The sequence below is a fragment of the Nomascus leucogenys genome, chromosome 12 (genome assembly GCF_006542625.1).
Source record: "Nomascus leucogenys isolate Asia chromosome 12, Asia_NLE_v1, whole genome shotgun sequence".
Taxonomy (NCBI): domain Eukaryota; kingdom Metazoa; phylum Chordata; class Mammalia; order Primates; family Hylobatidae; genus Nomascus; species Nomascus leucogenys.
In genome coordinates, this window is record NC_044392.1 from 106,454,633 (window position 1) to 106,591,116 (window position 136,484).

The 136,484-nt window shown below is 40.6% G+C and overlaps 1 protein-coding gene and 2 non-coding genes across 3 annotated transcripts; 1 reads left to right on the forward strand and 2 right to left on the reverse strand.

Moving 5' to 3' along the window:
* The first annotated feature begins 20,159 nt into the window (after nucleotides 1-20,159).
* LOC115837801 lies at nucleotides 20,160-20,285 on the forward strand. The gene has a single exon (XR_004032851.1). It is a non-coding gene; the product is annotated as a U4atac minor spliceosomal RNA (small nuclear RNA).
* Nucleotides 20,286-32,788: 12,503 nt separating this feature from the next.
* On the reverse strand, nucleotides 32,789-121,589 carry IL23R (interleukin 23 receptor). The gene is made up of 11 exons (XM_003260162.2): nucleotides 121,502-121,589; nucleotides 119,855-119,953; nucleotides 118,418-118,714; nucleotides 107,909-108,032; nucleotides 89,967-90,127; nucleotides 83,861-84,006; nucleotides 71,302-71,458; nucleotides 54,886-54,975; nucleotides 51,405-51,507; nucleotides 36,803-36,893; nucleotides 32,789-34,262 (listed from the first exon to the last, which is right to left on the reverse strand). Exons 2-11 carry the CDS (start codon nucleotides 119,922-119,924, stop codon nucleotides 33,612-33,614), a joined length of 1,890 nt encoding a protein of 629 aa, XP_003260210.2. The 5' UTR covers nucleotides 119,925-119,953; nucleotides 121,502-121,589; the 3' UTR covers nucleotides 32,789-33,611.
* Nucleotides 94,604-94,707, reverse strand: LOC115837746. Its single transcript, XR_004032801.1, has one exon. It is a non-coding gene; the product is annotated as a U6 spliceosomal RNA (small nuclear RNA).
* Nucleotides 121,590-136,484: the final 14,895 nt, after the last annotated feature.

The following is a 136,484-nucleotide window of genomic DNA, read 5'->3' on the forward strand; positions in this document are numbered from 1 at the left end:
CCTAAGCGGTATTAAAACTCCAGTCCTAAAGGCCTATAATTGTTTCTTTTACTCCTGTGAGCTGTTCTGTTTTCTCTCTTACTTGATGCCCTTACTTTGGGCCTCCTTTCATTTCTGACACATGGGGTTGTTCTTTGTTGCTTTTCGCTTGGCTATATATTTTAAACAATTAAAAAATATGTTTAGATCATTGGGAAAAAAAGAAAAAATAATAGGATTTCTAAGTGTTTGGAGTTAGAGAGAGCTTCCTGTATCAGTCTAGTCTGCCATATTATTTTCCGGATGTCTCTGCCTGATCATCCTCCCTTTTAATCCCCCTTACTGTCCTTATTTTTTTCCCCAGTCATTCGAAGGCAGGTACATTTGTCATTTGTCAGAATTTTTTTTTTTTTTTTTTTTTTTTTTACCATCTTTTCTTCTCTCCATATTCTCTTTCCTTTGCTGTATCAGTGTTCTACTGCTACGTCATGAATTGCCATAAATGTAGGGGCTTGGAACAATACATTATCATCTTACGGTTTCGGCAGCTCGGGAGTCTAGGCACAACTTAACTACGTTCTCTGTTTGGAGTCTCACAAGGCTGCAGTCACCATGTGGACCAGGGCTATGATAGCATCTGAGGTTTTTGTCCTCTTCCAAGTTCAACAGAGTCGTTGGCTGAATTCATTTCCTTGCATCTGATGAACTCTTGGTGGCTTGCTTCTTCAAGGCAAGCAGGAAGATTTCTTTGAACTCAGGGAGGGCTTCAGTCCCTCTTTTAAAGGGCTCATCTGATTAGATGAGGTCTATCCTAGATAAGCTCCCTTTTGATTAACACAAAGGTAACTGATTAGGGACCTTAATTACAGCTGCAAAATACCTTCACTTTTGCCATATAAGTTAGCACAATTACAGGCGTGATATCCCTATCACTTATACCGTATTCCGTTGGTTAGAAACGGGTCACAGTTTCTACCCACACTCAAGAGGAGGGCACTACATACAGGTGTGAATACAAGGGAAGGAGAATCATGAGCTATCTTAGAATTCTGCTTATCACATTTAGTAATCTCACACTTAGATCTGTGAAATGCACTCCTTAGCAGGAAAGACTCTCAAATCACAATCCTAATTTCAGTTTCTTTTCCAGTGCTATTTCAACTTAATGAACACCTCTGTCTCCAAACTCAAACGCAGTAAACCTTGATAGTCGACATGAATTAATATATCTACAAATTCTGTCATGGAAAATGCTTGTTTCTGTCGATAATTTAAATTTATCCTTTAGAGTTTTGAGTTTCCTTTGCATATACCCACTTCATAAACTGATCTTTTTCACTTTGGTAGGACCAATATATAAATCAGTTGAGGTTTATTTGCTAGGCTCCCAGCTGGGCTGCTAAGTGAGTTGCTGTTTTGCAGCAGTGCCTCAGGATTCGAATGTGCCTCGGCATCACTATGAATTACTACACATCGTGCACCTCAGGTATCTCCAAAGTAGTCAAATCCGTCAACACTATAGGGGCTTCTATTTAGGTTGGTGCAAAAGAAATTGCAGTTTTTCCATCACTTTTAGTGGAAAAGCTACAGTTACTTTTGTACCAATTTAATATATGATTAAAACCCAACTTTCCTCTACTCCTCTAACCCGGCTATTTTTCAAGATGTTCATAGGTCAGTTAATGGTGTGACTACCTTGCAAACCATCTAGTCTTACAGTTTAAAGTGGTCTATAAACTTGAGCTGAGGACATTTAAGAAAGGAATCTCCTCATTTAATATGCGAAAAGGCATATGTGCATTTTTTTCAGGAATAAATGTTTTTAACTTCCTTTAGATTTTCAAAAGGGTGTACAACTAAAGAATTTTGACTTGTAGTCAATTCTGTGTATTCCTCTCTCCTTCCTAACTTTTATTTGATTGTTAAATCCTTTTAACTTTGCCATCTTGATATTCTATGTATTCCTATTGTCATTACTAGTATTTGATTTCATTGCCTTTGTATTATTCTCCTAATCACTCTTGCCAATTTAATCTTCCTCAAGCTCATATTTGAACATTTGTTTAACCAATTGTTCAGTGTGCAGTGCTAATTGCTGAGAATATCAAGATGGGTAGAATTTAATGTCCTCAGTCTGTTCTCAATTTTGGGAGGAAAACAGATATAAAGATTTTTCTAAAAGCATGATATGTGCAAGAGTAAGTTATAAAGTGTACACACTGCTATGGCAGTAATCCAAAGAGGATCTGACTCATTCTTAGGGAATCAAGAACAGAGTGGCACTGGATGTGACACTTGAGGTGGGTCCGGGAGGATGAATAGGAACTTTGCAGGCACTAAAGATTGTGGAAGGACCATTTATGGTGATGGAATAGTATGGTTAGAAGCAAGGAGTCAACGTGCAGGTTGAGCTTGGGGAGGTTTGCATAATTCCTGTGAGACATAAAAATTCACGAGGTGTGAATGGCGGTAGAATAGGTCACCTCAAAATATGCCACTTTGGCATAAAGATTACTTTAAGCTCAAGGTACCTTAAAAAACAAACAAACAAACAAAAAACAGCAGGTGCAAGAAGGGTTTTCCTGGCAGAGGACAAAGGCAGAGAGGCATGTTACCTCTAGGGAAGATAGTTGTCCTTTGTCCTGGACTATAAAGAGAACTATTGAGGGACTGAAAACATTGAGCTAATCCTCTTTTTAAGTCACTCTTGAAATAGAGAGGAGAATGACTTGGAGGAAGAAGAGAATGGGTACTCTGTGGATGGGGCAGAAAGATGCAGAGGGGGCCAGGCGTGGTGGCTGACACCTGTAATCCCAACACTTTGGGAGGCTGAGGAGGGTGGATTGCTTGAGGCCAGGAGTTCGAGACAAGGCTGGCCAACATGGTAAAACCCTGTCTCTACTAAAAATACAAAAATTAGCTGGGTGAGGGGTGGAGCCAAGATGGCCGAACAGGAACAGCTCCGGTCTCCAGCTCCCAGCCTGAGCGACACAGAAGACGGGTGATTTCTGCATTTCTGTTTGAGGTACCGGTTTCATCTCACTAGGGAGTGCCAAACAGTGGGTGCAGGACAGTTGGTGAAGCGCACTGTGCACGAGCCAAAGCAGGGCAAGGCATTACCTCACTCGGGAAGCGCAAGGGGTCAGGGAGTTCCCTTTCCTAGTCAAAGAAAGGGGTAACAGACGGCACCTGGAATATCGGGTCAGTCCCACCCTAATACTGTGCTTTTCCAATGGGCCTGGAAAACGGCACACTAGGAGATTGTGTCCCACACCTGGCTCGGAGGGTCCTATGCCCACGGAGTCTCGCTGATTGCTAGCACAGCAGTCTGAGATCAAACTGCAAGGCGGCAGCGAGGCTGGGGGAGGGGCGCCCGCCATTGCCCAGGCTTGCTTAGGTAAACAAAGCAGCCAGGAAGCTCGAACTGGGTGGAGCCCACCACAGCTCAAGGAGGCCTGCCTGCCTCTGTAGGCTCCACCTCTGGGGGCAGGGCACAGACAAACAAAAAGTCAGCAGGAACCTCCACAGACTTAAATGTCCCTGTCTGACTGACAGCTTTGAAGAGAGTAGTGGTTCTCCCGGCACGCAGCTGGAGATCTGAGAACAGACAGACTGCCTCCTAAAGTGGGTCCCTCACCCCTGAGCAGCCTAACTGGGAGGCACCCCCCAAGTAGGGACAGACTGACACCTCACTCGGCCAGGTACTCCTCTGAGACAAAACTTTCAGAGGAACTATCAGACAGCTGAATTTGTGGTCTCACGAAAACCCACTGTTCTGCAGCCACTGCTGCTGACACCCAGCCAAACAGGGTCTGGAATGGACCTCTAGTAAACTCCAACAGACCTGCAGCTGAGGGTCCTGTCTGGTAGAAGGAAAACTAACAAACAGAAAGGACATCCACACCAAAAACCCACCTGTACATCACCATCATCAAAGACCAAAAGTAGATAAAACCACAAAGATGGGGAAAAAACAGAGCAGAAAAACTGGAAACTCTAAAAAGCAGAGCACCTCTCCTCCTCCAAAGGAACGCAGTTCCTCACCAGCAACTGAACAAAGCTGGATGGAGGATGACTTTGATGAGTTGAGAGAAGAAGGCTTCAGACGATGAAACTACTCTGAGCTACAGGAGGAAATTCAAAACAATAGCAAAGAAGTTAAAAACTTTGAAAAAAAATTAGAAGAATGGATAACTACAATAACCAATGGAGAGAAGGGCTTAAAGGAGCTGATGGAGCTGAAAGCCAAGTTTCGAGAACTACGCAAAGATTGCAGAAGCCTCAGTAGCAGATGCGATCAACTGGAAGAAAGGGTATTGCTGATGGAAGATGAAATGAATGAAATGAAGCGAGAAGGGAAGTTTAGAGAAAAAAGAATAAAAAGAAATGAACAAAGCCTCCAAGAAATTTGGGACTATGTGAAAAGATCAAATCTACGTCTGATTGGTGTACCTGAAAATGACGGGGAGAATGGAACCAAGTTGGAAAACACTCTGCAAGATATTATCCAGGAGAACTTCCCCAATCTAGCAAGGCAGGCCAACATTCAGATTCAGGAAATACAGAGAATGCCACAAAGATACTCCTCGAGAAGAGCAACTCTAAGACACATAATTGTCAGATTCACCAAAGTTGAAATGAAGGAAAAAATGTTAAGGGCAGCCAGAGAGAAAGGTCGGGTTACCCACAAAGGGAAGCCCATCAGACTAACAGCTGATCTCTCAGCAGAAACTCTACAAGCCAGAAGAGAGTGGGGGCCGATATTCAACATTCTTAAAGAAAAGAATTTCCAACCCAGAATTTCATATCCAGCCAAACTAAGCTTCATAAGTGAAGGAGAAAAAAAATCCTTTACAGACAAGCAAACGCTGAGTGATTTTGTCACCACCAGGCCTGCCCTAAAAGAGCTCCTGAAGGAAGCACTAAACATGGAAAGGAACAACCGGTACCAGCCACTGCAAAAACATGCCAAATTGTAAAGACCATTGAGGCTAGGAAGAAACTGCATCAACTAACGAGCAAAATAACCAACTAACATCATAATGACAGGATCAGATTCACACATAATATTAACCTTAAATGTAAATGGGCTAAATGCTCCAATTAAAAGACACAGATTGGCAAACTGGATAAGGAGTCAAGACCCATCAGTGTGCTGTATTCAGGAAACCCATCTCACATGCAGAGACACACATAGACTCAAAATGAAGGGATGGAGGAAGATCTATCAAGCAAATGGAAAACAAAAAAAGGCAGGGGTTGCAATCCTAGTCTCTGATAAAATAGCCTTTAAACCAACAAAGATCAAAAGAGACAAAGAAGGCCATTACATAATGGTAAAGGGATCAATTCAACAAGAAGAGATAACTATCCTAAATATATATGCACCCAACACAGGAGCACCCAGATTCATAAAGCAAGTCCTGAGTGACCTACAAAGGGACTTAAACTCCCACACAATAATAATGGGAGGTTTTAACACCCCACTGTCAACATTAGACAGATCAACGAGACAGAAAGTTAACAAGGATACTCAGGAATTGAACTCAGCTCTACATAAAGTGGACCTAATAGACATCTACAGAACTCTCCACCCCAAGTCAACAGAATATACATTTTTTTCAGCACCACACCACACCTATTCCAAAATTGACCACATAGTTGGAAGTAAAGCTCTCCTCAGCAAATGTAAAAGAACAGAAATTATAACAAACTGTCTCTCAGACCACAGTGCAATCAAACTAGAACTCAGGATTAAGAAACTCACTCAAAACCGCTCTACTACATGGAAACTGAACAACCTGCTCCTGAATGACTATTGGGTACATAATGAAATGAAGGCAGAAATAAAGATGTTCTTTGAAACCAAGGAGAACAAAGACACAACATACCAGAATCTCTGGGACACGTTCAAAGCAGTGTGTAGAGGGAGATTTATAGCACTAAATGCCCACAAGAGAAAGCAGGAAAGATCCAAAACTGACACCCTAACATCACAATTAAAAGAACTAGAAAAGCAAGAGCAAACACATTCAAAAGCTAGCAGAAGGCTAGAAATAACTAAAATCAGAGCAGAACTGAAGGAAATAGAGACACAAAAAACCCTTCAAAAAATTAATGAATCCAGGAGCTGGTTTTTTGAAAAGATCAACAAAATTGATAGATCGCTAGCAAGACTAATAAAGAAGAAAAGAGAGAAGAATCAAATAGATGCAATAAAAAATGAAAAAGGGGATATCACCACCGATCCCACAGAAATACAATCTACCATCAGAGAATACTACAAACACCTCTATGCAAATAAACTAGAAAATCTAGAAGAAATGGATAAATTCCTTGACAAATACACCCTCCCAAGACTAAATCAGGAAGAAGTTGAATCTCTGAATAGACCAATAACAGGTTCTGAAATTGTGGCAATAATCAATAGCTTACCAACCAAAAAGAGTCCAGGACCTGATGGATTCCCAGCCGAATTCTACCAGAGGTACAAGGAGGAACTGGTACCCTTCCTTCTGAAACTATTCCAATCAATAGAAAAAGAGGGAATCCTCCCTAACACATTTTATGAAGCCAGCATTGTCCTGATACCAAAGCCTGGCAGAGACATAACCAAAAAAGAGAATTTCAGACCAATATCCTTGATGAACATTGATGCAAAAATCCTCAATAAAATACTGGCAAACCGAATCCAGCAGCACATCAAAAAGCTTATCCACCATAATCAAGTGGGCTTCATCCCTGGGATGCAAGGCTGGTTCAACATATGCAAATCAATAAATGTAATCCAGCACATAAACAGAACCAAAGACAAAAACCACATGATTATCTCAATAGATGCAGAAAATGCCTTTGACAAAATTCAACAACCCTTCATGCTAAAAACTCTCAATAAATTAGGTATTGATGGGACGTATCTCAAAATAATAAGAGCTACCTACGACAAACCCACAGCCAATATCATACTGAATGGGCAAAAACTGGAAGCATTCCCTCTGAAAACTGACACAAGACAGGGATGCCCTCTCTCACCACTCCTATTCAACATAGTGCTGGAAGTTCTGGCCAGAGCAATCAGGCAGGAGAAGGAAATAAAGGGTATTCAATTTGGAAAAGAGGAAGTCAAATTGTCCCTGTTTGCAGATGACATGATTGTATATCTAGAAAACCCCATTGTCTCAGCCCAAAATCTCCTTAAGCTGATTAGCAACTTCAGCAAAGTCTCAGGATACAAAATCAATGTACAAAAATCACAAGCATTCTTGTACACCAATCACAGACAAACAGAGAGCCAAATCATGAGTGAACTCCCATTCACAATTGCTTCAAAGAGAATAAAATACCTAGGAATCCAACTTACAAGGGATGTGAAGGACCTCTTCAAGGAGAACTACAAGCCACTGCTCAATGAAATAAAAGAGGATACAAACAAATGGAAGAACATTTCATGCTCATGGGTTGGAAGAATCAATATCGTGAAAATGGCCATACTGCCCAAGGTAATTTATAGATTCAATGCCATCCCCATCAAGCTACCAATGACTTTCTTCACAGAATTGGAAAAAACTACTTTAAAGTTCATATGGAACCAAAAAAGAGCCGGCATCGCCAAGTCAATCCTAAGCCAAAAGAACAAAGCTGGAGGCATCACGCTACCTGACTTCAAACTATACTACAAGGCTACAGTAACCAAAACAGCATGGTACTGGTACCACAACAGAGACATAGATCAATGGAACAGAACAGAGTCCTCAGAAATGATGCCGCATATCTACAACTATCTGATCTTTGACAAACCTGACAGAAACAAGAAATGGGGAAAGGATTCCCTATTTAATAAATGGTGCTGGGAAAACTGGCTAGCCATATGTAGAAAGCTGAAACTGGATCCCTTCCTTACACCTTATACAAAAATTAATTCAAGATGGATTAAAGACTTAAATGTTAGACCTAAAACCATTAAAATCCTACAAGAAAACCTAGGCAATACCATTCAGGACATAGGCATGGGAAAGGACTTCATGTCTAAAACACCAAAAGCAATGGCAACAAAAGCCAAAATTGACAAATGGGATCTCATTAAACTAAAGAGCTTCTGCACAGCAAAAGAAACTACCATCAGAGTGAACAGGCAACCTACAGAATGGGAGAAAATTTTTGCAACCTACTCATCTGACAAAGGGCTAATATCCATAATCTACAATGAACTCAAACAAATTTACAAGAAAAAAACAAACAACCCCATCAAAAAGTGTGCAAAGGACATGAACAGACACTTCTTAAAAGAAGACATTTATGCGGCCAAAAAACACATGAAGAAATGCTCATCATCACTGGCCATCAGAGAAATGCAAATCAAAACCACAGTGAGATACCATCTCACACCAGTTAGAATGGCCATCATTAAAAAATCAGGAAACAATAGGTGCTGGAGAGGATGTGGAGAAATAGGAACACTTTTACACTGTTGGTGGGACTGTAAACTAGTTCAACCATTGTGGACGTCAGTGTGGCGATTCCTCAGGGATCTCGAACTAGAAATACCATTTGACCCAGCCATCCCATTACTGGGTATATACCCAAAGGACTATAAATCATGCTGCTATAAAGACACATGCACATGTATGTTTATTGCGGCACTATTCACAATAGCAAAGACTTGGAACCAACCCAAATGTCCAACAACGATAGACTGGATTAAGAAAATGTGGCACATATACACCATGGAATACTATGCAGCCATAAAAAAGGATGAGTTCATGTCCTTTGTAGGGACATGGATGAAACTGGAAAACATCATTCTCAGTAAACTATCACAAGGACAAAAAACCAAACACCGCATGGTCTCACTCATAGGTGGGAATTGAACAATGAGAACTCATGGACACAGGAAGGGGAACATCACACTCCGGGGACTGTTGTGGGGTTGGGGGAGGGGGGAGGGACAGCATTAGGAGATATACCTAATGCTAAATGACGAGTTAATGGGTGCAGGAAATCAACATGGCACATGGATACATATGTAAGAAACCTGCACATTGTGCACATGTACCCTAAAACCTAAAGTATAATAAAAAAAAAAACTAAAAAAAAAAAAAATTAGCTGGGCATGATGGGATGTGCCTGTAATCCCAGTTGCTGGGGAGGCTGAGGCAGGTCAATCACTTGAATGCAGGAGGTGGAGGATGCAGTGAGACGAGATCGCATCACTACACTCCAGTCTGGGCAACAGAGTGATACTCTTTCTAAAAAAAAAAAAAAAGATGCAGGGACAGTAAGGTGGCACACTCCACAACTTCACAATAAGACTTGACAAGGAGATTGTGAAATGTCACAGAAAACAGGAAATAAAACTCTCATATGGAAGATGTCCTTCCTGTACCAGAAGGAAAGTAACATTCTTATCATCAAAGTCAGAAAGTTGAGACCAAAAGAATTCTGTGCAACAAACAGACCTTGTGAATATATATATATATATATATATATATATATATATATATATATATTTTTTTTTTCCTGGTGGAGTTACCCAACCTTCACTCCTGCAGGGTCTGGGTCATTTGTGGTCCTGCCTGGATTGGGCTGTTGCAGTTTCCCATTGACCTTAATCACAGGGCATAGTAATACCAAGAGATGCCCTAATGGATCTCTTGTATTCCATGCATACTCTTTCTTACCTCTGTAATGGAGTAATAGGCTGACTTCATCTTGATAGTCTGGGTCAGTCACCCCAGCCAACTCTGTAACTCCCTTCTTAGTCTGTTGACTTAAAGGTAGGAGGAGCCCAAAGAGTCCAGGTGGCAATCTTAACTTCCAGTTTAGTGAAATCATTGTTGTGTCTCCTGGTGGCAGCGTACTTCCCTCTGGAACTAAGACCTCTAGGCCAGAGGAACGTAATGTTGCAGGAACAGGAAGCAAAAAATTTGCTAGTGGATCATTAGGGGTGATGGTGAGTGGTGCCACTTCCACTTCCACCCCTTGATTCCTGGACCTGTGCATCCTGGCTTTGGGAGAAACAATAACATATTGACACTGATTCAGAGCACACCCGGCCTTCTGGAGAACTTTGCCCCAGCCCTGCAAAGTATGGTCACCTAGTTGGCGTTGTAATTGTGACTTCAACAGGCCATTCCACCATTATATCAATCCAGCTGCTTCAGGATGATGGGGAACATGGTAAGACCAGTGAATTTCGTGAGCATGAGCCACTGCCACACTTCTTTACCCCTAAAGTGAGTCCATTGGTCAGAGGCAATGCTGCGTGGAATACCATGATGGTGGATGAGGCATTCCGTGAGTCCATGGATGGTAGTCTTGGCAGAAGTATTGCATGCAGGATAGGCAAACCCATATCCAGAGTAAGTGTCTATTCCAGTGAGGACAAACCTCTGCCCTTTGCATGATGGAAGAGATCCAATATAATCAACCTGCCACCAGGTAGCTGGCTGATCACCCCGAGGAATGGTGCCATATCGAGGGCTCAGTGTTCATCTCTGCTGCTGGCAAGTTGGGCACTCAGCAGTGGCCATAGTCAGGCAGGTCAGCCTTGGTGAGTGGAAGTCCATGTTGCTGAGCCCATGCGAAACCTCCAACCCTGCCACCATGGCCACTTTGTTCATGGGCCCATTGGGCAATGACAGGGGTGGCTGGGGAAACAGGCTGAGTGGTGTCCACAGAGTGGGTCATCCTATCCACATGATTATTAAACTCCTCCTCTGCTGAGGTCACCCACTGGTGAGCACTCACATAGAATACAAATATCTTCACAGTTTTTGACCCCTTAGAGAGGTCCACTACATACCTCTTCCCCAAATTTCTTTGTCACCAATTTTCCAATCATGCTTCTTTCAAGTTCCTGACCATCCAGCCAAACCATTGGCTATAGCCCATGAATCAGTATATAATTTCACATCTAGCCATTTCTCCTTCCATGTGAAGTGCACAAGCAGGTGCACTGCCCAACGTTCTGCCCACGAGGAAGATTTCCCTTCACCGCTGTTCTTCAGGGATGTCCTAGAAGGGGGCTACAGTGCTGCAGGTCCGCTTTTGGGAGGTGCCTGCATACTGTGCAGAACCATCTGTGAACCAGGCCCTAGTCTTCTCTTCCTCCATCTACTGATCATAGAGAACTCCCCATGAGGCCATCAGTGCAGGCTGGGGGAGAAAAGGCAGGGTGGCAGGAGCGGAGACCCTGGACATTTGAGCCACTTCCTCATGTAACTTACTTGTGCCTTCAGGAACTGCTTGAGCCCGATCAGGTGTCTACCACTTCCATTTGATGATGGAATGCTGCTGTGTGTGACCCACTTTATGGCTAGATGGGTCAGATAGCACCCAGTTCATGATAGGCAGTTCAGGTTGCATGGTGACCTGATGACCCATAGTCAAACGTTCAGTTTCCACCAAAGCCCATTAATTACCTGACCTCCATAAGCCCCTACTTTAACTGGAGGACCACAGTGATGTTTTGGATCCCCTGCAATCAACATCAGCTCAGAGCCAGTGACCAGTAGTCCCTGAAATGTCTGATCATTTCCCTTTCCCCAGTGCACAGTTACCCTGGTAAAAAGCGAGCTCTCTTCTTGGGGAAGGATGCGAGAAAAATTCACTGAATAAATTGTCGGTAATGTAGTGGGGTCCTCCTCCAAAGGGATGTGACTCCCCTTCGTTCAAGGGGTTCTAAGTCTGTAAACTGGCTCAAGTCTGGAAATTGATTGAGGGGCTGTGACTCTCTGTTTTTATAATTCAATTTAGTCTTTTATCCATTCTCCCTAAAAGTTTTCTGTTTGTATAATTTAAATAGGAATGCAGTAGGCTTCCTGTCAATTTCGCTTCTAGGAACACCATGATTAATTAGCCAATGCCAGAGTTCTACATGAGTCAGACTATTCTGATTTCTTTTTTTTTTATTATTATACTTTAAGTTCTAGGGTACATGTGCACAACATGCAGGTTTCTTACATATGTATACATGTGCCATGTTGGTTTGCTGCACCCATCAACTCGTCATTTAGCATTAGGTATATCTCCTAATGCTGTCCCTCCCCCCTCCCCCAACCCCACAACAGTCCCCGGAGTGTGATGTTCCCCTTCCTGTGTCCATGAGTTCTCATTGTTCAATTCCCACCTATGAGTGAGAACATGTGGTGTTTGGTTTTTTGTCCTTGCGATAGTTTACTGAGAATGATGGTTTCCAGCTTCATCCATGTCCCTACAAAGGACATGAACTCATCCTTTTTTATGGCTGCATAGTATTCCATGGTGTATATGTGCCACATTTTCTTAATCCAGTCTATCATTGTTGGACATTTGGGTTGGTTCCAAGTCTTTGCTATTGTGAATAGTGCCACAATAAACATACGTGTGCATGTGTCTTTATAGCAGCATGATTTATAATCCTTTGGGTACATACCCAGTAATGGGATGGCTGGGTCAAATGGTATTTCTAGTTCTAGATCCCTGAGGAATCGCCACACTGACTTCCACAATGGTTGAACTAGTTTACAGTCCCACCAACAGTGTAAAAGTGTTCGTATTTCTCCACATCCTCTCCAGCACCTGTTGTTTCCTGACTTTTTAATGATGGCCATTCTAACTGGCATGAGATGGTATCTCATTGTGGTTTTGATTTGCATTTCTCTGATGGTCAGTGATGATGAGCAAGACTATTCTGATTTCTGCTTTGCCTCTGCTGTCCATTACAGGAGCTACACCCACCTTGCCTTTGACAGTTGAGTGCTGCTACTTGGCCCCTGCAACCTCGTGATCTGATCATTCTCATTGTATTTAAATTTTGTAGTTCCCACTGTTGGATATGACATACAGAAAAGAGCCATTACAGGGCTCTTCAAAGATGCAGGTGCCGCCCTGGCAAATCTATTTGGCAAGGCATTAGTCAAGGGTATATCTTCTGGACCCTCCCAGCTGGGATGAGAGGTCTAAAGTGACTAATCCACTCCACCATCCCAATCTCCCTAAGCCTTTGGATCCCTTCCTCTCCATTAAACCAAGAGAGATCAGGCATTTCCAGCTTGCTCACAGTGGGCCATATTTTAATCCATATTTCAGCTAACCAAGGAAATAAGTTATAAGTCTAGAAGCAAACAGAGGTGATGAGGGTGACTTCTGAGGAGAATCAATATTACCTTGCCTGGCAACCACCTCAGGGGAGGCCATCACTGCTGCCTCAGGCAGTGCAGGGTTTATCTCCTCAGACAAAGGTGGAAAGGCTATGGCAGCATGGGTCAGGTAGGGGATGTTGCCACTACTGGGGATGGGAAGCTGTTCCTTCTGGCAAAAAAAGGCTCATCAGAGTTGACAAACTCAGTGTCCTCAGCTTCATCGGGGTCCTCCCACACGTCCCTATTCCAAGTTGCAGGGTCCCATTCTTTCGCAATCAATGCCCTCACTTTAACAGTATACACCTGGCAAGGCTGTGCATGCATCTTTCACTGCAGGTCAGCCACTCACATAATAAGAGCTCGTGTCTGTTTTTCCACAACTTCAGCTCTTTCTCTGCAGGAGACAAGACTCTCACTCAGGGAAATCTTAGCAGATTTGAGGCTCAGTATCTGCTTCTGAAGCCAGGAGACAGAATCCCTGAGTTCATCATTTTCTTTCATCACTTTATCCACTGAGCTTAGGAGCAACCAACCAGCCTCAATATGTTCCTTCATTCTCCACATATGGTCAAAGGTATTTCGTATAGAGTCACTAAACTCCTTGCCTCTCACGAGCGGTGAATCAGGAGCATCAGATGCATTCATTTTCCATAACTCTGTAAACAGTTCATGCCAAGGACTATCAGTGTTATCTATACTATTGGAAGTACAGTCCCTAGCATTTTGGGGTCTAATCATATTAAGCAGCCAACTCCAGAAACCCCAAAACCAACTAAAGAACTCCATCCTTAATATTCTGTTCCTCTAGAACCATTCCTGGTACCAAAATCTGTATTAGTCAGGGTTCTCTTAGAGGGACAGAACTAATAGGATGGGTGTGTGTGTGTGTGTGTGTGATGTACACATACATACACACACATGTGTATATATATATACGAGTTTATTAAGTATTAACTTACACTATCACAAGGTCCCACAATAGGCTGTCTGCAAGCTGAGGAGCAAAGAGAGCCAGTCCTAGTCCCAAAACTGAAGCACTTGGAGTTTGACATTCGAGAGCAGGAAGCATCCAGCAGGGGAGAAAGATGTAGGCTGGGATGCCAGGCCCATTGTCTCTTTTTCACATTTTTCTGCCTGCTTTATATTCGCTGGAAGCTGATTAGATTGTGCCCACCAGATTAAGGATGGATCTGCCTTCCCCAGCCCATTGACTCAAATGTTAATATCTTTTGGCAACAGCCTCACAGACATACCCAGGATTAATACTTTGTATCCTTCAATCCAATCAAGTTGACACTCAGTAGTAACCATCACACAAGGATTGGTGATGATGCTCTTTGTTCAAGAGGCAGTACCAGGAGGCAACCAAGAGACAGACACCTGAGCACAACTCAGCAGACCTGACAATAGAACCATCTCAGAAAGTCAGCTTCTAAGAAACCAACTCTAGTTATATATTTTCCCATCCAAACCTAATTGACAAGAGACCAGGGAAGACAGAATTTGCAGGACCAAGTCTTGGAAGACAAAGAAAACCTAGATATGTGAGCCTGGTATTCAGACTCTTTCCCCTTAGAGGAACCCAACAAATTGGCTGGTGGCTGAGGAGCTCCATGAGGTGTCCTGTGAGCTGTAGGGACAAAAAAAAAGTGGAGAAAAAAAAGACAAAGCTAGAAAAGGTTCCCTGGTAGGCACTTCAGGCATTCAGCAGGGATCCTGAAGGGCATCATCTCAGGAATAAATGTGAATAAGAACAGACTTCACAAGACCTGAGGCCTAGCTTTGGATTATTTTAATCCCAGATTGCATTAAGATGACCTACTTCTGGCCAAACTTGCTACTAGAAGCAAATGTTAATCCTCTGTGGAGGAAGAGAACATTTTCCAAAGCCTCAAATTGCTCTTATAATTTTTCACATACAAATGTTTAGAGGTGGGTTAAGAAATAAGGAGGCCTACAAAAATAATATATAATTCACCCCAAACTGGAAAGAGCAATGGAAGATATAAATATTGGAATTTTTAAATGTGCATTTTAATGAGCATTTTAGTTCTCATAAAACTAAACAAATTAAGAAATTAATGTTTAAGAAATTAAATAACAAAATGGAAAAGTTTGGCAGAGAAGTGAAAACTATAAAAATTAATCAAATGGAAATTCTAGGACTGAAAAAATACAATTACAAAGCAAGAACTGAATGGTTTGATTTAATAGTATATTAGATGCAGCTGAAAGGAAAATAAGTACATTGGAATACAGGCCAGAACAAAATATGCAGACTGAAGTAGGGAAAGACAAAAAGATCTAAGAGACATATGAGACAGAATAAAAAGGTCTAGCATACATGTAACTGGATTCCACAGAGAGAAGAAAGAGAATATAGCAGAAGAATTCTTATTTGAAGAGATGATTTCTGAGAGTTTTCCAAAATGACAAAAGTTATCAAGCCACAGATTTAAGAAAAATAAATATCAAGAAGTCCTAAGCAGAATTCATGATAATAAAACCATAGACTTAAAGACTTAATGTTATTAAAATATCAATTTTTCTGCAGAATGACTTATAGATCCAATGCAAGAGCAGAGAGGAAAATATTTTTTTTTAATCAGTGGTGCTGGATCAATTAAATATGGTTCAAAAATACATATTGAACTCTTCCTTACACCATACATAAAAAGAAATTTCCGGTGGACCATATGTCTAAATATAAAATGTAAAACAAACAAAAGTTTTGAAGAGACATAGAGAATGTCTCATTACTTTGGAGGAAGCAAAGATTTTCTCAATAGAAAAAAGAAAAGCACTAGTCATACAGGGAAACACTGACAAATTGGACTATATTAAAATTAGGGACTTCAATTTATTAGAAGATATCATTAGAAGAATGGATGGAGATAGTTGTAACCCATGTAACCAACAGCAGAGGGCTTGAAGAAAAGGCTTGAGTCAAAGAGATATCAAGAGCTCCTATCAGTGGATAACTCAAAAGAAAAATGGGCAAGAGACTTGAAGAGACACTCATACAAAAAAAGGATGTTATGAGCTGAATGGTATCCCCCCAGGTTCATATGTTGAAGCCCCAACTCCAGTACCTCAGAATGTGACTGCATTTGGAGATGGCATATTTAAAGAAGTAATTAAGTTAAGATGAGGTCACTAGGGTGGGCCCCAATTCAATATGACTGCTGTCCTTATAAAGGGGAGATTAGGACACACACAAACAGGGGAAGACCATGTGAAGACACAGGAGAACACAGCCTTCTACACGTCAAGGAGAGAGCCCTCAGAAGAAAGTAAACTTGCCGACACCTTAATCTTCTAGACTTCTAGCCTCCAAAATTGTGAGAAAATAAATTTCTGTTGTTTGAGTTACCCAGTCGGTGGTACCTTGTTATGACAACCCTAGCACACGAATACAGAGGGTATTCAAAAGGTCAATAAATACATGAGATGGTGTGCAACCTTATTAGTCATCTGGGAAATGCAAATTAAAACCACAATAGGATACCACTTCTCACCCACCAAAACTGCTAAAATTAAAACATCTGACAATGCCAGATATGTTAACTGTTACTCTAATTGTCAACTCAGTTAATGTAAATTTAGAAGCACTACTCCAGGCACCATCCTAAAGAAAGGCGCCACAAAGATAAACCAGACAGACACTGTCTCTACCCCTCCTTGAACTTATAGTCCAGGAGGAAAGACAGACGACCAAACTAGTTAATGGAAATAATACATGCGAAGGGTTATGGTTGTGAAAGTGTAAAGGCCTTTGGAGACACAGAGCAAGAACATCTAGCCTAATATGGAGGCAAAGTCAGTGGCAACTAAGAATAAAAAGTTAGCATTTCATGGCCCTCCTGACGAGAACTGGATTGAGATATATGGGCTCCACAAACAGGCGGGTAACTAGTGCTCCTGCAAAAAGGTGGTTGGTTTTCAAATGTTCAACATTCATTCAAAGATGAGGCCAAATCTGTTTGGAGGAGAGCAGAGAAGGACCACAGGTTCTGCCTCTGCCTCTCCCCTACTGTTTACAGCAATCCTGCTCTGGTCCCAACTCAACCTCATCAAAACAGAAGGTTACAATCAAGACTGGCTCCATGGGCATGTGACCAGGCTACAGTCAAGGCTGGCTCCATGGGCATGTGACCTGTGAAGCTGCACACGCTCCAAGAGTAGAACAGCTCTGTGTTTGGTTAAGTGCTTTGTTATCACTTTCTTAAAATTCTTAATAATTGTTGAATGATGGGCCCCACATTCTCATTTTGCACTAGGACCCTCATATTAGGGGCCTAGTGCAAACTAACTACTGCTACTACTACTGTAGTTACTTCACCTAACCACGCAGGTAATACTTAGCAGATTAGCATGCACCTTGGGAGTCTGATCTGAAAAGGGCTGTTGGAAATGCAGCCTCTCTGGGCCTATTCCAGAACTGCTGAATCAGAATCTGCAATTTATTTTTTATTTTATTTAATTAATTAACTTATTTTTTTGAGACAGGGTCTCACTCTGCCACCCAGGCTGGAGTGCAGTGGTGCAATCTCAGCTCACTGCAACCCCCACCTCCCAGGTTCACGCTATTCTCCTGTCTCAGTCTACCTAGTAGCTAGGACTACAAATGCACACCACCATGCCCAGCTAATTTTTGTATTTTTAGAAGAGACAAGGTTTCACCATATTGGCAAGGCTGGTCTCAAACTCCTGACCTCAAGTCATCTGCCCACCTTGGCGTCCCAAAGTGCTAGGAAGAATCTGCATTTTAAAAGCTCCCCTGGCAATTTGAAGGCACATTCAAGTTTGAGAAGTGTTAACTGAGAACATCTCCTCCCCAATACGTGCAAGAGTGGAGCTAGTTCCCCATCACCTTTCTGGTGAGCATGTGACTTGACCTGGCCAATGAGAATACCATATTTCCTGGCAACAATGATTACTTAGTTCAGGGATAAGCATGTGACTCCACTTATGCCAAACACCCTAAACACTGGAATTTGTACGGGAACTACTGAGCTGAGGCTGTCTTGTTTTTCCAGGACTGTAACAGTAAGGATGACCCGAGTCTGGAGCCTAGAAATGTGTAAGCCTAGAAATGATGCCAACATTGCAGAAAGACAAGTCAAGAAATGGGGAGAAACAGTCTTGATGCTGAAGAAGTTAAGGATATAATGGTCCAAAATGCTCAGTTTGCACTTTATTTCTAGCTGAAAGCACTTGAGAAGCAGCAGTTGTGGAAAGCACCATCTGAACTGCCCTTTCTTACCTATAGCAAGCCATAAAAATTCCTGTGAGAAAGCTGCCTTCAAGCCAGGCGTGGTGGTGCACACCTGTAGTCCCAGCTACTCAGGAGGCTGAGGCGGGAGGATTGCTTGAGCCCAGAAGTTCAAGGCTGCAGTGAGCTATGATCACACCACTCCACTCCAGCCTGAGTAACAAAGTAACATCTCATCTCTTAAAAAAAGAAAGGAAGGTGCAGCCATAAAAAAGAATGAGCTCATGTCCTTTGCAAGGACATGGATGAAGCTGGAAGCCATCATTCTCAGCAAACTAACACAAGAACAGAAAACTGAGGCCGGGTGCGGTGGCTCACGCCTGTAATCCCAGCACTTTGGGAGGCCGAGGTGGGTGGATCACGAGGTCAGGAGATCGAGACCATCCTGGCTAACATGGTGAAACCCCATCTCTACTAAAAGTACAAAAAAATTAGCCGGGCGTGGTTGCAGGCACCTGTAGTTCCAGCCACTCGGGAGGCTGAGGCAGGAGAATGGCACGAACCCGGGAGGAGGAGCTTGCAGTGAGCCGAGATAGCACCACTGCACTCCAGCCTGGGGGACAGAGTGAGACTTCATCTCAAAAAAAAAAAAAAAAAAAGAGATTTGCAATAAGTATCACAGCAACCGATATTAAGTGAATATCAAATTTTGCATATTTACTATGAGATCCTGAACACTAAAGTGAAAGATCAGGAGTATGACAGGAATTTAGGGTTGTGCTATTTAATAGTTGGACAAAAACACTGCTGCACTACCTAAGTGTGCATGCTTTTAGAGTTTTCTAGTCCTGTTTCCTCACCTCTTTTTCACTCCACTTTGTCCACTGACATTTTCTGCCTCTCCTCTCAGGTACCTAGTATTCCTATTCTTACTGTATCAAAATTTCTCCAGTGCCTACTTCATGCTAAGCACTCTGCCAGTGCTTGCTTCTTCTTCTTTCTTTTCTTGACACAGGATCTTGCTCTGTTGCACAGGCTGAAGTGCAGTGGCCCATCTCAGCTCACTGCAACCTCTGCCTCCCAGGCTGAAGCAGTCCTCCCACCTCAGCCTCCTGAGTAGCTGGGACTATAGGCACACACCGCCACATCCAGCTAATTTTTTGTAGAGACTGGGTTTTGCCATGTTGCCCAGACTAGTCTCAACGTACTGAGCTCAAGTGATCCACTGGCCTTGGCCTCCCACAGTGCTGGGATTACAGGCGTGAGCCACTGTGACCAGCCTGCCAGTGTTTCCAAATGTTATTTAATTTAATGTTCTCAACGAATGGCCAGAGGAAGATATTAATAGGATATTTTTTAAGGAAAAAGAAACTGAATCCTCCTGGTTAAGGGTTTGCTGGAAACCACATAACAGGATCTGAGAAAGGTAGATTCTTTTTATTTATTTATTTTTGAGATGGAGTTTTGCTCTGTCACCCAGGCTGGAGTGCAACGGTGTGATCTCGTGTCACTGCAACCTCCGCCTCTCCGGTTCAAACGATTCTCCTGCCTCATCCTCCCGAGTAGCTGGGATTACAGGCATGTGCCACCATACCCAACTGATTTTTGTATTTTTAGTAGAGACAGGGTTTCACCATGTTGGCCAGACTGCTCTCAAACTCTTCACCTCAGGTGATCTGCCTGCCTCAGCCCCGCAAAGTACTGGGATTACAGGTGTGAGCTACCGCATCCATCCAGAAAGGTAGATTCTAATCTGATCTGTGTCTTCTAATGCCCACTGTTCTCCCATTGCTTAATATCACCATGTGTTAGGCTGTTCTTGCATTGCTATAAAGAAATATGTAACCATCCTTTTCTTGGGGTTGCACTACTGTCTAATGCGTGCATAATGAGGGCAGTATTGCTAACGCCTATACAATGCACCCGCATCAGCTAGAACTTTGCTTTACCTTGGTACAATTTTTGGAAAAATGAAAAACCTCTTTTCCATGAAATCGAAAAAAAATGTTTTTGAAAAGAAAAAAAAAAAGAAATACCTGAGGCTGGGCAATTTATAAAGAAAGGAGGTTTAAGTGGCTCACAGTTCTGCAGGCTATACATGAAGCATGGCACTGGTAGCTGCTTTGCTTCTGGTGAAGCTTTGGGCTGCTTCCAATCATGGTGGAAGGTGAATCGGGAGCAGGAATCTCACGCAGGGAGAGCAGAGGCAAGAGAGAGAGAAGGGAAAGGTGCCACACGCTTTTAAGCAACCAGCTCTCTTGAGAACTCACTTACTACGAAAGAGACGGTGCTAAGTCATTCCTGAGAGATCTGCCCCTGTGATCCAGTCACCTGTCATCAGGCCCCCCTCCATCCAATACTGGGGATTACAATTCAACATGAGATTAGGTGGGGACAACATTCAGACTGTATTAACCACTGCATGTTCTAGCGTAAATATATATTTTACTAATGTTAAATCAAATGTATAATAGATCATTGGTTTGGACTGAGCTCCTGTACTAGGCCCAACAGACAAAACCAAACTGGAGTCAGTCATGCTGAAGTTCCACACTAACCTGCTGAAACTAAGATCTTTATCTGACCTTTCAACAAATCAGGACACAGAGACAACAGCCAAATCCCTAAACAGGCCAGTTTTTGCCAGCATGATAAGAAAGTTCCTTAAATCAACCTCCTCTGCTCAGCTCATTGGAACACTCACTCTGTTTTATAGTATGAGGTGTTGCCCGATTCTAGAATTGCAAATAAAAGACAATTAAAATTTTTAAAAAATATTTTTTAAATTCTTTATTCTTTTTAACAGTGAGAGGGTCTCACTATATTGCCCAGGCTGGCCTTGAATTCCCAAGGTCAAGCAATCCTCCCACCTCAGCCTCCCAAAGTTTTGGGATTACAGGCGTGAGCCACAGCACCTGACCGCAATTAAGATCTTTTTTTTTTTTTTTTTTTTTTTTGAGATGGAGTCTCGCTCTGTTGCCCAGGCTGGAGTGCAATGGTGCGATTTTGGCCTACTGCAACCTCCGCCTCCTAGGTTCAAGCAACTCTCTTGCCTCACCCTCCTCAGTAGCTGGGATTACAGGCACGTGCCACCATTCCCAACTAATTTTTGTATTTTTAGTAGAGAAGGGGTTTCAGCATGTTGGCCAGGCTGGTCTCGAACTCCCGACCTCAATGATCCACCTACCTCGGCCTCCCAAAGTGCTGGAATTACAGGCGTGAGCCACAGCACCCGGCCCCAAATAAGATCTTTAAACTAAATTTGTTGTGATTTTGTCTTTTGACACTAAACATGATACCCAGTCTAGAAGTCATAAAGAAAAATGGCAACAGATTGACTACATACAACTTTAAAACTTTTGTTTGGCGAAAGAAAACATGAAGATAAAAAAATAACACACAGGCTGGGAAAACGAATTTAGAACATATATAACAGAAAAGATTTATATTAAGCACTCCTGCAAATGACTAAGACTATGACCAACAACTCAGTAGAAAAATGACCAAGAATATAACAAAGGTGAACCAATAAATAAGAAATACAAAAAAGCAATAAACAAATAAAATATTCAACCTCATCTTCTAAAAAAATGCAAACTAGATACCTATCAGGTTGGCAAACATTTTACATATTAATAATATTGGCAAACTCTTTTTAGAGAAATAATTGGTAATACTTACCAAAATCTAATTTTTTTTTTTTGAGACAGGGTCTTGGTATGTTGTGAAGCTGGTGTTGGACTCCTGGGCTCAAGCAGTCCTCCCACTTCAGCCTCCCGAGTAGCTGGGATCACAGGAGCAACACCACCACACCTGGCTGCAAAATGTAAACGACTTTATCTTCCTTTCTTTCTCTTGACCCAGCAATTCCACGTTTAGGTATCTGTCCCCAACAACCCAACACACAAAATTCTTATATGTATATAAACCATATGAACAAGAGTAATTATTAAAGGAATAGATGTACTAGTGAAAAATTGGAAATAACCTAAATGTTCATTAATAGATTAGGTAGAAACATTATTGAAATTTATTCTATAGATTATTAGGGCAATTGTTTAAAAGAATAAGGTAAAGCTACATATAATGACGTGAAGATTCCTGAGACATATTGTTAGGTTAAAAACAGCATGTCATAGGACAATATCATATTTTATCATTTAAACAAAAATACTGGGAAAAACCTCATAACTTGTTGAGAGTCGTTACCTTTGATGATGTGGTAGGTGTGGGAAAAAGAGGGGTGAATAGGAACTGTCACTTTTCACACATTGGTATTACTTTGATTTTTAAAAAATGTGTTTTCATGAATTACTGTGTAGCTTAGAAATAAAAATGCATTCCCTTTATTTTACTACTGTATTCTTTCTCTCTTGCTCTCCTCTAATACGATTCTCACGCAGGATGTGAACAGAAAGAAAACAGTAACGTTTATTGACTTCCGTATCTCACACTTGTGTTCCAGTGTTTGACTGTTTATGATTTCCTTCCTGTGCTCTGACAGTCTCTAATTTTAGGTATGCCTTTATGGTTAGAAACAGCATTTTGTTTTGCTTGAATTTTAAAACCAACAATCTCACGAAAGAGCTATGCTTCTGTAACACTGTTGTTTAAGGTTTTCCCGTCTCATAAAACTAGCCCAGAATGCTTTCACTTCCAGACAAAAATGGACCATTTAAGAATAAGTTCCTAATTTGTTGCTAAATGCTAATTATGAGAATTAGATAATAATTTGTATTCCTGAAAATAAGCATAATGGGAATGCATCCTCAGGAAATTGATGGGAATTCTGGATATAAAAGGTGCAGTGTGGTTATCTTAAGTTGAAAAGTAAAATTAGCAAAATGGCTAAGAAAGCCTTAACATAAAACGTTAATTGGGGCTTAATGATGTAATCTTAGCAGTGGGAAAGACACATAATAACATTCTATCAAACCTTTGTTAGACTTTCTTGCAATTTTGTCTTAACTACAGCATCGAAGAAAGTTGTGTACAATTCATTTTATGAATCAGAATCCAGTTATTTTATATTGTTTTCATTCTTTTACCCAAGAGAGATTCATAAGTTGTTTTTAATCACTTCTTTTATTTTAAACCAATAGTGTCTGCCAAGTGGGTAATATTTCCCATTAAAACATGATCTTCTATAATTGGTATAATTGCTTCATAAAGAGATAAACCACAGCATAATTCCACAGTCTTTGGGCTTATAAAATCTAATTACGTTCACAACACAATATTTTATTCTTAGTGATCTTAAAAAGAACATAAACTTGAACAAAGCCCAGACATTTATGGTAAAGTAATTGGGAGAAGCAAGTTAATTATTGCGAATAGAACTGCCTCTATTAGCAGCCTCTGAGAGAAAGCCCCTTTTTTTTTTAAATTTTATTATTATTATACTTTAGGTTTTAGGGTACATGTGCACAATGTGCAGGTTTGTTACATATGTATCCATGTGCCATGTTGGTGTGCTGCACCCATTAACTCGTCATTTAGCATTAGGTATATCTCCTAATGCTATCCCTCCCCCCACCCCACACCCCACAACAGTCCCCGGAGTGAGATGTTCCCCTTCCTGTGTCCATGAGTTCTCATTGTTCAATTCCCACCTATGAGTGAGAACATGCAGTGTTTGGTTTTTTGTCCTTGCTATAGTTTACTGAGAATGGTGGTTTCCAGTTTCATCCATGTCCCTACAAAGGACATGAACTCATCCTTTTTTATGGCTGCATAGTATTCCATGGTGTATATGTGCCACATTTTCTTAATCCAGTCTATCATTGTTGGACATCTGGGTTGGTTCCAAGTCTTTGCTATTGTGAATAGTGGCGCAATAAACATACGTGTGCATGTGTCTTTATAGCACCATGATTTATAGTCTTTTGGGTATATACCCAGTAATGGGATGGCTGGGTCAAATGGTATTTCTAGTTCTAGATCCCTGAGGAATTGCCACACTGACTTCCACAATGGTTGAACTAGTTTACAGTCCCACCAACAGTGTAAAAGTGTTCCTATTTCTCCACATCCTCTCCAGCACCTGTTGTTTCCTGACTTTTTAATGATGGCCATTCTAACTGGTGTGAGATGGTATCTCATTGTGGTTTTGATTTGCATTTCTCTGACGGCCAGTGATGATGAGCATTTTTGCATGTGTTTTTTGGCTGCATAAATGTCTTCTTTTGAGAATTGTCTGCTCATCTCCTTCGTCCACTTTTTGATGGGGCTGTTTTTTTCTTGTAAATTTGTTTGAGTTCATTGTAGATTCTGGATATTAGCCCTTTGTCAGATGAGTAGGTGGCAAAAATTTTCTCCCATTCTGTAGGTTGCCTGTTCACTCTGATGGTAGTTTCTTTTGCTGTGCAGAAGCTCTTTAGTTTAATGAGATCCCATTTGTCAATTTTGGCTTTTGTTTCCATTGCTTTTGGTGTTTTAGACATGAATTCCTTGTCCATGCCTAGTCCTCAATGGTATTGCCTAGGTTTTGTTCTAGGGATTTTATGGTTTTAGGTCTAACATGTAAGTCTTTAATCCATCTTGAATTGATTTTTGTATAAGGTGTAAGGAAGGGATCCAGTTTCAGCTTTCTGCATATGGCTAGCCAGTTTTCCCAGCACCATTTATTAAATAGGGAATCCTTTCCCCATTTCTTTTTTTTTTTTCAGGTTTGTCAAAGATCAGATGGTTGTAGATATGTGGCATTATTTCTGAGGGCTCTGTTCTGTTCCATTGATCTATATCTCTGTTTTGGTACCAGTACCATGCTGTTTTGGTTACTGTAGCCTTGTAGTATAGTTTGAAGTCAGGTAGCACTATGCCTCCGGCTTTGTTCTTTTGGCTTAGGATTGACTTGGCGATGCCGGCTCTTTTTTGGTTCCATATGAACTTTAAAGTAGTTTTTTCCAATTCTGTGAAGAAAGTCAGTGGTAGCTTGATGGGAATGGCATTGAATCTATAAATTACCTTGGGCAGTATGGCCATTTTCACGATATTCATTCTTCCTACCCATGAGCATGGAATATTCTTCCATTTGTTTGTGTCCTCTTTTATTTCGTTGTGCAGTGGTTTGTAGTTCTCCTTGAAGAGGTCCTTCACATCCCTTGTAAGTTGGATTCCTAGGTATTTTATTCTCTTTGAAGCAATTATGAATGGGAGTTCACTCATGACTTGGCTCTCTGTTTGTTATTGGTGTATAAGAATGCTTGTGATTTTTGCACATTGATTTTGTATCCAGAGACTTTGCTGAAGTTGCTTATCAGCTTAAGGAGATTTTGGGCTGAGACGATGGGGTTTTCTAGATATACAATCATGTCATCTGCAAACAGGTACAATTTGACTTCCTCTTTTCCTAATCGAATACCCTTTATTTCCCTCATCTGCCTGATTGCCCTGGCCAGAACTTCCAACACTATATTGAATAGGAGTGGTGAGAGAGGGCATCCCTGTCTTGTGCCAGTTTTCAAAGGGAATGCTTCCAGTTTTTGCCCATTCAGTATGATATTGGCTGTGGGTTTGTCATGGATAGCTCTTATTATTTTGAGATATGTCCCATCAATACCTAATTTATTGAGAGTTTTTAGCATGAAGTGTTGTTGAATTTTGTCAAAGGACTTTTCTGCATCTACTGAGATAATCATGTGGTTTTTGTCCTTGGTTCTGTTTATATGCTGGATTACATTTATTGATTTGCATATGTTGAACCAGGCTTGCATCCCAGGGATGAAGCTGGAGAATGACTTTGACGAGTTGAGAGAAGAAGGCATCAGATTATCAAACTACTCCGAGCTACAGGAGGAAATTCAAACCAATGGCAAAGAAGTTAGAAACTTTGAAAAAAATTAGACGAATGGATAACTAGAATAACCAATTCAGAGAAGTCCTTAAAGGAGCTGATGGAGCTGAAAGCCAAGGCTTGAGAGGTATGTGAAGAATGCAGAAGCCTCAGGAGCTGATGAGATCAACTGGAAGAAAGGGTATCAGTGATGGAAGATAAAATGAATGAAATGAAGTGAGAAGCAAAGTTTAGAGAATAAAGAATAAAAAGAAATGAACAAAGCCTCCAAGAAATATGGGACTATGTGAAAAGATGAAATCTACATCTGATTGGTGTACCTGAAAGTGATGGGGAGAATGGAACCAAGTTGGAAAACACTCTGCAGGATATTATCCAGGAGAACTTCCCCAATCTAGCAAGGCAGGCCAACATTCAGATTCAGGAAATACAGAGAACGCCACAAAGATACTCCTCGAGAAGAACAACTCCAAGACACATAATTGTCAGATTCATCAAAGTTGAAATGAAGGAAAAAATGTTAAGGGCAGCCAGAGAGAAAGGTCGGGTTACCCACAAAGGGAAGCCCATCAGACTAAGAGTGGATCTCTCGGCAGAAACTCTACAAGCCAGAAGACAGTGGGGGCCAATATTCAACATTCTTAAAGAAAAGAATTTTCAACCCAGAATTTCATATCCAGCCAAACTAAGCTTCAGAAGTGAAGGAGAAATAAAATCCTTTACAGACAAGCAAATGCTGAGAGATTTTGTCACCACCAGGCCTGCCCTACAAGAGCTCTTGAAGGAAGCACTAAACATGGAAAGGAACAACCGGTACCAGCCACTGCAAAAACATGCCAAAATGTAAAGACCATTAAGGCTAGGAAGAAACTGCATCAACTAACGAGCAAAATAACCAGCTAACATCATAATGACAGGACCAAATTCACACATAACAATATTAACCTTAAATGTAAATGGGCTAAATGCTCCAATTAAAAGACACAGACTGGCTAACTGGATAAAGGGTCAAGACCCATCAGTGTGCTGTATTCAGGAAACCCATCTCACATGCAGAGACACACATAGGCTCAAAATAAAGGGATGGAGGAAGATCTACCAAGCAAATGGAAAACAAAAAGAGGCAGGGGTTGCAATCCTAGTCTCTGATAAAACAGACTTTAAACCAACAAAGATCAAAAGAGACAAAGAAGGCCATTACATAATGGTAAAGGGATCAATTCAACAAGAAGAGCTAACTATCCTAAATATATATGCACCCAATACAGGAGCACCCAGATTCATACAGCAAGTCCTTAGTGACCTACAAAGAGACTTAGACTCCCACACAATAATAATGGGAGACTTTAACACCCCACTGTCAACATCAGACAGATCGAGACAGAAAATTAACAAGGATATCCAGGAACTGAACTCAGACCTAATAGACATCTACAGAACTCTCCACCCCAAATCAACAGAATATACATTCTTCTCAGCACCACACCACACATATTCCAAAATTGACCACACAGTTGGAAGTAAAGCACTCCTCAGCAAATGTAAAAGAACAGAAATTATAACAAACTGTCTCTCAGACCACAGTGCAATCAAACTAGAACTCAGGATTAAGAAAGTCACTCAAAACCGCTCAACTACATGGAAACTGAACAACCTGCTCCTGAATGACTATTGGGTACATAATGAAATGAAGGCAGAAATAAAGATGTTCTTTGAAACCAACGAGAACAAAGACACAACATACCAGAATCTCTGGGACACATTCAAAGCAGTGTGTAGAGGGAGATTTATAGCACTAAATGCCCACAGGAGAAAGCAGGAAAGATACAAAATTGACACCCTAACATCACAATTAAAAGAACTAGAAAAGCAAGAGCAAACACATTCAAAAGCTAGCAGAAGGCTAGAAATAACTAAAATCAGAGCAGAACTGAAGGAAATAGAGACACAAAAAACCCTTCAAAAAATTAATGAATCCAGGAGCTGGTTTTTTGAAAAGATCAACAAAACTGATAGACCACTAGCAAGACTAATAAAGAAGAAAAGAGAGAAGAATCAAATAGATGCAATAAAAAATGATAAAGGGGATATCACCACCGATCCCACAGAAATACAAACTACCATCAGAGAATACTACAAACACCTCTATGCAAATAAACTAGAAAATCTAGAAGAAATGGATAGATTCCCCGACACATACATCCTCCCAAGACTAAACCAGGAAGAAGTTGAATCTCTGAATAGACCAATAACAGGCTCTGAAATTGTGGCAATAATCAATAGCTTACTAAGCAAAAAAAGTCCAGGACCAGATGGATTCACAGCTGAATTCTACCAGAGGTACAAGGAGGAGCTGGTACCATTCCTTCTGAAACTATTCCAATCGATAGAAAAAGAGGGAATCCTCCCTAACACATTTTATGAGGCCAGCATCATCCTGATACCAAAGCCTGGCAGAGACACAACCAAAAAAGAGAATTTCAGACCAATATCCTTGATGAACATTGATGCAAAAATCCTCAATAAAATACTGGCAAACCGAATACAGCAGCACATCAAAAGGCTTATCCACCAGGATCAAGAGAAAGCCCTTTTTGCAGTCATTAATCTTAGTTTAGGAAGGTTTGGATCTGGTCCCCTGGGCCTGCGTTGACAGCCTGTGGCTGAAGTGCAGACTAAGGTTCAGTCCTCAAGTACAGGCTTCTTAAGGTTGGTCCAGGATCCCAGTCTCCTAAGTATAGAAGAGCAGAGCTTCTAGCCTCAGCTTTATATGTTGCTTCAGAGGGAAGTGTGGAGAAGAGAGAGGGAGAGGCAGAGGGCACAGGTATGACCTCCAAGGTCTGTTTCAACAGGAGATTTTCTTTCATCCGTTTTACATTTGAGGATTCTACAACAGCTTTTTTTTTTTTTTTTTGCCATGGAGTCTCGCTCTGTCACCTAGGCTGGAGTGCAGTGGCACGATCTTGGCTCACTGCAACCTCCACCTCCTGGGTTCAAGCAATTCCCCTGCCTCAGTCTCCTGAGTAGCTGGGATTATAGGCAGGCACCGCCATGCCCAGATAGTTTTTGTATTTTCAGTCGAGATTGGGTTGCACCATGTTGGCCAGGCTGGTCTCGAACTCCCAACCTCAAGTGATCTGCCCGCCTCAGCCTCCCAAAGTGTTGAAATTACAGGCGTGAGCCACTGTGCCTAGCCAACAGATTGCATTTGGAGAAAGAGAATCAATTGCTAAAAATTATTTTTGAAAACCTTTCTCAATGGCATAGTCATGTGCTGTCTCTATGCCAAAGGGAGAATGACTAATATATAAGAATTAGCCACTCCAGGGAACACACTCAAAGGCCAAACAGCAACCCACATTACCTGAGAACCACATCTTAAAAACTCATAAGCCTCTCTTCAATACTATTTATAACTAAAAAGAAATCCTAATTTTAGTCTGGGTGCAGTGGTTCAATGCTATAATTCCCAGTGCTTTGAGAGGCCAAGGTGGAAGGATTGCTTGAGCCCAAGAGTTTGAGTCCAGGCCTGGGCAAAACGGTGAGACTCGTCTCTACAAAAAATGTAAAATATAGCTGGGTATGGTGATGTGCACTTGCTACGCAGGAGGCTGGGATAGGAGAATCGCTTGGACCTGGGAGGTTGAGGCTGCGGTGAGCTGTGATCGTGCACCAGCCTGGGTGACAGAGCAATACCCTGTTAAAAAAAAAAATAGGGAAAGAAATTCCAATGAAACACACACACACACACCTGCACACATACCAGGCAAACACCCCTAAACTGTACTTGACTTGCACCTCCTCCTATGGTTTTTATGTAAGAAAAGGGAGGGAAAGGGAGAAAAAGATACTAGAACACGAGGAAACGACATACGTTAATCAGCATTAGTGTTGTCCAGAACGATGACACTCCATTTTGTTTCAGCATTCCTAAGTATCAACCTGCCTTTCTTTGTATTTCTCTTCCCGTCCTCCCTCTGATTGGTACTTTGAGAGGCTTTTTCTCTCTTCCTCCTTCCCCTTTACCCATACCAAGAAACAGGACATGCCCCTTTGGGAACCAGCAACTTAAAGGATTGTGAGACTCAGAGAAAGAAAGTTAATAATAGACACAAGAGCTAGATAGAAAGATGAAAAGGTATGCACTTGTCCTCAGAATCTGCAGAAAATTCTGGCTTAAGAAGGTAAAGATGGGAGGTGGGGTGTGGTCAGTGTGGGAGGGAATCAGTGGTAAGTTGTACAGGAGGGAAAGAAGTAAAGACATTAGCCACTCAAGACTTTCTCTATAGAAGGATTTGTCAGTGGCCAGCTGGCTCTTAACTGAGACTCAGATGGGCTTCAGTATCACTTCCTGGGAGTGGTCTTTCCTGACCACCCAGCGTAAAGTGGCCACCAAGTTGCTATCCACCACGTTATCCCATTTTACCTCTCTAGACAGCACTTATTATCTGACATTTTCCTTTATTTTTTTCTGCCTCTCTCCACCCCCTACCTCTGGCCTCTTCCCCACTAAAATGTAAGCTCCTTGGGGGCAATGACTTGTCCTAATTTACTGTCTGTCTCTTCCCCCTAGGATATAAGCCCCAAGCCTGCAGGGATTGACTGGTTTTGTTAAATCCACATCCCTCAAAGGGCCTTGCACATATAACAGTAAGGGCATTCAATAGTTCAATGAATCCTTCTTGAATACAAGAATTATAGAAAGAAACCCTTTCTCCCCTGTGAAGGTTGCATTGTGATAAAGCAGCTTGAATTTTTCCCCTGAGTTGAGACAAAGGCAGGTACATTGCTCCCATTGCAGGTATAGCCTCAATTTCTAGTCCATTGGGACCAACAAGGGCTAACGGCAAAGATAGAATCAGAAGTGTCTCCTTTGTGCTGAATAGTGATGTGGGTTAAGACACCACAGAACGAGAAAGCGGCTTCCTTCCCACTCTAGGGGGCGAAAAGGAGGCACTCGCTGCAGTGGAAACATTTGCAGAAGATCAAACAATGCTGCAATCCTTTAAGCTTGATAAAAGCTTTTTTCATGTGTGATAGATTACAATTATGGTGAAACGTACTATAAAAATATTCTTCACGTTACCAGATGTCTTCATCAGGTTTGCAAACATCAGAGATTTATCTTAGTCTTTTGTTATTTCGGTCTCAAATGCTACCTCTTTCTTGGCTTCTTTATGATTCTCCTTTTGCAAAAGAATCAAGCAAAGGCATACGGCAATTTACAAGTCAAGAGATTTAAGATTAGCATTTCATTAGTGATTTAAAATATATTCCTTCCAGAATATGCAAAGTACAAAAAATATATACATATTTTAGGATAAACAGAATCGAGTTTATACATCAGGGGATACTTTTTTTTACATTATGAATAGTAACACCCTTTTGGAGCAAAATGGCCTCTTAGTAAATGATAAAAAGTAAAATAAAGAGGATTGTCAGCGCAAAAAAAAAAAAGATAAATTTCTGATGAATTACTTACATGCTGGACATTAAGTAGTCTTGAGTGACCATATAATTTATTATCCAAATAAGGGTTGCTTCTGAGAGTGAACGAGGGCAGCTACTGGTCATAATTAATAATGGGACAACGGACAGAGATACAGTCAACCTCATTTCAGGGCTACTTAATGACCATAAAATTGCTTTTAGATTTTTGTCAAAAAAAAAAAAATAAATAAATAAAACAAAACAGCCTGCTCATTTGCTAAAGACATAGTAAGCAATGAGTCTTTTTAAAATTAACTGATTTTTCATAATAAAATGACTAAATATGAGTATAAATTGACAACTGTTGGAGGAGAAAAAGAAATTCAGTGGGTAATCTACCTATTTTAATGAATGAATGAACGAATATTTGTTTTTTAGAGATGGGGTCTTATTCTGGCACATAATCATCGATCATAGCGCACTGCAGTGTCTAACTCTTGGGCTCAAGTGTTCCTTCGGCCTCAGCCTCCTGAGTAGGTAGGACTATAGGCATGAATTTACATGCCCTGTCCTACCCTATTTTAAACTGTTCTGATCATTCGAAAACGTTGTCCTTGCCCATAAATATTAACCACAATAGTCTGCTGGGTAACATTTCTCAGCTTAAAATATGCATTTCAGATTTTAAAGTTCAACCACTTTTCCATATCGACCTCATTGGTAGATAGATTTAATCTCCCACCCCAGTCCTTGTGGATTGTGGCCATAAGGAACACTGCTTGGGAGGCTTCTGAGGCCACTTGTACAGCTCAGCAGAAAGGCCTGTTCTGATTGGCTGGTGATATCTGCAGGTGACATGGGATTTGGGGCAATGGTAGGTTCAGCAAGTATTTGCCATCAAAACAGGTACTCATAGATTCTATTATAGTGTAAATAATATCTCAACTATGCCACAGGAAAACAAGGCCATCACTCTTGACTTAAGACAGCAACTCATGATTCCACACATTATTGTTTCACAGCTCTGTTAGTCCCAAATCACACTAAGATCAAATCCCTAATACCTGAATGGGGAGTAGGGGAAAAAAATAATACAGCAAATGACGAACTTCTCTTCTGTTTCTATTCTTCACTTATTTTGTCATTTGGGGCTATATTTTTATCTACTCAAGAGAATTTTAAGTGATAAAACGAAAATTAAACTTGCCTCTCCCTTTGCAAGCCTTTTTTTTTTTTTTTTTTTTTTTAAGACGGAGTTTTGCTCTTGTTGTCCAGGCTGGAGTGCAGTGGCACAGTCTCAGCTCAGTGCAACCTCTGCCTTCCTGGTTCAAGTGATTCTCCTGCCTCAGCCTCCCAAGTAGCTGGGATTACAAGCACCTGCCACCATGCCCGGCTAATTTTTGTAATTTTAGTAGAGACAGGGTTTCAACATGTTGGCCAGGCTGGACTCGAACTCCTGACCTCAGGTGATCCACCTACCTCAGCCTACCAAAGTGCTGGGAGTATAGGCGTGAGCCACCACGCCTGGCCTAAGGATTCTATTTTAAAGGAAAATTTTCAGCATTTATTTTACTACCAGGTATTTTGCATTATTTACCCTTTCTGTACACAGTAGAGAGCTGTTTTGCATCTTTCAATGAGGGAAAATAAAGAGGAAATAGTTGACTCTTTATTAAAAATATGAGGCATCCAAATAATGCTGTTTTTGTGCCTGTATGTGTGACCATGAAGCCTGTTCCACCTTCGGAACCTAAATTCTCTAATTTTAAGAAATGAGGCAGAAGAATGGCTAAAATTAAAAGGGCGTGGAGCTCCTGGAAATCTTACCTGGTGATGGTAGGAGCACAGAAATGTCACTACTCGACTGGTAGAACTGAAACACATGCTTACCATACGGCCCAGCAATCCCCTACCTAGGTATTTATCCAAGGGAAGTGAAAATGTGTCCACATGAAGATTCGTATGTAATACATTTTTTTTCAAAAAGAGGCAGAATTCAATTTCTATTGCAGGGAAAACCCAAGTTCAGATTGCAAGGCAGCTTTCTCATATTGATTTTGACCACACAGCTCTACTTTTCCAAGAGTGAGATCCTATTGAAGTGGCTTTCCAAAATATTTTGTGGAAAATAAGAATTAATAGATGGCAACTCCTCATTCACGATCCTCAAACAGGAGACAAACTCATCAGGAAGCAGGGTCTGTTCTGGAATAGTTTCACTGGGTGAATCGTTTCCCAGAAGCATGCTGGTTTCCTCCCCTACTGAGTTTTGTATGGCAGGAGAACTGCATTCTCCTTGATTTAATATGAGGCTTAATTCTCCAAGAAATAATGGGTTGCTTAGTGAATTCACACTTGAAACAGAAAAAGCAAAATTAGGATGCTTTTGTAACCTGGGATTATTTCCTGAGTCTAAGGAATCGGCTGGTGGTTTAAGTGTTAAGGAAGTGATTTCATTACTATTGCTGAGACGGTTTCCCCCAGGCAGAAAATTTGAAATTTGGGGTTTATATCCAGTGTTGAGATCAGGAATATATACAACCGTAGTATTGTCGAATAGCGAGTTTTCCAGGCCGTCTCTTGTCTCCAGGGGTCCTGTATTCTCCTTCTTGCAGTCTGTGGGCTTGCATTCTGGGATAAAGATTTCTTTTATCTCTGTAATCATGGGATCAACATAGAGGACCTGCTCACAGGAATTATTATTCATAAGTTCACTATTTTCCTAGGAAGAAAAGACATCATTTTATTTTACAAAAGACGTTTAAAGGAACCAACCGGATAATTGAATGAGGATTGGAATTTTGCTTTCTTTCAACTTTCCTTTCTCCCTCCATTTTCTCACATTGTTTATCTTCCCATATGATTCCCCCTTTTGTCTTTTGTTATCCTGCTTGCTTCCAAATCTTTATTAAATTCTGCATGAGAAGACTGAAGAAAAGGAATAGTAAAAAAATCCACTTCTTAAGCACATTTCTTGGTTTAAAAGTTTTAAAGAGAAAAGTTGATTCTTACTTATTAACTTATTATTACTTAATTTTAGGGCCTTTTAAAAGTTGGTCTTCTGAGGCAAGAATATTAATATTAATATTTCTTGTTACAAGAAAATACTTTGTTGCTTAAATAAAAAAAGGTTGCGGAGAATCCTATTTTGCTCACATACTGAGAATGAGCGTGTGACAAATGCTTGGTGCTGAGGTTCTAAAGGTGGATAAGGTCTGTAATCCCAGCACTTTGAGGCCAAGGCAGGCAGATCACTTGAGATCAGGAGTTCTAGACCAGCCTGGCCAACATGGTGAAACCCTGTCTCTACTAAAAATACAAAAATTAGCCAGGCGTGATAGCGCGTGCCTGTAATCCCAGCTACTTGGGAGGCTGAGGCAGGAGAATTGCTTGAGCCTGGGAGGCAGATGTTGCAGCGAGCCAAGATCATGCCACTGCACTCTAGCCTGGGTGACAGAGCAAGACTCTGTCTCAAAACAAAAAGAACAAATAAATAAATAAAACTACTCACAATTCAGACATGTTTGTGGTGATCAGGAGGGTGAGTGAAGGTTTTAGCCTGATGACTTTTCTGGGCAATAAATGGACTTGAGGCCTTCCAGCAGATGGCTGGCCTTCCTGGGTAAACTGTCACCCAACACAATTACAATATAGCTCCCTGTTATGGACTGAACATTTGTGTGCCCTCTCCCCAGCCCCCCTCACACTGAAGCCAATGTGATGTTATTTGAAAGTGGAGCCTTTGGGTGGTAATTAGGTCATGAGGGTGGAGCCTTCATGAATAGGATTAGTGAAGAAGAGACAGGAAAGAGATGGTCTCTCCCTCTGCCATGTGAGAAGGCAGCTGTCCACAAGAGAGCCCTCACTAGCAAGTGATCTGACTGGCTCCTCCATCATGGACTTCCCAGCCTCCAGCACTGTGATAAATAAATGTTTGTTGTTTAAGCCACCTGAACAGACTAAGATACCATTCCTTAGTCTCTTGGGCAGAAAACAAAACCTTATCCGAGGGAAACCCTAAGGTTTGCCTCTAATTCCAGGAGCCCAGAATAGGAAGGGAGTTTAGCAAAGAGGGAGATCTTGAATAAACAGGCATGAAGTGTCATTCCAATTTTCTTCAGCCCCAGCCTCCTTAGGGAGCTTGCCAGGTTTGGGCAAGAACAGCACATTGGGTATTGCTTCATCAAAAATCTTGACGTGAGGAGTGGCTGGAGTAAAGCTGGAATGGTGAGTGGATCAGATCACAGAAGTCTTGTGTTACAGAACTCAGACTGTATTCTGTTGACCAGTTGTTTTTGAACTTTTAAAAAGTATTTTATTTTTAGCCTAGAAACCCTTTGTTCAGATGACATGAGGTTGGGGAAAGAGTTAGCTAATAGGCTTACCAGAGCCTGAAACAGAGCCACTTCTATTTGTTTTACAAACACCTCATCTTCTTACCCAACATGCTGTTCTAACCCCCAGGGGTCCCCCGACTTTGAATTCCCTGTGTTTCTCCTGAGCAGCTCCTCTCCTTTCAGTGTTTCCTCTCTACTCCCATCACGTGTTTGGGCTTGTTTCTACCATTGCACTTACATCACTGCATTGCGAGGGTTGGATGATGTGTCTGTCCCTTGGACTGGGTTTTGAGCCCCTTGACAGCCAAGCCCGAGGGCCGGGGTTATCAGGAACACGCATAGCTTGTTCCTTCCCTCCTTTATAATCAGTGATGTCCCTGTACCCTGAGGGGCTTCCTGGTGTGTGGCCTTCTCTTCGCCAGAATGGAAACCTAGCCCACCCCTGTGACACTATTGTTCACAGTTCTCTCACATTGCTTTTCTCAAATTCCACTGGGTTTAAAGAGTAAAATGATGCCCTTCTTGGGCTCCACCTGGCTCTCCATCTCATGTGAAACAGAAGCCCTTTGAGCCTTTGAGGCTCATTTCATTGAGCTTTTCTTCCCTACTCCCTTTGTTCCTGAAGACATCTACCAATTGTTTGGTCACCAGGTGACTCGTGCACAAGGCCCACAATCTTCCACTTCACTTTTCTCTTTTGAACAGGTTTCTTTATTTCTTCTCTGTTTTCTTTCCTCCAACTCTATTGTCTCATCTCTTTTAAGTATGGTTTGCAACAGGTACAATTTTGTTTTTACACATGTCTATGTAATTATGTTAATATGTGTGCACATTTATTTATTTGAATGGAAATTCTATTCTAATGATTAGACTGCACTCTTTGTCTCAACTGCCACTTAGTTTTTGTTGGATGATGCTAGGTTACCTGTAGCATTTTCACAACATTGCTGTTTTTCATATTAGGAATATCTTCATAAAGCCACTTTGGTATTAACAATAAGATCCTTCTTTTAATCCTAAAAAAAAAAAAATGACACATTAGAAGAAGCAGGCAATCGTATAGGAGATTAGGAAGTCAACTAGATTAAAATGTGTATTAAAAATCAAATTTCCTAGATCGGGCACAGCGGCTCATGCCTGTAATCCCAGCACTTTGGGAGGCTGAGGTGGGAGGATTGCTTGAGTCCAGGAGTTCGAGACCAGCCTGGGCAACATAGAAAGACCCTGTCTCTACAGAATATGAAAAAATTAGCTGGGTGTGGTGGTGCATGCCTGTGGTCCCAGCTATTTGGGAGGCTGAGGTGGAAAGATCACTTGAGCCTGGGAGGTCAAGCCTGTAGTGAGCTGTGACCATGCCACTGCACTCACTCTGGGCAACAGAGTGAGACCCTGACTCAAAAAAAATTAATTAAAAAAATCAAACTTCCTGACGCAGAAGCTAAAGTTTTCATCTCTTACTTAATGAAAATTAAGTGGGAAATTGTGTCATATTTTCAGATTTTCCTCTCATCTCTATTGCTCTGCTTCTTTTCAATGAGCAGAAACATTTCAAAACACTCAAACGAGATTCAAGATAAGTGGGAGAACCACCCTAGCAGTGAAACCGTACACATATTAAATAGAGCAAACTGTTATAACCAGAAGATTCCCATGTGGGAAAGTTTGAAAAACTTAAGGGATATTTTGTAGAACTTTCCAAGGTGACCATAACTACTGAATATTTAAAAAGAGAATGTTATATAATAAAGCCCTAAAATTTAAGCTGTTCTGATTCTAGATTTTGCAATTATTTCAAATAGGGTTGTAATGATGGTGACAGCTCCAAACTTTCTTGATGTGGATGGAGAAGGAGGCTGGGGAACATGTCTTGCAGTTGTATGGCATAGTGAGAACTGGTTTCTACCTAGACTGCGTGCTTATATTAAGGATCAGTGGGGTGGGGCTTTGGAAAGAAAAGGTAGAAGTCATAAACCTCCCACTTTTTCCCACAAGCTATCTATTAGCACTGCCATTGTGTTTAAAAACACTCTCTGCATTGACAGTACAAATTTGTTTGGGCAAAAAGGTTGTACCAAGAACTTAGAAGAGACTAAACTGATCTCAGACACCTTTTTACATGTTAACAATGGATCTGTTAGCAACAGATCAGACTTATTTGTTTAAATCGGTTCTCTAAGGACCTGTACTAAATAACAACCAAAATGGCTGAGTGAACTTTGCTGGCCCAATTTGACCCTGGACTTTAGGGTAAAAATTATTTCTTTACTCATCTTTATACAATGTTTTATGATTCCGTTTTTGTTGTTGTTGTTGTTTTGTTTACTAATTTAAACAAATTAGTATTTAAAATTTAGTTTTAAATTTAAAATTTAAATATTTTTAAATTTAAATTTTAAATTTAATTTAAATTTAAAATTAGACCTCTGTATTTAAAATTAGACCAAATTAGTAAATTCAGGCTATTGGAGTAAAGTTTTTATATAGCACACTGATACAGTGAGAATATATATATATATATTTACCCACTTTTGGTTTTATTATATTTAAAATGGTTTGGGCCAGGCACGTTGGCTCACACCTGTAATCCCAACACTTTGGGAGGTGAAGGCAGGCAGATCACTTGAGGCCAACAGTTCAAGAGCAGCCTGGCCAACATGGTGAAATCCCATCTCTACCAAAAAATACAAAAATTAGTTGGGCATGGTGGTGTGTGCCTGTATTCCCAGCTACTTGGGAGGCTGAGGCATGAGAATCACTTGAACCCAGGAGGTGGAAGTTGCAGTGAGCCAAGATTGCAGCACTGCACTCCAGTATGGACAATAGAGTGAGACTCTGTCTCAAAAAATAATAATAAATAAATAAATAAATAAATAATAAATAAATAAATAAATAAAATATTTTCCTTTCTGTTGCTCACTTCTGTTTCTGAACTAAGGCTTTTATAGATAATGAATGTTGTATTAAATAAAAGTATCTGTTCAAATGTAAAATAAATATATTGGAATTATCTCTTGTTTTATCTTTTTAAAAAGAGTACTTATTTAAATAACTAAATGAGCAAAGAATTGCCCTAATTCCTCCTTTGTTGTTATGAACTGAAAATTAGTTTTTAGGTTATTCTTAGTTACTAACTTAGTGTTATTTAAACTTTTGCACTAGGACATGTTTAAATAATAACACAAATATTGATTTTTTATGGGGTATTAAGTTGAACATTAAAATATTTCAAGGGACTTTATAATCAAGTATATATTAAAACAGCCTCAAATAAAATTCCATATTAGTTTGCCCTCCTCACAAGGGTATTAGGAATATGTTTATTAATGTGTAATTTAAATTTTGAAATATTAAGTTCTGAGCAAAAAACTTATGTAGATAAGAAATCATTAGTAAACTTTATAATAGCTCATTTAAAATCTTTCTACTGCATTTGATTACAAATGTAAACGAAAGAAAGATTATTTCATGAAGCAAATGATGGCAAGAAGGAGAAACTCAGTGCCAATTTGGCAAAGAACATTCAAGTCAAAATTTGTGAGCAACTGGACACACTGGGGAACTGCCACACCAAACAACTCTAGTCTATCAGCTACTTAGAAATACTCAATGCATCAGTAAAATTTAGAAATCCAAGGCTCTTGCTTTTCTCAAAGTCTCATTTTTAAATAACTAACCATAGATCTTTACTAATACCATCACTGGAGGGAAAAAAACTGAAGGGGGCCAAGAGTAAGGGACTTTGGGGCTGAATGCTAAAACACCAACACAATTGGTAAGGAATTGACAAATTTAAAAAATTGTCACATTTCTCTTCACATTGATTCAAGCTGATTTGTTTGGGTGGAATTCAAGTGTTAAAGCAAACTAAATACAGCCTGAGAAGGACTTCCTACCTCTATATTTGAATCCCTGTGGATGAACTGTAACCTAGCTTAACAGACAGACAACGGCGAAAACCTGACTTAGGAGTATGTGCCTGTAACAATAACTGAGTCTTGGCCAATCCCAGTGGACCATACTGCAACCACTCATAGACTGCTAAGTGTTCAAACTGTGTTCAAATAAGACAAATGCCACCCTGTAACCAACCAGCTGTTTCTGTACATCACTGCCAATTTCTGTATGTCACTTCTTTTTTTTTTTTTTTGTCTATAAATTTGTTCTGACCACAAGGCATCCCTAGAGTCTCTCTGAATATGCTGTGATTCTAGGGCTGCCCAATTCATAAATTGTTCATTGCTCAATTAAACTCCTTTAAATCGGCTGAAGTTTTTCTTTTACTAGATGGTGTCAGAAGTGGGATATGAATTAGACCTTCTAACGACCCCCAGGAGCACTGAGTGAACAAGCAAGGAACCTGTTGGACCTACTTGTGTCCTTTGATCTCTGAGTGGCTGGGGACCATGGTAAGTTCTCCTTTGGATTTCAGAGCTCCACGGATTTGTGTTTTGAACTCTCCAAGTTTCTTTGAGCAAATTTCTATTCCAAACTGGGTTCAGAAGTCACAACAGAAACTGGACTGGGTCCAGGATGGGATTTGATCAGTAATTAACAGGCTTGCATCCAATTAGAGGCCTCTTAGATTTGACTAGGTCAGAAAGAAACTGGTAGTAAATGGTAGTATTGCAGGGGCTGTAAAATTTGGCATTTGGAAATTCACAGGGATTTTTTGTTTTCTACACCTTTGTTTCATTTTTCTTGCACACTTAGGTAGGAAAAATCACTGGCTAAGTTCATCAAGGGAACCTGAAAGAAAAGCCAATATTTTAGGTAAAAATGAGATCCTTAATTTCTGAAGAGCAGAGTTCCTTCCAGTTTATACATTAGGCTTGGGAGGCAGCAAAGTCTTACAGAAATAGCAAAATCTTACTAAAGATAACTTACAATGGAACATTCCAAATGAACAACAACACACTGAAGTGCATTAAAAAAAAACTGTATGAGGTCTCCATCTTGTTTTACATTCTTGGGAGCTTGACTTTGTAACCACGTGGTGGTAGTTTTTCTTGGTCTCTGCCTTCAAGGGAACAGGAATTTTAGGGTTCATGTCACAGTTAGCTCTAAAAATTATGTTGAGTAGTTAAAAGCCTTTGAAAGCTCAAAATTAACTATTCTAGAGTCCTTCTGGGAAGCACAATGGAGATTGCCCAGTACTGTAGCTCAGTAGCTAAAGTTTTTTACTTTCACAGTGGTGGCCTGGGCTCGATTCCTGGGTTAAGGAATGAGTCCTTTCTGGTTTGATACCTGTGGGAACTTTATCATTTGTTGATTCTCTTCCCTTCCATGAATATTCCTTTTTCTGAGCACCTGGGAGGTAAAGTTCAAAAGCCAGAAATACTGGCCACTTGGCATGGCTAAAGTTGGGTAACAAAAGATTTAAAAGGATTTTTTAAAGAGCACTATAGTTAAGAGTCAGCTTAATTAAAAGTGGATATCCAAGCTATAGGTACATTTAAAAGGCCTTTATGTCTTTTTCTTTTTTTGTTGTTCTTTTTTGAGATGGAGTCTCACTCTGTTGCCCAGGCTGGAGTGCAGTGGCACGATCTTGGCTCACTGCAAGCTCCGCCTCCCGGGTTCACGCCATTCTCCTGCCTCAGCCTCCCAAGTAGCTGGGACTACAGGCGCCCGCCACCACACCTGGCTAATTTTTTGTATTTGTAGTAGAGATGGGGTTTCACCGTGTTAGCCAGGATGGTCTTGATCTGCTGACCTCGTGATCTGCCCACCTTGGCCTCCCAAAATGCTGGAATTACAGGCGTGAGCCATCACACCTGGCCACCTTTATGTCTTTGATTTCTGTGGATCTTGTTTTGCTGAAAAAGGTTTTTTCTTCTCAGTTGATTGAATTATTTTTCTCCATTTTGTCTTGTCACTCTTAAGGCACACATGAGAGGCCCTAAGATAACTTCTGATAGCCTAGGACTCCTTGGGAAAAATAAAGAAGGTGCCACTGATCCTGTTTTGGAAAAAACCCTCTCTTTTCCTCATGGAACCTCAAGAATTAAAAGCAAATAGATCTCTCTCAAAATCCGTTTTGCCTTCCAGCTGTGCCTGCTTATTAGACCCCAGAAACTGCATGTTTTCCTAGCCATTTCTTGACAGGCTCCACCCCAAGGTCAGTAATCCAATGAAGAAACTGGCAAATTAAAAATCCTACAACTACTGGATCTTGTTCTCTGTGTAGTTTTATATGTGTTGTGTGTGTGATGTTTATATAAAAGAGCTCTAAGTAATTGGCTTAAAGAAAACTAAGTGCTTAGATAAAACATTTTTGGAAGAAAAAATAAAAACTGTAATGTAGTTCAAGTAAGTTTAGTAATCTTTGGGAAATAAAAACCGCTTTAAAGATTATTGGTAAAGTAAAGACATTTTGTCTAAATTAGACAAGTCAGATACTAGGTTTACTAATGCTTTAGGGTCATAAACTGCTTTGACTTTTGAAAATTGTTCAATTTACCTACCTTGGAGACATTAGATTCTCAATAAGGCCTGGGGACATGTGGAATTAGCCATGCTCCCCTAGCTATGCAAAAAAGGTTATAAAGAAAATAGATTTTATATAAGGCAGGATGTTGTAAGGTAAATTCTTGTCCTAAAGTAAAATAACTGGTTGCTTAAAAAGAGGGATGATTAGGACAAGTCAGAAAGTCTAAGCATATCATAGATTGTCTGCACAAGTCGTGAAAGGATACATGAAAGGAAAAATTAGCACCAAAATTAAAAGTTGCTAACAGTTATCATTACAACATGTAATCAAGACTACTGAAAATAGATTTACGTGCAAGGTGTGTAAGGAAACTAAAATGCGTTTTTACTAAAAGGTTATAAGAAGGCACAGGAATGTAAATTTTTGTCTAGGTTAGAGGGTTCAAAGATTGTTTTAAATTAGATTAAAATAAAGCTAAAGGTTTGAATACATTGTGGAAGGTTTGTGAAAAGTTAATCTCATTAAAAAGAAATTCTGTGTGGACACTGGCTAAAGATAAAGGGGTATTGTTTAGTTTTTCTGTAAATTGAAATTGAAATAAAAGCATGACATGTTTTTCTTAAGAGCACTGATCTGCTTTTTAACAAAAATTTGTAAAGGGTTACAAAATGTTTACAAGAATCTCACCTCATGGTTAAACTGGTTAAGCATAATATCAAGTGTTTTAAACCTTTAACATATTTTATAGGCTTCCCAAAATGAAATTTCAGCTTCAAAATTGTCTTTCTAACCCCCAACTTTTGGACACTACAGAGGGCCCTTGGAGCATCCAAAGGAGAGGTAAACAGGATTATCTGACATGTTTAGTTACATGGGATTGTCAAAATAAAAACAATGTTTAATCTTTTTCAGATTATATTTTAATGAATAATGTTAATATATGTTCCAAAATTGTATAGGATTTCTAAAATTCTAATGTCTGAGTATATCCTTTCAATCATAATTAAGGTTATTATGTTAAGTTATCACAGACCACAGAGATAACCACATTTCCTTGTGAACTGTGTTTTTAAATATCACTATTGAAAGTCATTACATTAAGTTAATTACTTATTGCTAATGCAATTTCTGAAAACTTCACAAACACGCAAAATCCTAGAATATGGTATCTTTTAGAAAGTTCGTGAAAGGATGAAAAGGACCCTAAAAAGCACTCTTGAATACAGGTTTCTAATAACTTTAAATTCATATCATTTAGACTGGGTAAGAATCCCTAAAACTTTAATAAAAAGACTAACTGGTTTATAAAACTGCTAACTGAAGTAGAATAAAAATTAATTAAATACCAAGAAAATACTTGGTATTTAATTAATATATTAAATATTTTCATGCTAAATCAGCCTGAAAAATCAGCATGCTAGAGAGCTGGCAAGACGGCTGAATAGGAATAGGTCCGGTCTGCAGCTCCCAGAAAGATCAATGCAGAAGGCAGGTTATTTGTGCATTTCCAACTGAGGTACCAAGTTCATCTCATTGGGACTGGTTGGATAGTGGGTGCAGCCCACAGAGGGTGAGCTGAAGCAGGGTGGGGCATTGTCTCACCTGGGAAGCACAAGGGGTTGGGGGATTTCCCTTTCCTAGTCAAAAGAAGCCATGAGAGACTGTACAGGGAGGAATGGTACACTCTGGCCCAGATACTGTGCTTTTCCCATGGTCTTCACAACCAGCAGATCAGGAGATTCCCTCTGGTGCCTGGCTCAGTGGGTCCCGCCCCCATAGAGCCCAGCAAGCTAAGATCCACTGGCTTGATTGGGAGAAATCTGCACAAAAAAGCTGAAATTTCTAAAGACCAGAATGCCTCTTCCCCTCCAAAGGATCACAACTCCTCGCCAGCAAGGGAACAAAACTGGATGGAGAATGAGTTTGATGAATTGACAGAAGTAGGCTTCAGAAGGTGGGTAATAACAAACTCCTCCAAGCTAAAGCAGCATGTTCTAACCCAATGCAAGGAAGCTAAGAACCTTGAAAAAAAGATGAATTGCTAACTAGAATAATCCGTGTAGAGAAGAACATAAATAACCTGATGGTGCTGAAAAACACAGCACAAGAACTTCGTGAAGCATACACAAGTATCAATAGCTGAGTCGATCAAGTGGAAGAAAGAATATCAGAGATTGAAGATCAACTCAATGAAATAAAGCAAGAAGACAAGATCAGAGAAAAAAGAATGAAAAGAAACAAGCAAAGCCTCCAAGAAATATGGGAATATGTGAAAAGACCAAATCTACGTTTGAATGGTGTACCTAAAAGTGACAAGGAGAATGGAACCAAGTTGGAAAACACATTTCGGGATATTATCCAGGAGAACTTCCCCAACCTAGCGAGACAGGCCAACATTCAAATTCAGGAAATACAGAGAACACCACAAAGATATTCCTTGAGAACAGGAACCCTGAGACACAAATCATCAGATTCACTGAGGTTGAAATGAAGGAAAAAATGTTAAGGGCAGCCAGAGAAAAAGGTCTGGTTACCCACAAAGGGAAGCCCATCAGACTAAAAGTGGATGTCTCAGCAGAAACCCTACAAGCCAGAAGAGAGTGGGGGTCAATATTCAACATCCTTAAAGGAAAGAATTTTCAACCTAGAATTTCATATCCAGCCAAACTAAGCTTTATAAGTGAAGGAGAAATAAAATCCTTTTCAGACAAGCAAATGCTGAGAGATTCTGTCACCACCAGGCCTGCCTTACAAGAGCTCCTGAAGGAAGCACTAAACATGGAAAGGAACAACCGGTACCAGCCACTGCAAAAACATGCCAAATTGTAAAGACCATTGATGCTATGAAGAAACTGCATCAACTAATAAGCAAAATAACCAGCTAACATCATAATGACAGTATCAAATTCACACATAACAATATTGACCTTAAATGTAAATGAGCTAGGCCGGGCACGGTGGCTCACACCTGTTATCCCAGCACTTTGGGAGGCTGTGGTAGGTGGATCACCAGAGGTCAGGAGTTCGAGACCAGCCTGACCAACATGGAGAAACTCCATCTCTACTAAAAATACAAAATTAGCCGGGCGTGGTGGCACATGCCTGTAATCCCAGCTACTAGGGAGGCTGAGGCAGGAGAATCACTCGAACCTGGGAGGTCGAGTTTGCAGTGAGCCAAGATCGCACCATTGCATTCCAGTATGGGCAACAGGAGTGAAATTCTGTCTCAAAAAAAAAAAAAAAAAAAAAAAAAAAAAAAAAAAAAAAAAAAGAACGCAAATGGGCTAAATGCCCCAATTAAAAGACCCAGAGTGGTAAATTGGATAAAGCATAAGACCCATCGGTGTTCTGTATTCAGGAGACCCATCTCATGTGCAAAGACCCACACAAATTAAAGGGATGAAGGAAGATTTACCAAGAAAATGGAAAGCAAAAAAAAAAAAAAAAAAAAAAAAAGCAAGGGTTGCAATCCTAGTCTCTGATAAAACAGACTTTAAACCAACAAAGATCAAAAGAGACAAAGAAGGGCATTACATAATGATAAAAGGATCAATGCAACAAGAAGAGCTAACTATCCTCAATATATATGCACCCAATACAGGAGCACCCAGATTCATAAAGTCAGTTCTTAGAGACATACAAAGAGACTTAGACTCCCCCACAATAATAGTGGGAGACTTTAACACCCCACTGTCAATATTAGACAGATTAGCAAGACAGAAAATTAACAAGGATATCCAGGACTTGAACTCAGCTCTGAACCAAGTGGGACCTATAGACATCTACAGAACTGTCCACCCCAAATCAACAGAATATACATTCTTCTCAGCACTACATCGCACATATTCTAAAATGGACCACATAATTGGAAGTAAAACACTCCTTAGCAAATGCAAAAGAATGGAAATCATAATAAACTGTCTCTCAGACCACAGTGCAATCAAATTAGAACTAAGGATTAAGAAACTCACTCAAAACTGCACAACTACATGGAAACTGAACAACCTGCTCCTGAATGACTGCTGGGTAAATAACAAAATGAAGGCAGAAATAAAGATGTTCTTTGAAACCAATGAGAACAAACACACAATGTACCAGAATCTCTGCGACACATTTATAGCAGTGTGTAGAGGGAAATTTATAGCACTAAATGCCCACATCACAAAGCTGGAAAGATCTAAAATTGACACCCTAACATCACAATTAAGAGAATTAGAGAAGCAAGAGCAAACAAATTCAAAAGCTAGCAGGAGGCAAGAAATAACTAAGATCAGAGAAGCACTGAAGGAGATAGAGACACGAAAAACCCTTCAAAAAATCAATGAATTGCTACAAAGAGAATAAAATAACTAGGAATACAACTTACAAGGGATGTGAAGGACCTCTTCAAAAAGAACTACAAACCACTGCTCAAGGAAATAAGAGAGGACACAAACAAATGGAAAAACATTCCATGCTCATGGATAGGAAGAATCAATATCGTGAAAATGGCCATATTGCCCAAAGTAATTTATAGATTCAATGCTATCCCCATCAAGCTACCACTGACTTTCTTCACAGAATTGGAAAAAACTACTTTAAACTTCATATGGAACCAAAAAAGAGCCCACAGAGCCAAGACAATTCTAAGCAAAAAGAACAAACCTGGAGGCATCACGCTATCTGACTTCAAACTATACTACAAGGTTACAGTAACAAAAACAGCATGGTACTGGCACCAAAACAGATATATAGACCAATGGAACACAACAGAGACCTCAGAAATAACACCACACATCTACAAACATCTGATCTTTGACAAACCTGACAAAAACAAGCAATAGGGAAAGGATTCCCTATTTAATAAATGGTGTTGGGAAACTGGTTAGCCATATGCGTAAGGCTGAAACTGGATCCCTTCCTTGCACCTTATACAAAAATTAACTCAAGATGGATTAAATACTTAAACATAAGACCTAAAACCATAAAAACCCTAGAAGAATACCTAGATAATACCATTTAGGACATAGGCATGGGCAAAGACTTCACGATGAAAACACTAAAAACAATGGCAGCAAAAGCCAAAATTGACAAATGGGATCTAATTAAACGAAAGAGCTTCTGCACAGCAAAAGAAACTGTCATCAAAGTGAATAGGCAACCTAGAGTATGGGAGAAAATTTTTGCAATCTACCCATCTGACAAAGGGCTAATATCCAGAATCTACAAGGAACTTAAACAAATTTACAAGAAAACAAACAAACCAACCCATCAAAAAGTGGGTGAAGGATATGAACAGACACTTCTCAAAAGAAGACATTTATGCAGCCGACAAACATATGAAAAAAAGCTCGTCATCACTGGTCATTAGAGAAACGCAAATCAAAACCACAATGAGATACCATCTCATGCCAGTTAGAATGGCGATCATTAAAAAGTCAGGAAACAGAGATGCTGGCAAGGCTGTGGAGAAATAGGAATGCTTTTACACTGTTGGTGGGAGTGTAAATGAGTTCAACCATTGTGGAAGACAGTGTGGCAATTCCTCAAGGATCTAGAACCAGAAATACCATTTGACCCAGCAATCCCATTACTGGGTATATACCCAAAGGATTATAAATCATTCTACTATAAAGACACATGCACACGTATGTTTATTGCAGCACTGTTCACAATAGCAAAGACTTGGAACCAACCCAAATGCACATCAATGATAGATTGGATTAAGAAAATGTGGCACATATACACTATGGAATACTATGCAGCCATAAAAAAGGATGAATTTATGTCCTTTGCAGGGACATGGATGAATCTGGAAACCATCATTCTCAGCAAACTAACACAAGAACAGAAAACCAAACACCACATGTTCTCACTCATAAGTGGGAGCTGAACAACGAGAACACATGGACACAAGGAGGGGAACATCACACGCTGGGGCCTGTCAGGGGGTAGGAGGCTGGGGGAGGGATAGCATTAGGAGAAATTCCTAATGTAGATGACGGGTGATGGGTGCAGCAAACCACCATGGCACATGTATACCTATGTAACGAACCTGCATATTCTGCACATGTACCCCAGAACTTAAAGTATAAGAAAAAAAAAGAGAAATCAGCATGCTAAATCAGCCAATACTAAAATTGTTTAGATATACAATTTGAATAAACTCCATGATCTAAGTCAAATTACCTAAGATAAATTACCTAAGATAACCCATCAGTTATCAGTGCTATGCACCTAAATTGGAGAAACAACTGGTACTCAAGAGGACATAATCCATTTTTAAGCATGGATTCATCCAGAACCAAGACAGCCACCTTGTCCTTCCAGAGTCCTTAAGGCTTTCATTATTAAAAGTTCTGCATTCCATGACTTGTAATGGAAAAGATAAAATGATCCAGATTAAATATGTTTGTGTGGTGACTTATAAATTACTAAAAAAACAATATTTGGTTTGTCAAACCCGTATTCCTGGGAAAACAATCAAAGCTTCAGGTACATTTGGCTACATGATTGGACATTTAAATATTTATAAGGGATTTCATTCAATTGTCTGGTTGTATGAAAGCTTTCCCATGCAAGAAGACTGATGTTATAATAGTACATTATTATGCTACAGTATATTTTTACATGGTTAAAAAAAGCTGTTTATGGTTCACTGAGGACAATCAATCCCTTCACAATCTAGAACCCAAAGAATGAATCTTCTGAGAACATTAGAGAAAGACTGTCCTTGCCATCCACACTACAGCAAAACTTTGGGACCTTGAACTTTCAGTTTCAGAGGTCCCACAACTTTCATAGTCTCATAGCTGAGGAGGGTCCCTCCACACCCATTGGAACCCTTAAGGTAAAGCTAACCAGGACAGGGTGTCCCCAGAAGACAGCGTCCTTAAGGTGAACAGTTTATCCTAAAATCATGGATTAAGACTTCTCTACTATCATGAGACTCTTATCTTTGAATATTTTTTTTCTTGCTTATGCCTCTATGAACAATAGAAGTGAAAAGGGGGTCTGTTATGTGTATATTATGGGGTATATGTTTATTTGTGAAGGATTTTGCAGCCAGCCTTATACATGGATAATGTTATACTGTGATGGATAAAAGATGAAGGCCCAATGCAGGTGACAAATTTTAAGGGTTCATATATTGCCTCATAGTCAGTCAGAAACAGAACATTGATTTATTCCTCTTAAGCCACATCATGGGCTAAAGAGAACATTGCCAGGAGGCCTTCACTCTTCTATAAGGGCATCATTTGTTAGGTCTTTTTTCCATAGTTTGAAGTAAAAGAGGCACTGATTAGAAATGTGTCCCTCAAGATGGGTTCTATAGCAGATTCTACTGTAAAGCCTATGGTTACACAAAAAACTTTAAATTCTCTTGTGAAAGTTACGCAAAATAATAGAATCGGCCAAACAGAAAAGTATTGGCTAAACAGCTGCTGGCACTTATGACATATGGAGAAAACATCGGGTATTATAGTGATTCAGTTATAGAGGATTAGTGAAAAAAATCACTTAAGTGAGTAGACTCTTCATCTAGCTCATTCTTTGATCTATTTGATTTTAGACGGTTTGGTTTGGCTTATGAGGACCCTGGGTAAAGAACATAACCCAAACTCTTAGTATTATTCTCCCAATAGTCCTAATAGTAATCTCCCTGGTATGCTGTATTCTCTCAAAGGTTTTAAATGTTTACAAGCAGCCATCTCCAGAATGTCAAATGGTATCTCTTCAACTGGAATAACAAGAGCTAAAAGGAAGGTGTGGCCATCGGGACACCATAACCTAGGAGTGACATGCCGAGAACGGAAACCCAAAATGATGTTAACTGAGAGTGGCGCTGAGACCCTAAGTTTTGGTCACACTGTCACCTAAGTGAGAACCTGACCAAAAAGGGGGAGTTTTTTTTAAACAAAACTATGGGAGGCCATTATTTTGGACTGAGCTCACGCACTAAACTCCAACAGACAAAATCAAACAAAAATGGAGTTGTTCATGCTAAATGTGACATAGTCAAACTAAGACTTTAAGGAAACACATAGATCCTAGAACAGACCGGGTTTTGTTTTTCTCCTATAAACAGGATGTTCCAGCATAAGGAGGTACCTTCTACTCAGTCCTTGTTCCCACCTTACAGAACCCACTGTTCTACTGTTTCCTGGTGGGTTTCAAGACCATATACATACATTTACAATGGTGATAGTGACATCAATGACTAAAGTTTTGGTTAATCTCGCAAAATTGAGAAAATCACCAAAAGGGGGGAGTTATCAAAGCAAACTAAATATGATCTGAGAAGGACTCTGTACTTCTATATTCAAGTCCTTGTGGATGAACTGTAACCTAGCCTAATAGGCAGACACAATTGAAAACCTAACTTAGTAGTATGTGCCTATAGCAATAGCTGAGCCTTGGCCAATCCCAGCAGCCGTACTTCAACCACTCATAGGCTGCTAAGTGTTCAAACTGTGTTCAACTAAGGCAAACGCCAACCCAGAACCTATCCGGCTGTTTCTGTACCTCACTGCCGATTTCTATGTGTCACTTCTCTCTTTTTTTGTCTATACATTCGCTCTGACCACAAGGCATCCCTGGAGTCTTTCTGAATCTGCTGTAATTCTGGGGGCTGCCTAATTCGCACATTCATTGCTCAATTAAACTCCTTTAAATTTAATTTGGCTGAAGTTTTTCTTTTAACACAAGGCAATTTGTGACTTAATCACTCTCAAGAATCTAGGCACTGTAGGTTAATTTGAGGCACAATGAAAAAGGCCGAGTAGTAAAGGACAGAAATGGGCTTTGATACCAGCTGTGTTTGGACTCAGGGCTTAGTGTTCAGTGATTCTGGGCTGAGGACTTAGCCTCTTTAAGCCTCATTTAAGTCACCTGTAAAGCAGGCCAGGCAGCTTTTCCATCCGGGTCCTTTTGAGGATTAAAGGAAAGACATTTGTAGTTTGGCATGGGTAAGTACTTATTAAACATTGTTCCTTTTATTTTCCTTTATCTGAATAAAAATGTTAACAGATTTTTCTAGTAAACAACTGAAATGACTAAATTTTGGTGATACATATACATGTAGTCTAAATCAGAAAACAGAAATTCTGCAAAAACCTACCCAGTTCGGAGTGATCTGTTAAATATCCCAATCAAAGAAAGAATTGACAACATAACAGCAAAGACAATCATTCCCAGTAAAAGTCCAATGTCTTCTCTGTTGTCTAATGAAAGGAAAGAAAAATAATTTTAATCAAGCATTATTCTTCATGTGATACCAGAATTACTATTCTCTTTACTCTACTCAAAGCAAAGGTCTCAAAGGAGAAAGGGCAGGGGGAAGCAAAATTAACCTTTACCTTGCGCCACAAAGTGACTGTTTTTCCAGAGTGCACAACTACCCCAGGAAACAACTTTTTGTTTGAGAAAGTTGGGCTACATGCATCTGATGTCAGTGGGTTTTTAGAAGTGCATCTCTGGCAAATGTGGTCAGCTTGTGCATGCAAATTTCATCTAAATTCTTAGTGGTGAACTTCATTTGGCTTGTCTGACACAGGTGAGAATTCCCAATTGCTGTAACAATGTCTAAAGCTGGTCACAATCATACTGATTTTTTTTTAACTTTTTGTGTGAGATAGAATGTGTGCAATTTGTCATCATTCTTCAAAATCTATTGCTCATGAAATTTTTCCTGCTGAGAAAGGACATCCACTTTACTTAGAACAATATACGTGATAAGAAAGAAATCATACACTGGCAAGTTAAGATAAAAATAAAAAATTAAAAAAGAAAGAAATCAAAATTGCCTTTATCTTGCACTCGCACTTAGTTAAAAAACAATGCTGACTGGGCACAGTGACTCATGCCTGTAATCCCAGCACTTTGAGAGGCCTAGGTGGGAGGCTCACTTGAGCTCAGAAGTTTGAGACCAAGCTGGGCAATGAAGTGAGAACCCCATCTCTACAAAAATTACAAAAATCAGCCGGATGTGGTGGCATGCGCCTGTAGTCCCCACTACTTGGGAGACCGAGGTAAGAAGATGGCTTGAGCCTGGGAGGTGGAGGTTGCAGTGAGCTGAGATTGTGCTGCTGCACTCCAGCCTGGGCGACAGAGCCAGATCTGTCTCAAAAACAAACAAACAAACAAACAAAACCAATGCTTTTCTTGCATGTTGAAGTTGAGTTAATCTCCTAAAATATTTAAATAATTAATATAATTTATTCAACATATATTACCCACCAGGCTTATCATGCTTTCTCCCTGGTACATGAAAAAGCCCTATTTTCAAATATAGAAGATAGTTGAGACATTACTTATCACATTGGAATTTGTTCTAGAGCCATGTTGGGTATTGGCTTCCCTTCCATCCTCCTTCCTCACTCCGTCCCTTCCTTCAGCAAATGTTTATTGGGTACTTACCATGTGGCAGACTCTGTGTTTGCCCTACCCTAGTTATTTCACATACGGGGGTCTCCAGGCTGCCCGGCCCTCTTCTAAGGCCAATCAGCAGACAGGGGTCTGAGTAACTCTAGCTCACTGCAAAATCTTGATGGGATATGAAATCAATGTTTTCCCAGGGCTAAAGAGCTATTTCTGACTATTTCAAGCAACTAATGGGGGGTACTGGCTGCCACACACCCTTGGGCATTAATTAGTGCCTGGAAGAGGATAGACAGCCCTCAGGTTAACACAGGGCTTGACAAAGGGATCTAAGCAGTAGAGCAGAATGACCAAGAGCATGGCCTGATATACCTGGGTTTGAATTAAACTCTGCCTCTTATCAGCTCTGTGACCTCGGGGCATAATTATGAACTTGCTGAGTCTCAGGTTTTCTCTTTTGGAAAATAGAGATAATAATACTTATCTAACAGAGCTGCCATGAGTTGCTAACTTCCACTGTTCCCACAGAAATATCAAGGGGTAGGTAGGTCTGTGTAGGCATGTATAATTAGGGAACTGGACTGAACCTAAGCACTTGGCTCATAATTGATTGATAATTCAGAGTGCCCTTATCTTGCTTCATGTTTCTTTTTCTTTTTCTTCTTCCTCTTTTTTTTTTTTTTTTTTTTCTGAGACAGGGTTTTGCTCTGCTGCCCAGGCAGGAGTGCAATGGAGCTCACTGCAGCCTCTATCTCCAGTGCTCAATTGATCCTCCCGCCTCAGCCTCCCAAGTAGCTGGGACTACAGGTGCACACCACCACACCCATCTAATTTTTGTATTTTTGGTAAAAACGGGGTTTTGCCATGTTGTGCAGGCTGGTCTCAAACTCCTGGACTCAAGCAATCTGCCTGCCTTGGCCTCCCAAAGTGCTGGGATTACAAGGTGTGAGCCACCGTGCCTACCCACTTCATGTTTCTTTATGACACTTCACCACCACCTGACTTTTCTTGTTGTTTTGTTTGCTGTTTTTATGCCCTGTCTGGCTAGAATAGAAGCTTCATGAAGACAAGGGTTTTGCTCATTGTTTTCACTGCTGATTCCCCAGTACCCAGAACAGTGCCTCGCACACAGGAGTTGCTTAATGAATATTAAATAAATGAAGGTGCAAAGAATATCAATACAAACTGCGAAAGTTCTTATACTATTCCTGCCTGATTTCTACACAAGGAGATGAATGGTCTGTCAGTGGTCAATGGTGAAATAGTCATGCCTAAGAGTTTTCAACTCAAAATTTATATTTAGAGTTATGTTCATCCATTGTACAACCAGATCTCAATTTTTTATCCCTAAAGCATTTAGGCAAGCTCATCAATACAATAGCAGTCATGCTAACAACTAAAATGGGAGCTGGTTTGTATAAAAGAAAGAGCAGACTCCAGGATATTGAAAGAAAAGGATTTGAATTTTAGTCTGTCACTTAGCAGCTCTATGACCTTGAAAAGCTTCCTCAACCACTCTAAGTTTCAGTCTCCTCATTATAAAATAGATGCATGACACTGATCTCATGGGTTGTTTTGAAGATGGAAGAAGATGTCTAGACAAGTCCTAGCACAAGATAGGTAAGTAATTTGTTTTGAAAGAAGTTTTTGGGTCTTGAGCCCTAGTAGCTATTAAAATAAAAATGTGGCCGGGTACAGTGGCTCACACCTGTAATCCCAGCACTTTGGGAGGCGGAGGCGGGTGGATCACCTGAGGCCAGGAGTTCGAGACCAGCCTGGTTAACATGGTGAAACCCCATCTCTACAAAAATGCAAAAATTAGCTGGGCATGATGGCGGATGCCTATAATCCCAGCTACTCAGAAGGCTGAGGCAGCAGAATCGCTTGAACCTGAGAGGCGGAGGTTGCAGTGAGCCGAGATCGTACCATTGCACTCCAGCCTGGGTGACAGAGCAAGGCTTCATCTCAAAAAATAAAATAAAATCAATAAAAATCTTAAAAAATGCATACAATCTATTGCAAAAGCTGGAAAAATCCACCTAAGCCACTTCTTACATTCAGTTTTAAGCAGATCTTTTACTTTGTCTATTATTTTCCTATGGAAGGCATAAGGCGTATCTTATTGTCCAGAAACTTAACACCTGATGTGATTTTTTCAGTATGATGGGTTAAAATGGCAATTACTAAAAGACTACTCAAAAACCTAAGTGGTATTTTCTTACCAGAAGTAAGGTGTCCTGTAGAGATGGAAGCAACTGTTAGCCCAGAATTCCATGTGTCATGTTGGGATGATTTTGATGTGACCTGGGGAACTTAAACCAAAAGGAAAGAGCGTCAGTGTCTTACATTTTGCACTCCGCTTGCCAAATTTCCCAAGAGTTTCTTCCCTTGTTTAGAGATGACTGAAGTAAACCAATAACTTTAACTGGCTTGAAGGGTGGAATAAAAGCAATGGCCTTCGAGTGTGTGTCTTTTCTTCTTGTTTTTATTTAATTGGGTAAATCTCAAAGGAAGAAACACTGCAAAGGCAATTATAATCCACCTAGGTTGTAAAACTTCAAGGTGTGTCCACTAATTTCATGAGGTTTCTAGGCAGCAAATACCAAGGAGCTTTATTTTACTGAGCCAGAAAAAATGCATGATAACTAATCTCTATTTGATTCCTTGCAATTGATGGTGCAATCAGGTTCCGATTTCCTTGAGGGTCTCCAAGATGTGTCACTTTTGCCTTTGCACAATCTTTGGGATACTGTTCACCTTCTCCTGGCTCCTCGTAAGAAACCTAATTTTGGTTAGCAGGCACTTTGGCGTTGTAACACTGGGGTGGGATGTCACCAATGACTTCCCTCTGCTCTTTTCCCACTGGCAAAGATCCTGGCAGCCTGGTCTACTTATAAAGGCTGTCAGGACACTGCTAATGAATGCTTCTGGGGTAAGCAACCCTGGTACTTAACTTTCAGTCTGAACTCAAAGGGATCCTGGTGCAACCTTGCCGGTCTCTTCCTTCCTGATAATTAAAAGCTGACAGAAGCGACTTCAAGGACACAATTCTCCCAACTGGCAGAAGACATTTCTGAGGATGGCTCTAAGCCTTGGATCCCGGAGACTGCTTCAAGCTCCGTGTACTCCGTCATTCTGATTTCAGTGCTCAAATCTTTCTTTTAAAAAAAATCACTTTTGGGGGCAGGGAGAAATCACAACTTGAGGCTGAGATATCACAGGCTTGTATAAGGAGCAATGTGGCCCATGTGACTGTCTTTGAGAAAAGGATCCTACATTTCCAATGAAAAGGTTCCTACGGGGCTTCAGAAATTTTTGAAAAAGGCTGGTCTGGCCAGACACAGTGGCTCATGCCTGTAATCGCAGCACTTTGAGAGGCCGAGGCAGGTGGATCACTTGAGGCCAGGAGTTGAGACCAGCCTGGGCAACATGGTGAAACCCTGTTTCTACTAAAAATACAAAAATTAGCCAGGTGTGGTGGTGCGTGCCTGTAATACCAGCTAATTGGGAGGCTGAGACAGGAGAATCACTTGAACCTGGGAGGTGGAGGCTGCAGTGAGCCTAGATCGTGCCACTGCACTCCAGCCTGGGCGACAGAGGGAGTCTCCATTTCACAAAAAAAAAAAAAAAAAAAAAAGAAAAGAAAAAAGGCTGCTCTGGGTGCAGGCATAGGTGTGAGGAGGTTAGTTTTCTGAGAACAATGGGTGAGGGATTTTAGAAGATGAAAACATCAGAAAAGCCAAAAGTTATTTCCTGTGTTTTTTGTCCTGGCTTCTCTACAGCAAGAGGAAAATGTTTCACCGGGAATTGTGACAAACCAGAAATTTTTTTTGGCTTCTCAATGCCTCGCCAAGTCTCTTTTCCTCTGTGGGTATATAGTTCCACCAAACTCTGAGGGAACAAGGTTGTGCCCTGATGGCCAAAGTCAGGTTTATTCATCTGAAGTGGTATCTTTACAGGCCAACGTCCATTCGCAGGGAGCTCAGGCAGGAGTCTGAATCTCCGTTATTTTGAAATTTTAAGAATAAAAATACTGGCCAGTTGCAGTGGCTCATGCCTGTAATCCCAGCATTTTGGGATGCCGAGGGGGTGTCAGGAGTTCAAGACCAGCCTGGCCAATATGGTGAAACCCCATCTCTACTAAAAATACAAAAATTAGCCGGGCATGGTGGCAGGTGCCTATAGTCCCAGCTACTCGGGAGGCTGAGGCAGGAGAATCACTTGAACCCAGGAGGCAGAGGTTGCAGTGAGCTGAGATCACGCCACTGCACTCCAGCCTGGGCGACAGAACAAGACTCCATCTCAAAAAAAAAAAAGAGTAAAAACACTACATTAAAAGGTAACACAATTTTCAATTTAGCAAAATCATGGGCTTATAGAATATGCTGCTCTATTATTTTTGTTTTCACTTTTATTATTTTAAAATTAGCATTTTTAATTTAAAAGTAATATATGGTGGTGTTGGCTTTTAATACAGGTTAATGTAATTCTGTTGTATAAACTACAGGTGGTTATTTGGCAATGAAATTTCATTCAGTTATTAATTTGCATCATATAAAAACAATTTTCATATCTGACTAGGGTTTTATTAGCCCTAACAGGGAATAAATACAATCTTCCTTTAGAGTCTATTTGTTATCATAGTTCCAAATCAAACAGGTGCATTAAATTAAAGTCACTTATAAGAGGTGCTTAATTCTCAGAGGGAAATTTCACAAGGAATCAGTTATCTAAAATAAGACAATTTAAACAAAATTGTCAGAGAAGAAATCAAGCCAATGTTAGGCATAGGACTGAAACAAAGCTATGTAGATTACATTCTTCATGGAATACTGCCACCACGTGGCTATGTCATTTCTTTTTAAATTACACTTAACATCTTTGACTGTAAAAGCGATAATTAAAGTACAGAAAAATTTTCAACAGGAGAAATTAAAAGGAGAAAAAAAGAACCATCCCTAATCCCATCCTTTTAATCCACCTGCTATTAGTGCTTTATGGTATTTGCAAGTATTTTAACATACAAAAGCATTCACAAGCACAGAATCTCGCACACACAAGTCCGCACGCACACACACACACAGCCTTTAATGACTGGAAACTGTTGTTTATATCAGTTCTGTCATCAGTGCATTGCCTAATTTGCTAAAAAAAAAAAAAAAAAACCTCATGATATCTTACTGTATTTGGTGTTTGTGGTGTTACGTCCATGAGACAGTTCCATCCTTGCAACAGAATACTAACTTGTGCCTATTAATCTCACAGGACATACTTGAATATGCTAAAAAAAAACCAAATTATCTTTAATTTGGGAAGAATTTTTATATAACTTGTACACACTGGCATCAAACTTTAGTCTTACAGGAAGACAACATGCCTGTGGGAATTTAGAGTGATTTCGAACAAGAGATACAGTTTCTTATTATTGGACAAAATTTAAAGCATAACAACTATATTTTTTGGCCTACCAAAACACCAGGCTAATTTAATCAAATCCGCTCAGAAGGACCTGGTTTTAGCAATAATGTATTCCATCTGTATCTTAAGGATGATGCCAAATCATCACCTCAGCTCTTCTTTCTACACCAACCGTACTAGTTTGTTTTCACGCTGCTATGAAGACATAATCAAAACTGAATTTTTTTTTTAAGACAGAATCTCCCTCTGTTGCCCAGGCTGGAGTGCAGTGGCATGATCTTGGCTCACTGCAACTTCTGCCTCCTGGGTTCTAGCAATTCTCCCATCTCAACCTCCCAAGTAGCTGGGATTGCAGGAGTGTACCACCACGCCTGGCTATTTTTTTTTTTTTTTGGTATTTTTAGTAGAGACAGGATTTCACCATATTGGTCAGGCTGGTCTCGAACTCCTGACCTCAGGTGATCCACCTGCTTCAGCCTCCCAGAATGCTGGGATTACAGGTGTGAGGCACCACACCTGGACAAAACTGGGAAATTTATAAAGAAAAGAGTTTTAATTGACTCACAGTTCCACATGTCTGGGGAGGCCTCAGGAAACTTATAATCATGGCGATCGGGGAAACAGGCATGACGACAGGCCAGAGAAGTGCCGAGCAAAGGGGGAAAAGCCCCTTATAAAACCATCATATCTCATAAGAACTCACTATCACAAGAACAGCATGAGTGTAACTGCCCCCACCATTCAATTACCTCCCACGACTCATGGGGATTATGGGAACTACAGCTCAAGATGAGATCTGGGTGGAGACACAGCCAAACCATATCATCAACCATGGGGCAAAGCGTGTTTTGTCATCCTTTTAAAGTGACCATTTAATGAGTATTAATTATGTTGTAGGTAACATGCTAAACTTTACGTTTTCTCTTACTTAATCCTCACAACAACGCAGTCACACAGACAATATTGTTATCCTCATTATATGGATAAGGAAACAAAAGAGTAGAAAGGATAAATAACTTGCTCAAAGTCACCTAGGTAGAGGGTGAAGAGTGGAAATTCCCATCCAGTTCTGACATGTAGTTTGTGCTGGTCACTGATCTCATTAAATTAATAACCTCACTTCCACAGCAGGATGGCGCAGGGTGGGCAGCAGAGTCAGCCCTGCAAACAGCCTCTCCCACGATGAGACTTAGCACTGCTCCACTGAGGGCTGGCCATGGTGTATTGGGGCTGCCTAGCCTTGTGGGGCTCTGGACCCCACAAGCCCTACTGTGCTAACCCATTTAGCACTGATGCTTTAAATCTTCTAGTGCAGTTATTTTCTTCTTAAAACCGACACTTTCCTTTATTACACAAGTAATACATGCTAATTACAGGATGCTTGAAAAGTATAGAAGGGTATGGAGAAGATAATACAATTTTATATTTGTTTGCAAACTAGAAACTATTATTTTAAAAAAATATGTTAACAGTCTTTTGTGTATGTCGGTAGCCTAGTGGAGATCATACTCTGTAAATGTTTTGTCTTGCCTTTTTTATTCAATTTTTTTTTTTGAGACAGAGTCTCACACCATCACCCAGGCTAGAGTGCAGTGGTGTGATCTTGGCTCACTGTAACCTCTAACCCCTGGGCTCAAGCTATCCTCCAGCCTCAGCCTCCCGAGTAGCTGGAATTACAGGTGCACACTACCACGCCCAGCTAATTTTTGTACTTTTAGTAGAGATGAGGTCTTGCCATGTTGGCTAGGCTGGTCTGAAACTCCTGACCTCAGGTGATCTGCCTGCCTCGGCCTCCCAAAGTACTAGAATTACAGGCGTGAGCCACCACACCCAGCCTTATTCAATATTACTTAATAAAAATTTCCTCATTTTATTAAAAATTGTTCAAAACATCATGCTATGGCTAGTTAATTTTTCATCATGTTTTACTGCATTTATTCAATCTTACCCCTATTAAGAAACTGTATAGCTCGGTGGTTTCAAACACCAACTGCAGACTCAGACAAAACTCAGTCCAAGTCCTGGCTCTACTAGATGGAGTTCCATGGCCCTGGGCAAATTGCTTAACCTCTCAGTGACTCAGTTTCTTCATTTGTAACATTAGATAAAAGCAGTGAGGTCATGAGGTTTCATGAGACAGTTCATATTAAGCACTTAGTACCATGTTTTACACAAATAAAACCTTAATAAGCATTAATTATTGCTATTGTTGAACTTTTAGACTGGTTCCAAATTCTATTATAATTAGGTTTTGGATGTATATCATTGTACATAAATTTCCTTCCACTGATTATTTCTTAAGGCCAGATCTCTACAAGAGGAATTACTGAGCCAAAGGGTATAGACATCTCTAAAGTTTCTTTATTTACTTTTGCGCTTGCCAATCTTGATGTCGAAGCCACACTAACCAAGGCCTGCATCATAAAGGCTTTGATTAGAGCAGACACATGGACTTTTCTGGACCTTTCAGGGGTTCTACGTATTCAAGAAAGAGTAGTCATATTAAAGGAGACAAAGGATGTGTTTTTTTTAAATCGTTGGAGATTCGCCCCCACCCTCCCTCCTATTTTTCTCAAAACACAAATACCTCCTTTTGGTTTCTCTCTTTTGAATCTCCTTTTAATAATTCAGCTGTTTCACAGCATTTAAGTGCCATTTCTCCAAGCCAGGCCAGTTTAGCTCTGTGGTCAGTATTCAACATTATCGGGCCAAGGGTAAAGAGTTGAGTATGTCAATTAGCAAGGCAAAACTAATGCCAACATATCAAATAGGCACCAGAAGCCCAGGGCAGGGAAAATGATGTGTCAGAACAAACTCATCACCACACCTTGAAAAACAAGTCAAGCAATGAACCATTTAGTGGATTATAGTGTCAGCGGTGTATATAAGGGTAGCAGGGTACACACAGACGTATTCAAGGGTTTATCTTCCTTCTTATATTCCTAGGCTTTAGGTACTTGGTATGTAGGGAGAAGATAAGAAATCTTCATATGGCAGTTACATTGTTAAAAAGAAAGAATAAGAGGAGGAAAAGGCAAAAAGCAGTAGCCGCCCAGGAAATGTTCCTAAATGACAAGGACCATACAGAGAAGGCCTGATGTCAAAGTGTAGCGAAACTCTATATGAAAGAATGGACAGCTTCCAAGTCTACACAGTGGTCAACAGATTCCTCAGAAGTACACCGTTGCTCTCCAGGCACAAAATCTTCCAATCTGAATAGTCTAGTGGACATTTGCCATGTTTTATTTGCCCAGCACTGGGATATACTTCTTTGTGGGCATCCTAAAAAAGGTGAGAGGCAGTAGGGCTACAAGCAAATGGCCTAAACCTCGCCAACCAGATGCCCCCTCCCCTAACACCCAGGCTGTGAATGTGGACGAGGTGACACAGGGCTTCCAGAAACCACTTAGAATCCAGTGTGGGCACCATAGCTGTATCCGGGGTACAGTGACAGTGGCACCAGGGCAGGCAGTGGCAGTGATCAGTGTCAGCTGCAGAGTCCTCACCAGACTTTTCCTAGGCTGTGATTTTGGCTGTGGTTCTGGCTTCTGCTCTCACTCGGATCCTGTTCATGCCCATTTTGCCAGGCTTTCTACTGATTTTCAGCTACCTTTCTAATAATTCTCTTTCTGCTTGAGATAACCAGGCTTGATTTATTTTGCTTACACCTAATCATCCTGACTAGTAAAAACTGCAATTGGTGGTAGTGGTTGGGGAGGTAGGGAGATGTAGTAGGACAAATAATGGCGTCATAAAGATGTCCATGTCCTAATCTCTGGAATCTGTGAATAGGTTACTATAATATTATGACGTACATATTTTGTCTTCATCCTGGTTTTCTGGCATACAAGTTCTAAAATCCTTAGGATGTCCAAAGTGGTAATGGTCATTTTGTATGCTAATAAGTTGACTAGCAGCTGGCTGCCCCTAAGTAGTTTCGGGATGGGGGCTGTTCAGAGGAAAGATCAAGGCACGATTAGAAGGTTGGGATTTTTCAACCCATCCCCAACCTCCAAGAGGGGAGAGGGGCTGAAGATTAAGTTGATGACCAATGGCCAATGGTTTAATCAATCATTCTTACATAATGAAGCCTCCAAAAACCCCCAAAGGCCTAAGTTCTAGGAGCTTCAGGATAGCTGAACACATGGGGGTTCCTGGCAGGTGACGCACCTGGAAAGCTTATGGAAGCTCCATGCCCCTCCCCACATGCCTTGCCCACTGCATCTCTTCCATCTGGCTGTTCGGCTGTATCCTTTGTAATGCTGTTTATCATAAACCAGTAATCATAAGTGTTTTCCCAAGTTCTGTGGAGTATCCTAGCAAATTGATCAAATCTGAAGAAAAGATCATGGAAACAAACTCTAATTTATAGCCAGTCAGATGGAAGCATAGGTAACCACCTATTACTTGAGACTGGCATCTGAGGTGGGAGTTGTAGTATATGACACTGTCTAGGCAGATAGTGCCAGAGTGAATTGACTTAGAGGACACACAGCTGGTGTCCCTCAAAGAATCTGCCAGAGAATTTGTTGCTGAGGGGGAGAAATCCCCATACACGTGTTGGTAATCAGAGGTCACAGAAGTGACCTGTGTTGTGAAAGTACTATATAGCAAGAGAAATTGAGTATGTTCTTTCTACTCAGTTACCTTATAAGGCAAAAGGGAATTGAGAGGGAGTGGCTATCCTAGATTATATGGGTGGATCTGGTAAAATCACAAGAGTTCTTCTAAGCAGAAGGGAGAAGGGTGGGAGTCAGAGAAAGAGATTGGAAGATGCTATGCTTCTGGCTTTGAAAACGAAGGGTGGAGCCATGAGCTGAGGAATGTAGGCAGCCTCTAGAATCTAGAAAATGCAATGAAACTGATTCTGTCCTGTAGCCTCCAGAAGGAGCATAACCCTGTTGACACCCTGATTTCAGCCCAGTGGTTGTGATTTTGGATTTCTCACCTCCAGAACTATAAGATAATAAATTCGTGTTGTTTTAAGCTATCAAGTTTGTGATGATTTGTGACAGTAGTAATAAGAAACTAATACAGAAGATGATGACTTCAAGAAAGAGCATAATCATAGGCCGGGCATGCTGGCTCCTGCCTGTAAGCCCAGCACTTTGGGAGGCCAAGGTGGGCAGAGTGCTGGAGTCCAAGAGTTCAAGACCAACTTGGCAAACATGGTGAAACCCTGTCTCTACAAAAAAAAAAAAAAGAAAAAAAGAAAAAAGAAAGAAAAAAATTAGCTAGGTATGGTGGTGCATGCCTGTAGTTCCAGGTACTTGAAAGGCCAAGGTGAGAGGATTGTTTGAGCCCAGATCTTATGAGCTGAGATCACACCACTGCACTCCAGCCTTGGTGACAGAGAGAGACCCTGTCTAAAAAAGAAGGGAGGAAGGAAGGAAGGAAGGAAGGAAGGAAGGAAGGAAGGAAAAAGACAGACAGACAGATAGAAAGAAAGAAAGAAAGAAAAGAGAAAGAAAGATAGATCTTTGTTCTGTAGTAATAGGTTGCAAACTTCAGGGAGATTACGGAACTCTTCTGAATTGTTTCCTATTCTGCAGAAACTTGGTGGTTTATCAGAGGCAGGACCTGAAGAAAGTTAAATAAACCCAAATGAAAAGTCTAAAGTGATTAGAATTTCAAGAAACACTGTCTGTTTAACATGGGTTAGTAACCAAGAGTCTACAAGTTCAGAACCCATCTCTATGTGGACAATTCACAAATCTCTAATTACACATAATAAAATGTTTGAAAAATACATTCTGTGTGCCATCATCTAATTTGCATTATATTTAGTAGCACTGATATTTAGTTCCATTAACATAATATTTGCTTTTTCCTTTTCAGCCACTTAAAAACCTGAAAAATTAATGAGCGTCTTCAAGGAGTCACTGGTAGTGCAACAACCAATACTGTTTTGTGAAAGGAAAGCAAAATGTTGTTTAATATCTTGCTCATACTTGCCTTCCTCTGGAAAACTGTCAAAAAAAAAAAAGAGTAATATGATTTCTCTGGGAAACTTTTCTATGGCAAGTAGCAATTCAAGCAAGTTAATTAGTCATCGTGAAATGTGACTGCCCGTCCCTCAGGCCTTTAACCTGTTATTAAAGGGATTATAGAACCTGTGTCTTTTCTTCGGTAAAAAGGGATCTATATTACAGTGCAGAATTGAAAAAGATTCCTGGCTAGCCATTGTTGTTTCACCTTTTTTAAGTCAGTAGTAGCAAATTTAGATGACTGACTTATACATTTTCAGTGTCGGTTTTCTACAATGACAAATTGTCTTTTCCCCTTTGGGGCTTTTTCTGCACTGCTGAAAGACCCCAGGATAACAGTGGCTATCAAGGTTGGTGGATCAGAAGCGCTAACTTCAGCAGCTCTCAGCGGTTCTCATAATCTCAGCTGAAACCTCACAACCAGAGACAGGGTGAGTTCTAGGCAGAAGAGGGTCATATGTGATGCGATGGTTAATTACGACAACAGTCCTGTATCCTGTGCTTTGGGGGGTTCCTGTAATGCCCAGGTGGGCTGGGGTGGTCAGTGACTCAGGAGAAAGAGCAAACAGAGAGGTGACCAGATAGTACTAGAGGTAATGGCCTAAGAGTCTCGCGTGCCCACCCTTTTCTGTCCCCCAAACCACTACTACTAAGGCGATGGTGATACAGACAGCAAACAGGAAAATACTGAATAAATGAGGGTGGTTCCCTGGCAGAGGTCCCACCCTCAAGCTTGGAAACCCACAGCCCTAAACAGAAGCAGGCATTCTTGTTTTCGTTCCCAAAAGTTGCCTTTTGGCCCGCTATGCCCCGCTATCCACATAAACTCCAGATCCCAGGTCCCAGAAGCAGACAGAGAGATAAACAGAAGGGCAGAAAAATGGCAGAATGGCTCGGCAGAGAAGGAGAGAAGAAAAGGAGCATCTGAATGCCGAGAGAAGTTCCGCTGGGGACGATCGGAGAGGAGATCGGCCACTGGACAGCCAACTCCGGGGAAGATCATCTTCCCACTCTATCCCCCGTCCGGCTCCCTATCTATCCTGCTGAGAGCCATCTCCACCACTCAGTAAAACCCCCACATTCATCCTTCACCTCCACCACTCAGTAAAACCCCCACATTCATCCTTCACCTCCACCACTCAGTAAAACCCCCACATTCATCCTTCAAATCCGTGCGTGACCTGATTCTTCCTGGACACTGGACAAGGACCTGGGTACCAAGAGGGCACTGAGCTGGTTAACAGTTAAGCTGTCTGCAGACAGCAAAGCTAAAATAGTGCACTGTAACATATTCCCACTTGGGCCTTGGGAGTTGCAGGCATCCACCCCTAGATGCTCCTGTGCAGCTGGAGCCCCAAGGTGCTCACCCCAGCTCCTGCCCCTGCCCATCTGTGCGCTCCCCTCCTGTAAGGGGTTTGAGCACGTGCCTTGGCAGAACAGATGAGCCACATGATATCCGACAGGAGTCAGGGAACTCTCCTGTTTCAATGACTTGGGCAATCATATCCACACCGCCTTTCTGTCCACATTTTCTGTCCATTCTCTATGTTGTCTTTTATGATGACACTTCCCTCTCTTAAGGAATGTGTCTGACCTCTACAGCAATGGTTCTTACACTTCACTGAAGAAGTATCACTTGGCAAAGGGCTCAGGAATCTGTACTTTAAGAAGTGCCCAAGCATTCAGGCCAGGCACAGTGGCTCGTGCTTGTAATCCCAGCACTCTGGGAGGCCAAGGCAGGGGGATCATTTGAGATCAGGAGTTCGAGACCAGCCTGGCCAACATGATGAAATCCTGTCTCTACTAAAAATACAAAAAAAATTAACCAGGTGTGGTGGCACATGTCTGTAGTCCCAGCTACTCGAGAGGCTGAGGCAGGAGAATTGCTTGAACCCAGGAGGTGGAGGTTGCAGTGATCTAAGATGGTGCACTACACTCTAGCCTGGGTGACAGAGCAAGACTGTATATAAAAAAAAAGTGCCCAAGCATTCTTAATGTAGATTGTCTGCAGGCCCTACTATGAGAAACAGTCTTTCTAAGCAGCCCATAACTAGCTGGTAAAGCACATGATGAATTGCCCATGATGGTCCTGTCTTGGCTAAGGCCGCCTTTTTTACCTATCCTTTATCCTCCTATCAGACTGCCCCTTCCTTACCTATCCTGTCAGAAACCTCCTATCGTACTATGGTTTCATTTTTATCATCTACCCTGAATCTGCTTCCACATCTTGTATTCATGCCAAAGTAGCAGTAGTCAATAGCATCTTCTGGTTCTTTTCTCATGCGTTTGCATTTCCATAACAAACACTGCATTAGAAATGAAGCTCTGTTGGCATAGTTTTATCACTAGCTAATGTGTAGAGAATGATTGTTTCGCAGGCGGATGCAGGACCCTCCTAGGTCTCTTAGGAAGGAGACTAGCAGAGCTATAAATAACATGGTGCTAGAATCCCATAGCCTGAGTTAGACCCTGGCTCCACCGTTTACCAGCCTTGTAATGTTTGACAAAACTGCTTGGGCCATATGGTTTCATCTGTGCAACTGGGATAATAATTATACTCCCTCTATAGAGCTGCAGTGATAAATAAGGAACAATTCATATGTAAAATGCTTATAAAAATGCCCAACACTTAGTGAGCATCCAGTAAATGTTAGCTATTATTATTTACTATCCTGAAGTCACCCTGGGATTCGGTCTGTTAATTGGCCTCTTCAGCTGTGAAGTCTGTTTCTTACTGCTTTTATTTACGTCTTTATGTATGATGCAATGTAATTTATGTAATTATTATGCTTGAGTGTGTCTTCTCCAGAAGGGAACTTCTCCAAGCCAGGGAATTTTGTCTCCTTTGCTCACTGAGGTTCTGCAAGGATCTAAAAATGGCTGGCACATGGTGGAGGCTAAATGAGTATTTTGTGAATGACTGTCTTTTCATAGGTCCCTTTTAAAAAAGCAATATCAATATTAAAGATTCGGTAAAAAGCAGTTCGACAACATCCATCAGCATCTTAAAAGGTGCTTAACTCTTGATGCAATAATTCTTCTTTAGAACTAAAGGAATAAAGACCATTTATATACAAAGCTATGCAAAGAAGTTTATTGATAATGGATAAAATGGAAATGACCTAGATGTTATTTAGGTAGGGAAATGCCTAAATAAATTACAGTACATACATAAACAAGAATGCCGTGCAGCCATGAAATCAGTTTTTAAAAACTTAACAGGGTAGATTAAGTAAGAAAATCAGGATATAAAATAGTATATACATCATAGCCCCAACCATTAAAAAAATGCATAGGAAAAACTAGTATTAAATTGAATAAATGTAAATAGTGGGTGTTTTTAGGTTGCATACTACAATAAACTTACATTGCTTTTACACACAGAAAAAAAGGTACTTTTTCAAAGAGATTTAACATGAGCACTTTCCCTAACACACTTTTACTGTTTCTCATGTAATGTGTCTTAGAAAGGAATTTGTACCAAGAGAACAGTCTATGGTTGCTCTTAGCTAACACGTTAAACTTTGATAAATCCAAGTTTTCAGGGATACTTAATTTTAATTGGTATTTTTGTCTCTTAAGTGATTTTTCTCCTTAGGACACAGACTTTAAATTTAAACTGTGGTGTTCCTATTTCCTTCTACCTGAAGCTTAAGACTTTTATCTTTATTTTACTTTATGTATTTATTTATTTAGAGATAGAGTCTCACTCTGTCACCCAGGCTGGAGTGCCGTGGCACGATCTTGGCTCACTGCAACCTCCACCTCTCAAGTTCAAGAGCTTCTCCTGCCTCAGCCTCCCTCGTAGCTAGGATTACAGGCACCTGCCACCACGCCCAGCTAATTTTTGTATTTTTAGTAGAGACGGGGTTTCGCCATGTTGGCCAGGGTGGTCTCAAACTCCTGACCTTAGGTGATCCACCCGCCTTGGCCTCTTAAAGTGCTGGGATTACAGGCATGAGCCACCACACCTGGCCAAGACTTTTATGTTTAAAGAAGAACATTTGTAGTCCTATACTAAGAATACTTAAGTAAGTTGCTCCTCCACTTCCCTGAAATTAAAGAATGAAATTGCTGAGGGGTGGTGGGGAAAATGCACAGTATTTTCACACTGGGATTAAGAGCCTCATACTCTAACAACTGAGCTAGCCAAGCAGTTCAATATTTTGAATAAGAAAAGTTTTGTTATAGTTTAGGTGTCATTACCCACCAGCAATGTGCTCTTTAGCAAGTCATGCCCAGTTTCTGCTTTTGTAAAGTAGCACTAATTACACTACCAAATGTGGTTGACATCATAATCAAACAAGCATATACACAGTAGTACTTCATAAATGATAAATGGTAGTTATCAATTTGCATAATCTTGCTAGGCAGTTATAGGGTTCATTAAAAAATAATGGGTTATCAACTAAATTCTGACTATTATAAAATGACATCTAAAGTCCACGAATTGTTAACAGTATCAACTTGACAGAATACCTTTAATTAAAAACTAACTTTTAAAAAAGAGAATTGATACTGAAAATAATTCCCTGGCCGGGCACCGTGGCTCACCCCTGTAATCCCAGCACTTTGGGAGGCCAAGGCGGGCGGCTCACCTGAAGTCATGAGATCGAGACCAGCCTGCCCACCATGGTGAAACCCCGCCTCTATTAAAAATACAAAAATTAGCCAGGCATAGTGGTGGGTGCCTGTAATCCCAGCTACTTGGTAGGCTGAGCCACAGGAATCTCTTGAACCCAGGAGATGGAGGTTGCAGTGAGCCGAGATCACACCACTGCACTCCAGGCTGGGCAAAAGAGCAAGACTCTGTCGAAAGAAGAAAGAAAGAAAGAGAAAGAGAGAAAGAAAGAGAAAGAAAGAGAAAGAAAGAAAGGAAAGAAGGAAAGAAAGAAAGAGAAAGAGAAAAGGATTCCCTAATAAGTTGTTTCCTCATTTTAACATTTTAAAATTTAATTTCTATTTATTTTTATTTTTTTAAATAGAAGCAGAGTCTCACTATATTGCCCAGGCTGGGTTTGAACTCCTAGGCTCAAGCAATCCACCTGCCTCCATTTCCCAATGTGCTGGGATTACAGGCATGAGCCACTGCACCTGGCCAAAGTACTTCTAAGATTTGGGCAGTAGGAGATAGCAGAAGAGCCTTTCAGCAAGTCATGCTCTTTGCTCCCCCTACTAATTTGGCAGCCATCAATATTTATAATGTATGTCAAAGTGCCTTGAAAACATAGAACACAATTCCAGAATGTTATAATAATGATGCTATTCATACTGGGAGTATAATAAAGTCCTTCAGTTCTGAAAAGAAAATGTTAAATCTAGTGTATAAGGTACCTACGGTAGGGAGACATCTTTAGGTTAATGGGGCCATTAGGAGTTTTATTACAATTACAATAGATTCATTTTATTATGTGCTTTGACTGAAGTCTATGTGGCTAAGATGTTATTGAATGGCATGAGTAAATGAATATAAAATTAAACTAATAATATTAGAAGTAAGAAAATATCTAAAGATAAACAATAAATCAGCTAAATCCTGTTGAGGAGAAGAGAATTCTGTGTTTGGGAGTTTTAACTTTCTGATTGCTTTGCATATAGTAGATAATGTTTATTGATATGATTGTTTTGTGTCTCTTTTAGGAGAATATGTTCTTAATAATATTTTCTGAGATGGAGTCTCACTCTGTCGCCCAGGCTGGAGTGCAGTGGCGCGATCTTGGCTCACTGCAACCTCTGTCTCCTGGGTTCAAGCCATTTTCCTGCCTCAGACTCCTGAATAGCTGGGATTACAGGCATGTACCACCATGCCCAGCTAATTTTTGTATTTTCAGTAGAGATGGGATTTTGCCATGTTGGCCAGGCTGGTCTCAAACTCCTGGGCTCAAGTGATCGAACTGCCTCCACCTCTGAAAGTGCTGGGATTATAGGCTTGAGCCACCACACCCAGATAATATTTTTCAAAACAAGTTCTTCGCTTACTGTATGGCTCACAGTTGCCCAGGATGTCACCCAGGCTGGAGTTCAGTGGCATGAACATGGCTCACTGCACTCTCGGCCTCCCTCCTGCCTCAGTTAGCATGTTGGACCGCGTCTGTAGTCTGAGCCACCTGGGAGGCTGAGGCAGGAGGATTGCTTGAGCCCAGGAGGTAGAGGCTTCAGTGAGCTATGATTGAAGCCTGTTTAGATCAATAATTCTTCCTGTAGTCCCAAAGTAGCTGGGACTACGGGCATGGGCCACCATGCCTGGGTAATTTTAATTGTATTTTTGGTAGAGATGGGGTCTCCCTATCTTGCCCAGTCTGGTCTTGAACTCCTGGCCTCAAGCAATCTTTCTGCCTTGGCCTCCCAAAGTGCTGGGATTGCAGGTGTAAACCAGTGTACCCAGCCTCCCAGATGGTTTTTATGCCCAGGAATGTTTGAGAACCATTATATAAATTATAGTAAGCCTTAAGAAAATCAAAGCAAAATGACAATTTAAATGTTACCATCTGCCCTAGAATAGTTTTGTCAATTTTGTTCGAAGGTAAAGAGAAAAAAATATATTTTGTAGCTTTATTTTTTGTCTTAAACTTATTTCTTATTATTATTATTATTTTTGAGACCAAGTCTTCCTCTCTCGCCCAGGCTGGAGTGCGGTGGTGCAATCTCAGTTCACTGCAACCTCCACTTCTTGGGTTCAAGCGATTTTCCTGCCTCAGCCTTCTGAGTAGCTGGGATTACAGGCACCTGCCACCACGCCTGGCTAATTTTCGTATTTTTAGTAGAGACAGGGTTTCACCATGTCAGCTGAGGAGGTCTTGAAGTCCTGACCTAAGGTAGTTCACCCGCCTCGGCCTCCCAAAGTGCTGGGATTACAGACATAAGCCACTGCACCTGGCTGTTTTAAACTTTTTAGGAAACGATTTTGGTCTGTCCTCCAGGATAGAGAGCAGTGCGATGATCATAGCTCACTGCCGCATCAAACTCCCGGGCTCACGCGATCCTACTACCTCAGCTTCCTAAGTAGCTGGGACTACAAATGCATCCTACCACCCAGGCTAATAATAATTACTATTTTTTTGTACAGACTAAGGTCTCACTACATTGCCCAAGACGGTCTCGAACTCCTAGGCTCAAGCAATCTTCCTGCCTTGGCCTCTCAAAGTGCTGGAATTATAGGTGTGACCCACTGTGCTCAGCAGAAAAGATATATAAAGAAAAGCCCAAGAGAATAAAATATGTAAGTACACTCACCTGTTTCAGGTGTTTTATGAAAAAACGGTGAACTCCAAGGCTGCCAGTACCTTTTGCCTGTTTCTTGACATCTCACTTGAAATACGTACTTAATGTTTGGCTCCAAGTAGAATTCTGACTGTTGCACATATGTAAAATTGGTGTCAAATTCTTTAACCTAAAATGGATGGGTAACAATAATAAAATGTGGTGTGCTTTTAAAACAATTATTTAGCAGAAATGTATGGAACACCTATTATGTTCCAAGCTGTCTTCTAGACTCTAGGAAAATAAAGTGTTCTTTATATAAAACATGGCTGTACATAATCAAATACTGTCTCAAACATTAAAACTGAAATACACACTGCTTTTTTTGAGACGGAGTCTCGCTCTATTGCCCAGGCTGGAGTGCAGTGGCTCGATCTCGGCTCACTGCAACCTCTGCCTCCTGGGTTCAAGCAATTCTTCTGCCTCAGCCTCCCAAGTAACTGGGATTACAGTCATGCACTACAACACCTGGCTACTTTTTTGTACTTTTAGTAAAGATGGGGTTTCATCATGTTGGCCAGGCTGGTCTTGAATTTTTGACCTCAAGTGATCCACCTGCCTCGGCCTCCCAAAGTGCTGGGATTACAGGCGTGAGCCACCGCGCCCCACTGACACTATTTTATGTTTGACAACTGTCTCGAATCTCCAGAAAGTCCAAATGTAATATTATATATATGTGTATATATATTTATTTATGCGTGTGTGTGTGTGTGTGTGTGTATATATATATATATTTTTTTTTTTAGATAGGGTCCCACTGTGTTGCCCAGGCTGGATTGTGGAGTGCAGTGGCTCGATCACAGCTCACTGCAGCCTCCACCTCCTCCTGGGCTGAAGTGATCCTCCTGCCTCAGCCTCTCGAGTAGCTGGGACCACAGGCATGCACCACCATGATTGGATAATTTTTTTAATTTTTTTGTAGAGACAAGTTCTCATTATATTGCCCAGGCTGGTCTCCTGGGCACGAGTCATCCCTCTGCCTTGGCCTCCCAAAGTGTTGAGATTACAGGAGTGAGCCACCACACCCAGCCTTAATTTTGGAATATACTCTTAATTTTGGAATATATTCTTTTAATGGGGTGGGGAAATGGTAGCTGATAGCAATTGTTTGAATTCCCCTCTCCCCTGCAGCTGGATATTTAGACCAACAATTCTTCCTGAATGATGAAATAATTTTACTCACTAATGGTGACTTTTAGAAAAAAATACCTATAAGCTAAGCTGTAAATTGGTCCTCATTGCAGGTTACTGCAGATTCTACAAGGCCCAATAATACATATATATATATATATTTATATATATACACACACACACATATATATGTATATATATGTGTATATACGTATATGTGTATGTGTCAGAGAAAAATTAAAATATTAAGAATGTTGAACTGAGAAATCAATGAAGGATAAAGAAAATAGCTGAGGGATAAACACAAAAATCTTTTTTTCCCTGGAGCACTGCACCCTGCTATAAAACATAGGAAAAATGAGCCCCAAACAAGCTGTTTCAGTTGGCAGGAAGAAGCCAAGGCATTTGTACAGCATCTTCAGTATGTTCTAGTAACTGATTTACTGGAAAAAGTGAAGCATGATTGAAAGGCAGACATAAAATATGTCAATATGTCTAGAAATGCATTTATGCAACAACTGGGTGAAAGCAGTTATCAGATACTCATGAAAGAGAAAGTTAGAACAATTGAGATTAAAAACAAAAAAGAATGAAGTATAACCTCATTCAGGGATACTTCCATTTAAAACCCAGCCTTAACATTAATCCTTAAAACTTGCAATGCACGAAAATGTAAAATTCATGAAAATATTTGTTTGGGGGATGTCATCTGCCCTAGAATAGTTTTGTCTATTGAGATGTGGCTTATGGAAACTCTGAATGATATTTTTCAAACTCTGCATGAAAGATATCTTACAGAGTTTCCATAAGCCATGTCTCTATTCATGGCCCTGGAAATTTTCTGCAATGTTACTATAACTGGAGAGCATCTGAGGTCTCCTGGGATCTAGAGAAATTTTACTTACTGTGCCAAAGATTTGACTTTCAAATGCAGTCTGCTTCATATTAGTGTCTCTGTAATTCTCCAATATGTTTCCTGCTATTACATTTATAGATAAGTCCTCTTAAAGGAAAGAAATACCCCAAAGTATAGCCAGAATTCCGAAATAGTAAGAAGAATGTTATGGAACTGTTATCAGTTGTTTAAACCATGAGGCAAACCAGGTGGCTGCTTAGGGCCCTGCAAGTACAACATGATACCTCAGGATGATACCTTTGGAGGCTGAAATGAATATTGAAAGAGCTGGACTTAATTGAGTGCCTCTGTAAATAATATAATTTCAAGAGTGCAAGAAATTTTGAAATAACTCCATTTCTACTTAGAGCCTCAACTCTGAACGTTGGGTGTCATTGAAACTTAATGTTCATCAGTTTGAGATCTCTCTTTTCTTACGTTAAATATAAGTTCCTGGGAACATTCTTGGGTGGAAGGAAGAAAAATCTCCAACCTAGTTAGAGTTCTATAATCCCTACCTTCCCCAACTATCAGTTTGGGACATGGCACAGGATGAGAGGGTCCTTGGTAACCCACCAGTGTCTAAACCCTTGGTTTCTCCCTTTACCCTAAAATGTCCTCCTCTTTCTGCCCAGGTAATTTTTATCTAGTGTTTGGTAGAGGAGGGAAATCGGGTGGTGATGGGGAAACTTATTTGTGACTAATCATACATTTTTCCACATTTTCTGTCTTATACCAGCCTTCAGACTTGGAAATGCCGAAGCCAAGGATTTGTCTTTGCTATCTGTACGCTGTTCTATCAGCCCTTTCAAGAAAAGAATAAATACTTGTTTTTGTGCAGCCTAAGAATGGTTTTCTCATTTTTAAGTGGCTGAAAGAAAATTTTTTTTTAAAAAAGACTATTTCATGATGCATGGAAATTATGTGAAATTCAAATTTCAGTGTCCAAAAATGAAATTTTACTGGAACAGACTATACCCATTCATTTACATAATTGTCTATGACTGCTTTCACACTACAAACACAGAATAGTTGAGACAGAAATCTTATGTTCTGCAAAGCCTAAAATGTTTACCATTTTGCCCTTGAATAAAGCTTAGAGAAATGAGTCACCAATAATCCGCTTACTTGAACACATAGCTAAGATTTCCCTGCCTCTGTCACTAAAGTTGGACACCATTAAGGACAAACAATAATTAGTAATAGCTAACGTTTCAAAATATTATCCACATGAACTTGACATTATAAAAATCAATGGAGATGTAAAAAATGATCATGGCACATCTCTGCCTTCCATGAGTTCACAGTTAAAGAGTAGAGAAATAGAAGTGCAAACAGGCAAGTGTATACAATGTGGCAAATGCCCCTGAAATAGAGTATATGGAAGTAGGTGTGGATTGCCGTTTGCAACTGGGAGCTCAATTTTTGACATGAATTTGAGGGGCCTAGGAGACAGTGCATAAAGATACCAACAAATAGAAATATAGGTCTGACTTTCATGAGACTTGGGAGGGCTCTAAGTTCTAGCTTATATACAGGTGTAGCTGAGGCCTTGGGAGTAGGTGAAAGGAGTAAGAAAGAGAGGAGGCAGTGAGATGGTAGGTATGAAGGGAATGTCAATGTTTAGGGAATTGGCAGAAAAAATAATTTACAAAGGAAAGGGCATCCAGAAATATTGATGGAAGACTAACACATTCTTGAAATGGGAAAACCAAGAGGAGAGGCATTTTCAGGACAAGGTGGTCAACAGTGTCAAATGCTAGAGTAGGATGAAGACTGCCAAGGTTCTTTGTCTTTGTTGTTTGGGAAGATGCTACCATCTTCTTCTCCTGGCACGAACTGGTTCCAGCAGCAGGTGGAGAGCCTTGATGACATTTTGAGGTGGATTGCAACAATGCCCAGGTAATTTCCCTGCCCTATATCCTGGCCCTTTACCAAGTAGCTTTGAATGTTCTCCCATTCTGGCTCTGGTTTGTCCATGTGGCTTGCTTTGAGCCAACAGACATTGGTGAGCGTGATATAAGCAGAGGATTGAAAGAAACTGGAGAGACTGGGCCTTAGGTGCTCTTGCCCTCTGCCATCACCATAACGACATGCCCAGGCTAGCCTGTTGATGGCAGAAAGAGGACCGAGAGACATGTAGAGGAGAGCTTATGCAAAGACATAGGAGTGAGCCAGCTGAGCTGCAAACACATGCCCAGTCCCAGCAAAGCTCAACTTAGACCAGCTGGACCCCAGTGACATTGAGAAATAAATGTTTATTGTTATATGTCCCTTCAGTTTTTGTGGCAGTTTGTTACACATTATTGTGTAGCAGGACAAGCCGCAGACAAAACCTCTGACACCGAGTTGTAGAAGGAAGGGCTTTATTCAGCTGGGAGCATTGGCAAGTACTGCCTTAAAATCTGAGCTCCCCGAATGCACAATTTCTGTCCCTTTTAAGGGCTCACAACACTGAAGATTTCACATGAAAGGGTCGTGATTGATTTGAGCAAGCAGGGGGTACGTGACAGGGGCTGCGTGCACCGGTGGTCAGAGAGAAACAGAACAGGGCAGGGAGTTTCACAATGTTCTTCTATACAGTGTCTGGAATCTATGAATAACATGGGTTTCTAAGTTATGAGTTGATTTTTAACTACTGGGCTTTGGCCAGGCAGGCCCAGGCCTGGTTTCGGGCCTGGCGCTGGGCTGCCTGTCTTTGCTTTTACTTCCTTGTTGTTTTTCCTTAAAACAGGTATTGAGTATAAAACAATATAAAACAATGTGAGAGGGTCTCTCTTCCCTCAATTGTAGCAGTAGATAGCCGATATACCAATCCCTCTTATTTCATGTAAATAGGAGTATGTAATAGACTAGAAAAATGTTTAGAAAATAGAAAGGAATTACATTATCAGTGTCTGAGTAAGTTTTCAGAAGCCAGCTGTTTTCTGGTTGAAACTCTTGTTCTCGGCTCCCCCTGGTGGTGCTACACAGGCCATCTTGGTAACAGGTACATTTGAGCTCACTTTTCAAAACCTTCTCTTTGTCAGAAGTGGCAAATGGAACTGAAAGAATACTTGCTGTCTCATATGCTCTTCATAACAATCCTTTGTGACAGGCAGTATTAGCTCCATTATATAAATAGGGAAATAGAGTTTGAAAGAGGTCAAGCCAGATTTTTTTGAACTCAGACCATCAGTAACTAACGGCCTCTCACAGACTCTACATCACTTTAAAGACCAAATAAATATTTAGAAAATGAAAAGACAGGTTTCAATTCAACTTTGAAAAGCTAGTTATATTTTGTAATCAACATTACGTAGTAGGTGGTTGTTCTCTGAGATGTTTGTTTTCTTTCTTTTTATAGAGATGGGGTCTCACTATATTGCCCAGGCTGCAGTGCAGTGGCTATTCCCTGGTGGGATGGTGGTGCCTTACCGCCTCAGAACCCGGTCTCAAGTGATCTTCCGGCCTCAGTCTCTCAGGTAGCTGAATATAGGCTTGTGCCACCCCTCCCAGCTGAGATTTATTTCCTTCTTGCTCTACTAAAGCCTACTTTAGCCTCTACTAAAATCTGTATATGTTCCAACCTGGTCTAAGCTAGACTGCTAGGGAATTCAGAAGGGAGAGAGGTGAATGAGGTGGGAGTAAGATGTTTGTAAACGTCCTCCCAGAGGCAGTTGTGTCTCCAGACACAAAATCTGAAGCTTTGACCTGGAACCATGTTTCAAGAGATAACTAGAGTCATGTGTCACTTAACGACGGGGATACATTCTGAGAAATGCATCATTAAGCGATTTCATCATTGTACGAACATCATAGATTGTAATTACACAAACCCGGGTGGTATACTATTGCTTCCAGGCTACAAACCTATAAAGCTGTACCGTTTATAGGTTACCTATAAAGCTGTAGGGTAACCTATGTTACTGTACTGAATCCTGCAGGCAATTGTAATATAAATCACTAGGTGACAGAAATTTTTCAGCTGCATGATAAGCCTATGGGACCACCATCATATATGCCATCCATCATTGCCTGAAACATGGACTGCTGCGTGGCACATACTCTCCTTGCCTCGTCAGCCTAATTCCCTTAGATACTTCACAGTCTGTATGTACCTTAGCTAAAGGGGCTGAAAAGCACCCCCAATACCGTGACTTTCAGGTGGATTCCTTTGCTCTACTATCCCTGCTGCGTGGCTCCCCTAGAGGCTAAAGAGTAACATTACTAGCTAGCATTTAGTGAACAATTACACTATTCCAGGCTTGTAGCTAACTTCTCACATCATTGGATCCCCTTTCCCACAACAAACACATGAGATAAGTGCTTCTCTTATCTCCATGTTATGTATGGGAATAATGAGGCACAGAGAAGATAAGAAACACGCTCAAGATTGCATGACGAGGCCGGGCACAGTGGCTCACGCCTATAATCTCAGCATTTTGGGAGGCCGAGGCAGGCAGATCACTTGGGATCAGCCTGGCCAACATGGTGAAACCCCGTCTCTACTAAAAATACAAAAAGAAGCCAGACATGGTACCCGATGCCTGTAATCCCAGCTACTAGGGAGGCTGAGTCAGGAGAATCACTTGAACCCGGGAAGTGGAGGTTGCAGTGAGCCAAGATCACACCACTGCACTCTAGCCTGGGCAACACAGTGAGACTCTGTCTAAAAAGAAAAAAAAAAAAAAGATTGCATGACTCAGCCAGGAGCAGTGGCTCCTGCCTGTAATACCAGCACTTTGGGAGGCTGAGGCGGGATGGTTGCTTGAGCTCAGCAGTTAGAGACCTTGACACTGGCTTGGGCAACATGACACAACCCTGTGTCTACAGAAAAATTTTTAAAATTTAGCTGGGCATGGTGGCACTCTCCTGTGGTCAGCTACTTGGGAGACTGAGGCAGGAGGATCGCTGGAGTCCAGGAGGTCAAGGCTGCAGTGAGCTGAGATTGCGCCACTGCGCTCCAGCCTGGGCAGTAGAGCAAGACCCTGTCTCAAAAGGAAAAAAAAAAAAAAGATTGCATGACTAGAAAGTAGCAGAGCCAGGCTTTGAACTCTAGAGCCTGTGCTCTTGGCCACAAGGCTTTCCTGCCACTTTGAAGTAAAACCTCCACCTCCAGCAATATCTAATGGAGGCAGTGCCACCACCGAGCTGAAGTGGTAGAAGAGACCTGTAATCTTTGGTATCCTCCCACTCATCTTGACTCTGACTTTCCTGTCTTCCTACAGAAATGCAGAGACAACACTTCATGCATGACCCAGATGAAATTGACGGTAGCAAATGTAAACAAAGCTTCATTCTGGCTACAGTGACTTGGCATGAGTGATCTGGATGGAAATGGTAACTCACTTTTTCTGCGTTACTGGTTGTGTTTAAAGGAAGTGTGGTAGATTGACTGAGGGAGTCATGAGTTTAAAAAAAACTTTAAAAAACAATAATGGTGGAGGAGACAGACCTGGCTTTGGATTGAAACCTGTCTTTTCATTTTCTAAATATTTATTTGGTCTTTAAAGTGATGTAGAGTCTAAAGTGAGAGGCACTTAGTTACTGATGGTATAAATTCAAAAAAATCTGGCTTGACCTCTTTCAAACTCTATTTCCCTATTTATATAATGGAGCTAATACTGCCATCACAAAGGATTGTTATGAAGAGCATATGAGACAACAAATATTCTTTCTACTCTATTTGCCACTTCTGACAAAGAGAAGGTTTTGAAAAGTGAGCTCAAATGTACCTGTTACCAAGATGGCCTGTGTAGCACCACCAGGGAGAGCCGAGAACAAGAGTTTCAACCAGAAAACAGCTGGCTTCTGAAAACTTACTCAGAGACACTGATAATGTAATTCCTCTCTATTTTCTAAACGTGTTTTCTAGTCTATTACATACTCCTATTTACCTAAAGTAAGAGGATTTGGTATACTTTTTTTTTTTTTTTCCTGGAGACACGGTCTCACTCTGTCAGCCAGGCTGGAGTGCAGTGGCTCTGTCTTGGCTTGCTGCAACCTCCGCCTCCCAGATTCAAGCGATTCTCCTGCCTCAGCCTCCTGAGTAGCTGGGATTACAGGCACGCACCACCATGCTCAGCTAAATTTTTTGAATTTTCAGTAGAGACAGGGTTTTGCCATGATGGCCAGTCTGGTCTTCAATCCCTGAGCTCAGGTGATCTGCCTGCCTTGGCCTCCCAAAGTGCTGGGATTACAGGCATGAGCCACTGCACTCAGCCTAAGAAACTCGGTATTCTTTAATATCATTCTATGACTGTGATACTATACAAGGACCCCAGGTGTCTTATTAGGATAAAACCCCATTAATTCAGAATCTAAGACTTGAGAATTTTATATGTGTTGTTTTGAAACTTATCTAAATTCTGCATATGCAAAAGGAATTCAGAAGGATCTTCACTTGATTATCAATCAAATGATGCAGAATATGGATCCCATTTAACTGTAATGCAAATGACCATAAAGTTCACATTTATGATTTGAGTGAACAAAGGTAAGCAAGTGGACATAAGGAATTTATTTTTAATGAGTAATTTTTAGGGTATATAATAAAATTAGTATGGTTTTACCCCCATCTTCTGGATACTTTTAAGATATATTACTCTATAGCAAAACTGATACTCAGAATCAGTCTTAAACAGTAAAAGGATTTGGAATCATGCTTAGCACCAAAGAAAAATTGTTATGTTTAATGTATTTTGGTGTTAAATATATATCATTTTATTTAACTCTCTGAAAACTGGTAATTTCACAGCTGATAAAACTGTTAATTAAGAAAAGCCAGGCCAGGTGCTGTGGCTCATGCTTGTCATCCTAGCACTTTGGGAGGCTGACGAGAAAGCTAGGGGGAGGATTATTTGAGGCTAGTTCAAGACCAGCCTGGGCAACATGGCAAGAACCTACAAAAAATAAAAATTAAAATCAATTAGCCAAGCATAGTGGTGAGTGACTGTAGTCCCAGCTACTTGGGAGGCTGAGGCTGGAGGATCATTTGAGCCCAAGAGTTTGTGGCTGCAGCGAGCTATGATTGCATCACTGAACTTCAGCCTGGGTGATGAAGTGAGAGCCTATCTCTTAAAAAAAAAAAAACAAAAAACAAAAAAAAAAACCTTAAAAAAGTATCTGAAGGAGAAAAAAAAAAAAACGGCCAGAAACTATTTCTTAATTATTTGGACTAAATGGCAGTTTGTTACACTTAAAAATAATAAAATGGCATTTCTTCTAAAATATGTCAAAATTGGAACGTCTTCCTAAATCAGGCTAGTGTTCCTCCACAGATGAAATTACTGAGTTTTTATTACATTGTTCCCAGGTGCTGTTATCTGACATGACTTTATTAATGAACCTTGCAGCTACGCCTTTCCTAAGACACTAGATAATTTATCCTTGGCATTTAAGGATGGTTAGTTTTTCTCTAGACGTTCACTTTTTAAAACTCATCTTTACTCAGATTATCATCATCTTTAAGCTCACCGAAGACTCAGGCCTATACTGGTAATAAATATTACACTCTGAACTAAACACTTTTTAGTTAAAAAGAAACATTCATAAATGTTAGTTCTCCTTTCCGAACAATTTTTGTTTCCCTGGATGCCTGTCAAATTTCAGCACAGAATACTTAATTTTTTTATCCATGATCACTGATATAAATTTCACCCTAGGAGACACTGAATTCCAAATAGCTAATGAGATTCCTTTTAGTTGGAGATGTGTCTATTTAGCAACTAATAAAAGGCAAGTGGATCATTTGAGGAAACAGCTCTCTGTTTGCAAGCATGCAATCATCATTATTAAAGCTAGAGTGGTTTTCCTAAGCGAATTAACACAGGAACAGAAAATCAAACACCACATGTTCTCACTTATGAGTGGGAGCTAAACACTGGGTACTGCGTTAGTCTGTTTTCATGCTGTTGATAAAGACACACGGGAGACTGGGAAGAAAAAGAGGTTTAATTGGACTTAACAGTTCCATATGGCTGTATGAATCATGGTGGGAGGTGAAAGGCACTTCTTACATGGCAGCAGCAAGAGAAAATGAGGAAAAAGCAAAAGCAGAAACCCCTGATAAATGCATCAGATCTCATGAGACTTATTCACTCTCATGAGAATAGCATGGGAAAGACCGGCTCCCGTGATTCAATTACCTCCCCCAGCTCCCTCCCACAACATGTGGGAATTCTGGGAGATACAATTCAAGTTGAGATTTGGTGGGGGCACAGCCAAACCATGTCATTCCATCCCTGGCCCGTCCAAATTCATGTCCTCACATTTCAAAACCAACTATGCCTTCCCAATAGTCCCCCAAAGTCATAACTCATTTCAGCATTAACCCAAAAGTCCACAGTCCAAAGTCTCATCTGAGACAAGGCAAGTCTATTCCACCTATGAGCCTATAAAATCAAAAGCAAGTTAGGTACTTCCTAGATACAATGAGGGTACAGGTATTGGGTAATACAGCCATTCCAAATGGGAGAAATTGGCCAAAACAAAGGGGTTACAGGGCCCATGCAAGTCCAAAATCCAGCAGGGCAACTTTAAAGCTCCCAAATGATCTTCTTTTATTCCAGGTCTCAGATCCAGGTTATGCTGATAAAAGAGGGGGGTTCCCATGGTCTTGGGCAGCTCCACCCCTGTGACTTTGCAGGGTACAGCCTCCCTCCCAGCTGCTTTCATGGGCTGGCATTGAGTGTCTGCAGCTTTTCCAGGCGCATGGTTCAAGCTGTCAGTGCATCTACCATTCTGGAATCTGGAGGATGGTGACCCTCTTCTCACAGCTCCACTAGGCAGTGCCCCACTAGGGACTCTGTGTGGAGGCTCAGACCCCACATTTTGCTTCCACACTGCCCTAGCAGAGGTTCTCCGTGAGGGCCCCGCCCCTGCAGCAAACTTTCACCTGGCCATCCAGGCATTTCCATCCATCTTCTGAAATCTGGGTGGAGGTTCCCAAACCTCACCTCTTGACTTCTGTGCACCCGCAGGCTCAACACCATGTGGAAGCTGCCAAAGCCTGGGGCTTCCACCTTCTGAAGCCACAGCCCAAGCTGGATGTTGGCACCTTTGAGCCACGGTTGGAGCAGCTGGGACACAGGGCACCAAGTCCCTAAGCTGCACACACAGAGTGACCCTGGGCCCAGCCCATGAAACCGCTTTTTTTCTCCTGGGCCTCCAAGCCTGTGATGAGAGGGGCTGCAGTGAAGGTCTCTGATGTGGTTTGAAGACATTTTCCCCATGGTCTTGGGGAGTAACATTAGGCTCCTTGCTACTTATGCAAACTTCTGCAGCCGGCTTGAATTTCTCCCCAGAAAATGGGTTTTTCTTTTCTATTGCATAGTCAGGCTGCAAATTTTCTGAACTTCAATGTTCTGTTTCCCTTTTAAAACTGAATGCCTTTAACAGCACCCAAATCACCTGTTGAATGCTTTGCTGCTTAGAAATTTCTTCTACCAGATACCCTAAATCATCTTTTGAGTTCAAAGTTCCACAAATCTCTAGGGCAGGGGCAAAATGCTGCCAGTCTGTTTGCTAAAATATAACAAGAGTCACCTTTCCTCTAGTTCCTAACAAGTTCCTCATCTCCATCTGAGACCACCTCAGCCTTGATTTTATTGTCCATATCACTATCAGCATTTTGGGCAAAGCCATTCAGCAAGTCTCTAGGAAGTTCCAAATTTCCCACATTTTCCTGTCTTCTTCTGAGCCCTCCCAACTGTTCCAATTTCTGCCTATTACCCAGTTCCAAAGTTGCTTCCACATTTTCGGGTATCTTTTAAGCAATGCCCCACTCTACTGGTACCGACTTACTGTATTAATCCATTTTCATGGTAATGATAAAGACATACCCAAGACTAGGAAGAAAAAGAGGTTTAATTGGACTTACAGTTCCACATGGCTGGTAAGGCCTCAGAATCATGGTGGGAGGCAAAAGGCTCTTCTCACATAGTGGTGGCAAGAGAAAACGAGGAAGAAGCAAAAGCGGAAACCTCTGATAAACGCATCAGATCTCGTGAGACTTACTATTACGAGAAAAGCATGGGAAAGACCAGCCCCCATGATTCAATTACCTCCCCCTGGGTCCCTCCCACAACACGTGGGAATTTTGGGAGACACAATTCAAATTGAGATCTGGTGGGGATGCAGCCAAACCATATCAGGTACTCATGGACATAAAGATGGCAACAATAGACACTGGGGACCACACTAGAGTGCGGAGGAAGGTAGGAGGGCAAGGGTTGGAAAACTAATTATTGGTAACTATGCTCAGCACCTGGGTGACAGGATCAATTATACCCCAAACCTCAGTACCACGCAATATATCCAGGTAACAAACATGCACATGTGCCCCTGAATGTAAAATAAAAGTTGAAATTATTTTATAAAACAAAAACTAAAGTGGCTTGAATATCATGCAAATAATCAGATTAAAAACATGTAAAATAGACATAATAAGTCCACTGTAGCCACTGATGGTTAGCTTTTAAATCATTCATTCACATGCTAAAGAATAATGAAAGTTGAGCTTACGTTCCAAGTTTGGTTTGTTGTAGCCTTGTATCTCATTTCACAGGAAATCTTTTCAATTGTTGTTTGACTATCCCAATAAATTATGGTCTTGGGCACTGTAGCATTTATAGTCTCAGCCCTGGAAATGATGGATGCAGAAGGTATCACTAGAAAAAAAAAAAAAAAGACCTGGCTGTTTAAAACTTGCCTAGGGAGAAACTGGCACCTTTTCATCAATATCTAGACATGAGAAAGCTCAAAGTGAAAAAATAAAATTCATCATCTAATGAACAATTAATGAACATTTTCTTATTCGGTAATTTTTATATAGAAGAAAACTGCTGTTAAGGAAAATTCTATTCAGCCCATTCCCCATTAAAAAAACAAAAAACTGAACTCTAGTAGTCCTGTCTTCCCCCACCTTCCACTCCCTTATAATCCCAACTAGTAAAATTCCAGAGCATAGCCTTGTTAACAAAAGAGTATAAAAATGAGATAAAGGGGCTACCCCTCTTCCCTGCATCTGTTCAGGGAGAGATGATACGCCCCCAAATTTAGTTCAGATGATCAGATTTGAAAAGATGTTAAATTGGGCCAGGTGTGGTGATGTGTGCCTGAAATTCCAACTACTCAGGAGGCTGAGATGGGAGGGTCACTTGAGCGCAGGAGTTCAAGGTTGCAGTGAGCCATGATGGTGCAACTGTACTCCACTCTGGACGACGGCATGAGAGCTTGTCTCAAAAAAAAGAAAGAAAGAAAGGCTGGATGTGGTGGCTCATGTCTGTATTCCCAGAATTTTGGGAGGCCGAGGCGGGCAGATCACTTAAGGTCGGGAGTTTGAGACCAGCCTGGCCGTCATGGCAAAACCCTGTCTCTACTAAAAATAGAAAAAATTAGCCCGGCGTGGAGGAGCCTGCCAATCCCAGCTACTCAGGAGGCTGAGGCAGGAAGATCGCTTGAACCCGGGAGGCAGAGGTTACAGTGAGCTGAGATCATGCCACTGCACTCCAGCCTGGGTGGCAGAGTGAGACTCTGTCAAAAAAGAAAGAAAGGAAAAGAAGGGAGAAAGGAAAAGAGAAAGAAAGGAAGAGACAGAAAGAAAGAGAGAAAGAAAGGAAGAGACAGAAAGAAAGAGAGAAAGAGAGAAAGAGAGAGAGAGAAAGAAAGAGAAAAAGAGAGAAGAAAGAAAAAAAGAAGTTCAATTCAGATCTTTTATCACAATAATCTTCTCCTTCTCTTGTATATTAGGGAAGCGTATGAATATTTATATCTATTGTTAACTTGTTTTGTTCTCCATTAAAATAAATCTGTCCTTCCTTGAAACTTTCATTTGAAGAAAGCAGATCTCATAAGACTCTAAGGCTTTGTAAATTGTTGGCATGTTCTATAATAATAACCTTCAAGGGAGGAACTGAAATTCTGATTGGTTATTTTATTAGTTGTTTTGTTATAGTAGGAGGTATATAGTTGGAATCTCTATGTTTCTAAACTGTGTAAATACTTGTAAGTTTGTTTTGTCTGAACAGAATAGAATCATTAACACTTTCCATTTCTCCCCTAAGGAACAATGAAAACCTATGACTTTGCTAGCTGCACTATTTAACAAAGAACTCAAAGGCCTGTAGGCATGGTTTTAGAGACCACTATTACAGGTTAATATTCTCTATGAATTGGTTTATTTTCATTCATTCTAGGTTTATAAAGCTTTCTTTCAGAAAATTATTGTTCTACTACAATGACTATTATACTATTATTATCTAAAATTATGTGCAAAGGTAGATGATTTACAGAGAAAAATAAAAATTAAGGAATTGCTTTCTAGTAGCACACTCCTATAATAAAATTTTGGGAGCTACACCTGGTGTAGAAGTAGCAGCAGCCTTAATTTAGTTAACAAGCTTACTGTACTCAACTTTTATCGTCTGAATTCCATAGCTGATTTCCTTTTGCTAGTGCAAGCTTCTTGTAATAAGAATCAGTATTCAGGCTGGATGCAGGGGCTCACGCCTGTAATCCCAACACTTTGGGGAGGACGAGGTGGGCAGATCATTTGAGGTCAGGAGTTCAAGACCAGCCTGGCCAACACAGCGAAACCCCTGTATCTATTAAAAATACAAAACTTAGCCAGGTATTGTGGCAGATGCTTGTAATCCCAGCTACTTGGGAGGCTGAAGCACAAGAATCACTTGAATCCAAGAAGCAGAGGTTGCAGTGAGCTGAGATCATGCCACTGTACTCCAGCCTGGGTGACAGAGCAAGACTCTGCCCAACCCCAACCCCGAAACAAAAAAAAATCAGTATTGAGATTCTTGAGTCAAGGGCGTGGATCCCTGGGGCTCTGAAATTGCTTAGGACCATTTTAAGCACCCTCAAGGCCATAAATTTCCCACCTCCTCCTGTCACCCACCTCCACCTCTGAGTTCGGCTTGGCCACTGTTACAGCAGCACAAGCATTCTAGGACCCTTTTGGCAAAAGAATTATTCTGAGGAGAAAGTAAAAATCTGTTTAGTCTTATGAGAAATGCAGATAGCACAGTAAGAATCACAGCATAAAGCAGGTCAGTGCAATCCAGATTTAAGTCTTTAGGTTTGAATGAATTCATATTTTTGCAAACTGGCATTTATTATGTAATACATACTTGAATATTTAGTTTGTTACACAAGACTCACATGTTGAAATTTTATTCTTACTGATTAGGTTTCACATATTTCCACCAGATCATACATTTTAAAAAAGTATCAGGAGGTTGAGGCAGGCTGATCACGAGGTCAGGAGATCGAGACCATCCTGGTTAACACGGTGAAACCCCGTTTCTACTAAAAATACAAAAAATTAGCTGGCCTGGTGGCGGGCGCCTGTAGTCCCAGCTACTTTGGAGGCTGAGGCAGGAGAATGGCGTGAACCCGGGAGGCAGAGCTTGCAGTGAGCCAAGATCACGCCACTGCACTCCAGCCTGGGCGACAGAGCAAGACTCCGTCTCAAAAAAAAAAAAAAAGTATCAATTTCATTATAGATGTCATATTTTTAAATTCTACTAGTATTGAAATAAAAGCACGATTATAGCCTTTTAGCATCTTTCCAACACATATTTATCCACATTTATATAATGGGGAGAATTAATATTCAAAATGGCAGGCAGAAAGCACAGCACTGTGTGTACCCGAATTTATTTCCCTACAAGAGAAATTAAAAGCACTCCTCTCATATGCTTTTTTGGCAAGTGTTACTGTGCCACTAACTCTGCCCTGCCATTCAGCATAACCTCCTAATGTAACTAAAGCCCAGCCCGTAGCTGCCGTGTGGAAATTGTTCCCAGGACAGTCTTCTGTTCTCAGTGGCATAGAACAGTTCATTTACCTAATTTGCATTGTCTCATTCTTAAAGTGTTACCGTGAAGGTGGCTCATCTGTTAATAATCTGGTGGTTTTGTTGGCTGGGGCCTCCTACACAATTAATCTGTATTTTTCAACCTGAGTTTCTGAGTACATTTTGGGATAATGAAAAGGCAAGGAAAGGAATAGAGACAAAAGGGGAGGAAGAGGTGGAGAAGGAGGAGGGTGGAGGAAGAGGAGGAGGGAAAAAGAAAGAAGGAGAAGAAGGAAAAGGAACAACAACTCCAAACTCCTAGTTCCCAGTGTGAGAAGTCAGTCTGGAAGTAGAGGCCAGATGGGATTTTTTCCTTTGTGGGAGGTGGGGTGGTGGTAAACTATGGCAAGTCAGCATGTCTGGGATGAAATCTGGCTTTCCTCATTACTAGCTAAGTGACTCTGTGCAAATTATTTTATCACTTCTTCATCTGTAAGATGGGGACAGTAGTACCATGTATGGTTGTTTCCAGAATGAAATGTGATGTGCATGAGAGGTGTCTGGAACACAGGAGGTGCTAAATAACTGGATGCAATGATATTAAGATAGATCAGAATGATAATAATAAGAAAAGTATTATTATTATTATAATTTAGTTCCTAAAAATTGCACTGCTAAAATGATACTGGTCATGATAGCCTTTAAACATCATTAATTCATTGAGGGGCATCTATTATAAGAAAAGGGTATATTACTGCATTCTACCTCAAAATGTAAATTTACAAAAATGTATAGAGCATAGTCAAGAGAACTGTAACTCCAAGGATATACAATAAAATGGAGTAATTGTCCATGATCATATTCAACAGACTGTGTTTTCAAATCTAATATTCAGGCCGGTCATGGTGGCTCACGCCTGAAATCCCAGCATTTTGTGAGGCCAAGGCAGGAGGATCGCTTGAGCCAAAGAGTTCAAGACGAGTTTGGGCAACAAAATGAGACTCTGTCTCTAAACGAGATTTTAAAAAATTAGCCAGGCACTGTAGCATGTGGCCTGTCGTCCCAGCTACCTGAGAGGCTAAGGCAGGAGGACCCCCTGAATTAAATGTTCCCTGCCTCTGTGATCTCAAATTTTTTTAATGCCATCAAACCTCAGTTTTCTAATATACAAACTATAATCTTATCTACAAAATAGGGTTAAATGATGTATGTGAAAAGCTGTTAGCTGGCAGTGGCTCACGCCTGTAATCCTAACACTTTGGGAGGCTGAGGTGGGAGGATTGCCTGAACTCAGGAGTTTGAGACCAGCCTGGCCAACATAGCAAACTCTACTAAAAATACAAAAATCAGCCAGGCGTGGTGGCGCACACCTGTAGTCCCAGTTACTAGGGAGGCTGAGGCAGGAGAATCGCTTGAAGCCAGGAGGCGGAGGCTGCAGTGAGCTGAGATCGTGCCACTGCATTCCAGCCTGGGCCACAGAGTGAGACTCTGCCTCCAAAAAAGAAAAAGTAGTTAGCACATAAGAAAGTGCTCAATAAATGTTAGCTTATTGAAACAGTCTTTAATTATAACAACAGGAATCATTGGTACTGGGATCTCTAAAGAGAGGATGATTCAGACTTGGTGTCGTTTGGCTGAACTGTGGTTTTAGGACTTGGATGTCGTTGTAAAAGGCTCAAGGGTAATTACTTTTCGGAATTTATCTTAAGGAAACAATCAAAAACTATGCTAAAATTTAGCCACAAAGTTGTTCATGGCAATACAGTTTATATGGTTAAAAACTGAAAACAGTGTTAATCTCCAATAATAGGGACTAAACTGCTATATATTCAGACAACATTAAAAATAAAACTATAGATTAATAGAAATGTTTATTACTAATATATAAATATAAATAGGCAGGGTATAAAAATATCTGAAACAAAAACTATTAATGTTTGTTAAATCTGGCTGATGAACATAGAGAGGTGTACATAATTCTCTGCAATTTTCTATGTATTTTAGAAAACTTTTCAAAATAAAAACAAACAAAGAGCCTTACATAAGTCCCCAAGTAGTGTATAGAGTACACGACCTTACCATGCTGTACTTTTCACAACATTAGACTCAGCAAACTTTACCATGATCATTGTGGCTTTTTTTTTTTTTTTTTTGTCTTCCCTAGTAGATTGTAAGTTACTTCAGGGCAGGCACCTTGTCTATCTTATTCATTCTAGCCTTTAGAACAATGCTTGAAAATAAGAAGTTTCCAATAAATATTTGTAAAAACACATACATGGATTTTTCTTTTCTTTTTTTTTTTTTTTGATGGAGTTTTGCTCTGTTGCCCAGGCTGGAGCGCAGTGGCACAATCTTGGCTCACTGCAACCTCTGCCTCCCGGGTTCAAGCAATTCTCCTGCCTCAGCCTCCCGAGTAGCTGGGACTACAGGTGCCCACCACCATGCCTGGCTAATTTTTTTTTTTTTTGTATTTTTAGTAGAGACAGGGTTTCACCATGTTAACCAGGCTGGTCTCAAAATCCTGACCTCAAGTGATCGCCCACCTCGACCTCCCAAAATGCTGGGATTACAGGCGTGAGCGACCAGGCCCGGCCACATACAGCAATTTAGAAATAAGACTAGAAGGATATACAACAAAATGGCAGCAGCACTGCTCATCTCTAAGTTGCCTTGGGCAGGTAGAATTACGGGTAATTTCTGTTTCTTTTATCACACTCTGCAGGAACTTTAGGGGAACTTCTTTCAGATCTAGACCTCATTTGACTAGGTCGGCACAAACTGGTTATTATTAAAGACATTACAGAATTTCTTATTCTTTACCTATGTCATCCAGGTGAATTTGCAGTTGTTTTGACTCTTCCATGCCTAGTGCGTTTGCTGCTTGGACCCAAACCAAGTACTTCTTGCCACCTTGTAATGAATCAGTGGAGATGTTAATATAGCTTGAGGTGAGATACTGTTGCTCTTCTTCTGTCTCTAAACTTAAAACAAAAAAAAAAGATAATCATAAATTGTATTTAGTTTGAATTAATTGACCGGGCATAGTGGCTCACACCTGTAATCCTAGCACTTTGGGAGACCAAGGGGGGTGGGGTGGATCACCTGAGGTCAGGTGTTGGAGACCAGCCTGGCCAACATGGTGAAACCCTGTCTCTATTAAAAAAATACAAAAATTGGTGGCATGTGCCTGTAATCCCAGTTACTTGGGAGGCTGAGGCAGGAGAATTGCTGGAACCTGGGAGGCAGAGGCTGCAGTGAGCCAAGGTCACACCATTGCACTCCAGCTTGGGCGACAGAGTGAGACTCTGTCTCAAAAAAAAAAAAAAAAGTTTGAATTAATTATTCCAGATTTTTAAAATGTTACCTTTTTAAAAAAAATTAACATTTATGGCTCACGCCTGTAATCCCAGCACTGTGGGAGGCTGAGGCGGGCGGATCTCAAGGTCAGGAGATCGAGACCATCCTGGCTAACATGGTGAAACCCCGTCTCTACCAAAAATACAAAAAAATTAGCCGGCCCTGGTGGCGGACGCCTGTAGTCCCAGCTACTCGGGAGGCTGAGGCAGGAGAATGGCGTGAACCTGGGAGGTGGAGCTTGCAGTGAGCCGAGATCACACCACTGCACTCCAGCCTGGGCAACAGAGCGAGACTCTGTCTCAAAAAAAAAAGAAAATTAAAATTTAATTTTCTAAACAGTAGAGACAGGGTCTTGCTGTGTTGCTCAGGCTGGTCTCGAACTCCTGGACTCAAGCAATCCATGCATTTCAGCCTTCTAAAGTGCTAGGATTACAGGCATGAGCCACTGTGCCTGGACAAAATTGCTACCTTTTTAAGCCTGCTTTCAAACATGCAGCCATTTACTGAAAAATATTTCAAAATTTATTTTATTTTCAGAATTTTAAAAAGTAAATTCAAATCTGACAAGGGCCACAGTATGACTTTGATGGGCCCTGAACACTTCTGCCTTCATGGACCCTTTCCTCCATTAAAACAAATGAGCATGTATATCATATAAATATATAAAACACACATAAATACACACACATACATAGATGTATACATACACATGCTGTATACATGCATACACATGAACATAACAAGTTATTTTTGTCTTCTGATTTTAAGTAAAATAAACATTTTCATGGACTCCTAGAACTATTGTGGGCCCTAGCCACCGTGCCTACTGTGCCTGTTAGTGTAGTCGGCACTGGACACAGCTCGGAATAGCCAGAATAGCTGCCTTGGGAAAGGAGCACTGCGTTCTGGTTCAGTGTAAGGACTGTGAAGTCAGACATTTCTATTAGGATATAGGGTGAGGGTGGAGTGGTGGGGAGGAGTCAGGATCGGGTGAGAGATTGCGATGGGGTAGGGGAAGGCCAACCCCCTGGACAGAGACAACCAGCATGTTCTGAAACAAATACATGAAACAACATGACATTTCTGAGAAGATTCAACAAGTGCAATAGCCTGGATCCTGAAAATGCAAGAAGAAACTTGCAGTGGAGCAGGCCTGTCAGAAGACCTTCCATGAGCTACCGATGGATCAGGGCTGTATCACGTAAGTGACAGAAAGAGAGTGCATATAGTGAGATTCACACTATTTTGAGGGTGTCTGGGGCTGTCTAGACCCAGATTGGTGGGAGATGAAAGTGGTGGTAGCGGAAAAATCAAAAGGCTATATAATAATCCAGAATTGGATGATTAGTCTGAAGTACGTGGAAGCCAGTGGGGGTGGATATGAAGGATTTTGAGACAGGGTCTGGCTCTGTCACCCAGGCTGGCATGTGGTGAGGCCGTCTTGACTCACTGCAACTTTGACCTCCTGGGCTCAAGCAATCCTCCTACCCCAGCCTCCTGAGTAGCCGGGACCACAAGCATGTACTACCATGCCCAATTAATTTTTGTATTTTGTGTAGAGATGGGGTTTTCCCATGATACCCAGACTAGTCTCCAACTCCTGAGCTCAAGCAATCTGCCTGCTTTGGCCTCCCAAAGTGCTGGGATTACAGGCATGAGCCACCTCGCCCAACGCATGAAGGATTTTGAGTGTAGAACTGACTGGACCTAATGACAGGTTTGATGAGAGGAAAGGGAGTCATGCGTTGTGGAAGAGGATGGAAAAGATAAAGAAGAAAGATCTAGTTTAGAACAGGGGAATAGAGAGGGCTATTAAGTATCATTTCAAAGCATATCTATCTAAGTTTTTATAACTGAATGAGAATCTCCAAGAAGCCCAATAAACTTGGTAGAATTCCAAATGATATATGTTAATGCCAAAGTTTCCAACTGTATTCATTGGCTTTGGACAGAAAGTTCGAGCCTCTGTTTCTAAATCTCTACCCCTAAATAATCACACGGTGTTTTTAGTGGATGAGGGTTGGAGACAGTGGTGAAAGGAGTGCTGGAGAATGCTTCTTTGCTCCTCTGATTTCTGTGAAGAGATTTGATATTGTTTCCATCCTCATCCTCTCCAAATCTCATTCGAAATGTAATCACCAGTGTTGGAGGTGAGGACTTGGGGGGCAGACCCTTCATAAATGGCTTGCTGCCCTCCTGGCAGTAATGAGTGACTTCTCCTTCTGAGTTCAGGCAGATCTGGTTATTTTAGAGAGTGTGGCACATCCCCCCTCCCTCTGTCTCATTCACAATCTTCCTGGACAGCCCGCAGAACTGTGAGTTGAAATAAAACTCTTTTCTTCATAAATTACCGAGCCTCGGGTATTTCTTTTCTTTGCTTTGCTTTTTTTCTTATTTATTTATTTTTTTTTGAGACAGGGTCTCACTCTGTCACCCAGGCTGGAGTGCAGTGGTGTGACCAGAGCTCACTGCAGTCTTGACCTCCCAGGTTCAGGAGATCCTCCCACCTCAGCCTCCTGAGTAGCTGGGACTACAGGCAGGCACCACCACTCTCAGCTAATTTTTTGTAGAGACAGGGTTTCACCACATTGCCCAGGCCGGTCTCGAGCTCTGAGCTCAAGTGATCCTCTAGCCTTGGCCTCCCAAAGTTCAGGGATTACAGGTGTGAGCCACCACACCTGGTCTAGATATTTCTTTATAGCAAGGCAAGAATGGACTAACACAGGAGTGTCCTCAAATCTCCTAGCCTCTTGTCCCACCCCTTGTTCACTCATTCTTCTGCAGAGATGAATAGGGACCCCCTCAGACTCCAAAACACAACATAATCTGTAATCAGATTCACTTGTAACATGGAAATATTTTCACTAGAATTTCCTCAGTTCCCATTTCTCGAGCCCTTTGAACTACCTACTCCATTATTTCATGTTCTTAAGCTTCTCAGATTTTCTACCTCCTTAGTAACTACATCCAACTTATTCCCACTTGGTCTTTAGTCCTTTTATTGTGATCTTTGCCTTTACTTTTCGTTGAAACTGCTCTTTTAAAATGGTGTCCTTTACGAGGCGAAGTCCTCTGAATCCTCATTTAAGCATTTATCCCTCTTGATTGGTTATAATTCTCACTTCCCTTGCCACCCAAAGCCTGTCTTCTGGGTTAGAGGGCCTTCCTCCCTCACAGCTGCTTAGTGACATGTCCCCCTCCAGACTTCCACCTGGGTTTCTCTCCCCACTCTCTGAGTTCACTCACATTGAAGGTCAGCCCTGGCGCTTGCCTTTTCCCTGACTCCTTTTTCTGGGCTTGCTCCCTTCCCAGCTTCAACTGCTGTTTCACATGTGTGTCTCCCACATACCTGTGTCCTCACTGGGAGCTTCATTTTGATGTCTGACTGGAACCAGAACTATAGAAACTGACAACTAAATTATTTTTCCATGCAAATCAGCACTTCTTGCCAGTATCTTCATTGCTGTCAAAGGCAAGTAGTCCACCTTTCTCAGTTTGCCATTTTTAACAACTTTCTCTTCGTCACCTTTAAGAGCCAACCAATTACTAAAGAAGGTTAAGCATTTTTTAAGCGTTAAAATATGATTTTCTTATGTTATCTTTTTTCCCTGTTTTGATAGCTATGGCAATGGTTTAGGTATTTATTACCTGTTTGGTGTATTACTTTCAGACTCCTAAGTTAATTGCATTACATCGTGAAACTTAACTTGATGTAGATATACTACTTTAGAAGGAAAATAACCTTGAAATCTGAACAATGCTGGAAAGCCAAGTAGCCTACATTCTCGTTTTATTCTATTTTTTAGAGACTGGGTCTCACTCTGTCACCCAGGTTTGAGTGCAGTGGCACAATCATAGCTCACTGCAGCCTTGACTTCCTGGGCTCAAGTGATCCTCCCACCTCAGCCTCCTGAGTAGCTGGGATTGCAGGCATGTGCAACCAGTCCCAACTAATTTTTTTATTTAAAATAATTTTTTTAAAGAGATGCAGCCTCGCTATGTTGCTCAGGCTGGTCTCAAACTCTTGGCCTCAAGGAATCCTCCCACGTGAAGATTACAAGCACGAGGCACTGTGCTCAGCCATACACATTCTTATTTGTATCAAATGGAAATACTTCACAAATTTGCATGCCGTCTTTGATCAGGAGTCATGCCATCTTCTTTGTCCTGTTCCAATTATAGTGTTTGCGCTGTTGAGGCAGACTCTAACCTGATTTTGTAAATCTGATACCATCAACTGCCCTCTCTCTCAGGGGACTGCCTTGATTGGATTTGTGGAGAAGACAGATCTTAAAAATCACTGTCCCTCCACCAAGGCTCCACCAAGTCCTGTTACTACTATATATCTTTTCAGCAACTCCTAAATTTTTCTAGCCCCAAAATATCCCACCAGGATTAAACTTGCCAGACACTTACATCTTTTGGAATCTAAGAAACATGCTTGCTGAGACACAGAAAAAAGGCACCAGCCTTATGCTATTAATACCAAGCAATAAGCACGTGTGCATCTAAGTACTACAGAAATTCTATATTTTATGTAATTTATATAAACTTATTGCTACTGTCAGAACAAGACAACCTCAGCAAGTGGTCAAGGAATTGCTCTAAGGCTGACAACCATCGGAGGGGTGAGGAGCAACTCCTCCTGTTCAGCTCAGGTTTTTCAGTTCCAGTGTATTTTTTCTGCGTTCCCTCTTTCCTCATACCAGCGTGAGATCACTATGAACACCATGAGAGGACTAGGAGGATATGTCATGGCGACTAAAATCACAGGGCTTGGGTTTCAGAGACAGACCTACCTTCAAATCCCAGCTCTGCCCCTTGATAAGTTGTAAGACTTGGAGCAAGTTACTTAAGCTCTATACAGTTCAGTTTACTCATCCTTAGTATAGGAATGGTAACATTGTTATCATGAGTTAATGAAATAAGAAACAGAGTAGATGGCTTCCCACACAATGAAGGACTCATTAAACAACAATTATTCTGAATTAAGAGATACTGGCTGAGGCCAGGCATGGTGGCTGACACCTGTAATCCCAGCACTTTGGGAGGCCGAGGCAGGCAGATCACTTGAGGTCAGGAGTTTGAGACTAGCCTGGCCAATGTGGTGAAATCCTGTCTCTACTAAAAATACAAAAATTAGCCAGGCGCGGTGGCCGGCACCTGTCCTCCCAGCTCCTCGGGAGGCTGAGGGTGGCTTCAGCCCAGCAGATGGAGGCTGCAGTGAGTCAACGTTGCACCACTGCACTCCAGCCTGGATGACAGAGTGAGACTATGTGTCCATTAAAAAAAAAAAAAAAGATACTTATGATATGTGACTTTGACACATTCTAAAGAATACAAATGAAACTTTTAAAATTGCTGTATTTCTTACCAGTGAAATTTCTCTTATATCACTGTATCTTAAGTTAAATTATGCCATTAAATTGAGATGTTTACATAGTTACCTTATATTCTTTCTGAAATAAGATGAAACGTAAATACCTTAACAGAGAACTTGTTATAAGGTATGTTAGCCTCATGCTAAGTAAGAATTCAAATGTGAAAACAAGAAAATGGCAACTATGTGTAAGTGGTAAGTAGGACATCTTTGAATATTTTCCAGTTAGAGAAAACCACATTATATGTTCTTCATTGGTTTGTGGCTAATTCTTTTACCACACATACTGAGACCACAAGTCAAAATGGAAATGTATTTTCAAACTGACAGTAACCATAGTTACTAAGTAATTTAATTCTGCTTTTAAATTGTACCCCATATTAGCACCTAGACCACAAAGCACTGTTTTAATTGAAGATAATAATGACTAATTACACCTTAGGGTAATTTTTATATAGAACTTGTGATATTGTGACATAATAAGAAATATATATTTGGTCTCTGTCTGGTTCCCAGCACACAGCTCCTAAAACCCTTGGAATCTCCAAAGTGCTAATGAGATGACTGATGGCTGGGGGCTCCTGGATAGGCTCAGGGTAGGGGCTGGTTGCCAGGGGAACCAACAATGTGATGAGAAGATTGAAACTTTCAGTCTCCCCAACCCCCTCACCCTTTCACCCACCCCCATCTCCTGGGAAGAGAGAAGTGCTGAATGATCACCAATGGCCAATGATATGATAAATCGCGCTTATGTAATGAAGCCTCCATAAGAACCCAAAAGGACTGGGTTCAGGGAGCTTCCAGATATCTGCACACATGAGGATGCCTGCAGGGTGGTGTGCCTGCATGCCTCGCCTCATGCATCTCTTCCATCTGGCTGTTCATCTGTAGCCTTTGTAATATCCTTTATAATAAATGGATAAATATAAGTAAAGTGTTTTCCTGAGTTCTATGAGACACTCTAGCAAGTTAATCAAACCTGAGGAGAGTATAGTGGAAACCCCAATTTTTAGCCAGTTGGTCAAAAGCACAGGTCATGACCTGGGGCTTGTGATTGGCATTTAAGATAGGGTTGAGTCTTGTGGGACTGAGCCTTTAGCCTGTGGGATCTGATGCTACCTCCAGGTAGATAGAGTCCGAATTGAATTAAATTAGAAGACATCTAGCTGATGTCTGCAGGAGAATTGATTGGTGTGTGAGGAAAATCTTCCCACATCTGGTGTCAGAAGTGCTGTTGAGAGTAGAGAGGAGAGCAACACTTTGGTTTTTCCTCTATCTTTTACATAACTGTATATTACAAAGTTTTTGAATATCTTATTTCTATTTCTTTTTTTCATGGGCTAATACATGACAGATGATTTGTTGAAGGGAGTTAGTATAATTCATATTTTTCTGATGTTCCCTGAGCACCTAGATGTAGTTGTAATTTATAGATTTTCAATAAACATTGCAGATTTATGTTGATAATGGTAAATAGTGTCTTTCATTCATTTAATCACTCATTCAATAAATATTTATTTAACACTGACTATATTCCAAGTATATTTTTAGATATTGGGGCTACAATGAACAAAACAGATAAAGTCCCAACTGTCGTGAAGTACACATTTTGGTGGAAACAAATAAATATAGAATCTGATCTATGTAAGGTGAGAAATGTTCAGAAGAAAAATAAAGCGGAGTAAAAAGGTTAGGCAGTTCTGAGAGTAGGGGTAGGTTTTAAGGTTTTTGTTTTTTAGAGAGATGAGGGAAGTCTTATCTGAGAGGGTGACATTAGGGCAATAAAGAAACCCTGTGGCTCTCTGGAGGAAGAGCATTCTAGGTAACATTCAAAGGCCCTGAGGCAGGACCTTGCTTGGCCTGTTCAAAGAGCAGCAAAGAGGTCAGTGAGGTTTTACTAGGAAAGGGATTAAAGATGAAATCAGAGAGTTCTGGAAGAGGGGAAAGTTTAGAAGACTTGTAAGGTCACATAGAGTCCTTGAGGGACTCTGGCTTTGATCTCTGAGTGAAATGGGAGGTTCATGAGCAGAAGGGTGACATGGCCTGAGGTGCATGTGAAAAGGATTACTGTGAAAACCCATGAGTAAGGGATTCTGGAGGAAGCGAGTGGACCAGTTAGAAGTTCTTGTACTCCCAAGTGAGAGATGATGTGGCTTGGATTGCAGTGTAGGTGGTGAGGTCATTTTAAAAGATAGAGCCGAAGGTTTTGCTAATCAATTAGATGAAGGGCATAATAGAGAGGAATCCAGGAGGATCTACCTGATTTTGACCTGAATAATGCAAAGGATAGAGTTGCCATTTACTGAAATGGAAAACGCAAGTCTGGGGAGAGGAAACTGGGTGTTTGGCTTTGAAAATGTTAACTTCAAGATACCTTGAATGACAGGTTAGAAACATGGCAGCTGTATTTGGTGGAGATATTTAGACACAGATATACATTGAGGAATTTTAAACCACAAATTTGAAGGCTATCCTTTAGGTAATGACTGTAGATAGAGATAATAAAAGGTCCTAGGTGTGAAAGTTGCACATACCAGGATGAAATCACTTTTGTCAGACACAGACAAAATAGGGCAAGAAAGGCCTGAAGGAGAGGAGGCCCAGGCTTACATGTCTGAGATAAGAACTGTTTCCAAGGACTTTCTAAAAACCTTTCATTCATCCCCTGCTTTGATAAGGTTTATCACTAGACATTCGTTAGGACTGCAGTAATACAGATAAGATGTCGTTGGAAGACCTCTTACCCAGTAATACAGCTCCACTGATTAATTGACAATCACTCTGGCTTTGAGCCTCTGGAACTAATGAACTCTGCTCCTAAATAGCTCACATATATCCCTTTTGGTAATAAAAGCTTCCCTTTATCCTTTCCCTCACCAAATGCACTGCTGGCTTGCCATGTCATGCATTCTGTATTATAATCTTTATTTGTATTCTCAAGTAAACCCAGCATATTTGAAGATAATTTTCCCTAGTGTCTTTTTTTAGGCTGACAAAATATAGAGCTCTGGGTCACTATGAATTTATCTGAAATGAAGATGAATCAGCAAAAGAGACTGAGATAAAGCTTCCAGGAAGGTGGGAGGAGCAGCAAAAGGGAGTCCTGTCCTGGAAGCCAAAAGGAGGAAGTGAAGAGCTACATTAAATGCTCGGATAGTAAATGTTTCTGGTAAGTAAGATAAAGACTGAGAATAAACCATTCAATCTGGCAATGGGGAAATCATCAGTGACTTTGATAGGAGCTGTTTCAGTGGAGTGGTGAGGACATAAAACATGACTAAACTAGATAAAAGAGAAGAGAGAAAATAGAGACAGACAGTACAGACAACTCTTTTGATTTTTTTCATGAAAAGAAACAGAGAAATTGGGTGGTAGAGGTCACGAACAAAGGGAGGGTTATATTTTTCAAAAGGGCAAAGGCTACGCCATGTTTAAAAGCCAATGGGAATGATCCAGTAAAGACAGAGACAATGACAATGCAGAAGGAAGAGAGGAAAGTTTTGGAGCAGTGTCCTCCAGTAGGCAGACAGGGTAAGATCTAATACCCAAGTGGAGAGTTGTCCTCAGGGCAATGGTAATTCATCCATAGCAATAACAGGAAAGATCAAGTATATGGGTACAGTTGTGAATGCATTAGTCAATGAGGGAGGCTGTGGTATTTCTCATTGCTTCTGTTTTCTCAGGAAAGTAGGAAGCAGGTCTTCAATAGAGAGTGAGGAAGGGAAGATACTGGAGAGGAGAGATGACAGAAAAAGTAATGAAGTAATGACCTGGCTTAGCAAGACAGTGACTTGGCTCGTGAAATGTAGTAGGGTTACTGTGTGGCTCTCCGGGCCCAGTTGAGGTTAGTGGGCATGAATATAAAGCAGTATCAGTCAGCAAGGTTCTGTTTGTCTCCAGCCACAATTAGCTCTCTGGGCTCATAATCAATGAGGAAATGGATTCTAAAATATGAACTACATTTGAGTCCTAAAGGAATTACTGAAACCTAACATAGCCTTAAAAATAGTATTTGGAATCACACCTGAGAACTCTTTCTGGTTATTAAAAATATGCATGTAGAGAAGATGTGGCAGAAACAAGCAGGTCTTATGAATTGGCAGAGTAGGCCGCTGAATTTAAGGCTCTAAAACGATATTGCGTCTGAAAACATTTGCCTTATTTGTCTTCCATGGTGCCTGAAAATCCCGACACTGGTGTTATTCTAAACTGTTTATGAGCTTGTCATGCACAGAGATGGTGTCTTTTTTTTTAATATCTACAGTTTAACACAATTCCAGGAAACCATCAAATGCTAAATAAATATTTGCTAAGATGACTTGAATGGAACAGAATGCAGGGCTATCATTCACGCATTTTTATTCAACAAATATTTACGGAGTAGAATGCACTAAGCCAGACATTACCAGTGTTTCCAAGATAAATAAAAAATATATTTACATGAAATTGCTGAAGATAGTGGGACTACAGTAGGGAGATGGTTATCAGCACAGGTTTTTGTTTGTTTGTTTTCTGTTTTGTTTGTTTGTTTTCTGTTTTGTTTGTTTGTTTTGTTTTTTTTCCCCCATCATTACCCTTTGAAACAGCAAAATACAGGAGGTAAAAGAAGGTATGTGAACAGCCAGGAAGCTCTGTCTAGTGAGGCCACCACAAAGGAGCTGGGAAGAAAGAAAGCTCTTGAAGAAAAACAGATAAAATTCTACTTTATAACTTCACCTCAACATGGGGAGGCCTGTGATGGCACCTATGTTGCCATAGGGGAAACACTGCCTTTCTGCAACTGGAGAAATGAGTAGGTGGTCTCAGGTAAAAAGCTTCTCTCTACGTGTGATTTTACTGGAAAACTGAACCACATGAGTTAGAAGTGAAACCTTGCACATACTGATCTCTGCCTAGTTGCCAGTGTGGAAAATACCCTAATAACCGAACGTTTAGAAGAGCTCTTTTAAACATAATACTACCTCGACCACAACATTCATTATAAGTCAGCTTTCTCCTTGAGGGAAAGATTATTTTTGGTAGTTAGAGAAATTGACTTGCTCTTTACTTTCTGTTTTTTTGAGACAGGGTCTGGCTGAGTCTCCCAGGCTGCAGTACAGTGGCTCACTGCAACCTCTGCCTCCTGGGTTCAAGCCACCCTCCCAAGTAGCCTGGACTCCAGGCACCCGCCAACACACCTGGCTAATTTTTGGATTTTTTGTAGAAATTTTTGTATTTTTTGTATTTTTCTCCATGTTGCCCAGGCTGGTCTCAAACTCCTGAGCTCAAGCAATCCACCTGCCTCAGCCTCCCAGAGTGCTGGGATCACATGCATGAGCCACTGCGCCCAGCCCTCTTCTCTAATTTTTTTCAACTCATTAGTTTGTTTGTAACTAATCGTTAGATAAATAGGTGTTTGTTTCCTTCTCTGACCTGTCTATAAGTTAGTCCTTTGACTTTACTAGAGGAGAACATTCATTTTTATGCTAACCTTTTATATCTTTTATGTCCTCTTTAAAATGTAATAAAATCCCGTTAATCTGGCCTCTATCAATTCAGAACTTGGTTAGGTTTATCCAAGTTTGGTTATAGTTTATTGTTGGATTTTAAGAAAGAAAATGGGAAAAATAATTTATAAAATATATATGACCTCATATTATTACTCAACTAGACAGTGAAAGGGAGATTCAGGAAATGTCTATTTCTGGTTATCAACTAGAATAATTACTCAACAAATATTTATTGAGCATTTACTCTGTGTCAGGCCCCATTCTAGATTCAATCACTATAGCAATGAACAAATCAAACAAAAATCCTTGCCCACATTAAGCCTACATTCTAGTTTGAATGAATAAATGTACTATTGACATATAAAAAATAAGTCTTTCTTATTAGAGCACATGCAACATCTCTTTGTAGATTTTTCCAAAATTATTGTATCACTTAAAAATATATGAATAAAATTATCTATAATATCCTATAAATAATATTTTTTATGGCTTTACATTAATATTTCCCTCAATCAAATCAGTCAGGTTTCTCTTGGGCCATAATATGATAATATCCTTTGCTATAGTCTGAATATTAGTATACCCTCAAAATTTACATGTTGAAACTTAAACCCCAATGTAATAGTATTAAGAGGTGGGGCCTTTAGAAAGTGGTTAAGTCATGAGGGCTTTACCCTCATGAATCAATTTAGTGCCCCTATAAAAGAGGTTGAAGGGAGCTGCCTGGCCCCTTCTACTACGTGAGAACATGTAGAAGTCACCATCTATGAGGAACAGACCCTCAAAATCTGTTGACACTTGATCTGGGACTTCCTAGCCTCCAGAACTGTGAGCAATGAATTTCTGTTTTTTACAAATTACCCAGTCTAGGTACTTTGTTATAGTCACCTGAAGGGACTAAGACACCATTTTGTGTTGTACTTAATTCTAAGCATTTCCTATATGCAAGTCACTTCCTATAATTTGCTTTTTTATAAGCTTTGTGGCATTAATTATCCTCATTTCACAGGAGGCTGAGGCTCGGCGAGGCCAAATAACTTTTCTAAGATAACACAGCTAGCAACTATGGCAGATACTGTTGGATGACGGTATCAAACTCCATTTACAATGCCCTTCTGCCAGATTCCCATCCAGACAGAGTAGACATGTGACATTGTTGTGGCCAACTCAGTGTAGGTGGAAGTCCACAGGAGGAACTCCTTTGCTCTTTACCACTTTTCCTGCCTGGAACTTGGATAAGAAGCCTGGAGATACAGCATCTGAAGATTAAAGTCCACACACTGAAGATGGCAGAGTAGAAAGAGGAAAAGAGCCTAGATCCCTGGGGTATTACTGAATTATCATGCCATCTGTTACTACATATAATTGTGACCTGATATAAATAAGGCCATGTCTATTTAAGTGACTGCACTTGACTTTTTTTATTTTGTTTTGTTTTTGTTTTTTTGAGATGGAGTCTCACTCTGTAGCCCAGGCTGGAATGCAATGGCATGAACTCGGCTCACTGCAACCTTCACCACCCAGGTTCAAACGATTCTCCTGCCTCAGCTTCCCGAGTAGCTGGGATTACATGCCTTGCTAATCTTTGTATTTTTAGTAGAGATGGGGTTTCACCATATTGGCCAGGCTGGTCTTGAACTCCGGACCTCAAGTGATCCATCTGCCTCAGCCTCCCAAAGTGCTGGGATTACAAGCGTGTGCCACCGCGCCTGGCCTGCGCTTGAGTTTTCTGATATTTGTATCATAAAAGACACCTGACTGATAAGTTTCAGAATTGGAAATTAAATCTAAAACTCCAAAGCCCATGCTCTTCCCAATGAATATTTCTGAAAGCATTCTCTTTAGTAAACTCATTCTTAACACTTTCAGAGTGCCTTTTTGAATACTGAGAACAATCTTAGTACTCATAACTACTACAAATATTCCTTACTTTATAAAGTGAATGTGTTCCTCAAAAGTCATGTGTAAATAAATTTAAACATACATAATTTTGAACGTGTTAAAGGATTTTTAAAAGAAATATAAAATACATAGTCGTATAAAATATTCAGAAAATATTTTTATGATACTAAATAGGAAATTAGGTGGGGGTTAGCAAGTTTAAAATTGTATCCAACAAATACATTTTTTCAAATTGTGGTTCATCTGTCTGGCATTTGCAATGCAGTTTTACGATCAGGAACCTCAGAAGGCAGGTAAGTCAGGCTTGAAAGAATTAACCTGCACCCACTAGGATGGCAATAACCAAGATAAAAACAAAGGTTGGCAAGAAGGTGGAGATACTGGAACCCTTATACACTATTGGTGGGAATGGAAAATGGTGTGGCTGCTTTGGAAAACATTATGGCAGTTGAACAAAAGATTAAACATAGAGTTACCAAGAGACCCAGGAATTCTATTCCTAAATATATGCCCAAGAGAAATAAAAATAGGTCTACACAAAACTTGTACACAAATATTAATAGAAGCGTAATTCATAATAGCTGAGAAGTGTAAACAACCAAAAAGTTCATCAACCAAGGAATAAATAATAAAATGTGTTCCAAATAATGGAACATTATTAAAAAAAAGAATAAAGGGCCAGGCGCGTTGGCTGACCCCTGTAATCCTAGCACTTTGGGAGGCCAAGGCAGGAGGGTTGCCCGAGCTCAGGAGTTCCATACCAGCCTGGGCAACATGATGAAACCCTGTCTCTACTAAAATACAAAAAAAGTTAGCTGGGCATGGTGGCATGCACCTGTAATCCCATCTACTCAGGAGGCTGAGACAGAAGAATCACTTGAACCCGGGAGGCAGAGGTTGTAGTGAGCCGAGATCCCACCATTGCACTCCAGCCTGGGCAACAGAGCAAGACTCCATCTCAAAAAAAAAAAAAAAGGAATAAAGTATTGATACATGTTACACCATAGGTAACCTTGAAGACATTATACTAAATGAAAGAAGCCAGTCACAAAAGAATACATATTATATCATTCCTTTTATATAAAGTGTCCAGTGTAGGCAAATCCACAGAGACAGAAAGCAAATAGTGGTTGCCATGGACTGGGAAGATTGAGGGGAGATAGGAAGTGACTGCTCATGAATGTGATTTTTTTTTGGCATGATGAAAATGTTCAATATTGATTGTAGTGATGGGTGCTAAAACTCAAGGAATGATATACTTTAAATAAGGTGAATTGTATGGTAGATGAACTATACTTAATAAGGGGTTATATTAAAAACAAAAGAAAGAATGAATTAACAAAATAACCCGGATAAGCAGTTCAGGAGATCCTTCCAGGTTCTGGGAGATAGTGAAGATCCTCAAGGCACTAGGCTCTCTCTGTCCATCTGGCACTGCCTGGTTTTTCTGTGTGCTTGAAGTGCAAAGTTTGCTGCCATACTGCCCTCACCTTCACATTCCTAAAGTTGACTTAGCACCGAGACTCCAGTTGCCTTGCTCTCATGGCTTTTCTACTTTACCCTATAGGCAAGGGGTAGAGGTTTAGTCTCCAGTGGTGTAGCCAGAGAGATCCCCGTTAGAATCCCTGCTCCTTTACTTCTCAGTCCAGTGACTTTGGAGACGTAATGTGAGCTCCCCAAGCCATTTGTAAAATGGTAACGATAACCATAGTTCCCTCACAAGGTTAAGTTGAGAATCGAAGATGTCGTGCACATGAAGTACAGAGCACAGTACTTAGCATATTGCATCTCTTCAATCAATTCCACCCATCCCTGATATCTGAGTTTTCATCATCTCTTTGGTGCCAGAATATGCCTCTGTTTAACTCCCGTTCAGAACGAAAGGTGTACGCCTCTTGCCCATGGCGTGCAGCTGGTAACTCTAGGCCTGGCAATGTGTTCATAAAATCTGTCTAGTTTCTACATGGACTTTCTTGACTGAAGAGGTGTTTCTTTTTAGGTTTCACTTAATCAAAATTATTCTGAGTATCCAACAAGTGGAGAGAGAGAGAGCAAGATTAGGTTATTCTCTTCCATAGAGACCAGGCTTGGTGGCTGGGAGAACTGCTTGAACCCAGGAGGCAGAGGTTGCAGTGAGCTGAGATTGCACCACTGCACTCCAGCCTGGGCGACAGAAACCCTGGCTCAAAAACAAAAACAAAAACCCTATAAATAAATAAAAAGTTTTTTTTTTAAAAAGAAGGTTATTCCCTTCCATAATGATGAGAACTGAATAGAATATCTTAAATATGCCCTGCGATCTGGTCCTCCACACACCTTCAGCAGAAAATAAGTTAAGAAGACAGTCAGGCAACCTATGTTCAAATTCCACCTCTCCTTCTCTGCGGCTCTGTGGTCCTGGATACATTACCTGATCTCACTAAGTCTCAGTTCCCTTGTCTATACAAATGGGAAAAATAATTGTATGCATCTGTCTTAGTCTCTTTGAGCTGCTATACAAATACCTTAGACTAGGCAATTTATAAACAACAGAAATTTATTGCTTACAGTTCTGGAGGCTTGGAAGTCCAAGATCAAGGCATCAGCAGATTCAGTGTCTGGTGAGGGCTCACTCTGCTTTATAGATAGCACCTTTTGGCTGTGTCCTCACAGGGTAGAAGGGCAAACAAGCTCTCTTTCAGGCCTCTTATGGAAGGGCAATAATTCCATCCATGAGGGCTTTACCCTCATCACCTAATCTCACTTCAAAGGCCCCAACGCTTGTTACTATTGCATAGGGGGTTTGTTTCAACATATGAATTTTAGGAGGATATAAGCATTTGTACGATCCCAGGGCTTCACATGGTTGTATAGGGTATTAAATGAGGCAGCATTAATAAAGCTCTTGGCCCAGTGCTTGGCAAACAGTAAGGGTCCAATAAATGCTTTAAAAAATGGTTTATGAAATTTTTAAGAATTACTGACAGAAAAAAAAGCATACTTCAACAACACCACAGAAGGCATTTTATATTTTATTTTATATTTATTTTATTTTATTTTTTGAGACAGAGTTTCCCTCTTGTTGCCCAGGCTGGAGTGCAATGGCACAATCTTGGCTCACTGCAAACTCCATCTCCCAAGTTCAAGCAATTCTCCTGTCTCGGCTTCCCCAGTAGCTGGGATTACAAGTGTGTGCCACCACATCCAGCTAATTTTTGCATTTTTAGTAGAGACAGGGTTTCACCATGTTGGCCAGGCTCGTTTCAAATTCCTAATCTCGGGTGATCCACCCGCCTCGGCCTCCCAAAGTGCTGGGATTACAGGTGGCAGCCACCGCGCCCAGCCGGCATCTAATTTTATTTTATTTATTATTATTTTTGAGATGGAGTCTCGCTCTTTCGCCCAGGCTGGAGTGCAGTGGCATGATCTCAGCTCACTGCAACATCTGCCTCCTGGGTTCAAGCAATTCTCCCTGCTTCAGCCTCCTGAGTAGCTGGGATTACAGGCGCCCACCACCACGCCCAGCTGATTTTTGTATTTTTAGTAGAGATGGGGTTTCACCATGTTGGCCAGGCTGATCTCGAACTCCTGACCTTGGGTGATCCACCAGCCTCAGTCTCCCAAAGTGCTGGGATTACAGGCATGAGCCACTGTGCCTGGCCTGGAATTTTATTTTTTAATAAACTAAACAAAACAAGAAACACAGATAAGGTGAGCAACTTGTCCTAGTTTGCCCACAACTTTCCAGGTTTTAAAGCTGAAAATCCTTTGTCCTGAAAACCCCCTTCGTATGAGGCAAACAGGAAAGTTGATCAGCTATATAGACGCTAAATTTAAGATCTGAGCGTCATTATTAACAATAGCTTCCATGAATTTAGTGGTAACATGGCATAATTATACACACTGTAAAAGCCAAATTCCACATAATGAATTAGAACAAACCTGTGTGTTAGGTTTTATTTTTAGGCCCATTTAAAGATTAAAAATAATAGCAATTCAGGGAAATTAAGTTGTTGAAACCCTAGAAGAAGAATAGAGCAGGGATTTAAGCAATAATTTATTATTTTATTCTATTTTTTGAGATGGAGTCTTGTTCTGTCGCTCAGGCTGGAGTGCAGTGGTGCAGTCTTGGCTCACTGCAACCTCTGTCTCCCAGGTTCAAGCAACTCTCCTGCCTCAGCCTCCTGAGCAGCTGGAATTACAGGTGCCCACCACAATGCCTGGCAAATTGTTGTATTTTTAGTAGAAACCAGGTTTCACCATGTTGGCCAGGCTGGTCTCAAATTCCTGACCTCAGGTTATTCGCCCACCTCGGCCTTCCAAAGTGTTGGGATTACAGGCATGAGCCACTGTGCCCATCCTAAGCAATGGTTTAAAACTGTGCTGGGCTGTACCACCATTAGGCCCCTGCTACCACTTGCCTACTAATGAATAAAAAGGACAGAAAGATCATAGAGCACTTTTCCTGCCAGAGCGAAAATATTAATGGCTTGAAAAGGGCTTTGGTAGTTTCACTGATCATAAGTAGGAAATAAGGGATAAATCAGGGCATATATTTAATGTTTGAGGCTGATTTCTTGGATCTCTGCTGGAGGCAGAGCTCTGGCTGAACCGGGGTGGAACTGCTTATATGAAGCCGTGAGGAAGGGACCTACCTCTTCACATGCACCACATATTTTGTGTCTATGTAGGTGAGCTTCCCAGCATTCCAGGTGCAAGTCATGTTGCCTGAATATTCATAAATGATGCAGGTTACCTCATCAGGAACATCTGGTGGATCTGCAACAAAACATACCACTTAGGAGCTGCCGTAAGAAATATGAAGTTCTCTAGTCCCAAGCCAAGATGGCTGAATAGGAACAGCTCCAGTCTACAGCTCCCAGTGTGAGCGATGCAGAAGATGAATGATTTCTTCATTTCCAACTGAGGTACCGGGTTCATCTGACTGGGGATTGTCGGACAGTGGGTGCAGGACAGTGGGTGCAGTGCACCGAGCACCAACTGAAGCAGGGTGAGGCATTGTCTCACCTGGGAAGCACAAGGGATCAGGGAGTTCCCTTTCCTAGCCAAGGAAAGGGGTGACAGATGGCACCTGGAAAATCGGGTCACTCCCACCCTAATACTGTGCTTTTCCAATGGTCTTGGCAAACAGCACACCAGGAAATTATATTCCATGCCTGGCTCAGAGGGTCCTATGCCCACGGAGCCTCACTCATTGCTAGCACAGCAGTCTGAGATCAAACTGCAAGGCAACAGTGAGGCTGGGGGAGGGGCACCCACCATTGCTGAGGCTTGAGTAGGTAAACAAAGCAGCCAGGAAGCTGGAACTGGGTGGAGCCCACTGCAGCTCAAGGGGGCCTGCCTGCCTCTGTAGACTCCACCTCTAGGGGGCAGGGCATAGCCAAACAAAAGGCAGCAGAAACCTCTGCAGACTGAAATGTCCCTGTCTGACAGCTTTGAAGAGAGTAGTCATTCTCCCAGCACACAGCTTGAGATCTGAGAATGGACAGACTGCCTCCTCAAGTGGGTCCCTGACCCCTGAGTAGCCTAACTGGGAGGCACCCCCCACTAGGGGCAGACTGACATCTCACATGGCTGGGTACTCCTCTGAGACAAAACTTCCAGAGGAATGATCAGGCAGCAACATTTGCTGTTCACCAATATCCGCTGTTCTGCAGCCTCTGCTGCTGATACCCAGGCAAACAGGGTCTGGAGTGGACCTCCAGCAAACTCCAACAGACCTGCAGCTGAGGGTCCTGACTGTTAGAAGGAAAACTAACAAACAGAAAGGACATCCACACCAAAAGCCCATCTGTATGTCACCATCACCAAAGACCAAAGGTAGATAAAACCATAAAGATGGGGAAAAACAGAGCAGAAAAACTGAAAATTCTAAAAATTAGAGCCTCTCCTCCTCCAAAGGAACGCAGCTCCTCACCAGCAATGGAACAAAGCTGGATGGAGAATAACTTTGACGAGTTTAGAGAAGAAGTCTTCAGACAATCAAACCACTCTGAGCTAAGGGAGGAAGTTTGAACCCATGGCAAAGAAGTTAAAAACCTTGAAAAAAGATTAGATGAATGGCTAACTAGAATAACCAATGCAGAGAAGTCCTTAAAGGACCTGATGGAGCTGAAAACCGTGACACGAGAACTACGTGATGAATGCACAAGCCTCAGTAGCTGATTCGATCAACTGGAAGAAAGAGTATCAGTGATGGAAGATCAAGTGAACGAAATGAAGCGAGAAGAGAAGTTTAGAGAAAAAAGAATAAAAAGAAATGAACAAAGCCTCCAAGAAATATGGGACTATGTGAAAAGACCAAATCTACATCTGATTGGTATACCTGAAAGTGATGGGGAGAATGGAACCAAGTTGGAAAACACTCTGCAGGATATTATCCAGGAAAACTTCCCCAATCTAGCAAGGCAGGCCAACATTTAAATTCAGGAAATACAAAGAATGCCACAAAAATACTCCTTAAGAAGAGCAACTCCAAGACTCATAATTGTCAGATTCACCAAAGTTGAAATGAAGGAAAAAATGTTAAGGGCAGCCAGAGAGAAAGGTCAGGTTACCCACAAAGGGAAGCCCATCAGACTAACAGCTGATCTCTCGGCAGAAACTCTACAAGCCAGAAGACAGTGGGGGTCAATATTCCACATTCTTAAAGAAAAGAATTTTCAACCCAGAATTTCATATCCAGCCAAACTAAGCTTCAGAAGTGAAGGAGAAATAAAATCCTTTATAGACAAGCAAATGCTGAGAGATTTTGTCACCACCAGGCCTGCCCTACAAGAGCTCCTGAAGGAAGCACTAAACATGGAAAGGAACAACCGGTACCAGCCACTGCAAAAACATGCCAAATTGTAAAGACCATCAAGGCTAGGAAGAAACTGCATCAACTAAAAAGCAAAATAACCAGCTAACATCATAACGACAGGCTCAAATTCACACATAACAATATTAATCTTAAATGTAAATGGGCTAAATGCTCCAATTAAAAGACACAGACTGGCAAATTGGATAAAGAGTCAAGACCTATCAGTGTGCTGTATTCAGGAAACCCATCTCACGTGCAGAGACACACATAGGCTCAAAATAAAGGGATGGAGGAAGATCTACCAAGCAAATGGAAAACAAAAAGAGGCAGGGGTTGCAATCCTAGTCTCTGATAAAACAGACTTTAAACCAACAAAGATCAAAAGAGACAAAGAAGGCCATTACATAATGGTAAAGGGATCCCTTCCTTACCCCTTATACAAAAATTAATACAAGATGGATTAAAGACTTACATGTTAGACCTAAAACCATAAAAATCCTAGAAGAATACCTAGGCAATACCATTCAGGACATAGGCGTGGGCAAGGACTTCATGTCTAAAACACCAAAAGCAATGGAAACAAAAGCCAAAATTGACAAATGGGATCTAATTAAACTAAAGAGCTTCTGCACAGCAAAAGAAACTACCATCAGAGTGAACAGGCAACCTACAGGGTGGGAGAAAATTTTTGCAACCTACTCATCTGACAAAGGGCTAATATCCAGAATCTACAAAGAACTCAAACAAATTTATAAGAAAAAACCAAACAAATTTATAACAAAGTGGGCGAAGGACATGAACAGACACTTCTCAAAAGAAGACATTTATGCAGCCAATAGACACATGAAAAAATGCTCATCATCACTGGCCATCAGTGAAATGCAAATCAAAACCACAGTGAGATACCATCTCAGACCAGTTAGAATGGCCATCATTAAAAAGTCAGGAAACAACAGGTGCTGGAGAGGATGTGGAGAAATAGGAACACTTTTACACTGTTGGTGGGACTGTAAACTAGTTCAACCATTGTGGAAGTCAGTGTGGCGATTCCTCAGGGATCTAGAACTAGAAATACCATTTGACCCAGCCATCCCATTACTGGGTATATACCCAAAGGATTATAAATCATGCTGCTATAAAGACACATGGAAACATATGTTTATTGTGGCACTATTCACGATAGCAAATACTTGGAACCAACCCAAATGCCATCAATGATAGACTGGATTAAGAAAATGTGGCACATATACGCCATGGAATACTATGCAGCCATAAAAAATGATGAATTCGTGTCCTTTGTAGGGACATGGATGAAGCTGGAAACCATAATTCTCAGCAAACTATCACAAGGACAAAAAACCAAATACCCTATGTTCTCACTCATAGGTGGGAATTGAACAATGAGAACACATGGACACAGGAAGGGGAACATCACACACTGGGGCCTGTTGTGGGGTGGGGGAAGGGAGGAGGGAAGCATTAGGAGATATACCTAATGCTAAATGACGAGTTAATGGGTGCAGCACACCAACATGGCACATGCATACATATGTAACAAATCTGCACATTGTGCACATGTACCCTAAAACTTAAAGTCTAATTTAAATAAATAAATAAATAATAAAAAATAAAAAGCCACTGGCCAGAAAAGTTATGATGCAACTATAAACATTGATCGCTTACCTAATCATTAGCTTTACCTGATTAAACTTATCAACTTTTCACTGAAAAGGGAATTTATTTTAAATTACTATGTCTCAACTTGTCTGAAAAGACAATAAATTTGCAATGGAAGAATAAAAAAAAAGAAATATGAAGTTCTCTATAGTCCGTTGAGAAACTGGCAATTTTATTTGAGAAATCAGGCCAATCACCCCTCAACACCTCCCTGCTCCTCATTCCATCCCTAATACCTTACCTTGCAACCCACTTTACCATCAAATATCCATTCCTCTTCTTCTTATACTTGACCATATTATCCTAAATTCAGTCTCCCCCAGCTACTCCTGTATCTTTCTCTTTTTCTTAACAGCTAAACACTTTTAAAGAGCCTATTATTCTTCATTTTCCATATGCTTTTGAACCCAAAACAATCAGGATTCAGCCTCCACAATTCCATCAAAACCATTGTTGCTAAGGTCATTGATGACTTTCTCTTCAACAGACCCCATCTCTGGTCATTTGTCATTGAGTTTGATCTCTGCAGCATTTGATATTTTGCTCACTCCCTCCTTGAAAGCTCTCTGTTTTAAAGCTGGGTGTGGTGGCTCACATCTGTAGTCTCAGCTACTTGGGAGGCTGAGGCTGGAGGGATCCCTGGAGCCTAGGAGTTTGAGGCTGCAGTGAGCTATGATCAAGACACTGCACTCCAGCCTCGGTAACACAGTGAGACCTTGTCTCAAAAACGAGACAAGAAAAGAAACCTCTTTGCTTCTGGCTCTTGCGAATGGGTTCTTCGTAGTTTTCTTCTACTACTCTGGCAGACTATCTTCTTCTCTTGCACATTTTCCACTACTCATTTTAAAAATTTGGTGTTCATACATGCAATAAAACATTATTCAGCCTTAAAAAGGAAGGAAATTTTAACACCTGCTACAATGTGGATGAAACTTGAAGACATTATATTAAGCAAAGTAAGTTAGACCCTAAAGGAAAAATATTGCATGACCCCTTACACAAGGTATCTGGAATAGACAAACTCATAGAAAGTAGAATGGCAGTTGCTAGGGCTTGGAGGAGAAGGAAGTGGATATTTGTTTAAAGGATATAGACTTTCAGTTTGCAATAAGAGGGTTCTGGAGATAAATGGTGGTGATGGTTGTACAACAATGTAAATATACTTAGTGCCACTGAACTGTATACTTAACCATGGTAAAAATGGTACATTTTATGTTATGTATTTTACCACCACCACAACAAGTTTTTTAAAAGTTTGGTATTCACACAACTCTATTTCAAGGCTCTTTTCCCCATCACTCCACTCAACTCATCCCACCCCCATTCCTGCCCAGCTCTTTCTCCAGGTGGCCATGTTATGGGGAATATTTTTATTTTTCATTGGCTAGCATCTTTCCCTCTTGAGAACTGACATCCCCTCCAGCCCCTCACTCCAATCTCACCCCCACCCCAACCCCAAGACCTGTCAATCAAGAGGCTCTCCACAGAAGTGTGCCTTTGAGGTAGGCTGACGAATAGGAGAATTCCCTTTGGGAATGAACATATGACTCAAGATGAACCAATCAGAATTCTCCAAGGCACTTTTTCTAAACCATTGTAAAAGAAGCACACTCTTTCCTCCTGAAACTGCTATCTCTGGGTAGCATGTGAGCTGTAAGTTGCTGGTGGCCATCTTGCTGTCATTGTGAAACAGGCTTTTTCACAGTCTTTAATCTACTTAAGAATGAAGCCAACACAGGGGAAAACAATACCTAGCAGACAGGAAAAGATGAGAGAGTTCTGATGACATTGCTTTTTGGGGGCCTCTAAAGCCTATGAAACCCCAACAACTATAGAATGACACCTAGAATTTTCAGTTATATCATTAAATAGTGAATAAGATTAAGATTTTTTCAAGTATAGAAATATTGAGCGTTTGTTAAATATTCACTTTTCAGGTGTGGCTCTCTTAGTTCATCCCTACGTGTGAAATACTGCTGGGACACTTGACTGCTCAGAGAATGACAAGACAAATGGAAAGATAGGGGCTCATAAAGAATGAAAATACAGACATTTATGCATCTGAAGTTACATCCAAAGATTTATCTTAAGTGCATACATGCTTTCACTTCACCTGCAAATTGCTTACCAAAAATATTGCTTGTAAAATAATAAACAAATATATTAAAAATTTTATTCTCACTGCAAATCAAGGCAGTACTAGATGTCATTTAAACCTACCAAATTAGCAAGGATTTTGAAAAATGATAGTACACAGTGTTGGAGTGGACTCATGGAAATCCTCCAACACATTGCTGGTGGAAGTACAAATTGGTACAGCCTTTATGGAGAGCACTTTACATATCACAACCTGTAAAAGCAGGTGTAATATTTTGCAACTCAGCAATTATACATCTAAGAATGCATCCTTATTGAAATGTTCATAGATATATAAAATATTTGGCTTAAAGGATGTTCCCTTAAAGTATTGTTCATAACAATGAAAAAATTATAAACAAGCTCAATTTTCCAAAATAAGGTTAAATAAAATATAATACAGTCCTAAACACATCCAAAAGCAATGCTGTAGAAGACAGTTTAAGTACTTGGCCTTTGGAAGGAATTAAAAATATATTTAGTGAAGTAATGATCATATGGCAAAGTGAAAAAAGCAGGTTGCAAAATGGTTCAATTAATTTCAAAGACATATTCCAAATTATTAAAGAGGGATTATGGTTACTGGTAAAGTTATGGTTTTACGGGAATGATAGGTATTTCTTTTTTACTGGTCTACATTTTAAAAACTCTCTATATTGAATGCAATTTGATTCTATAATTAAAAAGCTATTTTCATATATCGAAGGTCTAATATCCTTTTAAAAAAACCTATTTTCAAACAGTAAGAACACACTAAAAAGTACTTTACAACATTTTGGTGACTTGTAGCATTGAGTTACAATGGAGAGAAACTGGGCTCCAAGTAGGGTAAAATAAATCTTTGTTTTAATTGAGCCTTAAATGAAGTAGGTGTGGAAACATAAATTTAAATCATTTTGGAGATTGAGTTGTGGTCCCTCATTGATTACAATGATTTGTGCTGAAGTTGTTTTTTCCTCCGGTTTCAGATAGAGAGTGTCATTGATTTGGCTATCAGATCGTTTGGGCTGTGTTACTCCGCAGCATCTTACATGAAGTGAATTCTCGGGGTTACAAATGTCTGGTGGTTAATTAACTTTGCAAAAGATCAAAAAGATGACTATACACACACATGCAAATAAGTGTTTGTTAATATGAAGCAATGTAAAGATGGGCCTGTGAGTATGGTTATGATAATAACATCAGGTTGTTGGCAGGCCTCATTGCCAGGTTATTCAATATCCAAGAACAAAACCTGGCTATACAACTAGATACTAGAGAATACCCTGAGGTATACAAAAGCGGGCTTATGTTTTTGCTCTTTCCTGCCAATCCCACCCCTCCCCTATTATTGGGACATTCAGGAATCACAGGCTAGTTTTCTTGTTAATTCAGAGTCTAGCCAAGGATCCATTTTTACTGAGAGCTTCTTGAAAACAGTCTGTGATTTCCTCTTCTTTGTACTTCTAGCATTTAACACATTTTTGGTGCATAGTAACCACTCAATAAAGTTTATTCCATGAATTCATTGGCTTGATTAAGATAATAATTTATCTTAATTTATTTAATCTTAATTTATCTTAATTTATCTTAATAATTTATCTTAATATTATGGGAAATTTATAAATTTCCCATAATATGTGTGCATTTAATCTTAGATAAGAATCTAAGAAGTGTTTAGGATTGTGGCTAAAAATGGAGATTGTGATAATATGGTTTATATTTCACAAATTATACATTAAAGCACAGCACTTTAAAATATATTTGGATAGCTTTTCAAGGAAAGCAATGACTCATTTATCTTGTCTTTTACAATTTGTCTCTAGTCTAAAAAAATACATATAATCATTTTGTTCAAAGTAGTGATGATAAGTTGACATAATAAATCTCACATGACAATATCCTGTGATCAAAGTGGTCCAGTGAAAGCAATGTGATTTCTAGAATGCCACAAAACCCTCAAAAACCCTTTGTTGACCTACTTAAATAGGAAGTTTTGTTTGCTAAGAATGTAGAGCTCAAGAAGACATTCAGCTTGAATCCAGGGGTTTGAGTAAATTCTCACCTGGCAGTTACATTTTTACTCATAACCAGAGGCCTATGTAAGGAGTTACAATTCACAAACTCACAAGTTAAATAAATGGAAAGAGTGATGTTCTTTCTAAGCAGCCGTCAGCAGAGAATGTATTTCTATTAGGCTGTCCTGGAAGAGGAACAAAGTCCATTCTCTTACCTTCTACATTACCTGGTGTTGGGTTTGGGGACAGAGGCCCCCCAGCCAACACTTGGGAGGGCTTTTGGGAGTAATCAGTTATACAAACGGCAACACACGGAGGGTGGTGTTAAATAAAATGTATAGGAGACCACTGTTTCGGACTGAGCTCCTGCACTAGGCCCCCACATACCAAACCAAAATGAAGTCACTCCTGTTAAGTGGCATATAACCAAGCTGAAACTTTAAGGAAGCAGGTAAAACTCCCACGGACTAGTTTTTCCTGAAAACAGAAAATTCACAGCAACCACGTAGAAACAGCCCAGTCAACCTGAGCAGGGATGATGAGGAAACCGCCTCTGCTTTAACCATTACAAGGAAAATAATGTGAAGTAACAATGTTAACCAATCTGGTAGTTTTATAAAAATTTCTATTTCTTGTTCCTACCTTACAAAAACCAACTGTTCTGTTATAATAGTAGAACCAAAACTAAGTATATAATTACACAAGCCAGCCCCTATCACTACAGTAAAACACCTCCAGGACACTCAGAGCACATATCAGTTTTTTAGAACGAGACGCTGCTGATTCATGAATCATACATAAAAACCTATCACAATCTAAAAACTAAATTTGCTGAAATTTTGTTTTTTAACAGAGACAATGTTTATTTTGCTTCCTTTTTTCCCTCTGGCTTAAATTAACAACTAACCTTTTTCTGTAACTGTGAAAGTTGCTTATTTGCCCTCCAAAGAAATTGTATAGTCTCTCTACCCCACTCTCACCCCCAAAGGATAAATAGTAAAGTAAGCATTGAGGTTTGGTCATGTTTCCTGAGGATGTGGACAAGCTAAGGAGATTTCATACATCAGATAAGATGCCTGCCTGCGGTTGAATTTCCACAATTTAGGGCAAGTTTAGCAGCTTTAAGGCATCAGTTTAAGGTAGGTTTATTCTTTGACTCCAAAACCTATGACTTTCCTTCCTCAACTCACCTCTACAACTTTCTTTAGTTCCCTCTCTTGAAAAGCTGCAAGATCAGCTGCTCAGAGTTAAGCAGGACAACAGCCTCATTATAGAGCAAGGAAGCCTCTTACTTTCCAAGCAGCCACAATGGGGTCAGGTGGTAGTGGTGATATGGGTCTGCCCCCCAGCTAAGTTGTAAAGGTGAAGAAGAAGCAAGAACTGAGGCTTGATTCTCAAAAACATAGAGGACGGGAACTTGGCAAAGACACAAATTCCTTTATTTTTTACTGAAAATGGCTTCAAGTTCCATAGAGAATGAATATCTGAGTTAAAACAGTGCTGAACTTATTTACACCCTTCATAATAGTAGAACCAAAACTAGGTATATAATTGTACAAGCCAGCCCATGTCACTACAGTGATTTAAACACCTCCAGGACACTCAGAGCACAAATTGAATTTAGCGTATATTTTTAAGATTAACTTGACTAAGGTTTTAAATAAATTAATAATTATTCCCTTCAAGGTGGGTTTTAAGAAAAAGAAAAAAATTAATAGTTACAATAACAAACACAGTGATTCTAAATTGGAATAGTGAGATTAGGAACAGAGGATTGTAGGAGACTCTCCCTATGTTTTATGAAAAGGATGCATTTGTAAGGATTTGGGTACTGTTGTACTTTAAACTTTATCATATGCTTCCAAATAAATTATTGAAATTAAGTGCATAACACAGCCTGTATAATTATCTCCTTTTACAGGTGAGGAATTGAGGCTTAAGCAACTTTCCCAAGGTCACAAATCTAGGAGTACAGTGGGAGCACAAAACTAGTTTTGAAACTCTCCCTAAACCTTGGCCTCAAAATTTCTCAGTGGGATCTGCTTCAAGGTTAATTATATTAGTTTAGAAAAATAAAACAAGAAGATTAAAAGAGCAACATTTTAAATCCAAGGGTGCTGGCCCTCACATATGCAGTGTTTGTTCAGGGTAGAGGTGAAAAATTGTTTTTTGAATGTATTGGCAACATTTTTAAATTTAGAGAGTACACATTAAAATTTTATATTTCTGTCTTCCTTTGAAGAGCCAAAATATGTAGGAATACTGGGCACCTGTGATTACTGGAGCTGGGGAGTGACTCCCCCCAGGAGACTACCTTTGTACTTTCATCTCTGCATAGTTCCCATCAGCTTCTACAGTTCGTATAGTTCACCAACCTGGCCCTGGAGACATTTGAGTTTGCAGCTCCTGTATGAAACTAATCTAAAAACTGAACTATATTATTTTGTCCCTATTTTTAGACTAGTGTGGTAATGACCAGTTAATTGTTAGACTAGCTTTTGTTTGCATTTCAAATGTGCCCCAACACTTACATCCAGAAGAAATGTCTTTCCCACATATCAGTGTCTCTTGAAAATGTTTGGGACATTCGGCAGTGCAGTGCATAGAAGCATGTGGTTCCAGAAAGTTTTTATACCAAAGCCGAGCTGTTGTTTTATTAATCCTTGTCATCTGAGATCTTTCTTTGATGCCATTTTTATAAAAATGAAGTTTCCTTGGTTGGCAGTTCTTAATTGCTGCTTGGCAATATATAGAGATATTCATACCCATCTTAAAAATTGTGGCTGGTTCTACCCAGATGTGGCCAGAGCAGTTTATATTTGTAATTCCTAGAAATAAATGGAAAAATAATAAATTACACGTAAAACATAAAATCAAGAGATTCAGAAGAATATGCTATTGCATTTTAAATTTATTATTTCTATTAATTAAATGATTCCATTGAAAACAGTTTTAGGACTAGATGTATCTTTTCATAAACTAGCCTATTACAGTGTGTTTCTGTTAGGCTTTTTTTTTTTTTTTGAGACAGTCTCACTCTGTCACCCAGACTGGAGTGCAGTGTCGCGATCTTGGCTCACTGCAACATCTGCCTTCCAGGATCAAGCAATTCTTCTGCCATGGCCTCCTGAGTAGCTGGGATTACAGGTGAGCACCACCACTCCCGGCTAATATGGGGTTTCACCATGTTGGCCACGCTGATCTTGAACTACTGACCTCAGGTGATCCACCCACCTCGGCCTCCCAGAGTGCTGGGATTACAGGTGTGAGCCACCTCGTCCGGCCTGTTACGCTTTGATTGACGTTCAGCACCATGACACAAGACTAGAGTCAGCCTGGAAGCTTCTCTAAGTGTCTAAGGAGCAAATATAATTAGCTCTCCTACTTTAAAGTAGAGAACCGAGAGATTATAAAGCTACGGTATTTTTCAAAGGTAAGATTTGAAATAACACTGGGCACTGTAGAATCTGAACCCCATTCTCTAGCTACTCAACCAATCTGTTCTTTTTTAGATAAAGCCTTTACATTTTCAGTAAAGTTTGAATGTAATGAATAAAATCATACTCTTGCCAATGGCCCACATAGTTACTATGTGCCTGGCACAAAGTAACTATGAATAAGTGGTTTGTGAAATAGAATTGCATTCAAACGTTTGACAGGTTATTATATAACAGTTACAATAGTCTGACTATAGAACATGACAACTCAAACTAATAAGCTCCTTTGTGGAAATATTCACATGTGAGTAAGAGGGCTGTCTAGAAGGGAAATTTGAGAAAGAAATCCTGCATTTGGAAGGAGATTGGGCCGTTTTTATTTCATTCTATGTAATTTTTATGCACACATTTTTTCCAGTCTAATAATATTTTTATTCTTCAGAGATTCTAACATAAAACCATGAAAATGATAATCATTCAATATTCCATTTGTTGAATGAAAGATAGCAATAGATACATAAAACACCATACCTCCATGACACCAGCTGAAGAGTATGTAAAGGGCTATTACTGCATCCCACTGAATAGTGACCTGATTCATGTCTGGAAGCAGGAAAAGACTGTTTCCCTCTGGAAAAAAAATATGAAAAATGTTTAACTTGTAGTATTTTAGTAAAATCATAAAAAGCATAACATTTTTCCCTAAGAATTCTTGTATTTGATGGGAACCTTTGATTAGGAAGGGAGGAAGAAGGAAGGAAGGAAGGAAGGAAGGAAACAGAGCAAAGAAATGTTACTGATATATTCAGGAGATATAACAAGAGATGGAGAAGTAAAGCAAACAAATGGAATTTTATACTCTTCAAAAGTCACTATGAATTAACTCAGGAGGGCATTTGATCCATTACAATTCCTCCTAATCTAGCCTTTCTCATCAGAAATCTCCTCCTCTGAGTTAACTTCTTTTTTTATTTTATGTTTTACATTTTTTTTAGAGACAAGGCTGGAGACAAGACAGAGCCCAGGCTGGAGTGCAGTGGCATTATCATAGCTCACTGTAACCTCAAACTCCTGGGCTCAAGCGGTGCCCCCAACTCAGCCTCCCAAAGTGCTAGGATTACAGGCATGAACCATGGTGCCTGGGCTGAGCTAACTTCTGGTGATGAATTCTTCTCCCTGCCAAAGTTACATATTTATCACACTCCAGAAATACTAGTCTTTGATGAGCTAAACTTGGGAAGAGCCAAAAATTTCAGAACTCCCAGAGAAAATGGATTCGAAATGAAGAGAAGTGAAGTGAGATTAAGCAATATGTGCTCTCACCAGTTAGACTGTAAAAAGCCTTTCGTCTGGGGAGGCGTGGTGGCTCATGCCTGTAATCCCAGCACTTTGGGAGGCAGAGGCCGGTGGATTGCTTGATCCCACAAGTTCGAGATCAGGCTGGGCAACATGGTGAAACCCCGTCCTTACTAAAAATACAAAAATTAGCCCAGCATGGTTCCATGTCACTGTCATCCCAGCCACCTGGGAGGTGAAGGTTGCAGTGAGCCATGATCACACCATTGCACTCCAGCCTGGGCTACACAGTGATACCTTGTCCCCCGCACCCCCCAAAAAAGAGGAAAAAGTCTTTCATCTGTAGAGAATGCGAAAAGAACACATTATAGAAATTCCTAATAATACCGTTGTTGGTTTACAACTAGAGGTACATTATTCAATTAATCAGTTACATGAATTAACTCATTTACTCAACAATCAACATTATTCAGTTATTTTATCTGTTTAATAAAACCTGAGCTATTTCTATAAAACAACAAGAGAACGCAATGCATGGCTCATCGAATCGCATAAAATATCTAGTAACATTAAAAAAACTGGGGTCCCCCGGCTCAGAAATATAAGGATCCCTTTCACAATTTGTTAGCAATAGTAATTCTTGTCTTCACAAGAAGAAACAGAAGCCCTAAAAATGTTCCTAGTTAGAAGTTAACTAATGGAAATATGCAATAATTATTATTTAAACTGATGTGATGCCATATAATATTATAGATTCCCTTTTCATCAGTAACCACTGCATGGAATATCATGAGAACTTGCAAGAGAAAACAACTTGGCCCATGTATTTCCAAAAGGAAATATAGCTGTCTTTAAGTATTTGGATGATTGCTGCGTATTTACCTTTCAACCTGTTTGAAGCACATAATTCCACTTCAGAGCCAGGCTGCCATCCTTGTTGGCTGTGTCATGTCTTCTTTCCTCACTGCCTGCCTGTCAGCGCTCACTTTAGATTTTCACCTCTGAGGTCAATGGAAATGTCAGCAGAGCCCTGACCTACATTTCAGACTCTTGAAGAGGAACGCAAACTGTCCAATTCGAAATGACTGACTCTCGTGTCACCATTTGGGAAAACCCAGATTACTGAAAGTGAACTGTTTTGTCAGTACTTTTTTTTTTTTTTTTTTTTACAGTTTAATTTAAAATTGTCTCATCCAAGAGGCAGAACACTTATACATGTTTTCTTAAAAATGTCAGACATTTTGACACCAAAAATATGATGCTTAGTTTTAATTTACAACCAGCATCGTTATTAATTATACACTTGTTTCTTTTTTTAGTTTTCCAGTTTTGTTGAAATATAATTGATGAATAAAATTCTACAATTTGATGGTATACAACGTGATGATTTGATACACACATATTTTGTGAAATTATTATACAATCAAGTTAGTTAATACATCTCTCATCTTATTTTGTTACTCTTTATTGTGCAGATAGAACATTTAAGCAAATTTCAAGTATGCTGTATAATTCAGTATTGTCAACTAGGGTCACCATACTGCATATTAAATCTCCTGAACTCACTCATCTTATAAATGTAAGTTTATGCCCTTTGACCAACAGCTTCCTTTCCCTCCACCATCCTCTCATCTTGGTAACCACCATTCTGTCATCTGTTTTTATGGGTTCAACTATTTTAGATTCCACACATCAGTGAGATCACGCAGTATTTGTCTTTCTCTGTCTGACTTATTTCAGTTAGCATAATGCCCTCAAGTTGCATCTATGTTACTGCAATGGCAGAATTTCCTTCTTTTATGGCTGCATAATATTCCTGTATAGCCCACAGTTTCTTTACCAATTAATCCATTGGTAGGCACTTACGTTATTTCCATGTTTGGGCTATTTTGACTAATGCTTCATGAATGTGGGAAGGCAGATATCTCTCATGGTGCTGATTTCATTCTGTGGGGGGCTATACATCCAGAAGAGGGATTGCTGGATCCTAAGTTAGGTCTATTTTAATTTTTTAAATAAAATTGTTTCTATTTCACACTGTTTTCCATGATAACTGTACCAATTTACATTCCTAACAGCAATGTACAAGGCTGCCCTTTTTCTGTACCCTCACCAATACTTATATCTTGTCTTTTTATCATAGGCACCCCAAAAGGTGGGAAGTGATATCTAATTGTAGTTTTGTTTTTTGGTTTTGGTTGTTGTTTTTGTTTTTGTTTTGAGACAGATTCTTGCTCTGTCACCCAGGCTGGAGTGCAGCAGCGTGATTACGGCTCACTGCAACCTCTGCCTCCTGGGCTCAGGTGATCCTCCCATTTCAGCTTCCTGAGTAGCTGGCACCACAGGCACATGCCATCACACCCACCTAATTTTTTGTAGTTTTGGTAGAGATGGATTCTCACCATGTTGCCCAAGCTAGTCTTGAACTCCTGAACTCAAGCAATCTGCCGGTCTTGGCATCCCAAAGTGCTGGGATTACAGGCATGAGCCACCACACCCAGCTCATTGTAGTTTTGATTTGTATTAATCTGACAATCAGTAATGTTGAGTACCTTTTCATATACTTATTGGCCATTTGTCTGTCTTCCTTGAAAAAAAAAATCTATTCAGGTCCAGAATCGCCTGACAACACATTTCTTAGAAGGTATCCCAGTCATTAAGCAACACATGACTCCAACACTGTGTGGAGAATTGATTGAAGATGAAGAGCCCAGTTAGGAGGCTATGGAAAATCAAGAGCTGATTTTTGTTTTATTTTATTTTATTTTGAGACAGAGTTTTGCTCTGTTGCCCAGGCTGGAGTGCAATGGCGCAATCTCGGCTCACTGCAACCTCTGCCTCCTGGGTTCAAGCGATTCTCCTGCCTCAGCCTCCCAAGTAGCTGGGACTACACATGTGCCACCATGCCCCAGTAATTTTTTTGTATTTAGTAGAGACAGGGTTTCACCATGTTGGTCAGCCTAGTCTTGAACTCCTGACCTCAGGTGATCCTCCTGCCTCGGCCTCCCAAAGTGCTAGGATTACAGGTGTGAGATGCCACACCCGGTCTGGTTTTTGGTATTTGTTGTAGAGATTGGGTTTCGCCATGTTGGCCAGGCTAGTCTTGAATTCCTGACCTCAAGTGATCTGCCCATCTCACCCTCCCAAAGTGCTGGGATTACAGGCGTGAGTCACCACGCTCGGCCCAAGAGCTGATTTTTAAATCAGATTTTCTGGGCTTTATTGTTTTTGTTTTGCTATTGAGTCATTTGAGTTCCTTATGTATTTTGGATATTAACCTTTTATCAGATAAGTGATTTGCAAATATTTTTTTCCCTTCTGTAGGTTGTCTTTTTATTTTATTGGTTGTTTTCTTTGCTGAGCTTTTTAGTTTGATATAGTCCCACTTATTTATTTTTGCTTTTGTTGCTTGTGTTTTCAGTGTCATATCTAAAAATATTTTTACCCGGACCAGTGTCAAAGAGGTTTTTCCCTATGTTTTATTCTAGGAGTGTATAAGACTGTTCTTGTGTTACCATACAGGAATAACTGAGATGTGGTAATTTATAAAGAAAAGAGGCTTAATTGGCTCATAGTTCTATAGCCAGTACAAGCATGGCACCAACGTCTGCTTGGCTTCTGGTGAGGCCTCAGTAAGTTTACAATTATGGCAGAAGGCAAAGCAGGAGCAGGTGCATCACATAGAGAGAGCAGGAGCCAGAGGAGCAGGAGGAGGTGCCACACACTTTTAAACAACCAGAGCTCACCTGAACTCTGAACGAGAACTCACTCTCATCATCAAGAGGATGGCACTAAGCCATTCAAGCAGGATCCGCCCACATGATCCAAACACCTCCCACTAGGCCTAACCTCCAGCACTGGGGATTACATTTCTTTTCTTTTTTCTTGTTTTGTTTTGTTTCTTTCTTTCTCTCTCTCTTTTTTTTTTTTTTTTAAGACAGGGTCTTGCTCTGTGGCCCAGGCTGGAGTGCAGCAGCATGATCTCGGGTCACTGCAACCTCTGCCTCCTGGGTTCAAGTGATCTTCCTGCCTCAGCCTCCCAAGTAGCTGGGACTACACACACCTGCCACCACACCTGGCTAATTTTTGTATTTTTCTTAAAGACGGTGTTTCCTCATGTTGGCCAGGCTGGTCTCAAACTCCTGACCTCAAGTGATCTGCTCACTTTGGCCTCCCAAAGTGCTGGGATTACAGACATGAGTCACCACACCCAGCCACATACATCTTTTGACTCATCCAAAGGATGGTATCTGCAGCAGCTGCTCTTTTCTTCTCAGCGTCAAGCACCTCATGGCTCATTCAGCTTTGTTGGAGAAGAGAGATTGAATCATCACCACTTCCTGTGAGGTGTGCATTAAAAGCCAATGTTGACTTAATTCCTAAGAGCTCCTTAGAGACTTTACAATGCCAGTAAGTGAAGGTAGATTCAAAACCTTCAACATACCACTCTAGCTCTTGAAGACTGTGTGCACACCTTTAAGGACGTCAGTTTCCAGATTCTCAAATCCCACATGTGCTCTTTCCTAAATTTGATTTCCTTGAAAATGAGCCGGTGTTCACCGTAATCCTTCTCCAAATTCATAGTGAATAGTATCCCTCCATCTCAAATCTCATATAGTGCATTGCCTTGGGTGTAAATAGCTCCAGAATATCAAACAAATGGTTTTAGGGAGGGCTCCTTGGATAATTAGTCAAGGCATTTTGAACATCCAAGACTTTAAGCCTTTTCCTGCCATATAGACATATGTGAAGCTTACTAAAATATTTCTATTTCAGCCCATGCTGGGATACTCAGAATTTTAGCCAATTCAGGGATATTTGAGCCCATTTTGGAACTCTGAATCTAGGACATCAGGAATATGGGAGACTTGTGGCTATCCTCTTGAACATAAATGGGATTTTTTTTTCTTTCTCTGTCTCCCAGGCTGGAGTGCAGTGGTGCGATCTCAGCTCACTGCAAACTCCGCCTCCCAGGTTCAAGCAATTCTCCTGCCTCAGCCTCCTGAGTAGCTGGGACTACAGGCATACGCCGCCATGCCCAGCTACTTTTTTATATTTTTAGCAGAGACGGGTTTCACCGTGTTAGCCAGGATGGTCTCAATCTCCTGACTTTGTGATCCATCTGCCTCGGCCTCCCAAAGTGCTGGGATTACAGGAGTGAGCCACCATGCCAGGCCGTAAATGGGATTTTTGATGAACCATTGCTTTTTTTTAAACATTGGATAAAATTTATATGTAAAATTTTACTTGATTTCTTTCAGATTTGGTTAACTTTACTCAATAAGATAGTAAAAGGCTATTTTATCAAATCATATCATGGCATATCTGTTTCTGTAACAGCCTAGTCTTAGTTTTTTCATCTTTGAAATATTCAATCACTCTATTATATTTAAAAGAAAGTAAGTTTATTTAGAGCTTTAAAAATATTTTGGGCCTGGAGCGGTGGCTCACGCCTGTAATCCCAGCACTTTGGTTGGCCGAGGCAGGTGGATCACAAGGTCAGGAGATCGAGATCATCCTGGCCAACATGGTGAAACTCCATCTCTAAAATTAGTTGGGCATGGTGGCACATATCTGTAATCCCAGCTACTTAGGAGGCTGAGGCAGAAGAATCGCTTGAACCAGGGAGTCAGAGGTTGCAGTGAGCCGAGATTGCGCCACAGCACTCCAGCCTGGTGACAGAGTGAGACTCTGTCTCAAAAAAATATATATATATGTGTGTATATATGTATTATATATGTGTATATATATGTATATATGTGTATATATGTATATATGTGTGTGTCTGCATATATATATATATATATATATATATAGTATTTTAATTCTAAAATATGCAAGGGAGTACATAGTTTGAAAATCTTCTTTTTACCTAATGCTAAATGACGAGTTAATGGGTGCAGCACACCAACATGGCACATGGACACATATGTAACAAACCTGCACATTGTGAATATGTACCCTAAAACTTAAAGTGTAATAATAAAAAAAAATACATTATTTATGTTAATATCATAAAAAAGAAATATTTACAATCATTCATTTTCTCCCATTCCTTTATAGACATAAATAAAGCAAAAAGAATTATAATGTCTTAAAAAAAAAAAGGAAGACTCAAGGAAAACATTTGAAAGACCACTGCATTGAAGCTCAACTTTATAAGCCAAACAACAACTATATGTAGAAAAAAATACAACAAACTATCAATAGTAGTTTTCTTTGGATTATGGAATTATGATTTTTTTCTTCCTTTTGCTTTTCTATAACTTCCTATTTTTTAGGAGGACTATATGTGATAATTTGTAAATAATTTAAAAAATCCTGAACACATTAAAGACAAGAAAAACTTCAAGGAAGGGAACATAAATAGAGGATTCTTCCTAGTCAATTCTAGAATATGAGACAGCTGCAGGGAATTACTGACTGGCCTACTGATGTACAGATTTCCCTTAGGCAAATTCACCTATGAGTGGAAGGGGAGAGAAAGATTTTATCCCATTAACTTCCCCTTCCCACTTGTTCTGTCTGCCTCAAAATTGACCTAGAGCCTCAGTGACTCTAAGTAAAAAAGACCATATCAGAAATGCCATGATAATAGTTATTGTTAACAGTGACACATTATTATTATTTGTTGGTATTATTGTTTGGATGGAAAATTGGTATCAATTGCTATAAACAATAGCTGATGATAAGGTATATAAGGTTTTATTGATTCACTCTTGCCAATCAATAAGAAAAAAATCTTATGAAGTCTTTCATAATGTCCTAAATACTTTTAGAGAATATTTCAGATAAAGAATAGAGCTCTGCTAGCTGGGCATGGTGGCACACACCTGTAGTCTTAGCTACTTCCCAGGAGGCTGAGGCAGGAGTATTGCTTGAACCGAAGAGATAAAGGCTGCAGTGAGCTATGATCATGCCACTGCACTCCAGCCTAGGTAACAGAGCAAGACCTTGTCTCTTAAAATAAAGGGAACAAAAAAGAATAGAGTTCACATGATCAAGGTGCACACCCATCATTCTGTTTTGCAGATCTTCTCATTCACTTGGCCTTCACATATAATGTAAGTGTGCATTCTAATAGTGATTGTAAGTTGTCCAAATTAACAAAGATATCAATAAGATAGTCTGGTTTGCAAATCTATTCATACAAACAATTCTGAAACATGAGGATTTTCTCCAGAAAGATTTGGGGTGCCATCTATTCAAATGAAAGAGTGAGGATCCATCTGCATGGAAGCCAATGGTCTTCAGTGGTTTTTACAATTCAATTGGCAATTTGAAAAGCACCATTTAAACACTTCTCTCCAAACTTCAAGTGCGTTCTCAGGTATTTTCTGTTTTTGTTTTTTGCTGGTGTATACAACAGTGACTAGATTGTGCTTTCAAGCAATCATTTTAATACTTCAGTACTCAACAATTGTCAGCTTCTCAAAGTCATATTTCAATTTAGTGCTGAAAATAATGCAGGACTGAGCTTGAAAATTCAGTTCATGAGAACGTACAAGGCTGGGCGCAGTGACTCATGCCTGTAATCCCAACATTTTTGGAGGTCAAGGTGGGTGGATTGCTTGAGTCCAGGAATTTGAGACCAGCCTGGGCAACATGGTGAAACCTCATCTGTATTTTTTAAAAATAAAAAAATAAATATTAAAAATTTAAAAACATACTAGTGAATCGCATCATCCAAGTTATACATTCTTATGAACAGTTACGGAAGAAAGTTCAGTCCCTGAAGGTTTATGACAATCATGGGCAGGCCTGAGTCTTCTTCTGTAATTAGTGTGTTGTACAGATTACTACAGGTCTACCTGCTTTAGCCTCATCCTAACAAGTCATATCCAGAAAATCACATTTGTGATATGCTGTTTTATTTTTCCTGATACACATTAAAATAAGCATATGGCTATTAAATAAGAATGTTTATGTAGCATCTATCACAGACACTATCATAGCATGCTGCAGCCTCAAACTCCTGGCCTCAAGGGATCTTCCAGCCTCAGCCTCCCAAGTAGGGACCACAAACATGCACCACTGCACGAGAATTATTCTTTATCATTTTGGTCCATCCATCTTTGTCCTGACTTATGTACTTGTATTAGTTTGTTCTCACACTGCTATAAAGAACTACCTGAGACTGGGTAATTTATGAAGAAAAGAGGTTTAATTTGCTCACAGTTCTGCAGGCTGTACAGGAAGCATGACTAGGAGGCCTCAGGAAACTTACAATCATGATGGAAGATGAAGGGGAAGCAAACACCTTTTTCACATGGTGGCAGGAGAGAGAGCGAGCAGGGGAAAGTGCCACACCCTTTTAAACAATTAGATCTTCTGAGAACTCACTCACTATCAGGAGAACACCAAGGGTAAAATCTGCCCCCATGATCCAGTCATCTTCCAGCAGGCCCCTCCTCCAATTTCACATGAGATTTAGGCTGGCACACAAATCCAAACCTTATCAATACTTATCTACTTTTGAGGTAGGAGATGGTACTTCACTCCAGAGGCAGGACTTGGACACCAGACCAAATCGAGGACTAGCTAAAACAGGTCCAAGGCAAAGTAGCTTTGCATAAGACACGCCCACCAGCATGCCATGTCAGTTTACCATTGCCATGGCAACACCTGGAAATTACCACCCCTTTTAATGGCAACAACCTGTGAGTTGCCACACTTTTCCTAAAAATTTCTTCATAATCTGACCCTTAATTTGCATATGATTAAAATTGGTATAAATATAAGTTCAAAACTACCTCTGGGCACATTGCCTATGGAGTAGCCCTGCTCCACAAAGAGCAGTATCTCTGCTGCTGCTGTCCACTTCTACTTCAATACAAGTTTCTAGTGAACACCTCCAGCTCACCCTTGAATTCTTTCCTGGGTGAAACCAAGAACCCTCCTGGGCTAAGCCCCAGTTTGGGGGCTCACCTGTCCTACATTACTTTTACAACATTCATTCATTCAAAAATATATATATTTTTTGACATGAAATCTTCCTCTGTTTGCCCAGGATGGAGTGCAGTGGCACAGTCTCAGCGCACTGCAAACTCAGCCTCCTGGGTTCAAGCTATTCTCCTGCCTCAGCCTCCTGAGTAGCTGGGATTACAGGCCCCTGCCATCATGCCCAGCTAATTTTTGTATTTTTAGTAGAGACGGGGCTTCACCATGTTGGCCAGGCTGGTCTCCAACTCCTGTCCTCAGGTGATCCACCCAACTTGGCCTCCCAAAGTGCTGAGATTACAGTCATGAGCCACTGTGCCCATCCTCAGAAAATATTTCTTGAGTGTGTACTATATTCCAATAATTATTCTAGCACTGAGGATAAAGGGGTAAACAAAACAGACAAAAGTTTGGTCCCCATGGAGTTTTCATTCTAGTCTGAGAAGAAAGACAGAAAGTAAAACACAGTATTAGATGGTGATAAGCATTTGGAGAAAATTAAGTGGGAAAGGTAGACAGCAAGTTTAATATGCTCAGAGAAGATCACTCTGAAATACAATATTTGAGCAAAGATCTAATAGAAGCGAGGAAGCAGGCCATGGAGTTAATTTGGACAAGAGGATTTCAGACAGACAGGAGATGGCAAAGAGTAAGAAAAAGAGTTCGAGGATCAGTAAGGAGGCCGGTGTGGGAAGAGCAAGAGGAGAACAGTAGCAGATGAAAAAAAGGAAATGAGGGTCAGAGACGTAACTGCAGTGAAGAGTAGTGGACGGTTGTGCAGGGAAGCTCTTTTGATGGTTGAGATGGGAAGCTGTTGAAGGGTATTTAGCCAAGAAGCGAAAACAATTTTATACTACAGATTCTGGCAAAAGTAACTATAAAGGTTGGGTAAAGTGGCCATTAACTGGGATGGGTAAAACTTTAAAAGGAATATATTTTGTAGAGGAATAGGGAAGGAAATGAAGAATTTGTTTTGGAACACGTTAAATTTGAAATACGGGGAGGGGCCAAGATGGCTAAATAAAAACAGCTCTGGTCTGCAGCTCCTAGCAAGACCAATGCAGAAGGTGAGTGATTTCTGCATTCCCAACTGAGGTACCCAATTCATCTCATTGGGACTGGTTATGCAGTGGGTGTGACCCATGGAGAGAAAGCAGAAGCAGGGTGGGGGCGTCGCTTCAACTGGGAAGTGCATGGAGCAGAGGGATGTCCCTGCTCCAGCCAAGTGAAGTGGTAAGGGACTGTACTACCTACCCGGGGTACTACACTTGTCCCATGGATTTTTTGCAATCCACAGATCAGGAGATTCCCTCCTGAGCCTACACCATCAGGGCCCTGGGTTTCAGGCACAAAACTTGGCGGCTGTTTGAGCAGGAACTGAGCTGCAGGAGTTTGTTCATACTCCAGCAGTGCATGGAATGCTAGTGAGATAGTAGAACCATCCACTCCCCTGGAAAGGGGGCTGAAGCCAGGGAGCCAAGCAGTCTCGCTCAGCAGGTCCCACTCCCATGGAGCCCAGCAAGCTAAAAACCACTGGCTTTAAATTCTCACTGCCATTACAACAGTCTGGAGTCCGCCTTGGGATGATCAGTTTGGTGCATGGAGGGGCGGCTGTCGTTACTGTGGCTTTAGCAAGTGGTTTTCCCCTAACAGCCCTAAGGAGACTGGGAGGTTTGGACTAGACAGAATTCACCAAGGTGCAGCAAAGCGACCGTGGCCAGGCTGCTTCTCTAGATTCCCTCTCACTGGGCAGGGCATCTTTGCAGGAAATACAGCAGCCCCAGTCAGGGGCTTGTAGACAGAACTCTCATCTTCTCCCTGGGACAGAACACCTGGCAGGAGGGGGCAGCTGCAGTTGCAGGTTCAGCGGACTTAATCTTTCCTGTCTGCTGGCTCTGAAGAGGATGGCGGATCCTGGCAAAAGGGATTCTCCCAGCACAGAGCACCAGCTTTGCTAAAGGACAGACTGCCTCCTCAAGTGAATCCCTGACCCCTGTGCCTCCTGACTCGGAGAGACCTCCCAATGGGGGTCGACAGACACCTCACACAGGAGAGCTCTGGCTGGCATCAGGCCAGTGCCCCTCTGGGACAAAGCTTCCAGAGGAAGGAACAGGGAGCAATCTTTGCTGTTCTGCAGACTCCACTGGTGATACCCAGGAGAATAGAGTCTGGAGTGGACCTCCAGCAAACTGCAGCAGACCTGCAGAAGAGGGACCTGACTGTTAGAAGAAAAACTAACAAACAGAAAACAACAACAACAACATCAACAAAAAAGATGCCCCCACAAAAACCCCATCCAAAGTCATCAGCTTCAAAGATCAAAGGTAGATAAATCCACGAAGATGAGGAAAAACCTGTGCAAAAACACTGACTATTCCAAAAGCCAGAATGCCTCTTATCTTCCAAATGATCACAACACCTTTTCAGTAAGGGCGCAGGACTCAACAGAGCATGAGATAGACGAATTGACAGAAGTAGGCTTTAGAAGGTGATTAATAACAAACTGCCGAGCTAAAGGAGCATGTTCTAACCCAATGCAAAGAAGCTAAGAACCTTGATAAAAGTTTACAGGAGCTGCTAACTAGGATAACCAGTTTAGAGAGGAACATAAATGATGTGATGGAGCTGAAAAACACAGCATGAGAACTTAATGAAGCATACACAAGTATCAATAGCTGAATCAATCAAGTGAAAGAAAGGATGTTGGAGTTTGAAGACCACCTTGCTGAAATAAGACACGCAGACAAGATTAGAGAAAAAGGAATGAACAAACCCTCCAAAAAATATGGGACTATGTAAGAAGACCAAACCTATGATTGATTGGATTACCTGAAAGAGACGGGGAGAATGGAACCAAGTTGGAAAACACATTTCAGGATATTATCCAGGAGAACTTCCCCAACCTAGCAAGACAGGCCAACGTTCACATTCAGGAAATACAGAGAGCACCGCTAAGATACTCCATGAGAAGATCAATCCCAAGACACATAATCATCAGATTCTCCAAGGTCAAAATGAAGGAAAAAATGTTAAGGGCAGCCAGAGAGAAAGGCCAGGTCACCTACAAAGGGAAGCCCGTAAGACTAACAGCAGATCTCTCAGCAGAAACTCTACAAGCCAGAAGAGAGTGGGGGCCAATATTCAACATTATTAAAGAAAAGAATTTTCAGCCCAGAATTTCATATCCAGCCAAACTAAGCTTCATAAGTAAAGGGGAAATAAAATCATTTTCAGACAAGCAAATGCTAAGGAATTTCGTTAACATGAGGCCTGCCTTACAAGAGCTCCTGAAGGAAGCACTGAATATGGAAAGAAAAAAACCAGTAACAGCCACTGCAAAAACATACCAAAATATAAAGACCAATGATACTATAAAGAAACTGCATCAACTAACTTGCAAAATAACCAGCTATCATCATGATGACGGATCAAATTCATACATAATAATATTAACCTTAAATGTAAATGGGCTAAATGCCCCAATGAAAAGACACAGACTGGCAAATTGGATAGAGTCAAGACCCATCGGTGTGCTGTATTCAGGAGACCCATCTCACATACAAAGACAAATTGGCTCAAAATAAAGGGACGGAGGAATATTTACCAAGCAAATGGAAAGCAAAAAAAAAAAAAAAAAAAAAAAGCAGGGCTTGGCATCCTAGTTTCTAATAAAACAGACTTTAAACCAACAAAAATCAAAAACAGACAGAAAAGGGCATTACATAATGGTAAAGGGATCAATACAACAAGAAGAGCTAACTATGCTAAATATATATGCACCAAATATAGGAGCACCCAGATTCATAAGGCAAGTTCTTAGAGACTTACAGAGAGACTTAGACTCCCACACAATAATACTGGGAGACTTTAACACCCCACTGTCAATATTAGACAGATCAATGAGACAGAGAATTAACAAGGATATTCAGGACTTGAAGTCAGCTCCAGATCAAGTGGACCTAATAGACATCTAAAGAACTCTCCATCCCAAATCAACAGAATATACATTCTTCTCAGTGCCACATGACACTTATTCTAAAATAGACCACATAATTGGAAGTAAAACACTCCTCAGCAAGGCAAAAGAACTTAAGTCATAACAAACAGTCTCTCAGACCACAGTGCAATCAAATTAGAACTCAGGATTAAGAAACTTACTCAAGGCCAGGCGTGGTGGCTCATGCCTGTAATCCCAGCACTTTGGGAGGCTGAGGCGGGTGGATCATGAGGTCAGGAGATTGAGACCATCTTGACTAACACAGTGAAACCACGTCTCCACTAAAAAATACAAAAAAATTAGCTGGGCATGGCGGCGGACACCTGTAGTCCCAGCTACTCAGGAGGCTGGGGCAGGAGAATGACGTGAACCTGGGAGGCGGAGCTTGCAGTGAGCCAAAATTGCACCACTGCACTCCAGCCTGGGCAACAGAGTGAGACTCCATCTCAAAAAAAAAAAAAAAAAAAGAAAGAAAAGAAACTCACTCAAAACCACACACTGCATGGAAACTGAACAACCTGCTCCTGAATGACTCTTGGGTAAATAACAAAATTAAGGCAGAAGTTAAGAAGTTCTTTGAACCCAATGAGAACAGAGAGACAATGTACCAGAATCTCTGGGACACAGCTAAACCAGTGTTTAGAGGGAAATTTACAGGACTAAATGCCCACATCGCAAAGCCAGAAAGATCTCAAATCATCACCCTAACATCACAATTAAAAGAACTAGAGAAGCAAGAGCAAACAAATTCAAAAGCTAGCAGAAGACAAGAAATAACTAAGATCAGAGCAGAACTGAAGGAGATAAAGACATGAAAAACTCTTCAAAAAATCAACGAATCCAGGAGCTGGTTTTCTGAAAAATTAACAAAATAGACCACTAGCCAGAGTAATAAAGAAAAAAGAGAGAAGAGTCAAATAGACACAATAAAAATGATAAAGGGGATATCACCACTGACCCCACAGAAATATAAACTACCGTCAGAGAATACTATAAACACCTCTACGCATATAAACTAGAAAATCTAGAAGAAATGGATACATTCCCGGACACATACACCTCCCAAGACTAAACTAGGAAGAAGTCAAATCCCTGGATAGACCAACAAGATGTTCCGAAATTGAGGCAGTAACTAATAGGCTACCAACCAAAAAAAGCCCAGGACCAGATGGATTCACAGCCAAATTCTATCAGAGGTACAAAGAGGAGCTGCTACCATTCCTTCTGAAACTGTTCCAGACAATTGAAAAGGAGGAACTCCTTTCCAACTTATTTGATGAGGCCAGCATCATCCTGATACCAAAACCTGGTAGAGACACAACAAAAAAAAGAAAACCTCAGGCCAATATCCCTAATGAACATCAATGCGAAAATCCTCAATTAAATACTGGCAAACCAAATCCAATAGCACATCAAAAAGCTTATCCATCGCGATCAAATTGGCTTCATCCCTGGGATGCTAGGCTGGTTCGATATACACAAATCAATAAATGTAATCCATCACATAAACAGAACCAATGAAAAGAACCACATGATTATCTCGATAGATGCAGAAAAGGCCTTTGATAAAATTCAACATCCCTTCATGTTAAAAACTCTCAAAAAACTAGGCATTGATAGAATATCTCAAAATAATAAGAGCTATTTATGACAACCCATAGCCAATACCATACTGAATGAGTGAAAACTGGAATCATTCCCTTGGAAACTGGCACAAGACAAGGATGCCCTCTCTCATCACTCCAATTCAACACAGTATTGGAAGTTCTGGCCAGGGAAATCAGGCAAGAGAAATAAATAAAAGTATTCAAATAGGAAGAGAGGAAGTCAAATTGTCTGTTTGCAAATGACATGTTTGTATATTTAGAAAACCCCGTCGTCTCTGCTCAAAAACTCCTTAAGCTGATAACCAACTTCAGCAGTCTCCGAATACAAAATCAATCAAAATTACAAGCATTCCTTTACACCAACAATAGACAAGCAGAGAGCCAAATCATAAATGAAGTCCCATTCATAATTGCTGCAAAGGTAATAAAATACCTAGGAATACAGCTTACAAGGGACATGAAGGACCTCTTCAAGGAGAACTGCAAACCACTGCTCAAGGAAATCAGAGAGGACACAAACAAACGGAAAAACATTCCATCCTCATGGATAGGAAGAATCAATATCATGAAAATAACCATAGTGCCCAAAGTAATTTATAGATTCAAGGCTATTCCCATCAAACTACCATTTACATTCTTTGCAGAATTAGAAAAAACTACTTTAAATTTTGTATGGAACCAAAAAGAGCCCATATAGCCAAGACAATCCTAAGCAAAAAGAACAAAGCTGGAGGCATCACACTACCTGACTTCAAACTATACTACAAGGCTACAGTAACCAAAACAGCATGCTACTGCTACAAAAACAGACATATAGACCAATGGAACAGAACAGATACCTCAGAAACAACACCACACATCTATAACCATCTGATCTTCGACAAACATGACAAAAATAAGCAATGGGGAAAGGATTCCCTATTTAATAAATGATGCTGTAAAAACTGGCTAGCCATATGCAGAAAATTGAAACTGGACGCCTTCCTTACACCTTATTAAAAAATTAATTCAAGATGGATTAAAGACTTAAAATATAAAGCCTGAAACCATAAAAACCCTAGAAGAAAACCTAGGCAATACCATTCAGGACATAGGCATGGGCAAAAACTTCGTGATGAAAACACCCAAAGCAATTGCAACAAAAGCCAAAATTGACAAATGCATCTAATTAAACTAAAGATCTTCTGCACAGCAAAAGAAACTAGATCAGAGTGAACAGGCAACCTACAGAATGGGAGAAAATTTTTGCAAGCTACCCATCTGACAAAGGTCTAATATCCAGAATCTACAAGGAACTTAAACAAATTTACTAGAAAAAACC

What these genes read in the sequence shown, in the direction of transcription:
- IL23R (XM_003260162.2), bottom strand. Translation starts at nt 119,924, where the DNA reads ATGAATCAGGTCACTATTCAGTGGGATGCAGTAATAGCCCTTTACATA. An exon ending in TCATAAAACACCTGAAACAG is followed by an intron (nt 54,976 to 71,301) that starts GTGAGTGTACTT and finishes TTTTGGTTTAAG; the next exon opens with TTCCCCAGGTCACATCAAAA. An exon ending in AACAGATCACTCCGAACTGG is followed by an intron (nt 36,894 to 51,404) that starts GTAGGTTTTTGC and finishes TTTTTTTTTTAG; the next exon opens with GATTAAAAGAAGGATCTTAT.